The sequence below is a fragment of the Podarcis muralis genome, chromosome 13, assembly GCF_964188315.1.
Source record: "Podarcis muralis chromosome 13, rPodMur119.hap1.1, whole genome shotgun sequence".
NCBI lineage: Eukaryota > Metazoa > Chordata > Lepidosauria > Squamata > Lacertidae > Podarcis > Podarcis muralis.
Genome location: NC_135667.1, coordinates 28912706 through 29017231, shown reverse-complemented (window position 1 = coordinate 29017231; position 104526 = coordinate 28912706). Strand labels below are relative to the sequence as shown.

At 45.2% G+C, this 104526-nt stretch overlaps 1 protein-coding gene and 1 long non-coding RNA gene across 9 annotated transcripts; both read left to right on the top strand.

Moving 5' to 3' along the window:
- Positions 1-1242: 1242 nt before the first annotated feature.
- Positions 1243-8160, top strand: LOC144325120 (uncharacterized). Its single transcript, XR_013390410.1, has 2 exons — positions 1243-3130; positions 5183-8160. It is a non-coding gene; the product is annotated as an uncharacterized LOC144325120 (long non-coding RNA).
- A 41202-nt stretch (positions 8161-49362) lies between these two features.
- Positions 49363-102573, top strand: MED24 (mediator complex subunit 24). 8 transcript variants are annotated; one of them, XM_077917286.1, is made up of 27 exons: positions 49363-49455; positions 52407-52548; positions 58517-58599; positions 60039-60077; positions 62699-62772; positions 67673-67896; positions 68462-68573; positions 68684-68834; positions 70568-70681; positions 73503-73550; positions 75205-75287; positions 77703-77789; positions 78640-78672; positions 80230-80341; positions 82169-82311; positions 85289-85326; positions 86917-86999; positions 87430-87608; positions 88167-88266; positions 88691-88866; positions 89742-90006; positions 91363-91544; positions 93042-93135; positions 95210-95309; positions 98339-98416; positions 99319-99467; positions 101473-102573. In XM_077917286.1, the coding sequence occupies exons 2-27, from the start codon at positions 52416-52418 to the stop codon at positions 101587-101589; spliced, it is 2997 nt and encodes a 998-aa protein (XP_077773412.1). In that variant the 5' UTR covers positions 49363-49455; positions 52407-52415; the 3' UTR covers positions 101590-102573. The 8 variants fall into 8 exon arrangements, with proteins under 8 accessions (XP_077773412.1, XP_077773411.1, XP_077773410.1 ...); XM_077917285.1 differs by having other exon boundaries at positions 98336-98416; XM_077917284.1 differs by having other exon boundaries at positions 95210-95324.
- The last annotated feature ends 1953 nt before the right edge of the window (positions 102574-104526 follow it).

Below are 104526 nucleotides of genomic sequence, written 5' to 3'. Positions count from 1 at the left end.
GGTGATGGAGGCCACACACTGAAGCACCACTATGTGACAAACAACCCACTCTCAAAATAATGATATGCTATCAAACTTTCCACACCACGGGATGTATAATGGCATAACTTTTACTTATGAGTTTTCTGCATAACAGGTAAATCTAGATTAAATGAAGGAAAAGTATGGGCCGGTAACAACAGTGTGCCAACGCCTGGTAGGCCTTGACCCATGACAGAGCCTTTTCAGTGGCAGTTCTTTGTTTGTGGAATGCCCTCCCTGGTGAGGGCCATCTGACTCCCTCATTGTTGACTTTCAGGATTTTGAAACGTTCCCATTGACCCAGGCATTTGATGGCTGAAAGAGACTGTTCCTGGCAGCCAAGATATTACTGGATGAGAGAAAGGTTTTAACTGTGTTTAGAGTAGTAGTAGTAGTAGTAGTAATAATAATAATAATAATAATAATACCGTGGTACCTCAGGTTACATACGCTTCAGGTTACAGACTCTACTAACCCAGAAATAATGCTTCAGGTTAAGTACTTTGCTTCAGGATGAGAACAGAAATCGTGTTCTGGCGGCGCGGCAGCAGCAGGAGGCCCCATTAGCTAAAGTGGTGCTTCAGGTTAAGTACAGTTTCAGATTAAGTACGGACCTCCAGAACGAATTAAGTACTTAACCTGAGGTACCACTGTAATAATAATAATAAAGGTAAAGGTACCCCTGCCCATACGGGCCAGTCTTGACAGACTCTAGGGTTGTGCGCCCATCTCACTCTATAGGCCGGGGGCCAGCGCTGTCCGCAAACACTTCCGGGTCACGTGGCCAGCGTGACAAAGCTGCATCTGGCGAGCCAGCAGAGCACACGGAATGCCGTTTACCTTCCCGCTAGTAAGCGGTCCCTATTTATCTACTTGCACCCGGGGGTGCTTTCGAACTGCTAGGTTGGCAGGCGCTGGGACCGAGCAACGGGAGCGCACCCCGCCGCGGGGATTCGAACCGCTGACCTTTCAATCGGCAAGTCCTAGGCGCTGAGGCTTTAACCCACAGCGCCACCCACGTCCCACTAATAATAATAATAGTGGTGGTTTATTGTTGATGTGTTGGTCTGTCTGCACTCCCTCAGGAGAAAGGGCAGGATAGAAATTAATTAATTAAATATTAATAATAATAAATGGTGATTTTTTAAAAAAACAAAACAAAAAAACCCCTGCAGAACATGAGCAGCACCACAACTCCACAATAACCTCCTGCCTAGAAGCAGCCTAACAATTTACATACAAAACGCTTTTTTCTGATAAGGAGCTGTTCAGATGTCGCTATCCTGCCTGCTAGATGCAAGAAACAGCAGACTACAAAAGGGAGATAAATTCTGTAAACTCTGGAACAGGTTTTTGAAACTGTTTGTTCAGTAACACCTGATGCTTCATAACGTGGCAGACACACCAAGCTGAGTGAAAGATGGAACTCTTTTTTCCTCCCTCTTCCCCATTGTGTACCCTTTAATATCAGTAATATCATCAACTTACGGTAAGTACTTGTGCTATCTTTGGATGTATAGATTATTCTATTCTAACTTGACCTTTTCATCATACAAAAACGTGTCTGCCGGGTTATGCACGAAGGTGGGGAGTGTAAGTGCTAATAGATGGAGAGGAGGGGACAAACTGAACTGTTGTAAGAAAAACGAAATTAGAAAAAGAAAAAAAACATACTGGGAATTTTGTGGTTTTAAATCACCACCCCCTTAACATATGACAAACATGGTTGAGAGATGCTCCACAAACCTACACTCCTGCTACATGTGCATAATCAGTTGGCTAAACATGAGACTCTTAATCTCAAGGTTGTGGGTTCGAGCCCCACGTCAGGCAAAATATTCTGACATTGTAGAGGGTTTGACTAAATGACCCCCGTGGTCCCTTCCAACTCTACAATTCTAAGATTCTAAACTCTGCAACCTCTCCAAGAAAATGCCACTTCTAAAATTAATTAAAAATGGGGCAGCAGGTTTGATTTACTGAAAGCATTTTGAATTCAAGTACTTATAAAAAGTGTAGCTGAGCGGTTTGGTGTATATTTGGAAGGAGAAAATTTAATTGTGAAAATTACAGTTTGGCTGAATCCCACTCCACCATCGTAATGAGAGATTGGGGAGGGGAGAGGAGTTCTAGGCTCCTAGTTAGAAAATGACTCATCTAACTTGATTTGAAACTTGGCTGTGTAGGATAGGTAAGTTTGATGATGGTCCGTGCCAAGTTTGAGGTAGAAAGGAAAAGAAATAAGAAATGGCTTATTTTGAACAAGTTGAACATTTGACAAGTGACTTCATGAAGCTGACAGGTGATGTGCATTTTTCTGCCATATACTTCGCTGGGGTGGGTTTTGGCAAAACATTTATCCATCTGTTTTGTTCCTTTTGGGAAGCAAGTTGTTTTAAGTCAAGGTCAGCATCCAGTTATGTAATGTATTTGTAGTTCTAATTAAAAAGGCATTTTTTTGTGGCCAATATTTATCAACGGGGATTTGTAAGGGTATCCCCCTATGCATGTTTTCTACAAACCTACTGTATTTTGAGAGAAGGTGAAGTAGAGTCGGGGAAGGGGTTGAATAGAACCACCTGGATGTGTTGTAGCCTTTTGGCTGGATCTGAATTCAGCACTGGTAACTTCCTGCATGGTGAGTTGAGACTCAGGGAGGGCCAGAAGAGGTAGAACAGTACCTGAGGATACACTGAAGGAAACTGCATACCCTCCAACATTTTGCTGATGAAAATAGGGATATCCAGTGCTATTTTTCTAGAAAAAGCGGTGCTGGAACTCATCAGGAACATCTCCCTCATTCTCTTAGAACGGGAGTAGGCAACCTAAGGCCCGTGGGCTGGATGTGGCCCAATCACCTTCTCAATCCGGCCCGCGGATGGTCCGGGAATCAGTGTGTTTTTACATGAGTAGAATATGTCCTTTTATTTAAAACGTATCTCTGGGTTATTTGTGGGGCATAGGAATTCGTTCATATATTTCCTTCAAAATATAGGACCACCACATGGTCTGAGGGATGGTGGACCAGCCCACGGCTGAAGAAGGATGCTGACCCCTGTCCTAGAAGTGACAATGGCACTCACCTGAGAGGTGCCAGAACTGAGTTGCGGTGAGTTCCAACTGAAAAAAGCCTCAGAGACATCCTATTCCACTCTCCAACATTTCTCTGATGAAAATAGGGACGTCCTAAGGAAAAGTGGGACATTCCGGGATCAAATCAGAAACCGAAACGGCTTCTGTAAATCCAGGACTGTCCCTGGAAAATCAGGGCACTTGGAGGGTCTGAAACTAGAAAGATAAAAGGCATTTTTTTAAAAAGTAAGCTGGAGTGAAAGTAGCAGTTTGGGGAGCGGGGATGAGATACAAGTTAATTATGAAAACAAAAGAAAGCGGGTACAGGAATTGTGGAAAAAAAGGTTGAGAGAGATGAGTGGAGGAGGGAAAATATAAAATAAATGACCTTGTCTACTTGGAACCTCTGGATCAGCAGATTGTTCCTGAAATGGAGAGCTAAGTCAGAATACCTCCACCGCTAATGTCTTTATTTAGGAGGAAACATTTAATTCTACAGGTGCTTATTTCTGAAACACTTGGTTTGCATTCTGCCGTAAAATATATTGTGTTCCCTCACCATAGCAACATGTGGTGAATGCTCGGATGAGGTACAGCATCCCAAAACTTGCGACAAATGGATCAGGCGAATTTCTGTCTCGACACGCACCAGGGTGCACATACCAAACCCATCGTCGGAACTAAAAGTTCGAGACACAGTGAGAGGAAGTTGGCTGAATTATACCCCGTCTCAATTAGATTCTTCGTGCCAAATCTCATACCGACATGACAAATTGTTTTTAATCGGATAAAGGACAGAATTTATAACACACCATTCACAAAACCCCCCACGCACCAGTCTTCCTCCCTTCCTTCCCAATCTGCTGCCAAGGCCTCCCTTTCTTCCTCTGAGGGAAAAGAGCTAGTGGGGCACTGAAATAAATCAGAAAGAGAGATAAAAGGTTAATATTTTTTTAAAAAAGTAATAGTAATAAACTAGGAATAGAGAGGAAGGAGATAAGGGAGGGAAGCTGTAATAAAAGGAAAAAGAGAATTTCTAAGGAGCTGGGAGGAGGGATGAAAGAAAAAGGGAGTTTCGATGAGGGGGATAAGGTACAAGCTAAGTGTGGAAAGTTAAGAAGAAATGACAGACAAGTACTCTGAGAGGCATTTGTGGGTGGGCACAGATCCAGTTTCCCATGTGCTCTTTTGTGCATGTTCGTCCACACGAAAACTTTCAGTTGAACTCTTATCTCAGTGTTTCCCAATCTACACTAATGGGTGATGCTTGTATTGTTCCCCCTTCCCTCACAGATAGTATATGCCACCCTCCCAGAAACCTGAGGTCTATTGTGGAATGCACACAGGTAGTTGTTGATCTGTATGTGTAGCCTTTTTAAAAAATTATTTTTGAGATACAAGTTTTTCCATATACCAGACTTTCATAAAACTCTTGGTGGCCTGAAGAGACATTTCGGCACATACAAATCAATGCAAGATGAGCTGTCTTTATAGCTGTAAAAGGGTAGAACTAACAAAACAAGAGGACTTTGATGGTAGGGAACAGTCAAGGACTACCTTTCCCCATATGAACCAATGCAGACCATGTGATCATCCTCTGAGGCCCTTCTTCATGTGCCTACTCCAGGAGAGGTCTGGAAGGTAGCAACATGAGAAGGGGTCTTTTCTGCAGTGGCTCCCTGTTTGTGGAATGCTCTCGCCGGAGAGGTTTGTCTGGTGCCTTCATTATACAGTGGTACCTCGGGCTACATACGCTTCAGGTTACAGACTCCGCTAACCGAGAAATAGTACCTCGGATTAAGAACTTTGCTTCAGGATGAGAACAGAAATTGTGTGGCGGCAGCGGGAGGCCCCATTAGCTAAAGTGGTACCTCAGGTTAAGAACAGTTTCAGGTTAAGAACAGACCTCCAGAACGAATTAAGTTCTTAACCCGAGGTACCACTGTACATCTTTAGGCACTAGGTGAAAATGTTCTTCAACCAAGACTTGGGCTGATTAACATTCTATGGCCTTTTATATGTGTTTGTGGGTGGATTGTTACTAGATTGTATTTGTTATGTATTTTGTGTTCTTATTTTGTACTTTTAGGTTGTGAACCACCCTGTGGACTGCAGATGAAGGGTGGTATACAAATTAAATTGATGGTGGTAACAACAACAACAACGTGGGTTAGAAAAACAAAAAATCATCTTTGCACTGTACCCTACCTCACCAGCAGCCTATGAAGGAGCACCTCACCAAGGGAAATAGGGCGTGTGGCGCAGTGACAGACAGCACCCAGGGAAACATCACAACACACATTTTTAAAATAAAAAACACCTGCCCACACAACACCCGTCAGTATGTCCACAGTTGGGTAATGTGTAATTTTATGCTGGATTCTCCCCTCCCCTTTACTACATTACCCACAGATCGAGAAAATCCAAACAAAATGAAGAGGAAGTACAGGTTGCTACTTGGAGGAGGACGACGTCATGTTGACAAAGTGAAAAGCACGCAATCAGCTGGTGCGTTGAATCCACTTTAAACTGCCACTGAGTCCACAGCCTTAGGCTCAGCAAATTCTTCTTAAAATGTGGCATCTGAGTCACAATCCTTCCAGAGCCAGTATCTGGTTATTAGCTTGAGGAAAGCTGAACAATTGCTCGCTGCCACAAGGAATTCACTGTGGTGAAGACTGTCGCCATTTTCACAGAGGAATCAGATATCAACCAAACATGATATTAGTAGCTGCCTATCTGTGTCTCTGTCTGCTGATGCTTTGTAACTGGTGGCACCCCTGCACCCCAAATTTGTGACTAGTAGCCTTAAAATTTTTCTTCCTTCATCTAGTGAATCACGCTTTCATTGGATCCCACCCTGATAATAAAACTGTAAGGCTTGAAGGAACCAAATGGATTGTCTAGTCCAGAAGTAAAGGAACTGTAGCCTTCCAAATGTTGGCGAATGACGACTCCCATCCTCCCTGACTGTTGGCAATGCTGGCTGGTGCTGACGGGAGTCAGAGTCTAACAACATCTGCAGAGCGACGGGTTCTCCATCGCTGTTAAAGGTCCCATTTATTAAGTTATTTTGAAATATGCATTTCCCACAACAACCCGAAACCCACTTCCCCAGAGTGGCATTACACAAAACCATTTTAAAAAATACAGCAATTCAAGCTGTAGTGATAAAAATACATTTTTAAAAAAAAAAATACAGAACGTAGAACAGCATATGGTGGAACAGCACAAAGCCAACGATGACGATAAACTCACATTTAAAATGCTTGGGAAAATTAAAAAAGGCCCCACACAGAAATGATAACAAAAGTTGGCAGCAGGCAAGCCTCTCAGTAGCTTTCAAACTCTTGGAGAGCCATTTCTATCTGCATCCTTCCACTTGAGGAATAGCATGAGATGGAAGAGGAAGGAGACCACCAAGGAGCATTGAGAACAACATACTGAGGTTCAAGACATCTTGAGTTGCAATAAGGCCCTTCTTGAGAGACAATTGACTTGGTCTCTTCATTAGGTCCAGTCGTGACCGACTCGGGTTGCGGGCTCATCTTGCTTTATAGGCTGAGGGAGCCAGCGTACAGCTTCCGGGTCATGTGGCCAGCATGACTAAGCCGCTTCTGGCAAACCAGAGCAGCGCACTGAAACGCCGTTTACCTTCCTGCCAGAGCGGTACCTATTTATCTACTTGCACTTGACGTGCTTTTGAACTGCTAGGTTGGCAGGAGCAGGGACCGAGCAACGGGAGCTCACCCCATTGTGGGGATTCGAACTGCCGACCTTCTGATCGGCAAGTCCTAGGCTCTGTGGTTTAACCCACAGCGCCACCCGCATCCCCTTCAGGGGATAGCCTTCACCAGAAAACCTTTGCATGCTGTCTGATAGTCCACTTATGGACCATTCAACTTCACTCGGTGAAGAACCCCAAAGAATACAGTGGGACTGCACAGCAGGGTTGAGGGTGCCATGCAAATGGAAGCCAGGTACTCAATGAGGCAGTATACTTAAGAACAAAGCGAGAGTCTTCCTGGATCAATGCAGCATTGATCAGATGTTTCCAGGGATCCCACAAGCATGGCATGAGTGTTATAGCCATCTCCCATAGTTGGTTACCCAGAAACTGGTATTCAGAAATTTGAAGTGTGTGATACTGGAGATAGTAAATAGCCGCCATGACTGGTAGTCATTGATTGCCTTATCCTCCATTAGTTTGTCAAATCCACTTCTAAAGCCATCCATGTTGACAGCCGCCGCTACATCAAATTCCATGCGCTGTGTGAAGCAGCACTTCCTTTTTGTCTTGTTATGTACCGAGTTGAATAGGATCCGAAATGCAGCAGTCTGATTGGTCCTAGAACAATAGGATCCAAAATGCAGCAGTCTGATTGGTCCTAGAACAATGCAGCAGTCTGATTGGTCCTAGAACAATGCAGCAGTATGATTGGTCTGCAGGAGCCACCCAATCCAGCTCCAGATGGAAGTGAATCCACAACCTGATTGGTCTGCAGGAGAATTCTGGAATTAGCCAATCACGTGCAGCCCATTGTGTAAATAATGTATATGAAGCAGATACTTTGAGGGGACTTTCATTCCTCCTCACCACTATGAGCTGAATAAAGAGCATGAAATCCACCCTCGACTCTGAGTATATTTCATGTCTCCAGAGCAACTTGCGACTGGTTGCATTGCTCATGGAGGCTTATATGAGTTAAAAGTTCTCCATGCAAAAAAACAATGACTGCTGCACAGGAAATTAAAATGCAAGGAGGACGGTTTTTGCCTAGGCCTTTACACGTGCAGGAAACTTTTTTGTGCCAAGGAACATTCAGTCACCTGCAAAGACACAGGTTTACCTCCAACGTATCTTGGGTCTGCCAAGCCCTATTTCTGAGTCCACCACTCTTCCCTAGTAACAGGCAGTGCAGAGGATCCCTTCCACAAAAGCCGTGGACTCAGTGAACTTCTTTGGGCGTTAAATGTGACTACGAACCGCAGATGCAAGAGAAAAATACGCGGCAAACATTGTAATTATTAACCTATGCTTATGGACCAATAAAAGCCTTACTGGTTTGTTCATTTCACTGTTCAAATAACAAGTAGCTCATGGCGACTTCTCTGCGCACTCTGTCCTCCTTTGGCAGTAGGCGTGGCTATGCTCAGGGAGGTGTGGTCTTTAATTTCAAGGGCAGAGTTTCCACAGGTGAGAGAGCTAGACTTTTGCAGATCAGTGGAGTGGAAGCTGGCTGATTCCCACCTTCCTTGAATGTTAAAAGTTATTTGTGGCTTAGCCTTGGAGCTCATTAATGCCCCCTCCAGACAACCAGTTCTATCAAGCATTTGTCCTGCTTTGCTTACACAAAGCTTAGGTTGAGGTTAGACTGTTTCTGGTCTTCATTGAGCATTTGTCCCAGTTTGTTTGTGGGGTGGTTATACAACTAATGAACATCCGTTCTGCATTTAAACTGATTTGTTTGTGGGCTACGTAGACGTCTTTCTGCTAGTTGTTCGTTCCTCCCAAGGTTGAGTCACTTCACTAGGGGGGCAGAACCCTTTAATCCACTATATCTGAGAAAACCAAAAGCTATGGTATGTGCTTGGATCCATCCCACAAAACAGTGACTTTTCTGGAGGCACCTTAACTAGTAACATTAAGGTGGTGGTGGGGAAGCAGAGCCTCTCAGTATGTGCAGAGGGGATAATATCATCCGCTCTCTTTGCAAAAGCAGGCGCAGTTGAGGAGGTGAAGAGGCCTGTCCTACTTGCATATCAATTTGGGGTAGTAAGGTGGAGGTGAGGCAGATTCTGCACTGACTCATCTCTCGCATACAAGTAAGATAATTACTATGGCTCCTCCATTTGATTGGCATATGAAGAACCGTGGAGTATGTGAGGGCTGGTACTTTCATTGTTGGTGCTTAAAGAAAAGGGAAAGAAAGTAAGTCTGTAATTCTCAGTATCTGAACAAGAACCCAGAGGTCACTGAAAAGGTCCAGGAGGAATGAAGCTAGTGATGGATAATTTAGTTAGATTCCCCACCCTATCTAAAGAGCTCAAGGTAGATTACAATTGGTGATAATCAATGCTAGTCTTACTCAGAGCAGACCCCTTTAACTTAATGGGCACAACTAACAGGTTTATTACTTTCAATGGGTCTAGCCCTTGGATGGCATTAAACTAACACGTACTCAGAGTAGACCCACTGAAATTACTGTACATGACTGTTCACCTACACTTCCACTTGTCCAGTGCTGAGTCCGAGAGGTTTTCACTTGTCCTGTGCTTTCTCGGCACCAGTCTGAGTGGTTTTTGTTTGTTTGTTCCATTGCTTTCCCCTGGAAAACCTACTGTTTACCACTGAATCGGGGAAAATGCCAATCTGCTGAAAATCCATTTGCCATTTCTTTCGATTCAGTGGTAAACAGTGAGTATTGCTGGAGCAAAACAATGAGACAAGTGGAAATGTAATGAGCCAACAGTCAGGTCTTCTATTCATTTAAATGGGTCTACTCGGAGCAGAACTTTGTTGAATATGATCCCTTATGTCTGTATTTCAACCAACCCTCGCAATAAAACAACCGTACTGCCCAATGATCTGATTTCAATATGCAAACATTTCAAATGCACTGTGCCAGCGTGAAGAGAGAGAAAACAGGATAAGCTTGGAGACCATGCTTGCTTGCTTGTTGCATTTGTTATCCCACCTCTTCTCCAAGCTGCTCAGGGTGGCAAAAATGGCACTCCTCTCCACCTTTTATCAGCTGAATAGAAATACAGATGAACAGAGCAGACAGACCTGTGTGTGAACGCGTATCGGCCTGTGCAAAGTTATTTGTGTACAGAACTGCAGCAGAAAGTATGACCACACACATGCACAAAAGCAGGGAACGCACACAAACGCCCTTGAATTGTACAAGCAGGTGTACAAGCAGGATTCATTGATCCATGCACACGGATCGCATGCAAACATGCTGGAGCTCCCTGAGACGTCTCTGCCCATGCAGTCAAGTGGACGGTTGCACATAAATCAGTGGCATATAAAAAAACATGAGCTGGCAGCAAAGCTAGGATTAAGAACCAGCCACATTTTTTTTAAGGCTGCTCTGGGGGAGATGGTGATCTCACACAGGAGCCATGGCAAGTATCCTTGTTTGGTGGAAACAGAGATGTTGCAAAACTCTCCGAGCTTTCCTGCCCCCCCCCACCAGGGATTCACATGGAAATACAGAGGTGGTGGCCCTCCAGAGAGTCAGTCTCCCTCCCCTCCCTGTAAGGCATGCTTTTACAATGCTACAGGGCAGGAGATCACCAAAGCCAGCTTTGTGAATTCCTGCTGCCTTCCCCCCAGAATGTTGGGAACTTCGGAGCATCCTTTTGAGAACTCATTTCTTTTGGTAAAAAAAAGGTAAAGGGACCCCTGACCATTAGGTCCAGTCGTGACCGACTCTGGGGTTGCGGCGCTCATCTCGCTTTTTTGGCCGAGGGAGCCGGCGTTTGTCCGCAGACAGCTTCCGGGTCATGTGGCCAGCATGACTAAGCTGCTTCTGGCGAACCAGAGCAGTGCACGGAAATGCCATTTACCTTCCCGCCGGAGTGGTACCTATTTATCTACTTGCACTTTGATGTGCTTTCGAACTGCTAGGTTGGCAGGAGCAGGGACCGAGCAACGGGAGCTCACCCCGTCACGGGGATTCGAACTGCCGACCTCCTAATCGGCAAGTCCTAGGCTCTGTGGTTTAACCCACAGCGCCACCCGTGATACCTAATTTCTCCATCAAAGGTGCTGATCATAAGCCTTTGCATCTGGAATTCATGCCCCTTTGTTACCAGTGTCAGATTTGTGGGATGGGACTATATTTACTTAGTGGTGAATTATTATTATGAATTATTATTATTATTATTATCATTACTACTACTACTACTACTACTTCCATTTATACACCACCCTTTATCAAAAGATCCCAGGGTGGTGTACAACATTAAAAACATATTACATAACATGAGTGGTAAAAACATAATAAAAAGCATAATGAAAGACAACCTAATAACAAAATAGACATAATAATAGCAGTCTTCTCCTCCACACTTTCTCAGGCTATAGATTATTTAATAGCCGTAGGCATGGGTAAAGAAGAATGTTAATAATAATAATTTATAATAATAGTATATTGCCCTTCATCTGTAGATCTCAGGGCAGTTCACAACATAAAATCACAATATAAAAAACCACAAAATACATAATTAAAATAAGAGCAAAACAAATAATCCTTGGGGAGAGACTCCGGGAATTAAATTTAAATTTAAAGTAAAGGTAAAGGTACCCCTGCCCGTACGGGCCAGTCTTGACAGACTCTAGGGTTGTGCGCCCATCTCACTCTATAGGCCGGGGGCCAGCGCTGTCCGCAGACACTTCCGGGTCACGTGGCCAGCGTGACATCGCTGCTCTGGCGAACCAGAGCCGCACACGGAAACGCCGTTTACCTTCCCGCCAGTAAGCGGTCCCTATTTATCTACTTGCACCCGGAGGTGCTTTCGAACTGCTAGGTTGGCAGGCACTGGGACCGAGCAACGGGAGCGCACCCCACCGTGGGGATTCGAACCGCCGACCTTTTGATCAGCAAGCCCTAGGCACTGAGGCTTTTACCCACAGCGCCACCCGCGTCCCAAATTTAAATTTAGGGGTGTACTATTGTTGGGACTGGAATTATAAATAGCCAATTATAGTCCCTTTTTCCTCAACACACAGATAACCTTCAGGCCCAGTAAGGCCACACCTCTTCCCCATCCCTCATCTTCCTGTTCCTATTGCCACCTCACCTGTGCCTTTTGCTGTGGCTCCTAGTGGATGCTGCTACCCCGGTCAAAATGTCTCTGTTGTAATGAATAGGCCCAGTATTGTCATGAGGAAATGTGGTAGCTATGACAACCCTCCTCCCCAGAAATGGTGACTTAGAAGTGGGCTGGCTAGGCCCACCAGTGGTAGTCAAATGGCTGTCAAAAGCCCAGGAAGGTGTAGAACCCAGTTTTCTCAGCAGTAAGTGATGTGGAATGGGGCCATCCATGGGGATGCTTATGGGAGAAAGAAAGCCCAGGGCAGAAGTTTAATTTGCATTGTGCACTTTGCAATCAGGAAGGTGCCAACAAGCAGAAGCAGAGTGCCAGGAATCCCCCCCCGGGGGGGGGGCTTTAATTCCCAGATGTTGTGTGAGTTGGCTACTCTCATCCATTTGGGAAGGAAAAGTTGCTTGTGTCTACAGTCCTTCCCTTTACTGTATTTTCCCTTTCGGAACTGTTACGGATACCGTACTTCTCTGAGACAAGAACAAAGCTAAAATTGAATAGCTGCTGCCCAGCCACAATGTTATCCTCTAGGGCAGGGGTCAGCAAACCTTTTCAGCAGGGGGCCGGTCCACTGTCCCTCAGACTTCGTGGGGGGCTGGACGACATTTTGAAGAAAAAAATGAACAAATTCCTATGCCCCACAAATAACCTAGAGATGCATTTTAAATAAAAGGACACATTCTACTCATATAAAAACACACTGATTCCTGGACCAAGCAGGATTTAGAAGGCGATTGGGCCGGATCTGGCCCCTGGGCCTTAGTTTGCCTACCCATGCTCTATGGTGGCCAGAAAGAGAGACACGGGTTTTCACAAAATTTGCACATGCCGATTTATAGGTATAGGTGCAGATTTAGAAATAATTGCTATACTTTAAATACAAATACATCTCACCATAGTGAGGAAAACTGCCCAGGTGACCTGTTGAGTGCCTGCTCAGGCCGCCTTCCAGGTGTCACCTGCTGATGGGCCATTTCAAGGCCCCTGTTCTTCCCCTTCTTTAAGGCCCATTATCTTTAAACTAGATAAACAACCCTTTGAACAGAGGACTGCTTTATACGGAGGACTGTCCTCTTTAAAGTAGGACACACAGGCATCAATTATCCTCCTAGGCAGACAAAATGATGTTAAAAGTGACAGTCAGAGGAAGTATATATATATTCATGTGTGTTTTTATATATAGTTATTTTCCTGTATTCTGTAAGTCTTTAAAAATGGCATTTTCCAGCAGTACACTGCCCATGTCCAGAGGCACTATTACATAGTTTTATGATAAAAGATGCTTCTCTTCTATTGCATATGCTCCTAAGCACTATGCTTAAGTTATTAAAACAAAACACTTTGCTCCCAGTGGGAGAGGACAGATACTTTTCATATACTCAGAGGCACTCAGCTTAAGATTTTATTTTATTGCATTGCATTGCAATAAGCTGGCAATTCCAGTGTTCTTGGCTTAGAGAAGCTTCCTAGAAAAGAACTGTGACACTTTGTCCTTACATACATGCCTGGAAAGGACCTTGATCCACCCTACAGCCTACAGGGAAGTTCCCTTCAGGCTGCCCCCCCACCCTCCCCATAGATAGAACTTCTGCCAGGAGTCCTTCCAGCCACAGAATATCTGAGGGAGGGCTGGTTATTCCTAGGGGGGTTAGAGTTCAAGCAAGCTCTGCTGTCTGGGGATGGGGGTGGAATGGAAGGAAGCCAGCGTGGCATCGATGCTGCAAGGGAGACTGGGCGGGGGGGGGGGGAGGCGGAGGGGAAAGAGGAGGGGAAGGAAAAGGTTCTTCATGTCTGTGACGTTCCCCCTGTACAGTACACTTTATCCTCTGCAAATAAGCAGTGTCTGGGCGGCCCCTTCCCCAAGTGCAAGCTCCGTCTGGCCCTGATAAGCCCCCAGTCAGGCTGAGATCATCGCACATACGTACACAACACAATAACTTATACACACAACAGCACAGCCATCCCTCTGGGATAACTCAAGGGTAAGACGGCAAGTGTCACCTGCAACTTACGGAAAGGCCTGCTATCTTGAGGGAGGTGTTGCTGGATGGGTAATTGGAGGAACATAGCAGAAAGAAAGAAAGAAAGAAAGAAAGAAAGAAAGAAAGAAAGAAAGAAAGAGAGAAAGAAAGAAAAAAGAACTGCAACAGCCTTTGGAGGCAAGGGGGTTCTTGATTTATTTATTTATGTCCCTCTACCCTCCACCTCCAAACACTCCTATTAAGTAAGTCAAGAAACAGCTTCACAAAGCTAAGAATGTGTGTCTCCCAACACCCAATTCACCAACCCTGGTTCTCTCAGTGAATCCCCACTCTTCTCCAAGATGAAGAGTGGGAAGCCAGAAATTCTGGACCCCAGGAAACTCCCACCCATTTTCTAATTCATAAATCCCCTTGCAAAGCTGGGGGGGGTGTGGAACCCCCAAATCCTGGTTTGTAAAAACCGCCTTGTATAATCCAGAGGAGTTCACCTCCTCCCAAGAGAAGCTAGGAATCCTGGCTCTCTGCCAACAACCCCACCCCAATTGGCCTCCCTCTGCTTCTGAAGTTCAAAACGGAATCCATCCATCCTGGCTGGGTTGTAGCTCTGGCTGCATTGCACATCCAGAGAGACTCTAGGCAGGCTGATTCCCAGGCCTCTCCCCTGCACACCAGGCTCACTCCGTGGACAGGAGTGGTACAAGCACTCAGAACGGACCTCTCCTCCTTTAGGCCTCACTCTGGTTCCTTTCAACCTGGGCACTATCAAATTTAAGGATACCACTTTTTTTAAAAAATAATTTTCCTGGAAAGACTCTTCCAGCTGTGTAATATAGGTAATATAAGAACTGTGTAATATAGGCAGAAATCCAACAGGTGCAACTCCGTAAATCACATCTCCGTTCTCCAGACTGGAGGGGTAGAAACTTCATCCACTTAATTTCTGCCTGCTATGCAACTGCAAAGGAGACCTTGCAACCCCCCCCCCAAAAAAAAATAGGTGAGTCCCTGTGAATAACTCAGAAGTCATGGATCAAAGCACCACAGCTCTCCCCCTCCCCCATCACCATTCTCATGTTTCCTTCCTTTAGATTAAATTCTGTCTCCCAACCACCCTTTGCCTTCTCCAAGCCTCCCCTCCTCTTCCCTCAGCTCCCCCCCCCCTTCTGTGGTCTATGGAATCCAGGATGTTGCACAATTTGTTAAGAAACAGCCACTGGGGATATGAGTTTGGAACACAGTTTGGGGAAGGGGGGGCAAGGGGGGGATTGTTTATGCTTGTGCTTCTGCAACTTTGCAACAGAGCAAAGAGACTAGTACGTTTGTTCAGGGGCTGCATACCCCTCAAATGTCTCCAAACGGACCCTCAACCATCCCCCCCCCCCCCGTTCTCTGGGGTTTGCCCAACCCTGAACCAATGTACCGGTACTACCATAAGGCAACCTGAGAAGGGCAATTTGGACAGCAGATTTTGGGTGTACCTCAAGGCAGGATGGGTGAGATGCAGAGAGATCTAACCCACATAGCAGTGTCCGTTAAGATATTCTCCTGCATGAGGCCCCTTAGAATTCAAGGGTGGGATGTACAACAAAATATTGCAGTGTAGAAGGCTCCTGTTCAGGGTTCCAGACAACCATGCAATCTGTTAGGATGCTTCATTCCATTCCTTCCCCGCCAACCCGTTTTCAGCTGCTACCACCCTTCAGTCAGTCAACATTTAATTGCCACTGAGCACTCTCAGTCCACCTTTTCTTAGTTCTCCTCCACTTTTTTTTTGGTACTTCTGTCAACCTCGAGTTCCCCCTGAGCCTGTCAATACTTCTTTCTGATGCATGGATAGTGCCAATATGACCATATAGGGATGTGCATTTGGATTAATAAGACACAGTGCTTTGGTATGGTTCCATTTACAGTGGTACCTCGGGTTAAGTACTTAATTTGTTCTGGAGGTCCGTTCTTAACCCGAAACTGTTCTTAACCTGAGGTACCACTTTAGCTAATGGGGCCTCTTGCTGCTGCCGCATCACCGGAGCACGATTTCTGGTCTCATCCTGAAGCAAAGTTCTTAACCCGAGGTACTATTTCTGGGTTAGCGGAGGCTGTAACCTGAAGTGTTTGTAACTTGAAGTGTCTGTAACTCGAGGAACCACTGTATTTCATTGGAGCTTACACATGAGAACGTCCCAGTAGGTATTCTTATTCTTATGTTTATATCCAACATTTTCTCTAAGGTGGTGTACCTGTTTCTTACCCTCCTCATGCAATCCCCACAACCCTGTGAGGTTAGGTTAGGCTGAGAGGCAATGAGTGGCTCAAGGTCACTCAGTCACCTTCATGGCTGAGTGGGGATTTGAACCCTGGTCTCCCAGCTCCTCGTCTGACACACTAACCAGCGGGTCTCAGTGTGGCTCAGTCCCATCCTTTCTATCCTTAAAGGCATCCAAAGTCAGCCACTACCTAATGCGACCGCGTCATTAGGTTTGCCAACTTGTGGCGGTAAAAAAACCCTGTCATTGGGCAGGGTATGTGGTGGATGTTGATTAGTCACATGGGGGACCCAAGTTGAGCCAAGTGGGGACCCAAGTTGAGCCAGGTGGCAGAAACTTGTGGATCAGAAATAGTGGGGGGCAGGGAGTTTCATTCCCCCACTCTTCCTTTCCTATATAGAAGTATATTGGATCCCAAACGCCCTGGAACTCGGAAGTTTTGTCTTCCGAATGCTGCAAACCCGGAATTGATTGTTCCGGTTTGTGAACGTTCTTTTGGAACCCAAACGGCTGATGGGGCTTCTGATTGGCTGCAGGAGCTTCCTGCAGCCAATCAGAAGCCGTGCTTTGGTTTCCAAACATTTGGAAGTCGAACAGACTTCTGGAACGGATTCTGTACACTTAAAATAAAGTGTACGACTGTACACTTAAAATAAAAATTAGGTAAAGGTAAAGGGACCCCTGACCATAAGGTCCAGTCGTGGCCGACTTTGAGGTTGCGGTGCTCATCTCGCTTTATTGGCCGAGGGAGCCGGCGTACAGGTCATGTGGCCAGCATGACTAAGCCACTTCTGGCAAACCAGAGCAGCGCACGGAAACGCCGTTTACCTTCCTGCCAGAGTGGTACCTATTTATCTACTTGCACTTTTGACGTGCTTTTAAACTGCTAGGTGGGCAGGAGCTGGGACCGGGCAATGGGAGCTCACCCTGTCACGGGGATTCAAACCGCCGGCAAGTCCTAGGCTCTGTGGTTTAACCCACAACACTACCCGCGTCCCTAAAATAAAAATTAAAAGATACTAAAAAAACTTAGGCAGAAATAACCAGCCCATGAGTAAAAATACTTGAAGCTTGGCAACCCTATGCCTGACTTTACTTCATGATTGGCCTGCCCTGTTCTTCCCAAGCTGCTCCTGCTCTGCCCACAAAAAACACAACAACCTCCTCTCTTGTAAGCAGAGAACAAGCAAAGGCCTTACACTGATATCGCTGTGGATGAAATGGGGGAAATGTACTCCTGTACATAGTGAGTGTATGGCACAACCTTCTGAATAGCCACTCAACGGCATTCTCAGTTTGTGCCTGTGAATAGGGCCTAGTATGAGGCATCAGGCATAAGCCTGCATTTTATTAATGTTTGATCAGGGCTTGTATATTAAAGAGGGCTTAGATTTTTAAAAGTTTCACGCCAGGCAAGAAGGCTAGCTGCTTAAGAAAACACTGACAGTGTTTTCTTCCTAGACAAGGGGCCCCTTGATTGATAGCAGAAAACAACTTTCAAAGTCGTAAAAGCTGGAATTACAGACTGAGAGCAGGACATTGACCTACATGTTACAGAAGATAAAAAAGCAGAGATAAACATAATTAGGAATGAGTAAAAATGATACCATGAGCCTCTCTTAAACCTTGAGCTGTATTTTCTAAGGCCAAGAGCAATGGAGAAGCATCTAGCTGGCAGAAAAAGAGCATTTCTGGGAAGTCTTTTTTAAAGGCAGTTTCTTTCTTAAACTGAGAGAGTTAAGAGAGCAATAAATATTGGGAACAGCTAAAGAGGAGAGCAGATGGCTGAAGGGGGGGTAAACTGAAAGGGTTCCTTTTAAAACCTGTTTTTTTACTGAGTTCCTTCCTTTCTATTTTGAGAAGCTTTATTCTTTTAAAAGGTTACCTATGATAATGTATGAAATATATTAGCTTAAATATATTGGCTTAAATGTAATTATGCAAAGGATTTAAGAAATGCTAGATTTTTATTTCATATAGTTGTAAGAGTTGTATTTATCCTGAAATTAAGTCAGTCACCAGCCTAGCCCCCTGCTAGACAGGAAGACGCCATCTGGGCGCTCCTGATATATGGTTGTCAGACATTTGTTTAGAAACCTTCAAAATGAAGGAGATCTTTCAATGTTGATGTGAAACTCAAGATCCTTGACATATGTTTAAGATAAAAATTTAAGATTAACCATTTGTTTTAGAAGGCAATAGGGCAATAGGGCAAGAGGTGAGCTGGTAATTAATATTCCTTGTTGAGACACATGTAAGATATATTACTACTTATTTGTCATTTATAGATGTAACAATATATAGCTCTTTGTGCTCCATATAAGGACAGGAGGATGTGGGTGTATCTTTTGTGATTGGATATAGCAGGCAGCCAATAGGAATTTCAACCAGGCTGATTGGACAGATGCAGCCAAAGGAGGAGCAAAGGGGGCTGGATTAAGGGAATATAAGTGCTGGCCATAATGGCAGGAGGCCAGGCCAGAGCTTGGTAACCATATACCACTGTGCCTCTCATTTATTTGTCTGACAAATAAATTATTATTTTAATTTCTCTATTGCTGCGTTGAATATTTCATTCCAGCTAAGCGTTAACCACAAGCAGGGTGCTACATTTTATGGTGCTCCTGTGACTCGGATAAGTGGTCTGCTGGAACGCAGCCCCTTCGCTCTACTGAGCAGGGTACAAGAGAGAGGATCTCTAAACTGCCTACCCAGCGCGCATGGAAAAAATTTTTCCAGGGGAACGCAGAAGTCTCGTCTGTCTGATACCCTGCTCACTGGCAGCGACGGACCGGGGGGAAACGGAACCAACCAAGGGGTAAGTGCACAAAGGGATTTTTGGCCCTCCAATTAATTGGGAGGAAGAGAAGTCTTGATCAAACTTCTGCGTCTCAGTAAGTGGGAACTGAGTACGCTAGGTGGTTGGGTATATCAGATGGTGGTCTGGTGGGGGAAAAGGAAAGTTGGGAGGTAGAGTGTGGTGAAGTATCTTGCGCATTGTATGTGTGAGAAAGTACAGAGCAATCTGTAGCTGACCTGAGTGTGGAGTGGGTAGTACTTCGGTTCCCAGTGAGGCGACTCCATCTGGGCAAGGAAACCCACGAAGCGTGTGTGTGAGTGACTGAGTGGATACTTCACAGGGCCATACAATGGGAGTTGGGGGTTCAAAGGGGGGAAATACACCTCTTGAATGTATGTTAAATAATTTTAAGAAAGCCTTCTCAGGGGCATATGGAGTCAAAATGACGCCAGAGCGCTTGAGAACGTTATGTGAACTAGAATGGCCAAAACAAAATACTGGATGGCCATCTCAGGGAACTTTTGATATAAATTTAGTAAGCAAACTTTGGTCTAACATCACCAAAGAAACTGGAGGGTGCCCAGAACAATTTTCATATATAGATTCCTGGCTGAGCACATTAAATAAAAATCCTCCATGGATAAGGGAATGCAAAGTCCAACGATGCAAATTATTGGCTGTAAAAGCCGAAGCTAGGAAAGGAATCTTGCCAAATAAACTCAAACCCATTTTTGAGGGACCAGAGGAAGAGGTGCTTCCACCTCCACCCTATGCTCCACATCGAAGGGAGCATAATCCAAACCCTCCACCAGTTGTAACCCCAAGGCAAGAAAGTGGAACGAATAATGGGGGTAGAGACACAGAACTTGACTCCTTGATAGATTATGATAAATATCTTCAGGAGGCATTGGAGTCCTATAATGAAGCCCAAGCAGAAGTGGTTATTCCATCTGTGAGTCCCAGTAGAACTCCATCTACAGTCTCTTTTAGTGGAACAACTGATTGCCTACCCCAAACCCCTGTACATCCAAGTCCTAGAGAATTATTACAGAAGTTACAGGGAGACCTTAATCGGTCAGCAAGCAATACAGCCAGGCGTATTAAGCTGCTAAAAGAACGCCTTGGGACAAATACCATCCCCTATGATTTGAGGCCCCTAGAGCAAAGCGAAGAGAAAGATCACGTAGTAGCCCCTCTCAGAAGAGTATTTGATGCACTTGAGGAGCCTGTGCTGGTTAACGGGCAACTCGGACCAAGGCCACCTCGAACTTCGACCCTTCAGTACATTCCATTCACAACTACGGATCTGATGAATTGGAAAACACACACCCCATCTTTTGCAGAAAAACCTCAGGCTATGATGGACTTGGTGACTTCAATAGTAAATACTCATAGTCCTACTTGGACAGATTGTCGCCAGCTTCTGAATACTCTGTTCACCACTGAGGAAAGAAGAGACATAATTGAAAAGGCACAGATATATTTGCGTGAGCAGGCCAGAGTGGGAAATATTTTTAATATTGACCGTCATCTCCAAGACAACTTTCCCTTGGAAGATCCTAATTGGGATCCAAACAATGCAATTCACCTGGCCAGGCTTACCACCTATCGCCAGACGCTTGTGCAAGGTATCCGCAGGGCATGCCAGAAGCCAACTAATATGTCTAAAGTCTCAGAAGTAGAACAGAAACCAAATGAGAGTCCAGGAGACTTTTTAGAGAGGCTGCAAGAAGCCTATCGTATATGGACTCCTTTTGACCCTGAAGCCCCTGAAAACAGCAGAATGATTACTGCTACATTTGTGGCCCAGTGCGCTTCTGACATTCGTAAGAAAATTCAGAAGTCAGAAGGATGGGAAGGGATGCTGATGAGCCAAATTATGGCCATTGCACGCCGAGTTTATCGGAATAGGGATGAGGCTGAGAAACAAGAGAAGAAGAAGTGGCAGAAGGAAAAGATGGTAATGCTGGCCACAGCAGTGAAGCAAGACTACCGCCCCTTAAATGGAGGAAGAGGGCGGGGAAGGAATCCACCACTGGGAAGGAATCAATGTGCGAATTGCAAGAAGGAGGGTCATTGGAAGCGGGAGTGTCCTGAACCCCTGAGGTTGGAAGAAGTACGCCCAGGCCCAGGCCCAGGCCCAGGCTCCGGCCCAAGAAACCAGGGACGGGGACGGGGAATGATCCGAAATGGAAGATATCAGAGACCTGGACAAGGACAGAGTAGAGACAATTTCATTGGACTGGCAGAGGAGGATTTTACCCAAGACTAGGAACGACCGGACTCCATAAAGTTAGGCTTCCAGGAGCCCACGGTCACGATTCAATTAGGAAGCCATTTAATAGACTTTATGATTGATACTGGGGCTGAATACTCAGTACTCCCAGAACTATTGCAGAAAAAGGCATCCAAAAGTGTAGTCATTAAAAGTGCCACTGGTCAGTCAGCTAAGAGGTCTTTCCTCCAACCTTTGGAATGCCAGATTGGGGGACATCGTTTAACCCATCAGTTTTTGTATATACCTGAGTGTCCAATACCTCTCTTAGGTAGAGATATGCTGTCCAAACTGCAGGCCCAAATCACCTTCACTCCTCGAGGTCCAGAAATGAAACTGCCATCAAAGGCAGCAGGAATAATTACCCTTTCAGTACCTAAGGAACAATCATGGCGCCTAATGTCAGCCTTGCAAGTCCAACCCACATTGGATACAGAATTAAACAAGCTCCTCCGAACCCTACAGGTGCCACCAGGAGTATGGGCCGAAAATAGCCCACCAGGAATGGCCAAGAATATAGCTCCAATTGTAGTAACCTTAAAACCTATGGCTACCCCTGTATCTGTAAAGCAATATCCTTTACCCCGGCGAGCAGCAGAGGGCATCCAGAAACATTTGGACCGCCTATTAAAATATGGTCTGCTTAAGCCCTGCCAATCAGAATGGAACACACCCCTTTTGCCTGTTCGAAAACCTGGGACAGATGAATACAGGCCAGTGCAGGACTTGAGGCTCGTAAACCAGGCTATCGAGACCTTGCACCCAAATGTACCAAACCCATATACCTTGCTGAGTTTGATCCCACCAGAAGCAACATTTTTTACTGTATTGGACTTGAAAGATGCATTCTTCTGTTGCCGGCTGGCACCACAGAGCCAACCTATATTTGCCTTCCAGTGGGAAGACCCTTTAACAGGAACAAAAGGCCAGCTAACCTGGACAAGATTGCCCCAGGGATTTAAAAATTCCCCAACTTTGTTTGGCACTGCCTTGGCGAAGGATCTAACAAGTTACCCCTCAATACCTGGAGAAAAGGTGGTTCTGCAATATGTAGATGACCTTATACTAGCAGCAAAGGATTTTGATACCTGTAAAGAAGGGACAGAGGAACTGCTTCACTTGCTCTGGCAAGCTGGCTACCGAGTTTCCCAGAAAAAGGCACAGTTATGTTTAGAAAAGGTCAAATATTTGGGCTTTGACATCTCACACCAACAACGAGCATTGAGACCAGAGAGGAAAGAAGCTATTTGCCTTATCAAGGAACCTACCACAAGGAAACAACTTAGAGGATTCCTGGGAACAGCAGGGTTTTGTAGACTATGGATACCTGATTTCAGCAGTCTGGCCAAGCCCTTACATGAAAGCACTCGAGGTGCAGAGAAGGACCCATTCGTATGGGGACCTGAGCAGCAACAAGCCTTTTTAGTTATCAAACAACGACTTATGGAGGCCCCAGCCCTTGGACTGCCTAATTCGGAAAAACCCTTTCAGCTGTATGTACATGAACAGAATGGGATTGCAGCGGCAGTCCTGACCCAGAGATTAGGAAGTTGGAACCGTCCAGTAGCTTATTTGTCAAAACAATTGGACTCAGTAGCAAAAGGATGGCCTCCATGCCTAAGGGCAGTAGCGGCCACTGCAAGCCTTGTCAAAGAAGCTGATAAATTTACCTTCGGCCAGACGATGTATGTGAATGTACCTCATGCTGTTCTGACACTCATGGAATATAAGGGTAGTTATTGGCTAACGAACCCAAGGATGGCTAGGTACCAAGGCCTATTGTGTGAAAATCCCAGGATTCATCTACGAGTAGTGAATATGCTCAATCCAGCGACTTTGCTGCCCCTACCAGAGGTAGATGATGAGGAATCACATGATTGTCTCCAAGTAATGGATGAAGTTTATTCCAGTAGACCCGATCTGAAAGATGAACCATTGAAAAATCCAGATGTTGTATATTACACTGATGGTAGCAGTTACCTGCATGAAGGTGCCAGACGAGCAGGATATGCTGTGGTCACCAATGAGGAAGTTGTGGAAGCTGAAGCTTTGCCTGCCGGCACCTCAGCACAAAAAGCTGAACTTATAGGTTTAACTAGAGCTCTGCAATTGGCAGCCGGATGTAAGGCAAACATCTATACTGATTCTAAATATGCCTTCTTAACCCTGCATGCACATGGAGCTCTATGGAAAGAAAGAGGTCTAATAGGAGCCCACGGGAAGGCCTTGAAATATGGACCTGAAGTAGAAATCCTGTTAGAAGCAGTATGGGCTCCAGAACAGATTGCTGTAATGCATTGCAAAGGTCATGGACGAGGAAGGGATCCAATAACCAGAGGAAATCATGCGGCTGACAAAGCAGCCCGAGAGGCAGCCCAAAAGCCTGTGGGAGGATTTATAGCAGCCCTCATACCAGAGGTAGCTCCAGAAGAAGTTAAACCTCACTATACCCCAGAAGAGAGGAAGTGGGCTGAACAGGAAGGAGCAGTTGTGAAGGACGGTTGGATGATTCTGCCGGACAATAGGATTTATGTACCTCATCATCTAGCAGGCACAATTGTAAGAAATTATCATGAATCTACTCACCTTGGCGGTACTGCAACCAGAGAGAGTCTCAGTCGGAAGTTGTATATTATTAACCTATCACAATTAGCAACTTGCATTTCACAGAAATGTGTTCTTTGTGCTAAAAACAATCCCAGGCAGGGACCGGTACAACCTCCTGGAATCCAACATGTGGGATATGTCCCCATGGAAAGTCTAATTGTGGACTTCACAGAGCTGGTCCCTTCTAAGGGATTCAAGTATCTCCTTGTGTTTGTAGACACTCTTACCGGATGGGTTGAAGCCTTTCCCACCCGAACTGAAAAGGCACGAGAGGTAACTAAGAGACTCCTCACTGAATTGATCCCGAGGTTTGGATTACCTAGATGCATTGGAAGTGATAATGGGCCAGCGTTCATTGATCAAGTAGTACAAGAAGTATGTCGAGTCCTACAAGTGAAATGGAGACTGCATGCAGCCTATAGGCCTCAGAGTTCAGGGAAAACTGAAAGAATGAATCGGACTCTGAAAACCCAATTGGCAAAATTAACCCAGGAAACGGGATTGGGATGGGTAGATGTGTTACCCATAACACTGTTTCGTGTTCGGTGTGCACCCACAAAAAGACTTAAGTTGTCACCTTTTGAGCTCCTGTATGGGAGACCGCCCTCCTTTGTTCAGGATATTCCAGCTGATCTTAAACAAATAGGAGACTATGTGACACAGGGACAAGTGCAATCTCTCTCCCGTGTTTTTGTTTCTCTTAACAGGTGGGTCCTCGAGCGCACGCCGTGCAGCATTGCCGAGCCGATTCATCAGTTCCAGGCTGGCGATAGCGTATGGGTGAAAGAGTGGAAACGTGATCCACTCGCACCTAAGTGGCGTGGACCTTACACCGTCTTGCTCTCTACTCCAACAGCGGTGAAGGTAGCTGAGGTGACCCCCTGGATTCATCACTCTCGTTTGAAGAAGTCCGAAGGCAGTTGGACGTGCAAAGGTGACCCCTCTAATCCTTTAAAACTGACTCTCTCCAAAAACCCCTGTATCTAGCCCTACCGGGAACGGGCTAGGTCACGGGCAACATTAGACGACCGGCCTGCTGCAGCCACAACCTGGAAGCTGGCTGACCTGCGCACGCCTGAAGCTTGAGGAGCGTCTGAACCAGCGACTGTGAACGGGAAGATTCTCTTATACAATTGATTGACTGCCCCCCTTGTGGAACAATTATCAGAGATATTACTCACTGGGGATCCTTGGGATATATGTTTTGGTCTTGGTGGTTCCCCATTCCTGTCACTGGGGGAATTATATTGGGACTAATATTTATTTGCTATCACAATAAGGTACTCTTCTGTGGAAGGAATGCATATGCTAGACATCAACATGATTCTATTATTAATCCTGATCCCTTGGGAAGGGGAAGGGTCCTTGAATCTGACCAAATTGACTAAATATGGATTCCGCCATGACCACAATATGTGGGTAGGTTTAGCTGAAATGGTAGCCAATGTTGCAAATAGGACCAATTGCCTTGTTTGCTCTCTTGGGCCAGATGATTCAGAGGGAGGTATGCCCTTATTACCGATACCATTAGATGCCATTGGTATGGTAAGCGAAATACCACACCAAACAGAATTACAGAATTTCCACGGATGGAACTCAACTAAACCATTACGAGTTATACCTGTACAAGGGGAATTCTGTGTACATAAATCATCAGATGCAGCTGATTCTATCATGATAGGCTCTTCTCATTGTCACTATACTTGGGATTATTTTAAGAATAGTCATACCTGGGCACACGGTACTACCTATCGAACTCGGAATACCTTGCCCTGTGCACCTCCTTTTATTCATGCATGGAAAGTGGTATGGAACATAACTGTGACAGAAAAAGGCAATCTAACATACTGCACTGTGAACTCTCTACCTCTTTTGATATTTCGCCTTCTGTACTCCACGTACCAAAAACCTCAGACCCGATGGTTGTGGTGGATATGTGGAGAATGGGCATACAAGAAACTCCCTTCCAAATGGAGTGGGACTTGTTTCCTGGGATGGGTATTACCACCAATGTGGATTATGCCTACTAATTTGGCCAAGCGTACACGAAGAAACGCTGATATTTCTCATATAGCAGGAGGAAGTACCCAAAGTTGGAGCGGTACTGATGATTGGCCACCAGAGCGCATTATAGCCTATTATGATCCTGCCTCCTGGAATCCTGGTGAGCTCATACAAGGGGCACGGGATCCTATCTATAATCTAAACAGAATAATTCGATTGCAAGCAGTAGTGGAACTTGTAACCAATGCAACGGCCCAGAGTTTGAGACTTATTGCACAACAGTTGGATGAAAGTAGAGCCGCCATTTTGCAGCTGAAAATGGGAATGGATTATGTACTTGCCAAGCAGGGAGGCCTATGTGGAGTCTTGAACTTGACAGGGAATGCCTGTTGCTTTAACATTTCTGATAATGGTGAGGCAATCCGTGTGTTGGCTACAAAGATGGAGAATATAGCACATGTCCCAGTACAAACATGGGAAGGATGGGATATGGGATGGCTCACCAATTGGTTACCTAATGTCACAGGACTCAAAGGGATACTATTGTCTTGCTTGTTTTTCTTGACAGTAGTGGTAATGGTTTTATGTATGATGCCATGTATCATTTCATGTTTTAGAAGTACAATTAGCAAGATGGTTTCAAATGAAACTCTACCTCATATCATGGCCCTATACAGAGCTTTACCTCAGGAATATGATGAAGGTCAAGCTATCAAGGACACTTGGGACGAAGGTCCTTGAGCTTGAAAGGGGGGAATGAGGCATCAGGCATAAGCCTGCATTTTATTAATGTTTGATCAGGGCTTGTATATTAAAGAGGGCTTAGATTTTTAAAAGTTTCACGCCAGGCAAGAAGGCTAGCTGCTTAAGAAAACACTGACAGTGTTTTCTTCCTAGACAAGGGGCCCCTTGATTGATAGCAGAAAACAACTTTCAAAGTCGTAAAAGCTGGAATTACAGACTGAGAGCAGGACATTGACCTACATGTTACAGAAGATAAAAAAGCAGAGATAAACATAATTAGGAATGAGTAAAAATGATACCATGAGCCTCTCTTAAACCTTGAGCTGTATTTTCTAAGGCCAAGAGCAATGGAGAAGCATCTAGCTGGCAGAAAAAGAGCATTTCTGGGAAGTCTTTTTTAAAGGCAGTTTCTTTCTTAAACTGAGAGAGTTAAGAGAGCAATAAATATTGGGAACAGCTAAAGAGGAGAGCAGATGGCTGAAGGGGGGGTAAACTGAAAGGGTTCCTTTTAAAACCTGTTTTTTTACTGAGTTCCTTCCTTTCTATTTTGAGAAGCTTTATTCTTTTAAAAGGTTACCTATGATAATGTATGAAATATATTAGCTTAAATATATTGGCTTAAATGTAATTATGCAAAGGATTTAAGAAATGCTAGATTTTTATTTCATATAGTTGTAAGAGTTGTATTTATCCTGAAATTAAGTCAGTCACCAGCCTAGCCCCCTGCTAGACAGGAAGACGCCATCTGGGCGCTCCTGATATATGGTTGTCAGACATTTGTTTAGAAACCTTCAAAATGAAGGAGATCTTTCAATGTTGATGTGAAACTCAAGATCCTTGACATATGTTTAAGATAAAAATTTAAGATTAACCATTTGTTTTAGAAGGCAATAGGGCAATAGGGCAAGAGGTGAGCTGGTAATTAATATTCCTTGTTGAGACACATGTAAGATATATTACTACTTATTTGTCATTTATAGATGTAACAATATATAGCTCTTTGTGCTCCATATAAGGACAGGAGGATGTGGGTGTATCTTTTGTGATTGGATATAGCAGGCAGCCAATAGGAATTTCAACCAGGCTGATTGGACAGATGCAGCCAAAGGAGGAGCAAAGGGGGCTGGATTAAGGGAATATAAGTGCTGGCCATAATGGCAGGAGGCCAGGCCAGAGCTTGGTAACCATATACCACTGTGCCTCTCATTTATTTGTCTGACAAATAAATTATTATTTTAATTTCTCTATTGCTGCGTTGAATATTTCATTCCAGCTAAGCGTTAACCACAAGCAGGGTGCTACAAGTAAACACTAGAATAACCACAACCACCATTTATATTTTATTTGAGAAAAGCATTTTTTTAAGGGGGGGGAAGAAGCTTGCTCACCTGACTTCACATAAACACCCCCCACCCCCAGGACACTGTGTGAACAAAAGAAAAGGGGTTAAATTGTTTTTAAAAGGATGAGCAGTCAGGTTTAAATGCACATGTGAACGCTCCCCTCCTCCTATTGAGAGGCCAAAACAGCATCCCATTATTTCCCCTGGAAAGGGCAGCGAGACCTGGGTGTCTTATTTCAGCTGTCATTAATAAAAATTCTCGTCTATTAAGATCAACAGTGCACTCCCCCCCCCTCACCCAACTACTTTCCACATCTCCCAAATCCCCAGGAGATCCACAGCCTAGTGAATAGCTAATAATGAGAATTAGCTGGCTTTTGTTAAAACCGACTTTCATGCAATTACCACCCCCTCTTGCTCCCCCCCAAACAAACACCCAGCTAGTATTTACCATTTCTTCTGCAAATACACCAGTCTTTAATTTCAAGCCTGCCTGGCAGTAGCAACTGCTGTAACTCAATGCTGGGAGGTGGGGTGCGATATGGTGGGAAGGGGGAGGGGGTACCTAGTAATTCAGGAATAATGGGAAATTTGCAGCCAACTGCCAAGGGGCCTGTTTACAATAGCTTGCTGCCCCACCTAACTACCAGAGGCCTTCTATGAGATTTGTAGCCATTCTGAACCCACCCTAGTTAACATACAGCTATATATTTAATAGCAGCTTGGTCTGCTGACTTTAGCACACAGGCTTGTTTTATCTCCACGTTGCAGAAAGCTTCACCTGCTGATTTCTGCAGATTGAACCTGGTGTTAAAGGCACAAGAGCAGAGCAGGCGTCATTTTCCTGGTCAGTTGGCAACCCTACTCCTGACGTGTTTTTTTTAGATTAATAACGGCAATGTGTGTACAGTGGTACCTCGGGTTAAGAACTTAATTCGTTCCGGAGGTCCATTCTTAACCTGAAACTGTTCTTAACCTGAAGCACCACTTTAGCTAATGGGGCCTCCTGCTGCTGCTGTGCCGCCAGAGCACGATTTCTGTTCTTATCCTGAAGCAAAGTTTTTAACCCGAGGTACTATTTCTGGGTTAGCGGAGTCTGTAACCTGAAGCGCCTGTAACCTGAAGCGTATGTAACCCGAGGTACCACTGTAGAAGGTGCAAGGTGACTTTTCTCTGAGCAGTCTAACTGGCATGCCTGGTGAACTTCTGCCTGTGTTAAAAGCACACAATCCCTGCAAACAGTGGCAATAAGGTAATAAAAGTCAGAAATATGAGGTGACGCCTGCCCATTTTAAAAAGACTTCTGATATTAATGTGTCATCCATCCCACCACAATGGAGACTATCTTATAACATTATGGCGTAGAGTTAGGCCCCTAGCTTGGGTCATTAGGGTTGCCACATTTGTATCAGATCCACAACCACCGAACAGCTTCAACAGCAGCTTTATCCTCCAAAACAGGGTTTCCCAAACTTGGGTCCCCAGCTGCTTTTGGACTACAGTTCCCATCTTCCCTGACCACTGGTCTTGCCAGCTAGGGATGATGGGAGTTGTAGTCAAAAAACAGCTGAAGGCCCAAGTTTGGGAAACCCTGCTCCAAAATTAGCTCGTGCAAAAGGCACATTCTTGGCGCATCTTTCCTTTCTCAGCCAGTTGACAAGCCAATCATTGTCCCTGGGCCTCACAGAACCATAGCTTCTTGCTAGCTAAGTTCTCGGAAGCAGAAATGGCTTCTGGTATCGCAGTTTAAGAGCAGCTTCCCATGTGATGAAGAGATGGTGACAGAGGAAGCGATTCCCTGAGGGAGATGCATAAGTTCCTACTTTGCAGGAAATGCCAAACGAAGAAGCACGAGTCACTTTCACTTCCCTCATCTCTGCCTGTTATATGATGAGGAAACTTAGCTAAGTTTGCCAACCTTCCCCGCCCCCGCCCCCCCGGCTTTGCCACTGTGCCTTCAACATCCAACTGATAAACATAAGCCAACTAGGTTAAGGTTTTCCCATCAATTATGCAAGGAAAAGTTGCACGTCCTACATTACTGCACAGAAATTTGCTGTGGAACGCGCAGAAGCAGAGCTAGAGGAAGACAAAATAGAATAAAGCAATTGACTGTAGCACTTTACAGAGAAACACAGAATCACAGAATTTAGAGTTGGAAGGGACCACGTGGGTCATCTAGTCCAAGCCTCTGCAACGGGAATCTTTTGTCCAACATGGGGCTTGAACTCATTACCCTGTGATTGAGAGTCTTAAGAGCCTGAGTGGCATAGTTGTTGGAGTGTTGGACTAGTGTTATAAGAATTTAAGGTCTCAGATATGTAAATTAAATGCACAAGGCAAACATGTACATAAATACATAAACCACATGTCTGAAACAGTACAGGAAGACAGTCCTGAAAACATTTTAACTCTCCCAAACTGACCAAATGGGAAGAACTGAAAAAACCTACCCATTGTCTCTGTGCTCACCAATCCTGCCTTAAGGGCACATTTAAGGTGTGAATAGGGTGAGCCTGTGACCCGTGACCTGGATTTAGGAATTAAGTAATTATAATAACAAAAGAGTGGCCAAAACCCAGATAATGCAAGCAGGTAACCTGCCAGATGGGAGGTGGGTAGCGCTGTGGGTTAAACCACAGAGCCGAGGACTTGCCAATCAGAAGGTTGGCGGTTCGAATCCCCGCTACGGGATGAGCTCCCGTCGCTCGGTCCCTGCTCCTGCCAATCTAGCTGTCCAAAAGCACATCAAAGTGCAAGTAGATAAATAGGTTCCCTCTGGCAGGAAGGTAAACGGCGTTTCCGTGCAATGCTCTGGTTCGTCAGAAGCAGCTTAGTCATGCTGGCCACATAACCCAGAAGCTGTATAGGCTCCCTCAGCCTATAAAGCAAGATGAGCCCCGCAACCCCAGAGTCGGCCACGACTGGACCTAATGGTCAGGGGTCCCTTTACCTTACTTACTAACCACGACTGGCCACCAGTATTGGGAGAAAGTCCGACAGTAGTTCAGATAATGTGGCTCCTAGCTCAATCCCATTGCCTTTTTAATTTAAAAAAATGCCGGCTGTTTTCAGTTATTCAACTAATTTTGTATACAAATTGGGCTGGTGTTTTTACAATCCACTCGAGCCTATAGGACAGAAACTTAACTGAAGAAGCATTTGGGCTGCTTCAAGTTGCTGGCCCCGGATAAACTATATTTGGAAGAGATGCTGGCATCCACATTAGGAAAAAGATTTGCCTCGGAGGCAGTCCATTGCTCACCTAAGCAATGCATGTGTGTATCCTCTCCATGGCCAGTCCCCAAGGGCACGGTGACCTCAACAGCCAATCCCAGGCCAAACCACTGGCATTTTGGATGGCTGAATGGACAGGACTTAGTTGGAGGAAGCTGCCTTTGAAGGGCAGAGGTGTAAAAGCCAATGTTTGCAGCAAGAAGGGAACCTGGTGCCTGAGAATAAACATCAACAGCAGGAGCCCCTTGTCCTCTTTAAAGGAGACCAGCCTCAGTTTGAGGTCTCAGGATCCAAGTTTTGCTGCTGGAATAAGGTAGGATGGTGGATTGCTTCTATGTTTTTTTTATATTGTAATTTTATGTTGTGGACTGCCCTGAGATCTACAGATAAAGGGTGGTTTACATATTATTATTATTAGTAGTAGTAGTAGTAGTAGTAATGTACTTATTTCCATTATCTAAATAAATAAATAAATAAAATTTAAAATTTGTCCAGTAGCACCTTAGAGACCAACTAAGTTTGTTCTGGGTATCATCATCATCATCATCATCATTATTATTATCATTATTAGCTTTCATGTGCATGCACACTTCTTCTGATACCATGCACACGAAAGCTTATACCCAGAACAAACTTAGTTGGTCTCTAAGGTGCTACTGGACAATTTTTAAATTTTTATTTATTTATTTCAACTGCATCAGGCCAACACGGCTACCTACCTGAACTTCCATTATCTGTAAGGCACCTTTTAGGACAAACCCTCCCAAGGAAGCATACAATAAAAACTTTTAAACAATATAATAAAGCCATATCACACATGACTTTAAAAAGCAACAAAAACCAGCAACAGATAAGTCAATGGCTTGGCAAAACATAAGCATTTTCAGGGCTCACTTTAAAATCTGAAGCTGGCGAGGGAGTTCCGAAGATGTAGGGGTCATGATTGAAAAGGCTATTGACCAGAGAGACCTGCCAGCTTGGTCATTCTTAAGGGCAGGCCAGAGAGCAAAGTCTCTGAGTCTGAATTTAGGGCCCAAGAATAGCAAATATGTATAGGCCTTGGGTAGGTAAACTTAAGGCCCGGGGGACGGATCCAGCCCAATCACTTTCTAAATGCAGCCCGTGGATGGTCCAGGAATCGGTATGTTTTTACATGAGTAGAATGTGTCCTTTTATTTAAAATGCATCTCTGGGTTATTTGTGGGGCATAGGAATTAGTTCATTATTTTTTTCAAAATATAGTCTGGGCCCCCACAAGGTCTGAGGGACAGTGGACCAGCCCCCTGCTGAAAAAGTTTGCTGATGCCTGGAATAGGCAGTCCTTCAAATAAACCAGTCCCAAATTGTTAAGGCTGATAAAAGGCATATCTGGTTACCAACACCTAAACAGTTGTTGTTATTTATAAGATTTATATACGATCTCAGGGCAGTACACAGAATAAAACACAGGATAAAAACAAGTAAATAAGTAAAACAAAACAGTAAAACAATAGCCCCCCGCCCTTCCCACAGACACAGTTAAAAAGCAGTAGAATATTAACCACCCAAAGGCCTGGCTGAAGAGGAGCATTTTCGCCTGGCTTCTAAAAATATATGATGAAGGCACCAGGCGAACTTCCCTGGGGAGAGCATTCCACAAACGGGGAGCCACTACAGAGAAGACCTGGTCTTGTGTTGCCACCCTCCGGACCTCACAAAGAAAGGCCTCAGATGATGAACTGGGGCGGTTTATATGGGGAGAGATGGTCCTTCAGGTATTGCAGCCTTGAGCAGTTTAAGGCTTGGTAGGTCAAAACCAGCACTTTGAATTGGGCCCAAATACTAACTAGCAGCCAGTGCAGTCGGGCCAGGATCAGTGTAATACGCTCAAAACGTTTTGGCCCAATGAGCAAGCTAGCCGCCAAATTCTGCACCAGCTCAAGCTTCTGAGCCATCTTCAGAGGCAGCCCCATATTGTGAGCCTGGCCCTGTAGGGGGGGTGAAACCTCATCCACAACTGGCTGCAAACCTCCATCCAGATTAGCAGTCTGCCCAACCAACACCAGTCCTGTCTTGTTTGGGGCTGCTTCCAGACGGGGCCTTAATTCTCAAATGGGTTGTTTCAGCTTGTTTCAGCCCTCATTTATTCTAAAATTGCCTCCAGCAACCTGTTGAGGGTTTCATTTCTTACTGTTAGCGTACGTATATGTCAGAGCATATGCTTGTGCCTGACACATCATCAGTCACACGAGAGCGGTGGCTGCACTCACAGCCCATTATTGCTAATGGGGGTCTTGTGAAAGCTATACAGGGAACTCCCCATTTATGCATCGCCGCGAACCCAGAAGTGGCACGGAAAGGGGCAAAAACGGCCCTAAAAGAGCAAACATTGCAAGTAAACAGCGTCTAGCAATCCCACAAGCCTTTGTAAATTCAATCCCAGGAGCCCTTGCACTGACTTTTGACACCTGTGGAGGGTTGGAATTTGAGCAAGAATGTTTGGAGGGAGCGGTTGTGGTGGAGTTTGGTGGATCAGGTAAGTGCTGGGTGACCTTGTGACAGTTACCATATCTTAGCCTAACCTACCTCACAGGGCTGTTGTGAGGATGAAATGGGAAGGAGGAGAAACGTGCACCAGCTTAAGAGCTCCTTGGAAGAAAAGGCGGTTTGTAAATGTAATAAATAAATAAACCCAGGCTCAGGACTTCAAATATGGCCCAGTCTAAGCACCTCTGTCTGGCCGTTGGGCCTCTCCCTACATTGCATTCTCTCTCCTCAGGGCACACCCCACAGCAGCCCTGCTTCTAGGGATGGGGAAGAAATTCAGTTCAACACATGTTGAAAGCCTAATCTATCAAATTTGTACTTTCCCAAATACAGTGGTACCTCGGGTTAAGAACTTAATTCGTTCCAGAGGTCCATTCTTAACCTGAAACTGCTCTTAACCTGAAGCACCACTTTAGCTAATGGGGCCTCCTGCTGCCGCTGTGCTGCCACGGCACAATTTCTGTTCTCATCCTGAAGCAAAGTTCTTAACCCAAGGTACTATTTCTGGGTTAGTGGAGTCTGTAACCTGAAGCATCTGTAACCTGAAGTGTCTGTAACCTGAGGTACCACTGTATGCAAATAGAAACACAGTGTTTCTTTTCTTTTTTTAAATCACACTTATCTGAATGTTGCAGTTCTCCGACCAAACAGTGCTTACAAAGTTGCATACATGAGGGGGAAGCATGCATAAAAATGAAGGTGCTGGTGAAAGTAATGATCAGAATTGCATTATATTAGGGAGATGGCTTGCAAAAATGCGTACACTCGTCAAAAGTACAGATAAATATGTATTTACTGTATTAGGAGAAATTTGCACTAAGATGCTGGTGAATTTTCGTGAGGAATTAAAAAAAAAATGCTGTCAAATAGGGGGAACTGAATTTAAAACGGGAGAAATGAGAAACGAAGGGAGCTGAAAATGACAGATTCTTACATCCCTACCTGCTTCACACCCTCCTTTTTTTGTCTGCCTGGAATGTGTCCCTGAATTCTTATAATGAATCTTCCTTGGCTCAATGGAGGATAGTGTGTGTGTGTGTGTGTGTGTGTGTGTGTGTGTGTGTGTGTGTTTGTAACTCCCAACCTTACAAGCAATATGTGCTTTGCCAAGGTTGTGTATGTTCCTTGTCTGCAGCACACAACTGCAAGATGTGGTGACATGCAGAATTCAGCACCCTTGTTTTTAAAAATTAACTTACCGTATTCTACTCCTGCTTCCAGGCTTTGAAGATAAGCTTGAAAATGTTCAGGCAATATCTGATGAAGTCTCAGAAACTGAGGAGGAGCAGGATTTCTAATTGTCAAGGACTGGAGGATTTCTGGTCCTTTTGTGGGAAGGGCCTACGGGCCCCATCTAGTTATTTGCATCTATCCAGAAAAATCAGAATAAAATTATACAAACTAACACTTGCACAATATTCCCAAAGGTGGGTAACTAAAGCAAAATAATAAATGGCAAACCGGAGTAACATCTACTAACAGACAGTTCCATGAGATTGTCCTTCTTTGCTTGATGATCCCAAGGGGCTATTGAAAACATGCAGCTCTTGCAATGCTTTCATAGAATCATAGAATCATAGAGTTGGAAGAGACCACAAGGGCCATCGAGTGCAACCCCCTGCCAAGCAGGAAACACCATCAGAGCACTCCTGACATATGGTTGTCAAGCCTCTGCTTAAAGACCTCCAAAGACGGAGACTCCACCACACTCCTTGGCAGCAAATTCCATTGTCGAACAGCTCTTACTGTCAGGAAGTTCTTCCTAATGTTTCAAAAGTTAGTTTGGCTTGGACTTGTGAATCTGCACTGGAAGTGAGTTCCGGACATGCCTCTCTGTAGGCCGTTGCCAGTTGATGCATAGTGTATATTAAAAGGGAGCCCCCCCCCCCCCGTGGTTTCCTAAGATTGCAATTGGATAAAAAAGGAGGCGGCAGATGGTAACTAAAACCACGGTTACCTGGGAGTAAGTCCTGCACAGTGAAGTAACCATGCATAGGACTGGTTGCCATATAGACCAGGACACCCCGAAAGTTGCTGAGCTTTCCCCCCCAGTAATGTCCCAAGGTACAAAGGTTCAGATGGTTTAGCTCTCCCATGGCAAATACTCACATAAAGCTGAGGAACCATGTGTTTAGCCCTACTCCTATTATTTATTCAATTTGTAGACCACCCTTCATAAAACATAAAATACTTAATAAAAATAAGAACAAACTAACCCCAAAACAGGCTCCATGATCACTGCAGATGGTGACAGCAGCCACAAAATTAAAAGATGCCTGCTTCTTGGGAGAAAAGCAATGGCAAACCTAGACAGCATCTTAAAAAGTAGAGACATCACCTTGCCAACAAAGGTCCGTATGGTAAAAGCTATGGTTTTCCCAGTAGTGATGTATGGAAGTGAAAGCTGGACCATAAAGAAGGCTGATCGCCGAAGAATGGATGCTTTTGAATTCTGGTGCTGGAGGAGACTCTTGAGAGTCCCATGGACTGCAAGAAGATCAAACCTATCCATTCTTAAGGAAATCAGCCCTGAGTGCTCACTGGAAGGACAGATCCTGAAGCTGAGGCTCCAATACTTTGGCCACCTCATGAGAAGAGAAGACTCCCTGGAAAAGACCCTGATGTTAGGAAAGATGGAGGGCACAAGGAGAAGGGGACGACAGAGGACGAGATGGTTGGACAGTGTTCTTGAAGCTACCAGCATGAGTCTGACCAAACTGTGGGAGGCAGTGGAAGACAGGAGTGCCTGGCGTGCTCTGGTCCATGGGGTCACGAAGAGTCGGACACGACTAAATGACTAAACAACAAAAAAACTCAAAGCAGAAGTTGCACAAATTATTCTACCCCTGCTTCCGGGGTCTCAGCTATATAATATCTGAACAGGGGAGTCCAGATCTCCAAGCCTTTAAATCAAGGGTTTTAAAGCAAGAACAGAAGACCAGCCCCAACACAGCAGCAGCAGAAGTGGGAAGAGCTACACCATTATGAGTGTAGGGCTCAACCTGTTATGCAGCATTGCCATATTCTGAAGAGCAAAAAAGAGGGCACATTTGTCAACTTCTGCTTTTAACAGTGGATCTCTATGACAACTCTCATTTTATGTACCTATGAAAAAGAGGATATGTCCTGGGAAAAGAGGACCTATGGCAACCCAGGGCCCCTTAGAACACAAAAGCCTCATAACTCCTGTGACAGACAGATAACAAGGCACTGTGAACATCACAGTAGTCATGTTTTAGGAAAAGAGAAAACAAAAGCAAAATAAAAGGAAAAATTTCTGCTGAGAGTCTGTCTTGCGCACGTATGTGTTGTGAGTTGGTGGGGCTGGGCCCATGCACTGAAGCATTTCCTACATGTGGCTAGAAATTTAAATGTTTTGCTGCGTTTCTGTTCAGGTTTGGCCTCTAAATATCAGATGTTCTTACTCGGGGAATTTGAGAGATTTCTCCTCCCGCTCCGTGGATTAGGTCTGACAAGACATGACGTCCCCCTCCCCAGTTTCCCGCAGTTTCATGGAAGAGCTGCCCGCCGACAAGCTTTCCCCCATCCCCCCACCTCAGTTGCTGGAGCAATAATAATAATAAAAAACTGGAGCAGCATCGGGGTCTCCACAGGGTCAGAGCCTCCCCGGAAGACAAAATTGGCGAGGCGGCTGCTGAACGACCTCATTGCAGGGGGCATAGCATTGTTCTTGGTATGGAACTAAATCGCAGTCACCCTGACGGGTGGAACCATAACCCACTTCCACACCGTCAGGCCTCAGCCAAGCTGACGCTTCCAATGAATGAATGAATGAAGTCCTATTGGATTTTTCCCAATGACATTGCCACATTACCCTGTAAATCCCCCCCCCCGAACCTTTTTGATGCTACCCAGCAAATCCTTACAGAAATAAAATGATCAAATATTACCAAAATACAAAAATATGTACATGTTTATTGTTAACAGTGAGAAACATGAATCATTGCTCACAGGGAAGCACCGCTGTTGTTTTCCGCCTAAGGCTATTGAGATTGTCCTTTTTGCAATTGCTCCTGGCTCAGGGTTGGCCCTACCATTAAGCAGAGTGAAGTAGCCACTTCAGGCAGCTGGACTGGTGACTGGGGGCGGCCGCCGAGACCACATAACACTGGTCTTGAAAGACCTACATTGGCTCCCAGTACGTTTCCGAGCACAATTCAAAGTGTTGGTGCTGACCTTTAAAGCCCTAAATGGCCTCGGTCCAGTATACCTGAAGAAGTGTCTCCACCCCCATCGTTCTGCCCGGACGCTGAGGTCCAGCGCCAAGGGCCTTCTGGCGGTTCCCTCATTGCGAGAAGCAAAGCTACAGGGAACCAGGCAGAGGGCCTTCTCGGTAGTGGCGCCCGCCCTGTGGAACGCCCTCCCACAAGATGTCAAAGCGATAAACAACTACCTGACATTCAGAAGACATCTTAAGGCAGCCCTGTTCAGGGAAGTTTTTAACGTGTGATATTTTAGTGTATTTTTGGTTTCTATGGAAGCCGCGCAGAGTGGCTGGGGAGGCCCAGCCAGATGGGCGGGGTATAAATAATAAATTATTATTATTATTATTCAGGCAACAGGTGCTGGGGGTGAAATGACCAGTGGAGAATCAGTGGAGGACAGCTATCTGTGCCCTGTGTTTCCTAACTTAGCCTTTTGCCATCAGGTGTGGTGGAAGAGGCCTTCCTTTGACAAGAGTTAAGATAAGATTCAATTGTCGATACATGGAATGGGAAGGAGCGACACCTTGTATGCTGCTTCAGGCAGCAAAATGGCTTGGACCGCCTGAGTTCAGGCCAAGCGAAGGGTCCACGTTGCCCCAGCTGTGCCACAATTTCAAAAACAGATGCGAATGGTAGACCTGTGCTTGCTTAATCCCATGTCTCCCTTGTTCATGTACAAAGTGAAGTGTGTCTAATTTTAACTTCAAAAAGGGTTCTCAAAAGGTAAGGACATCTTTCCCCTTCTCAGCGCCCCATAGTTGTTGTTGTTTTTTGTTCCAGACATTTTTCTCACAGTTAAGCTCATTTTCCAGTGAGAATAATTCCTGGAGCAACAGACTGTGAGGAGTTGAGAGAGGGGTTCAGCAGCCTTTACCCGCACTCCCCTTTTGATGTAAAATCAAACGCTCAACCTCTCCGCTTTCTAAATAGATGAGGCAGACCCAAGATTACACAAATGTCACATCTGCTGCTATTACATCTAATTTGGCCCACAGGTATAATTATAATTCTTGCTTTCTGTGCCCCACCTCTCCCAAATTAAGTGAGCCCACACCTCCATATGCAATAAAAGAGCCTTTTCCAACCTGGTGCCCTCCAGATCCTTTGGACTGCAAGTCCCATCAGCTCCAGCCAGCATTGTTACTATCATGATATATTTATCTATACCCCATCTTTTCCCCTAACGGGACTCAAGGCAGCTTACAGATAAAAACAAGGACTGCTTCCAGAAGCAAGGTCTCCCTTCCATATGACGGCATACCTTTCACCTGTAAGATGATTGAACTCTTTCGAGTCTTCTCAGTGAACGTGAGAGTGTTTTCCCTTTTAATTTTGAGCATTTAATTAAGGTCTTATCAGGGCCATCTCCAGGTGCTTTTTTTTTTTTTGTAAATAAATAAATTTATTACACTTATACCTTGGTGTTCTTCCAAATAGCTCGGAGTAGCTTACATATAGTTCCCAAGTATCTTTCTAGCCAGGCAATTAATGTGGCCAAGTCTGATTAGTTTTTTTCAACATGAAAACTGCACCATGTGCCCTCAGAATATTTGCTGGGGCCCCAGGCAATAATCTTAGAATCACAGAGGGTACCTTGTAGGCAGGGACTCGGAAATGGAAATGGGAGAAGAAATTGCTGCAATCTGCATGCTTACCTGAGATCAGGAGCGGAGAATCACCAAGCGAATACAAACAATATTCACTATCATCTTCTTCTTCTTCTTTAAGTCTGTGAAGGTTACATAAGTAATTTCGTTAATTTTTGCATTACTGTTACGGTTTCCCTTCCACTGAAATGCATTGGCGTTAATTACATAATTATGTCCGTTTCGGCCATACTTTATAGCGAGATAAATATAATAGGCTTTAGCAGCATGGAATGGAGACAGTGCTGACTGCAATGAACACAGGAAACATGGAAATAGCAGCCTCTTTACATCCCTGCTTGTAGGTCACCTAGTCCAACTTCCTGATTGAGGCAAAAAATATATATCCAAAAGTAGCCCGTCTGCAAAGTAGCCCAGCTTCACAAGGCAGTCAGTTCGACTGTCCAACTGCTATTACCAGCCAGAGGCGTCTCTTAATTTTCAACCAAAATGTGCCTTTCTGTAACTTAGGCCTGCACCACACAATAAGAGGCCTGCTCTTCCCTCAAGAGAAATCAGTCCTGCCCGTTGGTCTCCTGAGCATCAGCAATGGAGCGAGACAGGGAGGGATCATGCCAGGATGGCAGTAAAAACTTGAGTGGTGGTACACACTTAACAGCAGAAGGGATCTCCTGCTTGGATATTACTAAGTGTGGGACCCTCACATACAGCTTGTCCTCCAGGGAGAACTCATACCCACTTATGCCAGTGGTCAACAACTTTTTAGGACCAGTGGGTGCATTTTGAATTGTGAGAAAGTGCTGCGGGCACCAGTCACAAAATGGCTGCTGTAGGAGAATGGCATGACACAGAATTAGAGAGAGTACAGTCATTGCTGCTCCCTGCAACCTGGACAACCTCAAGCTTCCTGAGGGAAGTCAGCCATGTCCCGCTGGTCCTGTTTCTGGAGATACAATACTGATCTCTCTCTCTTTCTTTCTCTCTCTCTCTCTCTCTCTCTCACACACACACACACACACACAAGTGCTGTTGCTAATAACAATAGGGAGCATTTCCCAGTACAAGAAACAATGAACTGGCTACACCATCATCCCTCTCTCGTGAACACTGCACACAAACAAACCACAAATGCGCCTGCATCACTCACTCACTCACCTTGAATGAGAGAAATAAGGACAAGCAGGCCTGAGAAATACTCAGATGCCCATTTGTTCAGATTCTTAAAACATTTGGTGTAGCAATCCAAAGAATGCATGTATGAAATCTCTGTGCAGAGCTGCCCAAGAATTTGAAAATATTATTCCAGCACTTTTGCCCAAAGTGCCTTGTATTCTGCACCAAAAGGACCCAGATTTCCGCACCAGGAAATCCTGATTCGACCGTTAGAATATATGATGTCGTATTCTTGCCATCTGCACAGTTAAATCATATATATATGAAGGAGATGAGGGGAAGGGATTTATGTCTAATAACAAAGGCCTCTTGTAAACCTCGCCTTACCATTCTCCATTCGCTTGGAATCACAGAGGCTAAACTTTTACCATGTGTGTTAGGCTCTCGGTGCTGCAACACACCCATCTCCTGTGTCAAAACCCTTCATTGTTTCCCCTTTAGCTGGCACAGCAGGCACTGCTTGGGCTGCTGCCTGAGAGGGAAGGAAGGAAGGACGTGGTGTCCTTCACTACCAGCTGTGCATCCAGAGCCAGGGGCAGGCAGCCCAATTCACAGTCCAAACAATAACCAACAGCCTTCAGGGGACCAAACCATCACTAGGTTGGTTACTTGCGGCTAAGGGAGCAAGATGAACATCAGCTAAAGGGCTGAGGGGATTGCTAGTGAGTGACTCCTCATACAAGGCCTCTAGTTTCGGAATGAGGCAGCACACACACAGGGACATTATCCCTCTGGTCAATTTCTTTGGTATTATTGCACATGGTTGTGTAGCAGAGCAGGCCAGCAGGCAGCCCAAGGCAGGAGTGACCTGTCCATGAGGCACATTGAGACAGCCGCCTCAGCCTCTGTGGGCACCAGAGAAGTGAGGAGAGGCAGCTCTGGTGGCTTCCACATTTTGGTGAGATCTTGCGAGGTTGCCCAGAGGCCTGATACAACCTTCCCGAAAGGAAGGTTGTGTGAGGCCTCTGTCCAATCTCACAGACCTCTCGCGAAATCTCAACAGAGTCCAGAAGCCACAACCATGCAGCCCCAAAAAGCGAGGCCTTGGTGAGGGCAGGAAGGGGACACGAGGCACGTGCACAAGGCAGCACCTTCCCATTTTGTCTCAGGCCTCAAAACAGGACAGGCCACCCCCTCGTCTAAGGGCCGGCCGCAGCCCTTGAAATGCTTTGAATCTGGTCCTTAAGGGGGGGCTTTACAAAAACAGACTAAAAACTTGCTCACCGTTCCTGAGAGTGGGTGACTAGGTCCTCAAAGACAAGTAACCACCCACCAGACAGCCTTGCAAGGCATGAACCCTCCCTGCAAACATGCACACGCACGAACACACACAGAGAGAGTTTGCCATAATTATGGGCATTCTGTTAGTTATTAATAATGATAGTTCAAAGAAACAGAGAGCGACTTGAGGCATAGCAGAAGGGGTGGGGGAATCGCACTGCAACATTATGACTCCCAGCCTCAGATGCTGCTGCCAGGACTGATTTCAGAAGTGTGCAGAGCTATCTGGAGCACAGCTTTTATAATTGCTAGAAAGCCCTTTGCACCCTGCCCCATATCTTTCTCGCTGCCATCAACCTCCCACCCTGTCCAGTCCAGGTTCTCTGGCTCCTTTCCAATAAAATGAAGGATATCAGGCCTCAAGGCATGTGGGTGGGGTCCCTTTGGCTCACATTCCTGTTGATGAGGTTCCCCCCCATACCTGTTCAGGTAAGGCCTCAAGCAATTCCTGGCCTGGATTCAATTGCTCACCTGGAGCAAAGCTTGTGTTTTCCCCAGACTTTTTTGTGAATGGGTGTGGAATGTCATTGTCGGTTTCGCTCCTGGCAAGCTTGATGTGCCTTTTAACAACGGCACAGCAGCCAGAAATTCAGCAATTATGGAAATGTGGGAAAAAGCTTGTCCTGCTGAATTTCTTCCTGGCAAAGATTTGCCTTCAGATGTCTTCTAAAGGTTGTATACTTACCCCCTTAGCTAATGGGTTGCATAACTCCATACCCTGCAATATTTATCTGATGAAAATAGGGACGGCCTAAGGAAAAGCAGGACATTCCAGGATCAAATCAGAAACCAGGATGGCTTCTGTAAATCCGGGACTGTCCCTGGAAAATAGGGGCACTTGGAGGGTCTGCTATTTAGTCCAGTATTGCCTATTGAGTGGTAGATGCTTCCCAAGGCCTCAGGTAAAAGTAGTTCCCGGTTCTTCCAGCTGTTAACTTTTCAGAATGTAGATACCAGGGATCGAACCCACAACTTTGATGCATGGAGAGTATACACCAGGGGTCAGGAAACTTTTTTTTGGAGGGGGCCGGTTCACTGTCCCCCAGATCTAGTGGCGAGCTGGACTGTGCGCACGTGGTGGAGGGGGCTTCTCTCTCTCTCTCCATCACTCTGCCTGCGGTTGGGAGCTGGCAGCAGTGGCGGCACCTCTCCTTTTTGGGACAGCTTTCCCAGGCGCCAGGCACGCGGCCAGGAGGCGGGCCAAGCTCCAGCCCACAGCATGGCCGTGGGGAGAGGCCGGTGGGCAGGCAGCGAGGATTCCTATCAAAGCCCAGCCCCCTTCCTCCGCAGGGTGGGGAGAAGCCAGGAAGAGGGAGGGAGGGAGAAGGCGCCGCCACAGTGAGGGGGTTAATCGCAAATGGCGCCTGAAAAAAAATGGGGGAAAATGGCGATCACGCCGATCCAAGTGGTGATTGCAGAACCATTTGCGGGCCGGATCCAGAGGGCAATTGGGCCAGATCCGGCCCACGGACCGTAGTTTGCCTACCCCTGGTATACGCTGTACTGCTAAGCTCTGCCCCCTCCTTTGTGTGCCTTATTAATGTTTCACATGTCCCAGTGCTGAAAACATGGCACAGAAAAACAGATTCTGTGGCCCATTCCCAGACTCAGATGTAGCTTTGCCGTGGAAAAATTCTGCAGTGATAATAAATAAAGTCTTCTGTTTAATGTGCATTATTATGCCATGATGCAAGCCCTTCCTTGTCCTTCATATCATCCAGTTATTCTCCCCACCCCACCCCCCAATTATCCTTGGCATAACTTTTTCATTCATAGGACAATATCTGTTCCATCCTTGTTCTATTAAGAACAGAAGACCTCCTACCGCTTTACTGGAGACCTAACAAGGCCTCCCCCTTTCTTCCATTTTTTAGTATTATTTTTATTCCCAACATGATGTTGCAACTGAGTAAACATTTTACACATTTTCCCTGCAGCTTCATCTGAAAAAAAGGAAAGGAGGGGGGTATATCAGATTTTGTTTTCTCCCTCTAATTTGTGCTCTAAATCTGCAGAATGTGCTTTAGGAATGCCCAGCTGTTTAGAATATAGATTGTAATTTGGGGCTGTGGGAATGGGGGGGGGGCGGAATATGTTGGAGGGAAATCATCGGAAGCCAGCCTGAGCAAATGGGATAATTGGATCTCAGCCCACGTTCTAGACGTGGGTAAAGATCCATTATCTAGGGCTGTCAACTTATTAACAAAATTAGTGGATTAAATTCACTATTTTAAAATGTAATCAATTAATTGATTTGCATACCGACACAATTTACGCAACGGTGCCTTTCGGAGAGATTGACGCAAGCAAAACATGACTTAACAATTTAATAAACAAGGGCTACCACTCAAAGAACATTTTAATTTTATATTACAGTACTATATCTGAGCCAGCATAAGAAAACGAAGCTTGGCCATTACCTGCCAATTAAAGTTTACCGTTTTTAGTTTAAAAATATATAAAAAATTGTCCAGTAGCATCTTAGAGACCAACTAAGTTTGTTCTTAGTACACTGTACTGTATCTGAAGAAGTGTGCATGCACACGAAAGCTTATACCAAGAACAAACTTAGTTGGTCTCTAAGGTGCTACTGGACAATTTTTTTATTTTTTAAATATATATATTTATTTATTTCAACTGCGTCAGACCAACACAGCTACCTACCTGAATCTTCAGTTAAAGCTATTCATCACCAAATGAGCCAACTGTATAGGGTCCTAGCAAAGCTAGCAACAATTATGGGATAGGTTTCTAGTAAGTTGTTTTGGTACCTGAGGGAGAAAATCCCCCAGGCAGCTCTCCCTAGGAGTAAAAATAAAAATACAGTGGTACCTCAGGTTATAGACGCTTCAGGTTACAGACGCTTCAGGTTACAGACTCCACTAACCCAGAAATAGTACCTCGGGTTAAGAACTTTGCTTCAGGATGAGAACAGAAATCGCATGGCGGTGGTGCAGCAGCAGCGGGAGGCCCCATTAGCTAAAGTGGTACCTCAGGTTAAGAGCAGTTTCAGGATAAGAACAGACCTCCAGAACAAATTAAGTTCTTAACCTGAGGTACCACTGTAAACTGAATTGTAGAGTGGCAACTCTTAGGATCATCTAGTGACCAGGCATGTCCAAACTTGGCCCTTCAGATGTTTTGGGACTACAACTCCCATCACCCCTAGCTAACAGGGCCAGTGGTCAGGGATGATGGGAATTGTAGTCCCAAAACAGCTGGAGGGCCAAGTTTGGCCATGCCTGATTCTAGTCCAACCCCCTGCAGTGCACAGATCTCAACTAAAGCATCTGTGCCAGATAGCCATCCAGTCTCTGCTGAAAAACCTCCAAGGAAGGAGAGTCCTCCACCTCCCGAGGGAGTCCATTCCACTGTCAAGCAGCTCTTCCCATCAGAAAGTTCTTCCTGATGTTTAGTCGGAATCTCCTTTCTTATAACTTGAATGCATTGGTATGGGTCCTACCCTCCAGAGCAGAAGAAAACAAGCTTGCTCCATCTTCCATATGACTGCCTTATAGATATTGTAAGATGGCCATCATATATCCTCTCAGTGTCCTCTTCCTTAAGCAAAACATTACAACTCCCTCAACCGTTCCTCATAAGGCTTGGTTTCCAGGCCCATCATCATCTTGGTCCCCCCCCCCCCCTGCACACGTTCCAGCTTGTCAATATCATATTATTAGTATTAGTATTATTTGTATGCTGCCCATCTGACTGGGTTGCCCCAGCCACTCTGGGCGGATCCCAACAGAATATTAAAAACACAATAAAACATCACATCCTTCTCAAATTGCTGCCCTTTCATGACAAGCAAAGTCAGCTGTCTGTGACAAACACCTCACTCTGTCTCTTGGGAGAGGTTGCAGTTAGAACATCAAGCCAAAATGGTGAAATGTACTGAGGTCATTTAGGTACCTCGTGACAAAGCTAGCATAAATCTAAAATCATCTCCCAAACTACTAACCTGATCCTTCAGAGGCCGTGCAACCCCATCTAATACTGGATGAAGACCTATTTTCAAACATGTAACCCATCCAACCTCAGAACTTCCATCTTGTTGGGGCCAAGTTTGTTTTTGGCCAACATCCAGCCTGTTACCATCTACCTGGGTGACAAATGCAGTTTCAGTTCTAAAACTAGGCCCAAAGCCACACTGGATGTGAGTTACCTGTTTCATTGACAGCGCTGGGTCCTTCCGATGGGTGTTTATTGTGGAACTGGTGCTCCACGTGCATGGACAGTGGTACCTTGGGTTACAGACGCTACAGGTTACAGACTCTGCTAACCCAGAAATAGTACCTCAGGTTAAGAACTTTGCTTCAGGATGAGAACAGAAATCGCGCAGCAGTGGTGCGGCGGCAGCAGGAGGCCCCATTAGCTAAAGTGGTGCTTCAGGTTAAGAACAGTTTCAGGTTAAGAATGGACTTCCAGAACGAATTAAGTTCTTAACCTGAGGTACCGCTGTACTGGTAATTATTATTTTTGGCAGAATCCACATGACTTCCCCCAAAGAATCCTGGGAACTGTCGTTTGTTAAGAATGCTGGGAATTGTAGCTCTGGGAAGGGTTAACTACAGTTCCCAGGATTCTTTGCTGGGAGTCATCCCATTTAATCTGGATTCATCCCTTAAGGTGAAAGTTAAACAAAAGCCTGTCCCCAGGGCTTTTTTTTCGGCTGGAACTTGCTGGAACTCAGTTCTGGCATGCCATTCAGGTGGGCAGCATTGCCATTCTAAGAGAACAAGGGAGGTGTTCATAGTGAGTTCCAGCACCTCTTTTTCTAGAAAAATAGCACTGCCTATTACAAACAACTGTTTTGTGGTATCTCAATTAACCATCTGCTAATTAAGCCCTCATCAAGCAGCACCTTTTAAAAAAAAATGTATTGGGAAAAAGGTGTTGCAACTATTGAGAAATGGAGACTGGTGTGGGGCTGGTATTGGCTTTTGGCAAGGCTGAGTGTATTCTGTACCACAAGGAAGGTTTTAAAAACCACCACTTAGATCAATAAGGTAAAAAAGGTAAAGGACCCCTGGGCAGTTAAGTCCAGTCAGAGGCGACAATGGCGTGTGGGGCTCATCTCGCTTCAAGCTGAGGGAGCTGGCGTTTGTCCACAAACAGCTTTCCGGGTCATGTGGCCAGCATGATTAAACAACTTTTGGAGCAACAGAACACTGTGACGGAAGCCAGAGCACACAGAAATGCTGTTTCCCTTCCCGCCGCAGTGGTACCTATTTAACTTCTTGCACTGGTGTGCTTTCAAACTGCTAGGTTGGGAGAAGCTAGGACAGAGCAACGGGAGCTCACCCCGTCATGCAGATTTGAACCACCAACCTTCCAATCAGCAGCCCCAAGAGGCTCAGTGGTTTAGACCACAGTGCCACCCGCTCTCTGCCACTTAGATTAATTCATAAACATATGAATGGCTAAGATCTGCTGCCCCACAAAATTAAGACATTATACACCACCTTTCCTTTCAGGGCAGTCTAATTGATATAGGTAACCCCTTAATTATAAGATTAGAGCATATTCCAGCAGGTTGCTGGTATTCTGAGAAAGTCCAGGTCACATCTGTGACAACATCCATTCCCTGGATAAAAAGCTGACAGCTCAGCAGGATCACACGCTGCTGGTGAATCAATCTCTCCACCTCCTCAGGTCCCTTTCCACATCACTGCCTGATTCTTCCAGGCAGATGGCGAACACTGTAGAGTCCTCTGCTGCAAATGGAGCAGGATGTGACAGAAACGGATGCTGCAATAGTCAGAAGTTGTGATACCTGGGATGGGGAAAATGTGGCTTTCTTGGAAGGTAGGAAAGAAGAGAGGTGCTCTTTGAATCAGATTGCTGGATGGAGGAGAAGGTTCTCATTATAAGGCTTTGCTGGGAACTGTGAAGGATAAACTGCACTGTCCATAATTCTTTGAAGGAAAGAATGTGCTTTGAAAGTATAGTGTGTACACAGCCTAAAACTGCAATTTGTTTTCGATGCATGCTGGATGTTTTGATGAGTTGCTTAATATTACCAATTGAAAATGCAAACACAAATAAAAAGTATTAGGTGTTAGTAAAGAGAAGCTGCCTGCCCTGCCATGATTAATTTCTCCTCTGCATGTTTCATTTTCCTGTGGCTTCCTTGATGCAAACCCCTAGACCTAGTCCCCACATCCTACTACAGCTAAGTCTAAGTGCATGCAACCACAGTAATTGCATATTCTTTCCCTTAATCCCCCTACCTCCATTTCCCACCCACCCTTCCTCTTTTGTCTCCTTTGGGTTATTTTCTAGATTGTAGACCTCCTGGGGCAGTGATCTGTCCACTCATTCTTTCAATGGATGACTCCATATAAACAATTTATTAATTATATTTGCAGCCAATGCTTTGCCACCTTGCGATCAGCCGCCTCTGTGTCAAAAATTATGGCGTATTCTGTTCGGCTGAATGTATGGTTCTGTCGTACTTTTAGGGGAAGAAAGATTAGTACTATTCTAATAGTACAGTGCCTCTCTCAGATCATTGTAGCAAGTTATTTTTGAATGAAATATACTATTGGACATAATAATAATAATAATAATAATAATAATAATAATAATAATAATAATAATAAATTATTATTTATACCCTGCCCATCTGACTGGGCTTCCCCAGCCACTCTGGGCGGCTTCCAACCAAATATTAAAATACATATTCATAAATATGACCATTAAAATTTTTTAATGTGCGCTGTTGCTGTTTTGCATTTATATCCTGCCTTTATTCTATCCTAGAACCCAAAGTGGTGTACAGGAGCTTCTCAGGTTGCCAACTGACCAGGAAAAAGCAGCCTATACTTTTTTTCAGTCGGCTTGATGGCAACAGAGATAAGCTTGATCAACTTCCAATGCCTGCTTATCAACCTGTAGACTTGAACTGTTCTGTCAATGGCTATTAGTCATAATAGTTAAATGGAGGCTTCACTTCCCAGAGACTTGAGGCAAACAACGCCTGCCTCCCTGGCAGCACTCTCTCATGTAGAGGATTACATGCTCATGATAACAACCAGAAATTCAGCAGGTGTAGCTTTTATAGCATTTGCACTTCAGCTCGTAAGTTTCAACTGGCTAATGAAAGACATTAAATAAAAGAAAAAAATCCTGATATTAAGAGGGAAAACATAACTGAAAATCCACTCGTCCTCATTTGTTGCTATGCAGTGTTGATTTACAGATTATACGGAAATTATAGCCCAGGCTCCTAAATAATCACGCTAAAGTAAACCCATTAACAAGGTCTGTTCAACAGCCTTTTCGCCTTTGTAAGCGTGCTCAGTCTCGCAGCCTAAAAACTACACTTCCCAGAAGCCCGTGCGGCTTAGGGGTGGATCCCAGCCAATCCGGGAAAGGTTCTTTGTTAGGTGCAAAGATGGCGGAGCCCAGGAACTAAGACAATTGTGTTTCTTTTGTACAGGAAAGGAAATCGGTAAGTGTTGGCAGCGCATTCTTCCCTTTTAGCGGCCAAATCCTGCTCTGGCCAACCAGTTCTCCTTGCCAGAGCTAGTTAGAGAACCCGGGCACCCCAATCTCCCACCTTTGTTTTAATTCCGGTGCAAACTATCTTCAGCTTTTCGCGATCTCTCTCTTTGTTGAATGAATGCACCAGGTCCGATGTGTTCAGAATTTAACAGGGAATCCCATATGTGTGCATATGGAATAAAGTCTCTCTGAATTTAAAGGTATTTACTCCCAGGTAAGCATGTTTAACATTGCAACCTAAGAGTATACACTCAGGATCTCCAAATCAGGCCTAAACGGTGTGTGATCTTGAATACTTGTTCTTGTTGAACAAGAGCGTCTGAAAAGTATGAAAAGCGTTTTGCTGGCTTAGACCAAGGTTCAGCATCATTTATTTACAGTGGTACCTTGGGTTACAGACGCTTCAAGTTACAGACCCAAATAACTCAGAATCTTAGCAAGTGCCAGGTGGTCCAACATAAATTAGCTAGCGGTTCACTATGATCTGCCTTCTCCCAATCTCTTTTCTAGTCTACATTATTTTCCTAGGATTTTTTTTTAAGGACTAGTGTCTTTGACCTGGGTTCTCAGACCTCCCTAATAGATGAGGAGTAGCTGGATGTAGTTATTCAAATGTAAGATGAAGATATTTCATATCATTTTACTTGTCTCATGTGTTGGTTAACAACCACTTCATGGATTACTCCTTTTTTTTTGTAATGTAGCCTAAGGTTAGACTCAGTGGAACTTCCAAAGAAGCATGATGCACAGGAATGGATTCTCAACATGTTTTACAAGTACAACTGTAAAGTGGGGACTATGATATGTATCTTCAGAGTGCACCATCCAGTGTTCATTGTGCTTTAAAGAGGGCAGGTTTCTTCGCTGAGGAGCTTACAGCCTAAAACGTGTCTCATAAACATATGCTGATTCAGGAGCGATGGTTAGTAATGGCTCTGTGAATGTATATTTAACAGCAAATACTGGCTTGTGAAAAAGCCCTTTTTTCTGAGCAGATGTAAGAATAGAATAGAATAGAATAGATTCTTTATTGTCATTACACAAGTGCAACATTGCACAAGTGCAACGAAATTGGATGCCAATTGGATGCTGGCGTGAATGCCTGCTTCTCACCTGTTCTGTGTGTGAGAATCTCTGCATAGGTGTCCTTGTTCTCTTGGTCTTGTAAACATAGGACCAGCCAGCTCTGCTGGTTTACTAGTAAACTGGGATTTTCCCAAAAGAGGCGTAAGAAGAGGCCTGCTGGATCAGATGAAAGGTCCATCTAATTCAGCATCTGCTTTCCCACAGTGGCCAATAGACACCTCTAGGACGCCTACAAGCTTGGTTTGAAGATAGTGGCCCTTCCCAGCTGTTACCACCTTCCAACTGGATTTCAGTGGTTTACAACAAGAATATGGAAGCTCCATATAGGCATCAAGACTAATAGGCATTCATATATTTTTTCTTCCTTAAATTTGTCTAATCCCTTTTAAAAACTATCACCACATCTTGTGGCAGCGAGAATAAATAAATTATACATTGTGGTGATGAAGGACTTAAGTCTGACAAGAATCATCTACAAATCAAGTTCGTTGTGTGACTACGTTCCAGTAAAATGGGTCGCCATTTTCTCCACATCATGTCCACTCTTCATTTTCTTTCTTTCCAAAAAAACCCCCACCCAAGTGATTTATTCCTTCCTCCTGGGAAAGGTACTCTAACCACTTGATCATTTGAGTTGCCTCTTCCTGCACCTTTTACAGCTACATATCCTTCTTGAGATGAGCTTAACAGAATGTATGCCACAGGGGTAGGGAGACCTGATCTGGGCCTGATCCAGCAGACCTGATCCTTCTGTCTCCTACCTGCAGCAAATGGGATGGATTAGTGTGATGTGCAAATGTGGTCTACCTGTCCTGCTGATCTTATTCATTTAATTTTGGTTCTGGGTCAGACAAACCAGATAGAATGGTGGGATTTACCAAATATCTTCTGCTTTCTGTAGCTCAGCCCTTCTGTTTCTTAGACAAAAGCATTCGAATTTGACATGCGAAAATGATTTCCTCCCTAGGCCTGGGAGTATAAACCAGGAATTCAGGTTTCCAACTTTTTCTACCACCCAATTTGCAAGACCTACCAGTGCCATTTCATATTTGCTGCATTTGTATAGGCATGCAACATTTGAAGCAAGGTTCAGAGACTTGTTTTTGATCATTTGCAACATTAAATTGCAAAATCGCGCTATATTTTAAGCAAAGGAATTTATGCCTTTGGTCATCAGTAATTAAATGGGGTCCCTGACATAGTCACTCAGGCTGCAGTCATAAACATAATTAGAGAATTGGTTCTTTTGAACACAGAGGGACTTACATCCTGATTAAAAACATGTATAGGATTGCATTGTTTAAAACCAGTGGGCTGGTCAGAGGTGCTCCTGTAGAATAACGACCTATCTAAAACCTGGACATGCTTAGGTATGTGCACAAGCTATATGAACGATGCTTCCTTCCCTAACTCACCTAGCACCGTATGGCACTACCTGCTTTTCAAATGTATTTTTTGGAAGTGGAAATAGAGGACAGGATTTGGCTGCCTCTCACATTTGAATGTCAAGTACTGTTCTTTGAGGGAAACAGCTTGTCATAAGCCAAATGTCTAAGCAAAATGGGGCCTGTATATGGCATATAGGAGGTGGGAGGGATAAGAGTATGGGCTTGGGAAACACAGGTTCAAATCTTTGTGTACAGGAAGTACATGGAAGGCACCGAGAAAGGGTTTTCTTAGCCTAAAGGATGTAGGGGTTACTCTGTGCACACTGGAAAATGTTATAGGGTTGTTTAATAATAACTGGAGTGCTGGAAACTCAACAGGGATATATGGCAGAGTTGCTGTGTCATGTTTTTCTGTTTCCTTTAGGACAGGAAGATGATGAAAGTGGTCAACCTCAAACAGGCCATCCTCCAGGCTTGGAAGGAGCGGTGGAGTGATTACCAGTGGGCCATAAACATGAAAAAGTTCTTTCCCCGGGGGACTACATGGGACATCCTGAATTTAGCAGGTCTGGTTCAAAGTTCGTACAAATCATAAGTGTTGAGTTTGTTTTTCCTAAAGTTAACTTTGTGACCTATAAGCAATAAACTGCAGTTGCCTACTGTTTTGACAGCATAGATATTAGCACTTGACTGAAAATGCTCCAGCCACTGCGGTGGTTTCTAGTTCTTTATGTTGTTGCTGTTTAGTCGTTTAGTCGTGTCCGACTCTTCGTGACCCCATGGACCAGAGCACGCCAGGCACTCCTATCTTCTACTGCCTCCCGCAGTTTGGTCAGACTCATGTTTGTAGCTTCGAGAACGTTGTCTAACCATCTTGTCCTCTGTCGTCCCCTTCTCCTTGTGCCCTCAATCTTTCCCAACATCAGGGTCTTTTCCAGGGTGTCTTCTCTTCTCATGAGGTGGCCAAAGTATTGGAGCCTCAGCTTCAGGATCTGTCCTTCCAGTGAGCACTCAGGGCTGATTTCCTTAAGAATAGATATGTTTGATCTTCTTGCAGTCCACGGGGCTCTCAAGAGTCTCCTCCAGCACCATAATTCAAAAGCATCAATTCTTCGGCGATCAGCCTTCTTTAAGGTCCAGCTCTCACTTTCATACATCACTACTGGGAAAACCAGTAGTTCTTTATAGCGCTGCATTGTATTAAGTTTAGTCGCTACAGGGAGATCCATCAGTTGCATGATGTTAGAGATGATGCAGGTGGTGCTGCAGGTTTGGAGTAACTACCTTTCTCCTCCTGAAAAGAAATATATTTTCTGTAGTTTGGGTGCTGCCTAAAGAACTTTAGCAAGTTGACAGCTACAAATTATGAAATGGATAAAAAATTAATATTCGAGACTTACGGCTTTTCCAAATGTATCATCTCTTCCCTCTTATGCTATGCTACTTGCACATGAGTAAGAAGGGGTGTGTGTAGTTTGTTTGCTTTCAGATGCTTTAAATTGTTTTTCTGTTTTGATATGTACCACCCTGTGCTCCACCGGGAATAGAATAGAAATTTAATACAGTAAATGAAAAAGAAAACCACAGGCCTGGGTTTAGATCAGTGTTTCCCAACCGGTGTTCCGCGGCACACTACTGTGCCGCGAGACTTTGCCTGGTGTGCTGTGGGAAAAATTGGCGGGGGGGGGGGGAATAAAGGGGAAAAAATTTATTCCCCCACCGCCAGGCGTGGGGCTGGGGCGGGGGAAGCCCGAGCTTCCCCCTCCCCCAGAACGGGACCCAGAGCCATGCCGAAGCTGCGCGCAGCTTTGGCATCGCTCTGGGAGCTTGCGGGGCTGGGGGAGGAGGAAGCCCTCCGCCAGCCTCCAAACCATGTCGGGAGACAGCGGGATGGCGCGCTGCGCCTCTCCCGCTGTCCCCCGAGTTTGCAAGGCTGGCGATGGGGAGGAGCAGGCTTCTCCCCCCGCCAGCCTTCCAGCCAAGTCGGGGGGCAGCGGCAAGTGCGCGCTGCGCCTCTCCCGCTGTCCCCCGAGTTTGCGGGGCTGGCGACGGGGAGGAGCAGGCTTCTCCCCCCGCCAGCCTTCCAGCCAAGTCGGGGGACAGCGGGATGGCGCGCTGCGCCTCTCCCGCTGTCCCCCGAGTTTGCGGGGCTGGCGACGGGAAGGAGCAGGCTTCTCCCCCCGCCAGCCTTCCAGCCAAGTCGGGGGACAGCGGGATGGCGCGCTGCGCCTCTCCCGCTGTCCCCCGAGTTTGCGGGGCTGGCGACGGGAAGGAGCAGGCTTCTCCCCCCGCCAGCCTTCCAGCCAAGTCGCCGGACAGCGGGATGGCGCGCTGCGCCTCTCCCGCTGTCCCCCGAGTTTGCGGGGCTGGCGACGGGAAGGAGCAGGCTTCTCCCCCCGCCAGCCTTCCAGCCAAGTCGGGGGACAGCGGGATGGCGCGCTGCGCCTCTCCCGCTGTCCCCCGAGTTTGCGGGGCTGGCGACGGGAAGGAGCAGGCTTCTCCCCCCGCCAGCCTTCCAGCCAAGTCGGGGGACAGCGGGATGGCGCGCTGCGCCTCTCCCGCTGTCCCCCGAGTTTGCGGGGCTGGCGACGGGAAGGAGCAGGCTTCTCCCCCCGCCAGCCTTCCAGCCAAGTCGGGGGACAGCGGGATGGCGCGCTGCGCCTCTCCCGCTGTCCCCCGAGTTTGCGGGGCTGGCGACGGGAAGGAGCAGGCTTCTCCCCCCGCCAGCCTTCCAGCCAAGTCGGGGGACAGCGGGATGGCGCGCTGCGCCTCTCCCGCTGTCCCCCGAGTTTGCGGGGCTGGCGACGGGAAGGAGCAGGCTTCTCCCCCCGCCAGCCTTCCAGCCAAGTCGGGGGACAGCGGGATGGCGCGCTGCGCCTCTCCCGCTGTCCCCCGAGTTTGCGGGGCTGGCGATGGGGAGGAGCAGGCTTCTCCCCCCGCCAGCCTTCCAGCCAAGTCGGGGGGCAGCGGGAAGGGCGAGCTGCGCCTCTCCCGCTGTCCCCCGAGTTTGCGGGGCTGGCGATGGGGAGGAGCAGGCTTCTCCCCCCGCCAGCCTTCCAGCCAAGTCGGGGGGCAGCGGGAAGGGCAGATTCCAAATTGCTCTCTAACATGGAACATCACCACAAGAGAATAATCATGGAAGCCATCGAGATAGAGAAACACCCTCACAACATGAACAAGCGTGACGACACATCCCGCTTGCCAGACATCTGGAAATTAGCCCTCCCCACAAAAACTGACACCAGATCCAGAGGCACACAGAACGCCATCACCAATCAACCACACCAGACCCAAACCCAGACCCTCTCCACAGATAAATTACAGACACCATCCAGTAGCCAAACCATGGTGGCACCTCCGGATGCTGCACCCCCCTGCAATCCCTACACAGATCTGGCTGGCACAGGCCACAAAACCACAGCTCGCCCCTATACACGAAGCCAAGCCAGAGCACAACTAAATGCAGTACACCCATCTTCTCAGAAAAACTCTTCACAAAGTTCAAGAGGTCAAGACACAAAGGCTTTAGCAACTAATCCACACCTAATGACCCACCTAAGTGGTACTCAGGATATCACTCAAGAAATCACTCAAGATATCCCTCAAGCAATTAAGGAACAAAAGAAGAAAAGGCACACTAGCCTGGGAACTTCCTCTCTGCCCAGAACATTGGAGGCCCATACCTCCTCAACAGTATTTATAGGAACTCAAACACTGAGATCCTGCTCTGTTCCAGTAACAAGAAGCCGAAAGCACCAGCCTGAAGATGACGAGTGAGACCTCGTCGAAACGTCGCCTAGACACCCCAACTTTTACACGGGAAGATACCCGAAGACACCAAAACCTGCATATATATATATATATATATATATATATATATATATATATATATATATATATATTTGTGTGTGTGTGTGTGTGTGAGAGAGAGAGAGAGAGAGAGAGAGAGAGTTGGAATTCTTCTATATTACTGAATTTTGTGTTACCACTTCCCTGTAGTTTTCTGGGCTTCCTTGTCTTTTGGCTGTTGCTTGCATTCCTCTTCTGTTTTAATAATTTCTTTTCTTTTCAAAACCCAGATGACACTTTTATGGTCATTTTAGTTATCTTTTCTTGTACGGTACAAGCTTTGGAATTAAATTTGCACAGCACTTTTTTTTTTTAAAGGCTGCATAGCTTTTACGGCTGGGATCTGTTTTGTTTAATTTTGTAACATACCATGTGGATTAATGATGAACTATAAACTGCAGTGATCATCATTAATACTCCTGCGTGACTTCTGGAGTTTTCCAGCTGAACCACAGAAGATTTGGGTTCTTTGTTTGGACGTGATAACTTTATGTCTGCATAAGCTGTGGAAACTCTCCTCCACACGAAGGCCATGGATGGACTGTAAAGATGGGTGCCTTTGTGAGTAGCTGTAGTAGTTGGAGGAGGAATAATCACTGTGTTGACATTGATAACGCTCCAAAGGTCATAGGAGATGGATATGCCCATTGGAGGGAAGTCCTCATGTTGTGAACTGCTTTGGGTAGATGGAACTGTGAGCAGGCCTAGCGGTTGCTAAGGCGACACTGTGAAGGGTACCTTAGGAAGGACTGTAGTGAACTGAGCCTTGAGTGGGCTGGTCAGCCTTAAAAGGGCACACCTGTGGTGGCTGTAGCTGTTGCTACGGGCAACTCCAGAATACAGATAACTGAGAAATGACGCATTGTAACCAATAGCATTAGACATAGGATGCAGCACCACTGGTTAGGCCTAGCAACTGCTAACACTGGAACAACTTAATGGCTGAGATTGCTGTTTGGGGTAGTCCCCCGCTGGGCCTAAATTGTTGATAGGGGTGTTGTTCACTGTGAAGGTGTGCATCGCCTGAATTGTTAGTTTGCCTTTGGCGTAGTCTCTTTCTAGTTGTGGTTGGCGACCTTTTGAGTACACTGTGGATGTTGATGGGAGGCAGGGCCGGATTTAGGTTTGATGAGGCCCTAAGCTACTGAAGGTAATGGGGCGCTCTATATGTCCAGCTGTCCTTTGTCAACAACAAATTGTCACTGTTTTTTGTGTTGAATATATGCTATATGGTAATTTGTGGAACTAATAGGTCCATACACAACACAAAACACTGTTGCTGTATGTAGGTTTTATTTTATTTTTTATCTTATATTTTTGAAATGAACATCCTGGGTTTTTTTCCTTTTAAAAAAATTTGGGCCCCCAAGAGAGTGGGGTCCAATAATAATAATAATAATAATAATAATAATAATAATAATAATAATAATAATAATAATAATAATAAATAAATAAATAAATAAATAAATAAATAAATTTATTATTTATACCCCACCCTTCCCGGTTCAGAAAACTGGGCTCAGGGTGGCTAACAACAAATTTAAAACACTTAATTGTAGAAGCAGCATAAAATACAGTATAAAAACATGAATAACAATAAAATTCAAAGTTCTTGTTTAGCTTATACAGTGGTGCCCCGCAAGACGAATGCCTCGCAAGGCGAAAAACTCGCTAGACGAAAGGGTTTTCCATTTTTTGAGTTGTTCCGCAAGACGAATTTCCCTATGGGCTTGCTTCGCAAGACGAAATGTCTTGCGAGTTCTTGCGAGTTTGTTTCCTTTTTCTTAAAGCCGCTAAGCAGTTAATAGTCGCTAAACCGCTAATAGCCGCTAAGCCGCTAATAGCTGTGCTTCGCAAGATGAAAAAACCGCAAGACGAAGAGACTCGCGGAACGGATTAATTTTGTCTTGCGAGGCACCACTGTATGTGAATCCGGCACTGATGGGAGGGGTGTGTCTTTTATACACCGGTAGGCAAAGAGGGCCAACCATGCAACGGGGGATTGTGGCCTTTTTGGGGGCCTGATTCGAAAAGGGAGCGGGAAGTAATAGCTAAAGAGCACACAGTAAAATGGGTTTGACTTGGAAACCCCCCCCCCCTGTAGTTATTCAGATGGTTAATCAAAAGCTTGACTGAACAGATAAGACATATGCTGCCCCTTTCAGCCTTGCCAAATCTGGCATGTTGGCAGGCTGCCACTGGGAAGCGCATGCCAGCAGTTGGTGCTCATTCTGCTGAGAGATCTTGCCTGCCAATTCTCCACAGCCCCTTCCCTCCATACCACCTTCAGTCTTAGGAAAAAGCATCTGCATACACTTCTGCCGCCAGCGAGCAGAGGTGAGGTCTGAGAAGAGTCTGTGTACATGTCCTTTTCCATCTGAGGCCGCAGAGGTCAGGCAGAGGTCATTGCATTGACTGCAGCAATTTCTGCACATGGGGAGAGTGTGTGGCCACGGTGTCCATTTCCTATCCAGAATGCCACCAACTGCCTCTTTTCTTCCTTGAATTATTCACTCCGCCGCCGCTGCCAGAGAATGCAATATTATAGCATCCTTGCAATTCCTGAGAGCTCCCCACGTTTTGTGAGAGGCCTTTGCCATAATAGTCTTTATTCTTCATGAGAGTGTATATACATTTCCCAGATTGAATTTCTTTCCTTTTTTTCCTTCTTTTTTTTAATTGCAGAAGCACTTCTTGAGCAAGCCATGATTGGCCCATCGCCAAACCCACTGCTCCTATCCTATCTGAAGTATGCCATTAGTTCCCAGGTAATAATCCCATCGTAGACCCTTTCATCTTCAGAGTGTGTAAACACATTAATGGGTGAATTATTTAGTTAGGAAATCTGTATGTTTTTTTTAAAAAAAATGATTTTTTTGACAGAACCATGACCTAAGTAACTCAACAAAGTTTTCCTGCTTTTTTCCTTTCTGAAGTACTTGACCACTTTTTTTTTTTACAATGCATAATTTTTATGAAATAAATAAACAAATATTTATTTATTTTGCATGATTCTGTAGTTCTTACTCGTTTGCATAATTTATTCTGGTTTTGCTAAATTGTAGGGAATGCAGGAGGGACGCGGGTGGCGCTGTGGGTAAAAGCCTCAGCGCCTAGGGCTTGCCGATCGAAAGGTCGGCGGTTCGAATCCCCGCGGCGGGGTGCGCTCCCGTTGCTCGGTCCCAGCGCCTGCCAACCTAGCAGTTCGAAAGCACCCCCAGGTGCAAGTAGATAAATAGGGACCGCTTACTGGCGGGAAGGTAAACGGCGTTTCCGTGTGCTGCGCTGGCTCGCCAGATGCAGCTTTGTCACGATGGCCACGTGACCCGGAAGTGTCTCCGGACAGCGCTGGCCCCCGGCCTCTTAAGTGAGATGGGCGCACAACCCCAGAGTCTGTCAAGACTGGCCCGTACGGGCAGGGGTACCTTTACCTTTACCTTTAGGGAATGCAGGGGCATTGAAGCTCCACCCCAAACCACTGGAAATCTTATTAAGAGCCTTTTCTGGATTCTGAAATTTCAAAATAAGTTACCCACACACTTTCGGGCACATCTTTGCAACCACAAGTGCTAGACATTTGTTTTTGTTTTTTAAGCAAAACGTGTGCATCTGAAGAAGCAGAATTCTGTGGCAGTCTAGTCTTAAATGTTATATTTTTGGTTTAGGAGTTCAAGGGTTGTTACAAGCCATTGGACCAATTAGAAAGAAAAATAAGTGAATGTTTACTAAGCAGTTGCTACTAAAGGACCTGTGGGTCCGAAAGAGAATCTTGGGATATTTTGTTCACCTTACGCCAAGTTGATACTGACAGTGCATTTTCCCACATAGCAATTTTCCCAAGATGAAAATGACAAATGGCCTTTCCTCTCTCTTCCTCTTACTACAAGAGGTGCTTGGCTGTGTGCATACAAGATGCTTGCAAGACCCCTCGCCACAGAGAGAAGCTTTTCAGTTGCTTTTTAACTTCCTTCCTCCTCTCTACTTGCTCACTGTAAAGTTGATGTGAAGCAAATATGCCATCACCTAAAAATGTCTGTTTAAATTTGTGCCAGACCAGTGCTTGAGCAACAAGCTGCGTCCCTGTTAAGTGACCTTGTCGCCCCCCCTCGGCGGTCGAAATGGCAAGGCTTGTTTGTGGATTGGTTTGTTTAAATGTTATCTTTGGCTTGTAACCATCTCTCTCTCTCTCTCTCTGTATTGTTTACAGATGGTGTCCTATTCTTCAGTTCTGATGGCCATCAGCAAGGTAGCATTCCAGCATTTCTCTCTCCACCTTTACCTAAATCCTGAGCACCGCTTTCTTTCCTAATATCCCTTGATAGAAGGCATCAGTGAATACTGAGGGATTGCGGGAACTTCACTGTAGCATTGTGTATGATATACAACCAGCAGCTTTTGTAAGCTCAGGACAGAAGCACAGCAATGGCATGTTTCTAGCCCTCATTGTTATGTACAAATGTAGTTACTATTGGTGACTGAAAGCTGTCAGAATATACGTTGCAGGTTTTGCTAAACTGAAGTTCTGAGAGGAGATGAGGCTTGTTTGCATTCTAGCATTCTCCGAGTTTATCCCTGCCTTCTTTTTCAGACATGTATCTTTACCTTCTTTCCTAGTCCTTCACAAGTGAATCAGTATATGCTTCACAATATGGTAGAAAATAAAATAGAAACGGCATGGTTTGTCGCTATTTCAGAATCCTGGGTTCTTTACAGAATTTGAGATTTTAAAAGACTTACAAAGCCCTTGCTAAACTGGAAAAAAGAGATCATGATGTTTACACAGGCAGCAGATCTGAATCCAGCCCTCCTGAACCTCTCACATGGTAGCCTTGCTCACCTACTTGAGATCCATTAAATGCAGCTGCCAGGAGTTGAACTTAAACTCTCATATATAAAAACATCCTCTTCACTGCAGGGCTTCCAACCCTGTATAAGTGTAGGCTGAGTAGAGGTTAGCAGACAAAAGCCAACAGAAATACAAATGGTACACAAATGGAATATACAATACTTTTCCTTTAGCGTTTCTTTGCAGAGTTTCTTTCGTCAGTTACTAAAGTATTTGCAAAGTGGGCCTAGTTTAAAAATGTACGCCCCAGAGGGTGTTTGCCGTGGACCCCCTCTTGCCCCCTCTCCCCTCGTTTTGCACCAGGAAGACTCCAAATCACTTCTGGATTTCTTTAATGGATAGCCAGGGCAAAATGCAATCCAAACCAAAACCAAGGTGCTGATAGTTGGTGATTCATTGGATTGCGGAGTTGATGTTTTGCCCATTCTGGATTGAGTTGCACTCTCACTTAAGGAGCAGGTTTGTAACTTGGGGATGGGGGTGTTCTGTTACATCCAGCCCCCTCCTTAGATGCTTGAGTTGCATACATGGGACAAAGCGACCTTTCATCAGCTAGGCGTACTAATTATGGCCCCTTCTAGGCAGAGATGGCCTTGGTGCAATGATCATTGCACTTGTAACAGCCAGCCTAGACTATATGAGGTGCTGCAGCTGGTTCAGAACATCGCTGGAGTTAAATAATTCTGAAACTCCAGTACTGATTCTAAAAAAATGCGTTGGAACTGGTGCACTGCTGGACTCAATTCAAGAAACTGTGATAAACTGTACTACTTTTTTATTTATTTCATAAAAATTTATATGGCATTTGATTATAAGAAAAAGAAACTTGTACTGTATTTTTGAACTGCACCACTTCAAATGGAATTAACAAAAGCCTGTGTAGGAAGAAAACAAGGATCTCAAGGTCCTATCCTAGCCATCTCCTCAGTGTGTCAGTTTTCTATGTAAAGTGTGAGGTTGCTGTAATTTTTACATGAAGTATTTAAAAACACTGTCCCACAACTCTACTCTCGAGTAGTACAGTCTTCGGAGCAATCTACTAAGTGGTTTTGCTGAGAATGTAGACATGAATGGCCGCTGTGTCAGGGACTATAAAATCACAAGAATATCAGTCTTACAAGGATCTGCAAGGCAAAATGTGAAATGGAAACTGGAAACCAGTGTACAAGTGTTCTGCTTAGCCTACTGAGGGTTGAAATCTCTACATGACCACAGTCTTGGGGCTGATCATATCTCCTATTCCCCACCTACCACATTAGATTCCTTAAACTCGCACGTGTTTCACCATTCTGTTGACCTAGGCCTGGTCTATAGCTTCCAAAACAGTTTGTAGTTCATATCGTGATATCGGTTTCATAATTTTTGACCTGGCAATATATAGCAAATTGTGTGTGCGCACGCTATGCAAAAGTCTAAATCTGGGAGAAACCATGAAGCCAGCCAAAATCTCTACATAGCTCCATCCTTATTTCGGACATTGTGATATATCAGTATATCACAGCGTTTAGCTGGTGATATATCAAAAGCTGAAGACCAGACATCGCCCAGCCCTACTGTTCGCCTCTACATAGTTCCATCCATATTTCAGACACTGTGATGTTTACCTGGTGATATATTGCAATGTTGAAAACCAGATATCACCCAGCTGTGACTCTTAGCTGTGTTTATAAGACCAAGTGTGCACTTCCAGCTCACAGTTCTTTCCTTTCTTTTCACGCTTTGATTTCTCTCTTCTCAGAGAATGTATGAAGAGCCTTATAAATTAGACCAAAAGCCCATATAGCCCAGTATCTTATTCTTGGAGTGGCTAGCTAGGTGCCTATGGGAAGCCTGCACACAAGACCTGAGCACAACGGCACTCCCAACTTGTGATTCCAAGCAACTGGCAGTACACAGCCATCATGGCTGGTAGCTTTACATGCCGTGAATTTGTCTTCATTCCCTTTTGAAGCTGTCCCAAGTCCGTGTTTTGCATGCTTTTCTTTTGACACGAGCTCTTGCTTTTGTTTTACCTGTTTCAGTTTGATGACTTCTCCCGAGACCTCTGTGTCCAGTCATTGCTGGAAATCATGGATATGTTCTGTGACCGGCTCAGGTAGGGAGTGAGGGATACTTTCCAGTACACACGTATGTAGTGCGCCATAATCCAGGGTGGGCAGAAGCTAAACAGTAATCAGCTAATGGACCACCTGGCACCTGCTGGTTGTTGGGATTGTTGAAAAAGAATTACTGAGTAGGTGGGCCTTCATCTGATCTGGCAAGGGACTCCTTAGGTTCTTAAATAAGAGCACGTACCGTACTTTTCTGTGTATAAGACTAGGGTTTTTTCTTTTAAAATCATGCTGAAAAATGGGGGTCATCTTATATATGGGTATAAGGGTGGATGTTTGATTGGTTGCTGCCGCAGCTGTTAGCACCTATTGTGCGTGTGATTGGTTGCTGCGGCAGTGGTTGGTGTTGATTGGTTGACGCTGCGGCAATTGGGCGGGTGATTGGCAGCTTCTGCCGGTGAGCAGACAGACAAGAAGCAGATTTTGCGATGTGTGCAGGTGAGTGATTTTCAGCAATCCCCCCTAAAAAAAGCTCAAAAACCATGGGTAATCCCCCCCAAAAGCTCAACAACTCTGTGCCATCTCCCCCCATTTTCTTAAATTTGAGTCCCTCAAAATAGGGGGCGTCTTATACATGGGGGCGTCTTATACAGGGAAAAGTACAGTACTTTGTTTTGCTGAACTGTGCCTTGCCTCTAGTTACTGGTAGGTAGCCGTGTTGGTCTGCTGTAGTCGAAACAAATGCATGCACACGAAAGCTCATACCAAGAACAAACTTAGTTGGTCTCTTAAGGTGCTGCTGGAAGGAATTTTTTTATTTTGTGCCTTGACTGTTAGGCGATCCTATGTATGCACTCCTGCGTTGTAAATTGGATCATGGTAATTCTAGCTTTTTAAATAAAGCTCCTACAAGACTGAAATTGACCGACAGCAGACATAAACAACAACTAACAGCCACCAACTACATCTCCTAATAATTAAAGCAGAACTAATTTGCATTGGATATACAGTATAACTTGCCCGTGTAAGAGCATGAAAGTGTAATGAGAGGTTTCTTCACCCAACAAAATGCTTACCAGAAAAAGATTAGAGAAGGGAAAGACTATGCTGAAATGGCAAAACTGTCCAGAAAGCTCAAGGACCAAGAAGACAAGAAATTCAAGAAAGAATGGGAAAAGTTTATAATTTATTTAGAAGACCCCTGTAAGCTGATGAAAACATTGGCAGAGTTTTAATCTCCCTTGCAATGTAACAGATACTATGGACAATATGGGTAGGTATAAAATACAGATTAAGAAATAATATGCAATTGAAAATGTTGACAATAGGACCCATGGAGGGGATGGGGAGAAGTCTCAATATTCAAAGTAATCTCTTTATATGGATGTGTATTTGGTATGGCTATAAATTTATATCTGTAAAATAAAAAAATAAAATAAAAAAAGAAAGAAAAAAGAACATGATAGTGTATTGCTAGATCAGACCAAGGTCTAGCTACCCCAGAGTGTCTGTAGAGTATGTTCTTGATAGAGTGTCTCGGAGATAATGGGGCTGTGTGCCATGCTAGTCCTACTCAGAGCAGACCTATTGAAAATAATGAACCGAAGTTCATCATCTCCATTAACTTTAGCGGGTCTATTCTGAGTATGACCAGCATTGGATACCACCCTATGATGGCATACTAGAGTGGAGGTGCTTTCTTAGGTAGGTTGGCCCAAGCCACAGAAGTCCTTGTAGCTCAAAATCAGCTACTAGACTTGTGATGTAAAGCAATGGAGAGCCACAGGAAAGCTTTTTAGCCTATATAACATGCTGTATGACAGTATTAAATGTGACAACGTGCTACTTTTTAAATATAGATTCATCAAGTGCCTTGTCCAGTGGCCGTAAGTAGCTAGGGACAGAGTTTGTACAGGACACGCATATGCGTGCCCACAAAATATAGAGGATTGGAGTTTGGCGGATGAAGAGCCCTTACAATGAAAATACCTAAATTGGCAGCAATATGTGCTTAAACCCCCCGAGTTGCATGCAATGACTGATATTGCAAATGTTATATTCGCAACCGTGGAACTAGAAATGCCCTTTTTAAAATGTGCAGAGTGATGTATCAGTAAAAGAACACAATAATTGTCAGGAAACCCAGTTCTGCCCTCCGTATAGGAGAACCACAGTTTTTCATGGAACTCTTATATCTTTGGTTTTATCAAAGAATAAAACCCCTGCCTTTCTAAAATCTTGACAAAGCCTGTGATATTTTTTCTATAGGAGCCCTTAGTTTATTTAGAGCTAACAGGTGAGTACACTGGAGCAGACTGAAACAGGAGGAAGCAGGAACTCTCCCTTCCTACAAGAAAACAGAAACAATGAATATTAACCTGTCACCAGAATGGTGATAAACAGCTGTTCTCAGCCACATACAAAGCCGACGACTTAATCCTCTCCCTGGTTAATTCAATCTTCTGTTTTTCAATTTGATCAAAACCCTTCAGGTCTGGGATTATTTGTTCCTATTGCAGTAGTGCTTGTCCCGTTGAGAGGGTTTCTTCTTCAATCCTCGTTCGCTTTCTGAGCCAGGCCACTTTAATCATAGGCTTGGATAATTTTCCTTTCCCCTTTTTAATTTGTTTAAACAAAGGCAAGTACTGTGGCGATGGTGAATGTGACAGTGTACCCAGCAGTGCCACAGGGTGCAAGCTCCAGATGCTTGATTTCTTCCAGTTATCGATTCTGGTGTCCCAGGATGGTAGGAGAAATCCCCCATTATCCTCTCCCTTCCTGGGGTTGCTGTGAAGCCCCAGTAAAACAGTATTGGGCAGAGATGCTTCCAGGCTTAAGGAGGTTGGGCAACAGAGTTTTGCGACTTGAGCCATTCTCTCAGCCCCTACATTCTCCAAGTACTGCTGTGTGATGGCAGTAAGGATACGTCACATTATTGTGAATAGCTTTTAAAAGGTAAAGGGACCCCTGACCATTAGGTCCAGTCGTGGCCGACTCTGGGGTTGCGGCGCTCATCTCGCTTTATTGACTGAGGGAGCCGGCGTACAGCATGTGGCCAGCATGACTAAGCCGCTTCTGGCGAACCAGAGCAGCGCACGGAAACGCCGTTTACCTTCCTGCCAGAGCGGTACCTATTTATCTACTTGCACTTTGACGTGCCTTCGAACTGCTAGGTGGGCAGGAGCAGGGACTGAGCAACGGGAGCTCACCCCATTGCGGGGATTCGAACCGCCGACCTTCTGATCGGCAAGTCCTTGTGAATAGTTTTACGTACATATTATCTCAGTGATTCTTAAAATAGTCCCGTAAGGTAGGTACCTGAGTGTTGTTACGCTTATATTGCAGATGGAGGGTTGAAGCTGAGATAATGGCTTGCCTGTTCCTGTTGAAGATATGAACCAGGAACTTCCTGGTTTGCAGTTTAGTCTCTTAATAGGCTGCACAGAGTCCCTGAAAATGTACTTGGTCTTCTTTTCACTGAACCACACAGCTTTGCAGCTTTTATTCACTACTTCCTATGGATGACGTGAAGGCACCTTATGTCATAAATGCATCTGCCTCCACCCAATCCCTTGTCTATTGCATTAGGCATCTTCACATAGTAAATATGCTTAGACTTGCCAGACCATTGGGACTCTCAGGAATGAGGCTACTGTATCTCTTCAGAAAGGGCACTTCGAGTGCTCAGACATCACTGTGGCAAAACCAGTTACTGTGAATCTCGCATGAGGCAGCTGAGGAAGAGGAAAATTTCCAACAACAATTTCCAACCCCTTTCAGTGTTCCTCCCTTCTTGCTGTACTCAAACAACAGCAGAAATTTGAGTAAAGCAAGGATGGAGAAACACTGAGGGACTGTCCTTTTTTTTAAAAAAGCAAGCAAACTAGTTTTAACGAGGAGAAACAGCAGAGCTGGGGGTAAAGAAAAGGAGAGAGGGGATAAGGCAAGGAAACGGGTTATCTGTGTGCAAGAGAGAGTTCAGAAAAGTAAGGAGGGGGTAGGAAAAAGGGGAATGAAGGTGAAAATGAGAGGGCAAAGGGGACTGCACAAAAGGAGGGAGTGTGAGGCCTGGGAATGGTGTTGAAGATGAAGGCATGAAAAGGTACCGTATTTTTTGCTCTATAAGACTCACTTTTTCCCTCCTAAAAAGTAAGGGGAAATGTGTGTGCGTCTTATGGAGCGAATGCAGGCTGCGCAGCTATCCCAGAAGCCAGAACAGCAAGAGGGATCACTGCTTTCACTGCGCAGCGATCCCTCTTGCTGTTCTGGCTTCTGAGATTCAAAAACTAAGTGCGTCTTATGGTCTGGTGCGTCTTATAGAGCGAAAAATACGGTATTTAGGTGGCCATTCACTGTTTTTCTACTATAGTGGTACCTCTGGATACGAACAGGATCCGTTCCAGAGCCCCGTTCACATCCTGAAATAAACGCAACCCGCGTCTGCGTGGGTTGCGATTTGCCGCGCATACACGTGACATCATTTTGACTGTCTACGCATGCGTGAGCGGCGAAACCCGGAAGTAACGCGTTCCGTTACTTCCGGGTCGCCCCAGAGCGCCACCCGAAAGCGCTCAACCTGAAGGAACTTCAACCCGAGGTATGACTGTAGTTCAGGCCTCCTGTCCTGTCTGTCTCATTTGGCACAGTAAAGCAGAACACAAATAGAAAAAGACCTTCCCTGGTTGTGTTCACATTCAAGTTGTCTTTTCTGCTCCCATCTCTGTCCTGCTTCCCCTCCCCCTGAGAAGTTACTGGATGGTCCTCGACACACTTTTCTTTTGGAGGTTCTTTCGTTGTCTCCCAAGTTCCCACGCGCATCTGAGTGGAGCTTGGAGGGGGGGGGGATGAGACCTGGAAAATGATGCAGGTGTCCCAAAGTGAAGTTCTTAGGGCCACCAAAGTCATGTGACTGAATTTGCCCTCTCTTTTTTGCTTTTTGTGCAGCTGCCATGGCAAGGCAGAAGAATGCATTGGCCTCTGCCGTGCCTTGATGAGTGTCCTCAACTGGATGCTGCGCTGTGCTGCCTTCTACACAGAGAAGATGAAGGAGCCTCTGGAGCAGGGGTCTGCTGAGAACCAGCTCACAATGTGCCTAGAGCGGCTGGCAAAAATCCTGGGCAGCACCAAGAACCGGGCCCTGATTCATATAGCCAAGTTGGAAGAGACACGTACGTGGCTGGTGGTCTTGTGGGAGAGAGGCAAAATATTTACATTGAGAACTGTAGGGCTTGATTTGAATCCAAGATTCCAGTGCCAACTACAGGACTCTCCTGTAGTTTGGGTATGGATTCCCCCCCCCCCGAAAATCACAAGGGCCCTTTACAAGATCTGAAGTAGCACCACCCCAGTCTTCTTTATTCATGGGCCTTGTTTCTTCTCCTTTGCCTACATGGAGATTGCACTGCTGCTTCCCTATTGGGCAAGCCTGCTGTTTCACAGCTTTCCCTCAAAAAAATTAATATTTGGAAATACTCTGGTGGCTGTTTTTAAACTTCAGAGTCTCCATTGCCTTTTTAAAAAGTTCAACATGGAAGCAGCATCTTCAGCGTTCGAGGTGTGATCCCAAACATTAATAAATTTACCTAGCCTCAGTTTGAGGAAACAGTTTCACAAAGAGGTAGACTACACTCTTAGAAGGTCCTGGGGTCAACCCCTAGCATCTCCCAAGGCAGCAGAACTATTACCAAGGGCTAAGAGCTGATTGGAACTTAAAATGCTGCTTTTCCTTTTTAGCTTCCTGGAGCGCGATCGAACAATCTCTTTCCAAGCTGGGAGACAATTTAGGACACATCAACAACAGCCAGTTACAAAGCCAGGCAGAGGAGTGCATTGGCCTTGTCAAGAGGTGGGCAGATGGCAGCTGCACTGTGAGGAGCGAGCTTTTTCCTCTCCATACACAAACGGAACCGAACTTCTAATACCTCTTCTTCCTCCCTGCCCCAATTTTCCACACAGTATCCCCACTATGCTCTCTGTGCACGCGGAACAGCTGAACAAAACTGGCTTCCCCACGATCCATGCCGTGGTGCTGCTAGAGGGGACGATGAACCTGACTGGAGAGCCGCAGCCGCTGGTGGAGCAACTCATGATGGTCAAAAGGATGCAGGTATGGCTGGACCATAGGAAGGATGCTTTGTCTCACTGCGTCTGTGACTCCCATTGGAGTCCCATTGCATGGTAGAAATGTTCCACTTCAGACTGCAGATGGGGGCTTACATATTTGAATTTTCTTCCATGAATAAAAGAAGAACATCCAGCACTTAGGTAGCTAGCATGTCGTAGGAAGACTGGACTAGATCCTTTCCCCCTGGCACACAGTTTTCTATATGAATAATGTGCTTGAATAGCAGTGAATTCAGTCCTGTTGTCCCTCCTATGCATTCCGAAATGGTACTGTCCAGGATCAGTTTTACCATGAGGCGAACTGTTTATCTAGTCTGGGCATCTGTTGTACCTCTCTTTTGAAATACAAATTAAAACAATGGAAAATTAAAGAGAGTTAAGATGACAGTAGGAGACCTATACTGGCTGTATAGTGCTGGCTTTGCCCTATAAATTTGGGGATGGAAAGAAGAAAAAGGCAGGTGTAGCTTTTTAAGCAAACTTTCTGTGCTTTTGGCTGGAAACCTGGGAGAGCTGGGAGCTTCTAGTCTCTGGAGAGAATGCTTCAGCATAATTTCTCCCGCCGTTATTCACTTAGCAGGCTGATGACCAAGGCCCAGTTTTTCTTGTGATGCTTCTCTCTTTCTCTCTGAAGTGTAGGAGGGGGTGGTGGCTTCATAACTGGACGTAAGGGTGCTTAGTAGTTGAAATGTGTAGGAGGAAGACTCAGGAAGTTACCTGAGAGGTGGTGTATAGGGGAGCTTGCGGTAAAGGAGGGAGGAATGGACATGAGGGTAAAGGTGAAAACAGGTACATGGTGGGGCTGCAGAATACAAAAGAGAAATGGCTTCAGAAATGGCTTGGGAAGGTGGAAAACAAGCTTAGTAATTGTATGGGGTGGGAAGGGGAAGGAAGCTCTAGGGGGTTAATGTGGGAGGAATGGCAGTGGGGTTGGTGAGCAGGGGTGCAGCCCCTAGTAAAAGAACAATGTGGTTGTGTGTGGTTGTGTGTGTGTTGCTGCAAGGAAGAGAGCAAAACATGGAGCGGGTGTCTATGATAGGAAAGGATATTGTTATTGAAGTCCTACCTCACTTTCTATGGGCATGAATGAATCTGTGTAGAAGTGGGTGCAAAGAACAGGGAAGAAGCTATTTGAGCCGAGAGAGTTTGGAGGAGCTGAGAGGGAGGCAGTATTTTTGTGAAGAGCTGTCGGATAGGGATTGGGAAAAACCAGGACTAGACTTTGGGAGAGGGAGGCTCTGTTGTTTAGTGGCATATGTTATACTTGCAAGGGAGGTGGGGGCCGTATGTTTTCTAATAAGAGAAGTACACAGGTGCCATGCCATCTGTCCTCTAAGCCCTTCTCATTCATTTGTGGGTGGGGGAGGAGGAAGGGGGGGCGCTGCACTCACTTTGTAGAAAGAGGGACTGTCGGTGCTTCTAGGCACTTACTCCTGCTGGTTAGGATAAATTATTACAGGTTATCAAGCCCAGCTGCAGTTTGTGGACTCTTGGCTGAAGGATCATGATGCACAACACTCTTCAGAGTGTGCGAAGTGTGCTTTGCGTGAGAAGTTGGGGTGATGGTGGAATGGGACTGCTGGATAGTCCAACGAGTGTGCTAGAAATCTTGCATCCAGCCTTTTTTTTGTCAGTACTGTGCCACTCTGAATCCAAACTGTGTTCCCTGAGGAAGATCCTGAGGCCTTCTCTCCCTGTGTCTCTTCTCCCTGCTAGCGCATTCCGTCCCCACTTTTCATTCTGGAAATCTGGAAAGCCTGCTTTGTGGGGCTGATTGAGTCTCCTGAAGGGACAGAGGAACTCAAATGGACAGCCTTCACATTCCTCAAGGTAAGGTGCCCTTAGGCCCAAATAGCTGGGGCTCAGCCTTTCGTAAAGTTCCTTTGTTTATCATCTGAGTTTCCCAGCTTACCAAGCAACAGAGACCAAAAGGGTTATGGGAAGTTGGATAAATTCATGGTCGTTTTAGGGCATCAGGTACAAGAGAGGGGGCAGTAACTCAGTGGTAGAGCGCATGCGTTGTATGCCCAAAGTCCAATCTTTGGTATCTCCATGTGAGAGCTGGGGAACATCCCTCGCCTGAAATCCTGGAGACAGTTGGTCACTCCCAGTTGGTGCAGACAGTACTGAACTAGAGGGACCCATAGTCTGACTTGATATAAAGCAGTCCCTGCATTCCTGATACATTGCCTTAGCCCAGTGTTTCCCAACCTTGGGCCTCCAGCTGTTTTTGGACTACAACTCCCATCATCCCTAGCTAGCAAGACCTGTGGTCAGGGATGATGGGAATTGTAGTTCAAAAACAGCTGGAGGCCCAAGGTTGGGAAACACTGCCTTAGCCCATGTTTCCTCCTGAGCTGTGTGGCTGACCTAGGTGAAGTGAATGGGTTTCACGTTATCCCTCACCTACCCCGCTTCTCCGTAATTAAACAGTTTTCTCCCCCTGTAACAGGCTTCTTTCTGCTTCTATTTTCTGACATTGCACAGGCTTGGTAGACTCTCCCAAATATCTGGTTGATATTCCTGTTTTTCCAACCTGGTTGCACACACACACCCAATTATCCTTGGGGTCTACCTGCAGCCCCCTGTCCCCTGCTTCATTTTTTGATAGGGGCACCTTTGGAGACGTGTATCTGGACACTGATTCCAAACTTTTAGCAGAAACTGAGAGTTTTATGTTCAAGGCTGTGGTTGTTTTCTGCAACTGCAAGGTCTAGAAATATTATTTAAGCAAAATGGGGAAGGAGAGTGTCTCAGTAACCTGACCACTCTAGTGCTCCTTTCTAGGTTCTCAACCAGGGAATCTAAACCTGTGGCCTTCAGGTGTCATTGGACTCAGACTCCCAACAGCCTGAGTCAGTTTGGCCAGCGGGTCAGGAATTGGGAACTGTAATTGAACGACATCTGGAAAGCTACAGATTCTCAATCTCTGCTTTGAGTACCTGGGGCTGTGTATGCTTGGGCCCGGAGTTCTCTTCAGGTATAGAAGGCATGGATAGGTGTGTCCAACCTCGACCTCTGCAATTGGCAGGCAGCACGAGACCTCTGGATTGGCCAGTCTTGTGAGCACTTTGGAGCCCAGCCTTTTGCTTTTGACTGGTCAACAGAACAGTAACTTCTGCCAACTCTACTCCAGTCCTCACCTCTGGCTTCAGGAACCCTGGGTTGGTAAAACACGCTGCTGATCAGGATCAAGTATGGCTGCCCCTGTATCAGTCCTGGCACAACGCAGCTGCAACATTAGGGATTAGGAAGGAAAAGGAAGAAATACCAAAGTCCCCTAGGGTCTTGTTCAAATACTTTTACTCTCACACTGTAACCTCTGCCATGATAATTTTTGCCCTTTGTAATCATAGTTTCCCCCATCTGCATCAATCCAGGTTCTCAGATCTACTGGCAGCCGGGGTCTTGGATGCCATTCACTATTATAGTGAGTGGAAACACCAATCTCTTCTTATGCTCTTTCTGGGCTGTCATCTTTGGTAGAGCCTGGAGGAGTATCTGTATTTAGCTATATACTTATTTTATTTTTTTGTTTTTTTGCAATGTAAACATAAGCCAGATGGCTCTGTCTTCCATCTCCCTGGCTTTCTTGGTAAACACACTTGTGACGCTGCTAGATTCCCCCAAAGAGATCCAGCAAATTGCAACTTAGCATTCCCTGCCTGCTCAGTAAATCTCCATTGCAACTCAAGTACATCATGTAACTTATCAGCCATGCAAAGAGGAATAAATTAAGAAGTATGAAAGAGACAAACACACACACACACTCCTGAACAAACTGGAAAGCAAAAGAAATAGCAAACAGTTAATCTCTGGAGCTTGTTGCCATATGATAGCATGAAGATCAGATTAGACATGCCTAATTCTACATTTTGGAGTTTGTTGGTTTTTTGAATATTTATTTCCAGTTTCATGTGCAAAATGCTTTCTTATCTTCAAAAGCAAGGGAGAAATCAGTTTCATAGCCGAGTTGAGATTTGAAACCTTCCGACCACATTAGCATCCACCCCAGATTTGTCACTGGAAGTAATTAAGCCAGTTTGCGACTTTGACTTGGTTGATAAGGAGTCCGGAAGCAGCAACCAGACTGACTTCGAACCTTTTCTGAGCATTAGTTAGGCTAGTTTCATGTCATGGAATGTTCGTAGATGGAACATGAAATGTTCTAACATCGGAGTGTGAAGATAATAGTAATAAGAAGTTGAAAAACAGCTTGGCATTTATGAGGAAAGCAAAGGCCAGTTTGCACAGGGTCTGTGTGCAGTTAGGGTTCACGGGAGAATAGAGGTATGAAGGTGTTTTGGGAAAGAGGACCACAAGCAGCTGTAGAAAACTTTGGATGCTCATGATATGGCTGAACCATCCTTGGCCATTCTTGCTGGGGGTGATGGGAGTTTTAGTTCAGCAACATCTGGAGGGCCAGAGGATTGTTAAAGGGCAATGGGACTGAGTGGAACAGAAGTCAGGAACAACTGTCTTGCAGGGTCTAGGAGGAGGAGGGGCTGTGAAAAGGGGGAAGGGAGTGAAAAGGCAAAGGAGTTTTTGGCAGTCCAGGACGAGTGAACCAGGGACCAAAATTCACAAGGAGATGGGGCGGGGGTGATAGTTTTGACGTCCCTTATTAAATTCTTACTTTGCTCCTTTTCAGATTCCACAAGTACTCGTAAAACTGAAAAAATATCCTCAAGGAGAAAAGGTAAAGGTTGCTTTTTGAAAAGCAAATCATCATCATCATCATCACAACAGCTACATCAGTGTTCTATTTACAGTGGTACCTCGGGCTACAAACGCTTTGGGTTACAAACACTTTGGGTTACAAACTCCGCTAACCCGGAAGTAGTTGCTCCGGGTTGCAAACTTTGCCCCAGGATGAGAACGGAAATCGTGTGGCAGCGGTGTGGCGGCAGCAGGAGGCCCCATTAGCAAAAGCGCACCTCAGGTTAAGAACGGTTTTGGGTTAAGAACGGACCTCCGGAACAAATTAAGTTCGTAACCCGAGGTACCACTGTATTTGTTTAGAACTGCTAAAAATTATTTGGGAAGAAAAATAGAAGCAAATCATCATGATTTTAGTTTTGCAATTAATAATGCTTAGGTTAAAGATGGGATTTTCAGTGAGAACAAGGCCCATCAGTGACTCTAGCCATGATGGGTAAGGATGAAGAGCCAGAATTTCTATGATTATCATGCTTTAGGTCAAAGAAGAAAGGCATTTCCATCATACCCTCTTTGTGAGCTTCACAGAGGCATTTGACTGCTGTCTGCTGCCTTAGACAGAATGCTGGGCTAAATGGAGCTTTTGGTTAAAAAGTAGTTCTTCTGCTACTGAGTGAGTTTATGGCTAAAGTGGGATTCGAACCTGTCTTCCCAGTCTAATGTGGTCTTTAAGAGAGGTAGATGAAAACAAATTAGTCTCAAAGCTTAACATTTGAAACTGCCTCCTTTAAAAATACAAATTAAAAAAATCACCTGCTATTCATATTTCACCTTTCAAACCTCAGCATAAGTTTTCTTTTTCTTTCTAAATTCCATGCCACATAAAATCTGGGGGAGACAAAAAATCAGTTCCACACACATTTATCATATTCTCCCTTACTCTATAAAACCCCCAACTGCAATGTACCACTTGCAAAGAGCAGTTCAAAAGAAGTAATTCTTCACCAGTGTGTCTGCAGGGCTTCAGTTTACTTAATCAAGTGGTTCAAGCTTCTACACCACAAAAGGGGGGGCGTGGAGAGAAACAAAACAACCAACCCTTTAAGTTTGCTGGAATATTTTTTTTTCCTAGCTTGTTCAGTGGCAAATTCTGTAGCATGAAGCTTGCCGAAAAGAAATTACCAGGAGCTAATGTTCTTAGTATAGGGACGCGGGTGGCGCTGTGGGTAAAAGCCTCAGCGCCTAGGGCTTGCCGATCGAAAGGTCGGCGGTTCGAATCCCCGCAGCGGGGTGCGCTCCTGTTGCTCGGTCCCAGCGCCTGCCAACCTAGCAGTTCAAAAGCACCCCCAGGTGCAAGTAGATAAATAGGGACCGCTTACTGGCGGGAAGGTAAACGGCGTTCCGTGTGCTGCGCTGGCTCGCCAGATGCAGCTTTGTCACGCTGGCCACGTGACCTGGAAGTGTCTCCGGACAGCGCTGGCCCCCGGCCTCTTGAGTGAGATGGGCGCACAACCCCAGAGTCTGTCAAGACTGGCCCGTACGGGCAGGGGTACCTTTACCTTTTTAATGTTCTTAGTGGGCTTATTGGGATGCACTGCCTTGGCCTGTTTTTATAGAGGATTATGGGTGGGGATTCCAGTACAGCATTGGCAGACCCTTTGGATGTAAGGAAGAAAATAATTGTGCAATTGCAGGACTTCACTGAAGATGTGAATTGTGCCTTTGAGTTCCTTCTGAAGCTGACGCCCCTTCTGGACAAGGCTGACCAACGCTGCAAGTAAGTTCCCCTTCTTCGTGGCCCTTCAAGTAGAGAGGACAGAGCCCAAGGGATTTTCCTGCTTGGCCTGGGAGTTCTTCTCTCAGTTTCACTCCCATGTTTATCATGGTCTCTACTCCCATGAGATGCCACTCTCTTAGCTGCCAGCCACCATCCTTTGTCCTCCAAAGCTCCGCTCCTTGAATCTCAGGGTCTAACTCTTAGGGAGCTTGGCAACCCTAGTGTTACTGTCAGGATGAAGGCTGCTTTTTAAATTTAATGTTGTTGTTGTTTGATATATTTAATTGAACACAAAAAAATACAGCAAGTGACTAGAGACAGGACATAAACACATCATTATTTCCCCTGATTGAACCAAGTTGAATAATGAGCATTGAAGACTAGGTTGGAGGGATATTTTGGCCAAAACCAGTTTGCTATTTGGAGTAGGGGCACGGTCAAGGTTGAGATGAGAACAACCTGATAGACACGGCAGAGTTGAGCAGGGTTAGATAATGGGAGAAATTGCTGAGGTGGTTGTCATCCAGAGGAAGTTAAATGGACCAACTTGTGAGGGAGGTGTGTTTGTTACTCAAGCCGGAACCTGGTAGAAGCTCTCTGAAGTGGTCACCAGTCACAGAAACTGGTTTGGTTAGTAGAAGGGGCCTGTGGGAGGACTGGGCCTCTTCTTCACTGCTCAAACCTACTCCCTGTTTTCTTAACACAGTAACATTCCAGATGTTGATTGGTTGACTGCGTTTACTTACATGCCGCTGTGTCCAAAGCGGCTTACACCAAGCATTCAAAGCATTGTAAGAGAGTGTTGGAAACACAGATATACAAAATACAGAACAATAGCACTGACAACAGAAAACTAGAAGCTAGCACAGTTTAATCTGAAATGGGAATTTTTCAAGGAAAATTCCCTGTTTTCCCCCTGCTGGGTGTGATATAACAGGAGATTAGAACTGGGGGAAGGGCCAGGGAAAGCGGACAGCCTTGTAAACAGAATTCGCCATGCATAAGTTTGCTGCTGATGTCGCAATTAGAACTGTTTGTTCTGCATGATAGATTAAGACCCAAACTCCCCAATGTGTGAAGCAGTCGGTGTCGCTCTTGCATAAAGTAGTATTTTGAATCAGTTTGGTCCAATTTTCTTGTGCCCAGCTCTTGAACGCTTTGTTCTGTTATGGAAACATAAGCACAAACTTGAGGTGGTTCTTTCTTAACGCTTAATCCTTCAACCAGGGCTGGATGTGCTCTGTGCATGATACATGATAAATTGCCTGCCTATGAGCCGTAGGGTACAATGAGCAACTCCTGGATTCTGTTCATTCTGCACTCCTGTGGTCTCAACTTGCAAGTGCAGAATTGCATAATTCAGCACCTTGAGAATCCAGATGTTTGTTTTAGGTTTCTGGTGGGTTTTTGGGGGTTTTTTGAGGTGGCATGCCTTTAAAGTAGCCTTGAAAATGGGTGGATAGAGGCTCAGAAACGTTCAGTAATTAGCAACCTCTCTCTCATGGCTGGCAGGAAAACTCAATAGGTTATGCAAAGGAAGTGAATGTACACATGCAAATGTGCTTTGTTTACAGAATTGAGCCAACCAGTTTGGTTGGTCTTGTAGGTAGCTGTGTGGTAATGGGAAGAGCATTGAGCTTGGATGGAGGAGACCAGGGTTCATTTGCCTGCTCCTCAACTAGGAAGCTTGCTGGGCAGCACTGAGCAAGCTTCTGTCTCTACCTGGAAGGCATTTGTCTGGCTAAAGTGACATATTCCCCATGAAAGCAAAACTTAGGAGTAGCACAGATAAAAATGCAAAACATACTGCAGCAGGCCACTTAGGCCTCTAGAGACAAAGCTGGATCTGTGGCCATTCTCAAAATGCTAACCAATCCTTGGGTGGGGAGCACAACCCCCTTCAGGACAGGTTGAGCAATTTCCTTACTGGGCCCAAAGCAAAATTTAGAGCATGCAGGTGTCGGTCACTGAAACCACACATATCCTTTTTGACCTTTTGAGCCTTTCAGCAGCGGTTGCTTCCACTCAAGGTTTGTCCTTTCCTTAATGCTGTGAAGACTAGAAAATTGAATCCTGGTATCCTCCTTTGTATTCCTCCTTTCCCCAATTGTTACTATATTTGCAATGTCAAAAATGAAGCTCAATAAAAACTCTACCAATTTTATGACAGCTGAAACGCAAGGACGTTATACCCGATCAAAGAGAGGCATTTTATCAGGGGATTCTTTCTGTGCCTCCCAGTTATATTCTTTCACCTTTACTTGTATTCCCACCATCTCTTCCTTAACTCACCTTGTGCCATCTAGTGTCCTTCCCCAAAAGGTCCAGCGAGAGAACAGTCTGTCTCCATTATGTACCATGTTTGTTCATACATTTTTACACATTTCCCCCCTCTTTTGGTGGTTGTTCTTCCAGCTGTGACTGCACGAGCCTTCTCTTTCAAGAATGTGGCAAGCAGGGTCTGCTCTCCGAAGCCAACATGAACAACCTCATCGCCAAACGGTAGGCTTATCTAGCTTTGCGCAAAAGGGGCGATAGGCTAGGTGCAGGGGCAAAGGCGCATGTAGTGGTTGCTTCAACATTTCTTGAGCTTCTGCCCCTTAACTTGTGGGGAAGAGGAAAGGAAGTTCTTGGCTGCCTTGAAGACGTTCCCCCAGCAGCCATGCATTATTCTCAGCTTCTCTAAAACCATGGGCGAATGCATGCGATCAACTTATCAAGTGGTAAATGCAAGGAAGCTTGCCCATTTCCTAAATGTAAGCTTAAAAGTGCAAGTGTACACAAGTGACTGTGGCAGGCTTTGTTTTAATCTGTAGCTGCTGTGGCTTCAGCCTCATTTACTGACTTGCTCTGCTGCAGTGGAGGGAAGACCCTCTGTGCCTTGCGGCAGCGTTTTGTCACTAGTTCTTTAGGGAAGTGGATGGTTAATATATTCCCACAATCTTAAGGGTTTATTCATACTGATAATAGTGTTGTTGTTTCAAAGAGGCCAGTGAAACTTCTCGCCCTGTCTTTCAAATTTTCTTTCTCTTAAGGGGAAAAAAAAATACGGCTTTTTTATTTTTAAAAAAATGATTGCATTTCATTTTAAGCTGGCAAAGTCATTAAATGCATTGCTTTTTAAGCCTGCGAAGCATCTGCTGTGCTTAATTTCACACCTTTTAAACTGGTTGGGGGGGGAATTGTATTCTCCCTCCCTCCCCACCCACCTCTCATCACAGCACAAACTGACGCCTTAGCAAATAAACCCTCAGACACACCGTAGTAAGCTGTCCAGTGCTGATTTAGTCTTGTTTTATTAATATGGATTGGGCAAGGATGTACGTAGACTTTTCCTTCCATTTTCTTTCAGTTTCTGCTCAGGGTATCCAGCCACAAACAGCTTGTGAGTAGGAGTTCTGTTTGCATATTAAAAGGTTGCTCCTCGACAAAATACACTAAACTTAAGTTAATAATTTTTTTTTAATTAAAAAAACAAAACCTGTCAGAGGCTGTAGATATTTCAGCATGTTTAAATGATAAACAGCACTTGGAATGGATATCTGAACTCTTTTTAAAAAAGAAACTATGGCAAAAAAGCAGGGGAGACAAAAATCTTGCTTTGAAAGACAGCAGTAGCTGTGAAATGCTGTAACTCAGGGCCTGTCTTCCTTAGTCCAGGTCATATTTGCCTGCCACAGATTACTAATACAGATGACCAGTTTCTTAAGTGGGGACTGCAGGCCTTCTTCATCTGTTCTTCCAAAAGCCCTGCAACATTTTGCTCCCCCTCTCCTTGAAATCCTTCTATTCTAGCTTGTCATTGCAAGAATTCTGTAGCTAAGAAATAATACAGTGGTGCCTCGCAAGACGAAAAGAATCCATTCCGCGATTCTCTTCGTCTAGCGGTTTTTTCGTCTTGCGAAGCAACCCCATTGGCGGCTAAGCGGATTAGCGCTATTAGCGATTTAGCGCTATTAGCGGCTTAGTGGGCTTAGCGGCTAAGCTGTTAAAAGGCTATTAACGGCTTAGCGGCTTTGAAAAAGGGGGGGGAAGCGGGGGGGGGAATGGCGAGACCCGCAAGACTTTTTCATCTTGCAAAGCAAGCCCATAAGGAAATTCGTCTTGCGAAGCGCCTCCGCGACGGAAAACCCTTTCGTCTTGCGGGTTTTTCGTCTTGCGAGGCATTCGTATTGCGGGGCACCACTGTAGTTCCCGAGTTTGCTTCCCCACCCAACCCCTCCACCACCCTCTCAGTTGCGTTTCCTTTTGTGCCATGTCTTTTTTAGATTGTAAGCCTGGAGACAGGGACTGTCCTGTCGCCGACATAGCGAGATGAGTGCCGCAACCCCAGAGTCGGTCACGACTGGACCTAATGGTCAGGGGTCCCTTTACCTTTACTTTTTTAGAACAAAAATGTTTCAAATAAATAAGCTGTAAATGTGGGGGAGCCTAGCCACAGGATAAGGTCTTCAAAATTTAGCACACATTAGAATGAGTGGCAAGTGGATGGGCGAATTCTACCACTTTTTCCTTAATACAGACTGGGGATGGGATACCTATGGTTCTCCAGATGTTGGACAACCATTTACATCACCCCCTGACCATTGGCCACACTGGCTGAATCTGATAGAAGTTGGAGTCCAAAAGCTTCCAAAGGATTAAAGGGTATAGACCATGCAAAACCATGGTAGAAAACTTTACCACTCAGTCAGTTTGTCATCTGCATTGAGCCCACGGGAACTAGGAAGTTTTGTTTCTGAGAACCCACAGGTTAAATATGCTAACCTGAGTCAAACTCTCAGAAATTAAAGGTCATTGCCCTGAATTTTCATCAGAAGTTTATAGATATGTGAATTTTGTACTGGTGGGGTGGCCCTTATAACAAAGTATTCCACTTTCATTAAAGAGCTCTTTACCCTCTTATTTCAACTTTGGGTATTTTTCTTCTGACCTCACCCAGGACCGCTGATCGGGAACATGCGCCACGTTTAAAGTCTCCCGAGAATGCTAACATCCAACCCAACCCAGGCCTCATCCTGCGAGCGGAGCCCACCGTCACCAACATCCTGAAAGTAGGCACTAAACTTGTGATGGCATCTTGAACACAGAAACTGGATTACCTTTATTATTTTTAGTACTACTGCTGTAGTAGTCTTTGGTGCTACTGAAGTCTAGACCAGGGGTAGGCAACCTAAGGCCCGTGGGCCGGATGCAGCCCAATCGCCTTCTCAATCCGGCCTGTGGACGGTCCAGGAATCAGTGTGTTCTTACATGAGTAGAATGTGTCCTTTTATTTAAAATGCATCTCTGGGCTATTTGTAGGACTTGCCTGGTGTTTTTACATGAGTAGAATGTGTGCTTTTATTTAAAATGCATCTCTGGGTTATTTGTGGGGCATTGGAATTTGTTCATTTCCCCCCCCAAAATATAGTCCGGCCCACCACATGGCCTGAGGGACGGTGGACCGGCCCACGGCTGAAAAAGGTTGCTGACCCCTGGCCTAGACACACTCCCACTGAACTCGGTGGGCCTTAACCTCTGTGTGGACATGCACAGTAGTTATGTTTTGAAATGATTATGTTTGGCTATCTTCCCTTGAAGTTGCTCAGAGCAATGTTTCATCTCAGAGCTGTTACGAGATTAAGGCTACAAACTGAACAACCCCACTTACCTGGAAGTGAAGCCCACTGAGTTGCATCCAAGTAGACATGGTTTGAATAGCACTGTAAATTAGGTTGAAAGAAAGTGTCTTGTCTCTGGCTGATAGCAGAGCTTCACAACTGGGGATTTGAACCTACGCCTTGCATATCAAAGTGTATCAAATGACTTCAAGGCATTTTGGGGAAAGGGACAGGGCACAAAATATCCTGGGACAGTGGTCAGCTGTTTGGCACAAGAAGCCACTTGAGTAGTTTGTCTGTGCTTGTATTAGAGAGAACACAGCAAAACACACACTATTCTGTTGTTATGTCACACCCATTGGGCTGTCACACATAAATCTGTGGTGGCTTTGCCCTCTGGGACAAAGTGACACAGGAATTGGGGGTGGCACACCAACATTTACCAAGTTAGCAAACAGCGTGACCCTAGACATAAGGTATCTGAAAGTATAGTTTATTGGAGAAACAAGTGCCAGTTTTGCTACTCTGAAGGTTAAGTACAGCCAGGCACATTTTTACAAGGCCTGACAAACCTTTATTGAACATGTAACCAAAGAAACAATGGGTAGACCCTCATCTGAAGTATACAAATGCCTCTGGAAAGACATCCAAGAACTAGTCTTGGAAATGCAATCCAGATATATCTGTTAATTCTCTGAAGACTTCTCTATGTATCTTGTTACCTTCTTGTATGTCTTGATACTGCTTGTAAAGACAATCAAGACAATCTATGGTAAGTTACGCATTCTGTGTTTCCCCCCTCTTAGTTGGTGCTTTGTTAATGTGTGTTGATTGATTGCGACTTAGTCATATTTTTTCTTTTTAAAAGAATGGAACCGGAGACATTTCTGTGTTAATTCTCTTTCTAACATTGGACAAAGCCTTCACATTCCTTTTAGCAATCGATAAATTTTCGCCTTTCTTTAGTTCAGGGATTCCCAAGCTGTGATCTGCGGACCACCAGTGGTCTGCTGACTTCATTCAGCTGGACTACAGCATGGCCACATTCATCTTGAATTTTAATTGTATTTTTATTTCTTTTTTATTTCTCATATTGCTTTTTTTTGTTTTACAATTTGAATTCTGTGAAACGGTGATGAATACCCACGGGCATGTAGTTAAGTTGCTAAGAACTGATTTCTCTTTACACAATTCTCTGTAGTTTGTTCCCTGCCGGTTACCAATCGGGAAACTTCATCGACTCAATTACTTTCTTTATTTATATCTCTGCTACTCTAGACAATGGATTCAGATCACTCGAAAACCCCAGAAGGGCTGCTGGGCGTCTTGGGACATATGCTCTCTGGGAAGAGCTTGGATCTGTTGTTGGCAGCTGCAGCAGCTACAGGGAAGCTGAAAGTCTTTGCCCGGAAATTTATCAAGTGAGTGGGTCTGGATATGATTGGCTACTGCCTCCTTTCAAGTTGGGGAGCTGGAGTCTGTCACTACGGTCACAGAGCGTGCAAGTGCTAAAACACCCACCCACAGTTCGGTTGAGCTGCTGCTGTTCGTTAGAGCTGGAGCACACACAACTGGCCAATTAAAAAAAAAAGTCTTTATTAATAGGAAAATAAAAATAGTAAAATAAAGTAAAATAGTAAAAATAAGCAATGGGGTATTAGCTCCGCCAAAGGCATGATGGGGAGCAGCAATGGCTGGGAAAAGATAGACATACATTTTACAAGGACAGGAAGGAACGCCACCATCAGAATAATTGTCACACACAGGAGGAATAAGGATATAGTTTGAATGCTTCACCCATAGATTTATAAATCATTTAATGTGTTAAGATGAGTGGATGTCGTTAATATTACAGTTGTTGTATAACGGATTGTTATTTTGGATAGAAAGTAATTGAGATGAATAAGATTTGGAATGCAGAAAAGTAAATAATCAAACCATTAGTTCTAGCACATGCAGGAGGCCACCCAAATTTTATAATTTGACATTTGAATGATTGGGATTAGTAATTGTACTTTGATTTGGTATTGTTATAATGAGGCTACCATTGAGTTATTGTAATTGAAAACTAATAAAAATTATTGGGGGGGGGGAGGTAAAAATAAAGTGAAGTAAAATAGTAAAAAGAAAAGTAGCAAAAATAAAATAGAACAGAACAGATATGCTCCAAGGCTATAGTCTCACCCAGCCTTGCACTTCCAATCCTGAACTTGGGAGAATGAAATATTGTGCTGTTGTCATTCAAAGGGAGTTTGCAAGGCTGGTGTGCAACGGCTAAAATGCAGTTGAGCATCCATTGGTTGAGTGTGTTGGAATCTGTACCCTACCTGGCTTCTGTCTACATAGGATTCAGGCTGTTTTTAGATCCTCATCAGCACTTCCAGGCACAGTTCAGTGGGGGAACCATTGCACAAGGTGTCGGAGTAAAGCGCCCCCAGTACAAATCACTCTTGATCTGGAGTGCCTTCTTCCAACTTCCTCCTCCTGCAGAAACAATGAGGCAGATTCTTAGAATTCCCATTTCACATAGATGGGAAACTGAGGTGGTGGCTGAAGCCTCGGTGGCATGGTAGGCTGACCTATCCCACAGCAAGAGCAGCGTGAACAGTGTCAGATCAGCAGTTCCCGTTAACGTTTCTCTCCCCAGGCATCTTGTGAAACACTTCTCATGACATGACATCACTGCATGTTGTGTTCCTCTGCCCTGGGAGTTGGGAAACTGGAAATACATGTTGACATAGTGACTTAGGTGTTGTTGGGGCAGCCCAATACAGATCTGCTGCTTTCAATGGCAGCCAGGTGGCTTCCCTAACGTTTAGCACTGGCCTTGGATCTAAACCTTCAAGCCCGTAAGCCAATCTATCCTAACAGAACACAGGCGCTATATGTATTTTAGCGGTAAGGCTGTTTTGCTTTTCTGCATTCCTGCCGATGACAAGAGATCAACCCCCTGTCTCCATTCCTCTTCTTTTATTCCACAGCCCATCCCCAATTCCATGTACGGCTGCTGCATTTTTTTCTGAACCCATTTGTGTCTTAGCTGAAGGGGCTATTAGGTAGCCGCTCACGAGGCTGTTAAACCTCCCACAAGTGGCTATTTTACAAGCACACTCAGGCCTTTCTGTACTTGAGCAAATCAAGCAAGATTGTGGGGGTGGGGGGGTCTTCTCCCACCCGTTATTAGAAGCAAACAATTCTCCTGCAGGGTAAAGACAGATTTGTTTTTGATGTTGCTGCCAGGAGGGGGAACCGGGAATGGGAGGTGGGGCTGGACTTATCTTTCGAGCCATGTGATGGTAGATTTCTGTCACAAGACTCCTGTCTGAATAAATCTACTCCACTCCTCCACGTATAAGCTGCAGGCGTGCGAGCTCTAGCGCTGCAGTATTGCTGCTGTGGCCATGTGTAGTCCACACAAGTGTGGAATATGATACCGAGTATGTAATTTGGCATCCTATGTGAGGTTGAAAGCGAAAGGCTGTGCCATACCAAAAAGCAGGGCTTTCTTTCAGCCAGAACTCACCGGAACTGAGTGTGTCTGAGTTGGTGGGTTCTGTCACCTATGTGGCGTGTTCCGGCAGCTCTAGCACTGCAGTACCGTGGCGTGTGGCAGAGGCTGTGGGCGGCACATCTGTGCGGCAGAGGGTGGTGGCATAAGGCTCCGGTGGTGGGGCAAAGAAGAGAAGCTTTCTTAGGCGATCCCACCCCCTAACAAAAGCTCAACAACTTGGGTGCTCCTCCTCTTCTATCTAGAAAAAAAGCCCTGCCAGAATGTCAAAATGTTTGCATTATGGGAACTTGGCTTGCTAGATGAGCCACATCTGGGTGGGAAAGGCCTGAATCTTTTCCAAAAGAGTAAAGGCAGGCTAAGGCTGCATCCACACTGTATATTTTCAGAGCATATCTAAATCAAGCCCCCCCCCCCCCAAAATATGGGCACTGTAGCTTACCCACAGCAGAGCTACAATTCCCAGCACCCTTTACAAACTTTAGTTCCCAGGATTCTTTGTGAGAAGAAATGTGAATTAAATGTATAGTGTGTGCACAGCCAAAGAGGAGAAGAATGGAGGCGGGGAATGGCTAAGAAGGTTTCACCTTGATTTGATTGGTACAAAGAAGAAAGGATGGGGCAGCGCCCAAATTCAAGTCCCACTTAAGAGGTGCATTTAGTCTTGCCAAGTTGCTGCCTTGGTTCTTTTTATCATCTGTAGAATGGGAATGATTGCGACCTGGTTTTTAAGTTCGTGTTGTGTTTCGCACAGCAAGGTGATCAACATTTTAGAAAGCAAAAAAATAAATATGTGGGGGCAGTTATGATACTTGGTTTGGTCCCTTACAAAATAAATGCAGCCTTAGCTCATTTCCCCCCCTTTTCTGTTCCTTCACCTTTCATTTTAGGCTTAATGAACTTACCAAGCACATCAGCGGAGAAGGCTGTAAGTCCCTGTTGTCTTGCTTTATATCTTTTCTTTTCAGTCTGATGTTACTGCAGCTCCTTCCTGAGGCTCTAGATTTTTCTGCGTGTTAACTGGAAAGTCTGGAGGGGGTGGGGAAGAGTTGAAAGTGAGCCATGGTGCCTGGCAGCGTAGGCAGTGCCAGCGCAGCATTCCTGATGCAACAAGGGGGGCATTCAAGTTATGACTGGGGCCTCTTTGTCTTTTGGGCTACCACGTGCATCCTCCCGTTTCCCCACCACCCCTGAGAATAGTCACTTTGTGCTGCTTGGTGGGGGACCTCGGCCCTGGGAGGGGAAGGGTTAACTTGCAGCTGTGGGCTTGCCCTCCCTCTCCTCTCCCCTCCCTCTCCTCCCCACAGTCCTCTGAGCGCCCATACAGCTCAAGTCCTTTGGATGGAGTGATGTGTGTGAATCCCACTTAACCCAAGATAAGGATTCTGAAGGCGTTTTTGCATGTGATTAAATGCACAAAAGACCCTCTGACCTTCCACTGGACTGATGGGAAAGGGAGCTCTCTTTAGCCATTGGCAGTTTTTGTTTCCTCCTTGTTCATTTTTCAAGATGTTTGGAGTGCTTTGAAACTGTTAAGCTTGGTCACACCCTCAAAAGGGTTTGATAAAAAGTGGGGAGCTGGAAAGAGGGGCCTGAGTCCGATTTTCATTAGGGATGTCCATTGCTCTGTTCCTGCTGCTTTCTATGATTACTAGAAGGCCAGTAAATAGATAGGGACGCAGGTGGCGCTGTGATCTAAACCACTGAGCCTCTTGGGCTTGCCGATCAGAAGGTTGGCGGTTCGAATCCCTGTGACAGGGTGAGTTCTTGTTGCTCTGTCCCAGCTCCGGCGAACCTAGCAGTTCGAAAGCACACCTGTGCAAGTAGATAAATAGGTACCGCTGCGGTGGGAAGGTAAACGGCGTTTCCATGTGCTCTGGTTTCCATCACGGTGTACCATTGCGCCAGAAGCATTTTAGTCATGCCGGCCACATGACCTGTAAGGCTGTCTGTGGACAAACGCTGGCTCCCTCGGCCTGAAAGCAAGATGAGCACCACAACCCCATAGTCGAATTTGACTGGACTTAACCCTCCAGGGGGTCCTTTTTAAATAAATAGGGGTTTTTTTTGGTGGGTGTCATTTATATATGCATATTTGGAGGAAAGGCAGAGAAGAAAGATGCATGTACCAAAAGCCCAGTCAACAACACTGTTTTCAAAAGATGTCTAAAAGAAAGCAGGGTCGAGCCCTGCCGGACTTCTCTTGGCAAGGAGTTCCACAGGGCAGGGCCAGCCCCAGGCTAAAGGCGCAGAAGGCATATGGGATGAGGGACTGCCAGAAGCGCCCCATCAGAGGCTGTCAGTGATCAGTGTGGGACGTAAGGACTCAGGAATGGAAAGAAACCCAAAAACACAGAGCGAGAGAACTCCTCTTGTGTCAGTACAATGAATGAGAATGTAGTTGCAGAGCACTTCTTATGCACCAGATGTCGTTAATGGTCATAATAATTTACTGATATATCTCTTGTTGTTGTTGTTGTGTGAACTTATCATTGTGGGTTTCCTCCCACTTCTCTAGCCAAAGCGGCATCAGTCAGAGCACTTCTCTTCGACATTTCCTTCCTCATGCTATGCCATGTCGCCCAGACCTACGGCTCTGAGGTAGGGTCTTCTCTACGCTGTACAATACGGGGGCAAGGGAGAGGTAATGGTGGAGGAGAGGTTCTCTGCATAGGCACAGAGATGTAAGTAAAAGGGGGTTCTTCTCTGAACATGTGCAGTGTACCTTCCGAGCTTTCCACTCTCTTCTCCCCTCCCCCTGTGAGGAATATTTTTAATTTGCTTTGAGTTTTGTCGTAAGCCACCCTGAGAACTTGGCAACAGGGTGCCATGAAAATGCCATAAGTAAGCAAATGGGGTGGCCAAAATCCTGACAGTGAGAGCTTATTCTAGGCACGGGAAACCAGGTCCCATGTTCATGCCCTGCATGTGTTGTCCCTAACCTCTCACTCACTAGGTGGCGCTGTTGCTGTGGTCGAGGGCTTCATGATGTCTCTACCCTGCCCAACCCCTTTGGCCATCTCTCTTTCAGGTGATCCTTTCTGAAGCTGGTCCACCTGGGGAAGTGCCTTTCTTTGAGACCTGGATGCAGACCTGCATGCCAGAGGAAGGGAAGATCCTCAACCCTGACCACCCTTGCTTCCGGCCCGATTCCACCAAGGTGGAGTCTCTAGTTGCTTTGCTCAACAATTCGTCAGAAATGAAGTTGGTGTAAGTAACTATGCTAGAATAACTTTGCTGAGGAATTGGTGTCCTGAAAATAGCGAGCTGAAGGTTCCCTTCTCTCCTGAGCGCCAGTCGCTTTCTTCATGCTGCAGGGCTGTTCATTGTTTTCTCTGTCCATGCCGTAGAGCGGATTCCTAAACCTCTTGGCTTTTGATTTCTTAAAGCAGGTTTCTAGTCCTCATAGTTGAACACAGAGCAGGCAGTCTCAGTAGTTAAGATGTGGGCTTTCTGTGCATCCTTTGCTGCTCCTGCCTCCTTCCTTATCCTGTGTACATGGTTTCACCAACATTTAAGTTTGGTGCCAACAAAACCTGCAAATGGTGCATAATTCTGTTTACTGGGGGAGGGAGAGACTGGCGCTCAGCCCTCTGCCACTTAGAAATCTTTGCTCAGCCCTCGCTTTTGAGCTTTTAGCTAATACACTTTCAAGAGAAGAGGAGGCAGGTTTGGAATGGGGGAAGGGAATGGCTAATGATCTCCTATATTACTGACAAGTTTTCCCATTGATTCTTTCCCTCCCTGTATATCTTTGCATCTGAGCAGGCAGATGAAATGGCAAGAAGCGTGTCTGAGCATCTCTGCTGCTATCTTGGAGATCCTGAACGCTTGGGAGAACGGGGTTCTCACCTTTGAGTCCGTCCAGGTAATGACAAAGAGCAGGCTTTTCTAGTGAGCCTTGTATACAAAGGAGATGTGTTGCTGTTCACCTTTTAAAAGCCCACCACCATTCAGATGCAAAAATCCGAATCGGGAATGGTGCAAAAACATTCTGGGCTGTACCATGCAACAGGGAGGCTGCGTGTTTCTCCCTTTATAGAAAACCTCTCTGAAAAGAGAAAACTGTAGCAACAAGCTCACTACACAATCCTGATGATTTGGTCTTTAGGCTTGTTCTTTCTCTTGCATATGGGATGCATAGAATTGAGAGTTGAAAGTGATCTTAGAACTACTACTGCAGTTGCAGTATGTTTGGTATCCAAACCATCCCTCAATGAATGAAAAGTAAAAAATCTAGAGTCTCAACAGCTGCCTTCTTGCCTTACTTTCCCTCCTCCTCCCTTCCCCAGAAAATCACAGACAACATCAAGGGGAAGGTGTGCAGCATGGCTGTGTGCGCTGTGGCCTGGCTCGTAGCTCACGTCCGTATGCTGGGCTTGGACGAGAGAGAGAAGTCATTGCAGATGATCCGGCAGTTGGCAACTCCCCTGTATGCTGAAAACACCCTGCAGTTCTACAGTGAGAGGCAAGTAAGAGCCTGGGTAGCAGAAAAGAGGGTGTTAAGCTAAGGGTTTAAAACGTGGGGTAAAGGCTGCATCTGTAGGGCAGGTTAACCTGCTTGCATTCTGCTTTGTGCCTCCGGTGCGTGTTCTGCTTTTTTGTATGATTTCCATGCTGATATCATGTGTCTCATAAAAAAAACACTGACTTAAGCATCCTGAAAGATCAGAGATAACTGGGAGGTGGCCCAGGCTTTTTGCTGCATGAAAAAAAAAAAAAAAAGTTCAAATACTCTTTGGTTAAAGCATAGTGCTGATAGTGCCAAGGTTGTAGGTTTGATCCCCTTATGGAACAGCTGCATATTCCTGCATTGCAGCGGGTTGGGCTAGATGATCCTCAGGGTCCCTTCCGACTCTACCATTCTGTGATTCTATGGCTCCACAGGCAGTACAGGCAGTGAGCAGTTGATCAGCCACGTTGGGCTACTCTGGCTACCAGGCCACACTGCCGCTGTTCTTAAGGTGGCCATCCTGGGACAAAAACAACATCAGAGGGAACCTGCAGTGTGAAGCTGCTGAATTGCCACTCATTCATCTGGGTCTGAATGGAGACAATGGTTTCCTGTCCCAGTGTGAGTGTTAAATTTACACAAGCAGCGCTAAGATAATTCTGTTATTCCCCGATCACTGCTGCTGTGAAGGGTCATTTTGCAAATATTAAGCTCTGGTCAAAGACTGCTTCAGCACATTCCTTAGAGCCTCAACCCGATGCCTTTAGTTGACGTTTTGCTTGGAATTTGGGGGCATCAGCAACTTGGAGCTTCCGAAGAAGGCTTGATAAGGATGCAGGTTTAGGGTGGTCATACTTTACCCCTTTTTCTCTCCCCTGCCCCCCGTCCAGAGTGGTGATCATGAGTTCAATCCTTGAGCACATGTGTGCTGATGTCCTGCAGCAGACAGCTGCGAATATCAAGTTCTCAGCCACAGGGGTCGTCACTATGCCCTACTGGAACTTCCTTCCTGCCAAGAAGCCAATCAAAGAGGTGCTGATGGGCGTCTTCTCCAAAGTGCTGGAGAAAGGCTGGGTGGACAGCCGCTCCATCCACATCTTCGACACCCTTCTGCACATGGGCGGAGTCTACTGGTTCTGCAACAACCTTGTCAAGGTACGGGGCACATGCGAGTACTGTACTTTTTCAACAGCTAGAAAAAAGACTTCACCTATTGGAGGCCTTACGTTGTAAATGGTTTTCCTGAAATTGTTGTGGGTGCCATGCTTTAGTAGAAGATGTGGGTTGTAAATGCTTAATAAATAAGTGGAATAGCTTTGCTTTTCATAAAACAGGTTGCTTTACCTAAGTGGTCAAAAGGCTCTGAATTTGTTCTGAAAACCCTCACTCACTCTCCTGCGAGGCAGAAAGGTTTTCTTTCTGCATTCCCAGTTGGGTGAGGCAAGACTGAAGCAGAGAGAGAGTGGCTTGCCTCTAAGTCACCCAAGGGATTCTCACAATGACGCCATGATTTGGATTCTTGGCCTTACCGTAGCTCATTAGCAGCTACATTCAGCTTAGATGAGGCTACTCGGAATTGCAGTCTCTTGATGCCTGGCCTCAGCTGCATGCCTTCCTATATGCATATTTGAGAAAGACCTGTGAGCTAATTAGGAATAGTCAAGTCACATAATTCTAAGCTCACTCCCCCCCCCCCGATATATTGCCTGTTGTTAATAATAATAATAATAATAATAATAATAATAATAATAATAATAACAACAACTTACACCCCACCCATATGACTAGGTAGCCCCAGCCACTGTGGGCAACTTCCAACAGAATATAAAAAAACCAAGAGGAACATCAAACATTAAAAACTTCCCAGTACAGGGCTGTGTTCAGATGTCTTCAGAACATCTGATGGGAGGGCGTTCCATAGGGCAGGTGCCACCACCGAGAAGGCCCTCTGCCTGGTTCTCTGTGGCTTTACATTTCACAATGAGGGAGCTTCCAGAAGGGCTTCGGAACTGGACCTCATTGTCCAGGCTGAACGATGGAGACAGAGACTAAATGTCCACAGTGATGGACTCAGGTGGAACTGCAGCGCAGACAGATTCCAAAGGTTCAGGACCATGACAGACAGTCCTGGGGGTATTTGTAGCTGCATGTAGTGGACTGAATGCCTCCTAAGTATATTCCCTGCTCTTAACCATCTGAGAGGTGGGCTTATGTAGGTCAAAATTATGCCTCTCTACCTACCCCCTCCACTTCTTTCTGTTGGGGATACTGCAAGAGGAATGTTTCTTCTGCTGTGTTTAGCTGCACAGTGCTTTTCTATGGGGCTGTTTCTGACCACTGACAAAGCGTGGGCAAGAGAGAGAGAGAGTCTGTGTGAGCTTTGTCCACGGCCCTAGGCTGCTATAGGCTCCCAGAGTAGTTCGGCGCTCATGGCATTAAGCGAGGAGTGAATGTCGCTGCTCATTGCCTCTATCCTCTTGTCACTTTCTGTCGTTCTCTCTTCCCTCTCAGGAGCTGCTGAAAGAGACACGGAAAGAGCATGCAATGCGGGCTGTGGAGTTGCTCTACTCCATTTTCTGCCTGGACATGCAGCAGCTGACGCTCACCCTCCTGGGACACATCCTGCCCAATCTGCTCACAGACTCCTCCAAGTGGCATATGCTGATGGACCCTCCGGGCAAGGCTCTTGCCAAGTAAGAGATGAGCAGACAGGTGTTAATGAGCCCCAATTCTGTGCCGGTATGAAATCCACAAGCCAAAACTTGATGTGATGTTAAGAACACCGGTGCCATTTTTTTTTTGCACAGTTTATTCAGTTTCTGGTTGCCATGAGAAAGGGAAAAATATTGAGTGCAGAAGCTCTGTCTCCAGCTTCCTGGGAATCCTGCATTCCGTAGTTACCAGGTACTAGTGAGGTTACAGGGAACCAGGCAGAGGGCCTTCTCAGTAGTGGCGCCTGCCCTGTGGAATGCCCTCCCATCAGATTTCATGGAAATAAGCAACTATCTTACTTTTAAAAGACAGTGGAAGAAAGGGAAGTTTTTAATATTCATTTGGGAGCTGCCCAGAGTGGCTGGGGAAACCCAGCCAGATGGTAAAGGTATAGGGACCCCAGACCATTAGGTCCAGTTGTGACCGACTCTGGGGTTGCGGCACTCATCTCGCTTTATTGGCTGAGGGAGCTGGTGTACAGCTTCCAGCTCATGTGGCCAGCATGACCAAGCCGCTTCTGGCAAACCAGAGCAGCGCACGGAAACACCGTTTACCTTCCCGCCGGAGCGGTACCTATTTATCTACTTGCACTTTGATGCGCTTTCGAACTGCTAGGTTGGCAGGAGCAGGGACCGAGCAATGGGAGCTCACCCTGACGCGGGGATTCGAACCATCGACCTTCTGATCGGCAAGTCCTAGGCTCTATGGTTTAACCCGCAGCACCACCTGCGTCCCAGCCAGATGGGCGGGGTATAAATAATATATTATTATTATTGCCCTGTACCCTTTCAAGCCATGAAAACTAGAGTCTTTCCTTCCTTCCTTCCTTCCCTTTCTTTCTTTCTTTCTTTCTTGTGAAAACATTTTGCTGAGCGCTTTAAATCATGTGAAGTAATGATAGCTGAAAGCTAGAAGCAATAAGACATGGGAAGTTAAAAAATGACCACAAATTGCAAATGCTGTTAGAGGCAAACTTTGGGAATGAAACATGGGAGTCCTTCCAGCCCATCTCCAAGGCCCTCCTAGAACTTCAAAGCTGAATTTCCGCAAACACTAACAAGAAACATATTTTTATGCATCAAGGCAGTAAAAATGGCACAGTTTCACAACCCAAATGCAAGCTTCTAGGGTTCACTCCATTAAACCACAAGCTCGGCTTTTCTCATATTGCCCCAGCAATATGTTGTTTCCCCCCGTTGAGGCCGCCTTACAAGCTTAGCGTGACATCTTGTGTGCTGGGGTACCAGGGATGATGGGGTCCAGGGAGTGGAAGAATGCATTTATTGATGTAAACTTTAGGAGACATTCTCTGATTACTGATCTCCTGCAAATATGATGCTAGTTTCCCTGTACTCCATATACGGTATGAGAATGTCGTGGTTCAGGAAAACCCACATCCAGTAGGAATAGCAATAAATAAATAAATAAATAATCACTTGTCCTTCTTTGGAGCTGATGTGTGTTTCTTTTTCCATTAGGCTGTCTGTGTGGTGTGCCTCCAGCTCTTACTCCTCCCACAACAAGGGGCAGACTTCGGCTTGGCAGCGCAAGAGGCACCGGGAAGATATAGAGGTAAACTGCTGTTCCCACAAGGATGTTGGGAAAAGGAAAACAGGCCGCAGTGGATTGATAAATGCAATTGGAGTGGCTGGATTTGAAGAGGCAAGAGGAATGAATGGGGGAAGGAGAATTGTGCAAAAAAGCAAACTTGTACAATTTTCAGTTGTAAAATTTAATTATGATTATTCATTTTTAAAAATTAATCGCAATTTTAAATTGCAAGCTTAGAGATTGTAGCAAAGGAATTGTCTTTCCTTGACCTCTAAGAACATTAGAAACCAGCAACACCTTGTTGGATCAGACCAAGGATTCAAATCAACTAGCGTTTTGTTTCCAGGAACAGCCAGTCAGTTGCCTCCGAGAGGCTCAGAAAAAGGGCATGGAAGTGACAAGCTTCCCTTAATTTATGTTCCCAAAATCAACCTGGTATTGAGGTTCTTTTTCACTACCATGACTAATAGCTGTTGATAGACGTGACCTTCAATAAGGTGATCTGATCGTGGTTAGCTATCTTCCCGCCCCCCCCCCCCCCCCCTGATATTGTGTAGCATCTTGGACTGCATGCAACCCTATCTGAAACAATTTCGGACTTTAGTTTTCCTTACTTGCTTGCATTAAAAAAATATTATGCAGACCCCTGAGATATGAAACTTTTTATGATACCAAAGTGACTCCCTATGTTCGCTAAGCTCTTGGGCAGGCATAGGCAGACTTGGCCCTCCAGATGTTTTGGGACTACAACTCCCATCATCCCTGACCACTGGTCCTGTTAGCTAGGGATGATGGGAGCTGTAGTCCCTAAACATCTGGAGGGTCGAGTTTGCCTATGCATGCTCTTGAGAACTTCACCAGAGTCCATGCATCAGATAACGTGGCTCTGCAGTGTCAGAAATTCCAAAAACAATTATTATTAAGTGAGCACATGCAGAGAATAAAAGTTCTGTATGAAAACGAGGTGTGGCGCACACGGGAACAGGAAAGTCATTTTTTTCTCATTCTATCCCTCGCTCGCTCCCTGGATGCTTCTTCAGCTGATCCAGTGAAGGAGAAAAACCATAGTTCAGTAAGAGTATATTCTTGGGTTACAGGAGGCCCCAATTTCAGTCTTCAGCATCTGCTGGTTGGGCTGTGAAAGTCTTCTGCCTGAATCCTTGGAGAGACATGGCAAGTCAGGGTAGAAAATACTCTGCTAGGCGGATCAACAGTCTGACCTTGGTACAAAGCAAGCTTCCAGGCTGGTGACTGGGAGTGGCTGCCAAGACCATATAACACCAGTCCTGAGAGACCTACATTGGCTCCCAGCACATTTCCGAGCACAAAGTGTTGGTGCTGACTTTTAAAGCCCTAAACAGCCTCAGCCCAGTATACCTGAAGGGGCGTCTCCATTCCACCCTTCAGCCTGGACACTGAGGTCCAGCTCCGAGGGCCTTCTCGGTGGTGGCGCCCGCCCTGTGGAATGCCCTCCCATCAGATGTCAAGGAAATCAACAGCTATCTGACTTTTAGAAGACATCCGAACGCAATCCTGTTTAGGGAAGTTTTTAATATTTGGTGTTTATTGTTGTTGTTGTTGTTGTTATGTTGGGAGCCACCCAGAGTGGCTGGGGAAACCCAGCCAGATGGGTGAGGTATAAATTTATTATAATAATAATTATAATTATAATAATAATAATCCCTGTTTCCGTGAGATCAGTGTGCAAAAGCAGCTTGTTGCATTTGCAAATGGAACAGACATTTTACAAACAAGAGGAGGATAGCATTTCATTTCTGCAGTGTGTCACATCCATTGTGGAGTAGCTCAGCCCAGTGAGGTAGGTTAGAACTGGAGTTTGAATTGGGGGCTTGTGGGTCACAGTTCAGTCTCGGGCATCACACTAAAATGGCTCTCTGGCACCTCTTCTTCCTTCTTTTAAATATGCTGATGAGAAATGGAGTATGTGAATCATCCTTTTTTTTGAGAGAGAGAGGCAAAGGTACAAGTCCATACATGAATGACAAAATCAGGACCAGACCGCCTGCCTTATTCATGGTTGTGTATATCAGTAACCTTGATGGACTCTTTTCCGTCCTTTCGGTTCCTCATCCAGGATTACACCAGTCTCTTCCCGTTGGATGATACCCAGCCTTCCAAACTGATGCGCCTGCTCAGCTCCAATGAGGAAGACACCAGCATCCTGTCTAGCCCCAGTAAGTGGAATCATGGTGAGAAAGCTTTTCCTGGAATTAATATGAGTCCAAACAGGCTCCCTGGAAAAGACTGGCCAATCTTGAATCCATTCTAAACCTGACTAAAGCTCATTCCACTTCCTCTCTCTCTCTCCTTTTAATCACGTCAAAACAACAACTTCTCTCCATCTGGGAGGATTCAGATTAGTTGGATCTATTTAAAACATTTTAATATTTTGCTTTTTTTAAAAAAAGTTATTTATTGTGAACTGTGCTTTCTCCAAGATAATAAATAAATAGGTATAAGCCACAGGAAATGAATGTGGGGATTGCTTTGTTTACTTCAGGGAAAATTTAGGTGTGCTGTTTGGAATGGGTGGAGGCATCAGAGCTCAGTGTAGGTCACATGCCAATGCAGCTCCTCAGCTATCTAGCAATTCTGGCCCTTATTGGAGGCTTCTACACATCATTTTGATTTGTAATTGTGCCCCCTGGGAGGGTATGCTATCAGGAGCATGTAAAGGTAAAGTTTCCTACCTTACTGACTTTTTAAAAGTTAAGGATAGCGGCGCAGCGCAGAACACTGTCGGCAGTGGAAGTGTCCAAAACAGTGTCTGGCTCAGCGTAGGCATCCAACTCGGATGGAAGAATCTCTTGATATGAAGGAAGACATGGCGCAGGAACTAAAAACCAAAAACTACTAGATGGAAAGAAGACAAAAGTCCCTACCAGAGAAGAATGGCAGGTTACGTTGATGAATTATGCTGAAATGGCAAAAATGACCGGAAGAAATCAGAAACCGGGAAGACCGAAATTTCAATAAGGAATGGGGGAAATGTATAATTTATCTTAAAAACCATTGTGTAAACAGCTAAAATCATTAGTAGGATTGGAATAGCACTTGTAGCTTAATGTTGAGTTTTGGATATAATGGAGATGTGAAAGGTTTGGGTTGTTATAAAAGATGCAGGAGGAAATGGTTAACACAAGGACCCACAAAGGGGAGGAAGGAAGTTCAGGAGTTTGTTTGGAATCTTGTTTTTATGTTGGTTGCTGGACTGTAAAACTTTAAACTGAAAAACTAGATATTTTTTTTAAAAAACTAAAAACTACTTAGAAAGAACAGAGACCTGGGTGGGCTGTGCCCAGGAGGAGCTGTAAAAGCTAGGAAAAGGTGCTTCATGCCACAAATCCCACTTGGGCTTTCTGTGTTCTGGGGGACCAAGAGCCACATGCAAAGAGAAAGGCCACTTTCCTTTGCAGCTCCAGTTATCAGCTCACAAATGAGAACAAGGAGATCAAATGATCAGTAACTTTGTCAGTAGGGGAAACTAGTGACCTCTTGTTTATGGATATGGAGAACATCACTGCTCATCACCTTGGATTCTTGCCCGGTGATTCAGGGATCTTGTTTTTGTATATTTCCATTGCTCTCCAGGCTCGTGATTTCCCTTTATTTTGATATCCTTTTGTTGTGGTTTTACTTTTGTCTACATAACAATGCAATTGGGGAGTTTTCTCTCCCTAATTCCTCCTGTCATAGCAGTGATTTGGCACACCCGTGTTTCCTCTCTGATTTGCATACAAGATTATTTACAACCAAGCCTCTATCCTTGATCCAGCTATGAATCAGAGGGAGTGTTGGAATTTAACTTCCTTTCTTGCAGCGTCATTGCATCTGATTCCACTCTCAGGGCAATTCCATGGCAGAATTGTGGAAATGGATAAAGAAGGTCTGTGAAACCCACCATCCAAGGCTGGACTGCTTAGCTTTTAAACACTTGGTGGTGCAGTTGATTTTGTAACCTGTCTTTGTACATTCCTCAGTTATGCCATGTAGAACAGATCTGGGCACAATTGATTTTGTAACCTGTCTTTGTACATTCCTCAGTTATGCCATGTAGAACAGTTCTGGGCACAATTGGCGCTGGATTCAGCAGTTGACCAATCTCTGTGTTCATTTCTTCTTTAAAAAAGAAGTAGTTTCTAGTCCTCTTAGGATATTTGCAGCAGGTACTCAATCACACCTTGTTCATTTTTCTTTTTTTAGTGTTCTAACATGCAATGTGGTAAGATGAAGTTAAATCTTTACATTTATATAGTGCAGGGGTGGGGAACTGGTTATAACTAGCGGGCCAGATCGTTCTCCCTCTCTCTACCAACAGCCAGGTCCAAATTTGACAAGTGGGCAGGGCCACCACCTGTCATTCACCTGACATCACACAATGACATCAAGTGACCCTTATTTGCCCACATGGTTTGAAATCAATGTGCTGACAGAGGGACAGCCTTCAAAGTGCCAGTGATTAACTGATCTTCGGATCTTGGGAGTCCCCTTGCAAACCGCTCTGGAAGACCAGATGATCTTGCTGGATCTTGACAAACTCTTCACAGGACTCGATGATCAGCTGATTCTTGAATGTTGCAAAGCCCTGTGTGCAGTGCTTTGTTGGTGCCACCAATCAGCTGATCGCCAATGCTGCAAACCCCCATTTGGCTTGATCCAGGTCTTTATGCATCCCATACCTGTCATTCTATATTACATCAGGCATAGGGCAGGTGCACAGGGCTTGTCCAAACTGGCCTCACAGAACAAATTGGGGGCAGTGGGCTGGCAAAGCCTAATTATGCTTGCAGGCTGGAGCTTCCGCACCCCTGACAGACTGCTTTCATATTCCCAAATTTTTTCACTTACGTTACTATGTTGTAATCCTTCCAATAATTGTGCATAGTAGGTCAGTGCTATTATTCCCATAATGCAAATGCCTGAGAGAAAATGGCTTGAGGCCTTCCTTGTGGAGGTAACATACTTTGAACACTTGGAAATTCTAAATTGTGGTGCTGTTAGTTTAGTGTAATGTTGTTGAACATTAGGATGGTGATCCAACATGATCAAAGCGACTTGCCAGAAACCTGCTGCTGCTGCCATCTTGTCATCCCAAGCCCCTCAGGCAACCATTAGAAAAGGGAAGGAAGGTCCAGTTCAAAGGCATTTCCTGTTTGGGACGCAAGTGGTCACCAAACTCTGGTATTTTCTCTACTTTCAGCAGACCGCACGATGAGCACTTCGCTGTCCGCCTCACAGCTGCACACAGTCAGCATGAGAGATCCTCTCAACAGAGTCCTAGGTAAGCCTCTTCAGTCCTAGCTAAGCGGAGGGGAAAGTTATAGAAGCAGGCCAGGCACCCAGCTGGCCTGGTTGAAATGTAGCTCAGTTTATGTGGGGCTTCGTTTGATGATCACTAGGGGCTCAGCTGTGAGACCTGCTTTTAAACGTTTCATGGAATGATAGAGGTGGAAGGGGTCTTTGAAGTCATCTAGTCCAACCCCCCCCCCTTTATCAATGCACAATCTGCAGTGTCGAATAAAACCACGACATCCCTGCCAGGTGGTCATTCAGACTTCGCTTAAATCAAAGCAGGGGAACCTATCCCCTCCTGAGGCAGTCTGTTCCACTGCCAGGCAGCACTATGTTAAATCTCTCCAGTACCATGAACTGCCTGCTTGGGCAAGCCACAGCCTGCCGGCGTGCGGTTACTGATGTTGGCATAAACTGTATCTGGGATCTTGTGGCTGCCAAACGAAAACCTGTTGGAGATATAACTGCAACAATAGCACTTTGTGGGGTTCTTGTAAGGATCACAGAGAAAAAATGCACTTGAAATTCTATCTATAGATATAGATGCATGTATGTATGGTAAATATTACTATTAACATTATTACAGTCGTACCTTGGAAGTCGAATGGAATCCGTTCCAGAAGTCCGTTCGACTTCCAAAGCATTCAACTTCCAAAGTGTGGCTTCTGCAGCCAATCAAAAGCCACGGAAGCCCCATCGGACGTTCGGCTTCCAAAAGAATGTTCAAAAACTGGAACAGTCATTCCAGGTTTTGATCGTTCGCGAGCCAAAATGTTTGAGACCTAGGGTGTTTGAAAACCAAAGTATGACTGTATTTTTAAAAACTGAAAAGGCCTCAAAATAGGGGTTTAGAGGAGACAGTGCTTAGTTCCTCCCTCTTCTGCTCCCCAGCCAACCTCTTCCTGCTGATTTCTTCCATCTTGGGAGCCAAGACAGCCGGGACACACACACAGTTTGTTCAGTGGTTCATGGAGGAGTGTGTAGACTGCTTGGAGCAAGGAAGCCGTGGCAGCATCCTCCAGTTCATGCCCTTCACCATGGTGAGCAACTCCCATTTTCCTCTTGAAGATTTCTGTAGTCTCTCTTTGGGCTCCTGGTCCATTGCTGCTCTCTAGCAAAGCTTTTGGCTTATAGGGGGCTGCAGGCAGACTTCTTCCATCTGACCTGAGTAAAGGCCCATTCCCTGCAGTTTTCCTCACTCAGCTGTCACAATTCATCATGGCCCCTGGGAAGTAAGGAATCATTAAGGGAAGCCACCTCCATACCTTTGAGTGCCCTATTTTAGCCCCTTGAACTTCTGAGCCGTGCGGAAAGAACTGTCACCTGGATCTCGGTCCTAGTTGGTTCTTTGCACTTCAGAGTTCAGTTTTGGATGAATTTAACAGATAGAGAACCACATAATGTTAGGGGTGTTTGCTTCCAAAGTGGCTAAACAGTGGTGTACAAAACAGGTGGGTTTTGTGTGTGTGGCGACAATGCACTATATGCCAGCAAAAGTGTTACTATGAGCTAGGTGAGGTGGGGTGGGGATGCCTTCTAAGTACCCAACAGTCATATGACCTGGCCCAGAAAGGCACAAGCAAATCTTCCCTTTGCAGTTCCCCAATGCATATAGACCACTCTTCTCCAACTTGGTGCCCTCCAGATGTTGCTGGACTGCAGCTCCTATCTTCCCTGACCATTGGCATTGTTGGCTGAGACTGATGGGAGACATAGTATAGAACATCTGGAGAGCACCAGATGGAGGAAGGCTGGTACAGATGGTCCATATGAATCCAAGTCTCTTTGGTTCTCTGTTGTTAGGAAAGGCAGACACTAGAGGGAGTCTGTTGGAAGGAATTGACAGCTCCAGAGACAATGACAGAGGAGTAAGTGAGGGTCACCCTAAGCTGCAATCCTGTGTACAATTACTTGGTGTAAAGCCCATTGAACACAGTGGGACTTAACTGCTGATTAAGCTTGCATAGGAATGTACCGTTAAATACATATCATAGGTTGAGAGAAAATGTACTCAAGGAACATAATTGATCCGTTTCTTTGACTCGTACATGCACATACCTCCCTCTTTGAAGAAGCACTAGAGATGTGAGTTTTGCAGAAATATGAAGGTGGGAATTGTCCCCAGCTTTTGATGGTGTCTGTTGTGTGCATATAAAACTATATGTTTAAAGCTTTATTGTGTTTGCACATTACAGAATGTTGGGGTTGGTGTAGAATGTAATCCTGCAGACTTTTCAAAATCATGTGTATAGAAAAACAGTTGAGAGGGAACAATTGTACAAAGGAACAAAATAATAATAACTGTTGTCATTATTATATTTATTCTGCTTTACCTGTTATTCCACCTTGAGCATAACAGGTAAGGTTCCAGTATCTCCTCAGCTACTGTTAATCCTATGCTGGGAGTGCCTAGGCCAGAAGGTATAAATTTTCATGATCAACCTCTTCTTAAAGGGAAAAAGATCTCATGGGGAAATCTACTCCCTCACCACCCTGGAATTTCCAGCTTCCTCAGCATCCAAAAGACTCTGGGAAAAGAGGGTTGTGTAAAGGCCAATTAAAGATTTTCATGCCTTGAGGAAAAGCAGAAAGGAAGAAGCCCAGGCCAGGGAGTTTAGGTCATCAGCTCCTGAACAAACTTCCAGTAGCCTGAGATACGCCTGCTGTTCTCTTGTAACTCTCCTTATCCCCTGTATTTCAAATTTGTTTACTGCCCAGAATGCCTTGGCAGAAAGACAATAAAAAATTTTTATTGACCTTTTGTAGCTATTTATAGCTTACAATTCCATGAATCATGCCCAAGTCTGCTAATATTTACAAGTGCAGTAAATAAATATAAACACCCCTACACGCGGTATGAGACACAGGCTAGGCAGTGCATCTGGACCAGTGCCACAAGCTCTCTTGAGTTGTTGCTTTGCCATGGAGGGAAATGGGTCACTTCAAAGATGAACCTACACTGCACCCCAGAGCTCACTCTGCTAGCATCTACTTGCCACTGACATGTCTTCCTTGACCTCTTTCCCCTTCTTTACTTCTGGGCAGGTGTCGGAGTTGGTGAAAGCATCCACCATGTCTAGCCCCAGAATTGTGCTGGCCATCACGGATCTCAGCTTGCCTCTGGGACGCAGGGTGGCAGCCAAAGCCATCGCTGCCTTATGAGCATCCCGTGGGTCCTGCTGCGGGTGAGACGGGGAACCCTAAGAGCAAAATCCCACCCATGGGATAATGGAGAATACTCTCTGTTCCAAGGAAGCTGCCACATGGCGTGCGTTGAATTGTGTACATGCTTTAACAGAAGTGAGCATTGCTGTGATGAGAAAATACGCCAGGGCAGACCCCTGAGTCGGTTTCCAAGGCATCTCAAGAGTTGGTTTGGAGTCCCCATGGTTGCCATCCCAGCTTTTCCAAGGAACCTTGGCGTTCCAAGTCTTTCAATCCACACTTCCACTTCTCAAACCTGTGACGTCTGAATGTGTCCATCTGTTTTTGCTAATACTCCCCCCCCCCCGCGCTTTTGTTCGTCTTGTTTTATAAATGCCTGGGTGTATCTTTTTGTCTTTAATGGTCAAATACTTGAACAAAGCTACATTTACAAGCAGCACATCCCATTACAAGGTGTCTCAGAAGTGCCATGGTTTTTGATATTTTAGCAGTATGTTTAAAAAAGTTACAGAAATCATTATGAAAACAGCTATATTCTTTTATATATATGTATGTGTATATATATACATAGTTTTTATTCATTTTCAACAATATAGCAGTTTAACAATGTATAACATGTATTCTCAATCTAAAAAATACAAAAACAAATTAAAAAAGTTTCTGATCAAGACATCATTATAATTACATTTAACAATTTTCTAATTAGGTCCATTATGTTTCAGCATGGAACAAAGCCAGCCTGGTCTGGGGCAACCAGTTTGTAAATTTCTTGTAATCTTGATTTATCAAATAGCTTTATTCTATACCACTATTTTCCTCTTCAGGAATATAGAGGCTGAATTTTGCAAACAGGAGAATGTTGACAATCCTACATGCTTCCCCTCCTTGTCTTTGTGTATATAAGTTTAGACAATTTCAGTTGCTTTTTTGTATAAATACTGGGGGGAATCCTCTTAATAAATTCATATGGTGAAACACAGAGCTATGTTTATCCCCTGGTTCCATGATCATACCTTGGAAGCAGAGAGTTTGGGATTGCACACATAACTGAACATCCTGGGAATCTCAGCAAATTTCTAATCATTATGGATACAAAAATAGGCTTTTAAAAGGAGGCTGTTTTTGGTGGGAATCCCAGGAGCTTAGATAGGATAGTGTTGGACTATTGAGCAGGGGTTTTAAGGCCCCCAACCTCATTTTATTTAGCCCTCAGCACGTTAAAATTAACAGGGGTCTTGCATTAGCTTTATTATGGCATAAGCATTTGTGAACTGGAGTCTACCATCGAAAAAATATACCCTATTAAATTTGTTAGTCTTTAAGATGCCACTAGATTTTGATTTTTCTGCTACAGCAGCCTAACCTGGTTACCCTTCTGGAAAAATGTTTGCCTTAAAATTGGTTGCCTTTACATTCCTGATCTAGGATTGCTGTAGATGAGGAAGTGCCACTAAACCCCTATGGTTTCCTGGAAATTCCAGAATTTGTGAACGTGATCGCTCATCGTAAACCATTTGTCTTATTTTATTGCACACATGAGTAATAGGCAGTTCATCCTGCATTCCTTCTGATTCTTGTGACAAGGTCAAGGGGTGGTGGGTTTTTTTAAATTACCTTTGGAATTGTTTCCTTGCAATATACCATGGAAGACTTGGTGAGGATCATTAAGGAGATAGCTGTAAAGATTATTGCGACCACCAGTTGAGTTCTTTGTGACATGGCTTGAACCTGCCTCCCAATGTGTAGCAGATTGCGTTTGAGTTCTAACAAGTTGGACATGGGATGTCAGAGAGCTGGGTGGCTTACAAATTGGGGAAGAAGAGTCTGACCAACAGACTCCGCCAGAGGCTTTGTGTCATGCACTTATATGCCACACAGATGGGACAGTTTGCTAATGAAAGTGGTGGGGTTGCTGATCTAGAACCCAACCATTCATGCTGGGTGAAACTCAAAGCCGAAAACAGTAAGACTTTGTGATGACGTTGGCCCCACCCTACTTCCACATGCATTGTAGGTTGGCATCATCCTGGCAAAACTGCAGCCATGTCAGATAGACTCCCACCTAGCCTCAAGCAACTTGTGGGTGGAGGGAAAAGTTGTCCAGAATCCATTCATGGAGATGAATGGGCTTTGCTCATTTGGTGGGGGTGGAATTCAATTGTCCCAGTTCTGTAAGGAAGCGGTTTTCCCTCCAGATCAAAACTGATTAATTAAGTGCGTACAGAAGAAATATGGGCAGAAAATTCAAGCAAGTGGATGAAGCTGTAGTTGCTTGGTGAAGGTGCATGAAAACCCCTGCCCACTGAACAGTCCAACCTGAGGGATGGGGTGACAGTTCCTTCCCCAACACAAGTACCATTCCTGTCCTGAGCCAATATTTGTTTGCTAAAAGCAGTGTCAGTGCAGAAGGGCCGAAAAGAGTATCTTGTGAAACTTATTCTGACACTTCCAGCTAACGTCCAAAGCATCAGACTCCTGCTGCTTCGCCTGCAGAAAGATGTTGCAGGGGGTTTAATATTTAGTTATGTTCTCTACAGCCATGGCAGGCACTGCAACCTGCCAAAGCTTGACCTCGCCCCCAAAGGCGCACTCCTCCATTGTCTCCCGAAATGGACCAATGAAAGCTACATATTACCTATCTATATGAATGCATTCATATAGCCTGCAGTCTAAAGTGATACAATCCATTCTGCCACCTCATTCCTTCCTCACTGTGCTGCGTGTGTAGACCAAGCCTGAGCTGGATGCACATCTAAAACTTGCGCATGTTCCCGCAGCTAAGATGCCAAATCATCACACTGGACATAACCCACAGGCATGGAAAGAAGAGTCACTCGTGCATTATCTTTTCCCCACCCCGCCCTTTTTCCTTCTGTATGAGATCCAAATATTATTGGGGCTGAGTCTAATGATATGTTTAATGGTTCAGAAGTC

Coding starts and splice junctions, on each gene's coding strand:
- MED24 (XM_077917281.1), top strand. CDS start 52,416: ATGATGAAAGTGGTCAACCTCAAACAGGCCATCCTCCAGGCTTGGAAG. Junction 62,773..67,672: donor ATGTTCTGTGACCGGCTCAG/GTAGGGAGTGAG, acceptor CTTTTTGTGCAG/CTGCCATGGCAAGGCAGAAG. Junction 87,609..88,166: donor TCGTCAGAAATGAAGTTGGT/GTAAGTAACTAT, acceptor GCATCTGAGCAG/GCAGATGAAATGGCAAGAAG.